Consider the following 126,873-nt stretch of genomic DNA (forward strand, 5'->3'; position numbering starts at 1 on the left):
GCTATAAAATTTAGATAACCTCACTACAAAGAATTATAAAATCCCCCATTATAACATAACAAATAACCCCCCCCCCCATTTGATATATATAGCGCCTTTTGGTAAGTTCAACAGCCCCCTAAACATACCCTGAAAGTTTCAAATGAATGTCCTAAACATTAAGCTGAGACATTGCTGATACATCCTATTGACAACCAACCCACATAGTGTGTTTGATTTAGTTTAATATATTCCTAAACATTCCCTGAAAGCTTCACCTTTATACCCCTAACCTCAGTAGTATTTATAGTCGTCGTCATAGTACTATTAGTACCACTATGCACATAGCGTCTTTTGTTTTTTTTCCACCTCGCCCCCCCCCTCTACATACCCTGAAACTGTCAACTTAAATAAGTTCCACATCCTTTTGACAACCTGTATACAAATAGTTTGTTTTGATTTAATTCATCATCCTCTTTGAAACATTCCCTGAAATTCTCAACCTTAGCTTTAGCAGTAGTAGTATAAGTAGTAGCATGCACATATTTTCTTTTTGTTACATATTTTCTTTTTGTTTTTTTGTTACGTATCCCAGCTAAAAAAATACTGACACGTGAGCTGAAAAAGCAAAATCTGAATAGCTTTGCCGAGGAGTTGAGCTGTATCAAGTGGGACTCGGTCCTGGGGATTTCTGGTGATTCTTCTCTAGCGTACAATCAGTACATGTATATTTTCCAACCGATTTATGAGAAAACATGCCCCTTGCGCTTGACCAAACAAAAGAGGGACGATCCCCGCAAGCCGTGGATTACGGAGGCAATAATAGACATGATAAAAAATAAAAACTTGTTATATGAGCAATATCTTTTTTTTTCCTTTTTTTATCTTAATAGTCAGGATGACGCAGATTTTGCAGAGTTCAAGCGAATGAGAAGTAAAGCGAACAGTATGATAAGGCAAGCAAGGAAGAGGTATTCTCAATAAACTTCGTCAGAGAATAAGGTAAAAACCGTAGCTACATGGGAATCTATTAACAAGTTTTCGAAAAGTCGTAAAAATATTCAGCCACTTTTCACTGACATAAATGGAAGTTATGCGGGTGATAACAATGTAGTCACGAATCATTTTGGCCAGTTTTATTCTCAGGTTGGCTCGTCTGTTCAAGAGAGTGTAAGGTGTGACAGGGAAAATTTTATTAGCGAGGAATTCGTGGACTCTCGTGGAGACAATGTAGAGTTCCAGTTTGAAAAGTGTACAAGTGATGAAGTGATTAAAATAGTGAAAAATATAAAACCGAATTCTGCTGGGTTAGATGGCGTGAATCTGAGAGCTTTTAAAGCTGTGTTAATATATATACGACCATGTATTCTCCATATTATCAACTTATCTATGGTAACGGAGACCTTTCCAGAAGCGTTGAAGCAAGCTAAAGTTATCCTGCTTTACAAAGGGGGTGCCAGGTCAGAAACCGGTAACTGCAGACCAATATCAATACTGCCTTTATTGTCAAAAATTTTGGAAAGTGATTCATCGCCGTCTATATGACCATCTCACAAAATATACCCTACTCAGTGACACCCCAGTCGGGTTTCGAATTGTTCCTTCCAAGAGTCATGCTTACATTCCTCTTGTATATGTTTTAAATTATGGTTTAGTAAAAGAGAGACTCACTCAACAAGTATTTTTTGAGGTTGAGGAAGCCTTTCATATGGTGGATTTTAAAATTTTAGATAAATTATTATACATCTTAGGTGTTAAAGGAATGAGTTTGAAGTGGTTTGAAAGTTATTTGTGTGGGAGGTCTATTAAAGTGATGATTGATGATGCTTTTTCTTCCCCTTATCAAGTGTCGTGTGGTGTGTCACAGGGATCGGTCCTTGGTCCACTTCTGTATCTGGTTTATGTGGATAGCGTGAGGTTTTATCTTCCACATTGTTGCTTAACGGCATTTGCTGATGACACTGCAGTTACGTTTTCTACTCGGTTTTTGGATGGTCTTGTGTCGAAAGTGAATTGTGTTCTGAGAAATTTCCATGTTTTTACTAGTTTGAGTTTGTTATCAGTTAATGTTACTAAGACTAATTTTATTGTATATTCTAGAGTAGGCAAGCCCAGTGATATTGATGGTAGAATTCTGTTCAATAATAAGCCTGTAGTTCAAGTTCAAGAAATCCGGTGCTTAGGTTTTTACATTGATTGTAATTTTTCGTGGAAACGCCACAGTGATGTTGTTGCCACAAAGGTTGCACGTGGCCTTGGAGCGATTCGTCGTTTTAAAAATTTCTTACATCAGAGAGTTTTATTGATTTTATAACATGCTTTGATCCACCCAGATGCTTCACACGGCTGTATGTTAAGGTTCAGTAATTTTTATTTGAATTTTAAACATGTTCAGACTCTTCAAAATAGAGCGATGCTTCTCAGTGTTGGTTCTTTTTGAGGTGTAAATAACTCTTCATCTTACTTCAACACGATGCATGTGCTGAATGTAGGACAGCTACGAGACTACCAAATAGGAATTTTCGCTTATCAATGCTGGAATGATGTTAGTCCAGAGGTTTTTCGTGATCATTTTAATGACAATAGGTCTTTGCACCATTATGAAACTCGTCATGCTAGTGATTTCATTGTTCCGAATAGAAGTGGAACCAGGGCCGGCTTCCATACTAGATTTTCAGGACTTAATGTGTGGAACTCTATTTCGGAGAGCATTCGGGCGGCTGAGCACCTGGGGTTATTTAAAAATAAATTGAAAAAATATTTGTTAGGTCAAGGTTCATAGTTTTTTTTTTTTCTTTATTATTATTATTATTATTTATTTTTATTATTATTATTATTAAATGAATTGATGAGAGATTGATTTTTTTTGTTTTTTAGTGTTTTTTTATTATTATTATTATTATTAAGTTTTTTTTTTTTTTTTTTTTTTTTTTTTTTTTTTTTTTTTATAGTTAATCATTAATTAGTAAATGAGTTGTATGTACCCGCCCAGTCGCAAGTGCTTTTTGGTATCTTTCTTGGGGCGGGTATTGGCATATTTGTTAAATGTATTTTGATGTTAAATAAAATGAACTGAACTGTTAATTCATGACCCACATAACTTTCACCTTCATACCCTTAGCCCTAATAGTAATAGTAGCAATGATAGTAGTAGTAGTAAAAGTAGCAGTAGCAATATGCATATATCGACTTTCAGTCAGTTGAACATCTCCCTCATCATGCCACAAATGCTTCAAACTTAACACTCTAAGCCTTTCCTAAAATTTTTCTGATACACCCTTTTGACAACCTATTGGCACATAGTGTTTTGATTTAGTTCTAATTCCCCCTTAATATTGCCTAGTCGCATGTACATGTCGCATTTTAGTGAATTGATCATTTTCCTCATCATTCACTGAAAGTTTCAACTTAATACCATAAGCCATTCCTGGGATATTCTCTTTTGACAGACTGCATTGACATACAGTGCAATGACTTAGCTCAACAATCCCCTCGACATTACCTGAATGTCCATGACCTTTTTGAACACCTAAGGTCAAACAAAACCCCCTTCCCAACAACAAATACTATATGTGTACACATTAAGCCAATTGCATAGCTTAAAGCCCTTGCCCCATGAGCTGTGTGGGGGGAGGTGTCACCCCCAGAGGCACATTTATTGGACCTTTCAACTATACTGAAAAAGTTGTCATCTCAAAATCTTGATCCGATGTATATCGGGAAAAAAAGGGCGTGGGAGGGGCTAGTTGCCCTCCAATTACTTTTGACTTTTAAAAAGGGCACTAGAGCTTTCTATTTACAATCAGATGAGCCCCTTCTGAAGTTTCTAGAACTACCGCTTCCATACAAAGTCATTACCTCAAAAATTGTGTCTGAGATAATGAATAATTGATCTAAACCACATGAGCACTTTGAAAATAACTGACAACGATCATCACAGCAAATCACAAAAAAAATGAAGCACAACGAAATCTCCGGTTAGAAGACACCCAGTACAAAATCTGCGGTTAAAATACAAGTAACAGCGAGAATCACAAATGTACAAGCCAGCCGCGTTCCAGTACCAGGAGCCGAGTGAAGCTTTGACTCCTGGTATTTGCTATTATATAATGTAAGTAAAGTTATTGAGCCCCCTCCCAAGTTTATACGTTCATCGGTTCCAAATGAAATAACCAGGAAAAAACACATATATAAAACAAAGAAAATACATAGAACCTATCTCACACTTTTCTATAAGCAACATTAGAGCATTAGCCTTAGTGGACTAAGAATATTATTCCCTCTCTGCTCCAGATAAAAGTGCTGCTCTGCTCCTCTCTGTCCTGCTTTTGAGAGGATCAAGGATTTGGGAAAAGGAAGAGACATGGTTTTGGCAAACGATTTTGATTGTTGTTTTGCCGGACAAAAGAGTATGAACGGAAGTGAAAATATCCTACAGTCCAGGTGAGGGAGTCCAACCTCTACCCTATCCACTGGATCCACAACAACAGCCATTTCATTCCCGACCCTTGCCTAACACTTTTGGTGTCAATATTCAGAATTTGTTATAATCATAAACGCAATTGTTATAATTATGAACACACTTGTAACAATCATATACACAGTTTATTATAATGATAAACATGATTTACTTTAAATAGAGCTTACTGAGAACTGACCAATGAGTGTGTTTAGCAGATTGGACATCGTCTTCCAAATTAGTGTTTTGGGCCGATACCATTGACTGGGTTTCATATCTGAAGTGAACTACCGGCTTATGGTCTTACTGACTTTTGAAAAAAGCTGAATCTCAGTCAAGAAAATACGATTTTAAGGTTCTGCCAGAATAAAGATTCTACAAAAATGTTGGTTTTCAGGTAGAAATAAACCAGGGGCGGATCCAGGATTTTTTTTTTTTTTGGGGGGGGGGAATGGGGGGTAAAAAATAGGTTGATCCGAAATTTTTTTGTTACGGGGGGGGGGCGCAAAATAGGTTAATCCGATAAACTTGCGTTAGGAGCAAGTTTAATTAACACAAACTTGAGTTAATTAAGTAAATTATACTATTTTGGACTACGCTATGGGGGGGCACCCCCGGGCCCCCCTGGATCCGCCACTATAATAAACACGAATTCATGATAGACTCATGGAGCAAACATTGTTTTATTTTGACATATTAGGCACTTTAAAAAATCCAATGTCCTAAAGGGCTCCCTATCAAACATTCTGCTTAAAATAATATGATCGATTCTGCTTCAGTATAATATAAAACAAATGAAACATACAAAAGAAAAACAATAAAATAGGACACCGGATTAATGATATAAACATCACCATTGATTATATTCACCATTTTTTAATTGATTAGGTTCAACAGCAACAACAACACAAAGCTTTCTCTCAGGTTTAATCATCTTTTAAAAGGTTTACCATATAATTGAAAAGTGGGGAGCAACTATCAAACTTATCGGGTAACAGTATCAAACTTAAAAGCTATTCACTTCCTGAATCTGCTTGTTCCCCGAGAAGGAACAAATTCTTTATTTTACCCTAGATATAAAACTTAAATAGATCTCATTCAATATTTTCAGCTTAAAACATCCAGCTTAAAAGATTCTTATTCATTTTGTCGATTCCTATCATTTTATAGATGGCGCTGGTTGTCATAATTTAGTCCGATTTTGATATTCAAATATAAGTTAGGTGAAACTGCTCCAGATGCTTGAAATTAACTCAGGAGCACCCTTTGGAGAGTTTACATCCTTGGAACGTTGTCAAATCGAGTTAGCTCTGACCAAGCCAGCGATTTAGAAGAATCAGTCTGAGATAGTATTATATTGACGTACATATTTTATACACTCCACATTGTACTGTCAAACAAACCTATTAATAGCAAAACCGGTTAAAAATTCAAGAAAAAACATGTTATTTGGAGACACAATTAATTTAACAATTAATTAATTAATTTAACATTGTTAACTAATTAACTCGCCCGTTAAGTGGTTTATTTGTTTAACGTAACCTTTCCTAACACAGAATCATTTAAGGTTAAAGCATAACGTCAGAAAAGTAATGTTAAAATTCTATTAGAAATTGGCAACATCATTTTTAGATTCTTTCAGCAAAGACCCATATTTTCGAATGCTGTTGATTCCAGAGGGGGCCTGAAATTTCAGAAGATAAGACGGAATAAGTGTAAAATTATTCTGAGTGCAGCCGGGTTGCAGCGGTAGCTAGCAACCTAGTAAGAGACGATCAAGTCCAATACTAAAAAATGTAACAGCCCATAACTCCTTATATTGTTAAAGGATAGGTAGACAACCAAATCTTAGCAGATTACTTTACGAAAATTAGAATTTTATCATTAAAATGTCCAAGAATCAGAACAACAAATTTATTTAAAATTGAAGCTCCGCTTTAAATGTGTCTGAGCAGGAAATGACGGGTGTGTTTTTTCTTACCGGAAAAAAGGATTTTTGCCACTGTATGTCACCCGAAAATGCCTTTTTGGTACTACAGATTTGATCATAACCCGAAAAAAGAGTTGGAGAATTGATTCCATAAATAGCTGAGGCAAACCCTAAATTTAGAAAAATACTTTTTTGAAATTTAAAAAAAGACCCCCTGGATTTAAAAAAACATATTTTTTTTATCTTTTTGATAGCCAAAGATACAATAGGGGGTTGGCAGTGGCTATCGTAAGGTTCTGTTTATTTTAAGTTTAACGCCACTCTTATTAAAACTTGACTACTCCATTTGGATTCTTGTTTAAAAAACGTCAAGACTATATTTAGTTCCTAATCAAGGGGCGCAAAATCACAAAATGTAGGACGAAGGTGCGATAAAAAAAAAAAAAAAAAAAAAATTAAGATGCAAAAAGAATAAATGTTTTTCCCAATTCTACCGGGGAGGTCTTTTATTTTTATTCTTTGAACTAAAATATCAAAATAGAAATTTTTCAAAATCTAAGAGGGGTGGGGGGAATTATCCCCCCCCCCCCTAAAAAAAGGCATCCCCCCCAAATATTTCCCAAAATATTCATAGCAGTTCTCCTGTTTTGACAAATATGGGCCTTCCGCAACAGATTCCATTGTATTTGCCTGATTTTTTCTTTGCGTGTACACCATTTTGTGTCTCTTATTAAACTATAACTAACAAAACTAATTACTATTTCACTCAAGGCTTTGTTGATTATTTCAACTAATTTGTTTTGTTACAAGGACGATTACTGTATCACAATACTGCACCCGTTGGCAGTCTAACACCACCACTCAGTGGCATCCTCTCGAATGCTGAGATACTTGGCACCCTTTCAAACATTCTTACACAAAATCTTTTTTAGGTGAAAAAATATTTTGGCGATTTCTAGAAGGAACCCATAGAAAAACGAAAATATAGACAGAACTTCTAAAATTCCTCTAATGACAATGTTCAGTAATATCTACAACGTGAGCCTTAGACCAACCGAATAAAAAATAGCCAACTGCTGACCCAGCACAGATTGCAATCATCAGCCAAGCGTTGTACGTCATAACAATAAGCATGAGAAAATAGGAGAGAGTTATTTGGGCTAAGTGCAGCAGCGTTTGGGCAAAGTGGGATCCGCTTAGCATTCGCATCCTGAAAAAGAAAGGCTTAAAATAAAAACAGTCTTTAAAATGATAAAAATTTAGACCCTAAAATAAAAAGTTAAATTTATTTTAAAAGTTAATTCTTAAGATGACATGATTTTACTTTTAAAAACACAGAAATTTGAATTCTTCAAATAATAAAAAAATAAAATTATCAAAATAGAAGAATTATTTTACTAGAAATACAAGCAACGAAATATGAATTTCCGTCAAAACTGAAATGACCTTAAACTTATTTTGTACACAAAAAAAGAAGAAAAAAAAAACGCAGATAAAGCAAATAGAATATTATATACAATATAACACCTTTGACAAAACAGAAAAAAGGCATATGTAATAATTTTAAGAGGTTTATCTTCTATTTTGGCACATTTGCACATGTCGTTTTGACGGAATGTGGCTTGAGTTTACAATGATTTCACTTTAATTGAAAGGAGGTTTACTCCCAGCATCATGATTACTTGGAAACATATTTACCGTTGGCATGTTTGATCGTATATCGCTGCCGAAACGAGAACATATCCCTTTGTGTACAGAGGCAAATCTCCAGAATTCTTATTGGGGGGGGGGGGGCAAGAGGGGTCCATATCCAGGTAGTCAAGGGACATGAACTATATAATACCTTAGTTCTCAACATTATTGGGGGGGGCTTTCCCCCCAAACGACGCCCCTGCTTGTGTATCCTCTAAAGTTGGTTCTTTTTTAGAATAATGTGCCAAACGGGGCGAGTTTATTTAAGAATAAGACAAATAAGAGATAACAAATTTTAAAAGGGGGAATTGGGCACTGTTATTTGACAAGATGCTTTAGGAAAGAAAAAGATAATTTTCTTGTCTAATTATGCCTGAAGGGTGTTTCACCTCCAGTAATTTGTTTGTACCCCCCCCCCCTCCCACTCAAAAGTTTTGTCTACTTTTTTCAACATACTACCTTATCCAATAATTGGTATATGTAATTTATACGGTGACCATGAGGTGAAGGGGTGGTTTGGGGTTATATCCCCCTCCATTTGGCGGAAAATATTTTTTTGAAAAATGTGTTTCCAATATTTGTCACCTTTTCCGCATCTCTTCCGATTTCTTTGACTGTTACGTTTTCCTTAACTGTTAGCGTGAAAAATAAATATTAACGAATTTCAGATTTTAGTGGCACAAATCTCAAATCCGAAACAATAGTAATTAAATGTAATCGAGAATTGTGTACAGATCGTGCAAAGAGTCTTATCAAGAATTTCTTCTGTGTTTGCAGCTTAAATATAATTTCAAAATTTTGAGTTGGACGTAAATTTGAATTAAATAGTCAAAATTTTCTCAAAGAAATAAACACCAAGTATGTCATTTCATTTACCAAATGATAGTCAGAACTTATTATATCTTCTTTTTGAATTTTCACCCTTGTTTGTTGTATGAACTCAGAATAAATCTGGCCTCTATAGTCTGTCCTCCACCTTTGTGCAAAATAAGATATGTGCACCAATCATGGGTGCAAGATTGTGTATGCATCCAAATGAAAAGAACTGAAAAACCACGCATATGAGGCTTAGCTATGCAAAGCGCAAAATTTGAAACGACAAGGAAATAAAAAAACAAGAAAAAATTCAGAAAGAAATAAAATGGGAAAAATGAAAATTAGTGGAGAAAGAGTGCAAGAAGGTTAGAAGGTTAGAAAAAGCAAGATCAAATAAGAAATAATCAGATAAAAGAGTTCGAACCTAAATTAATTAATTAATTAGTTCAAGTTTAATATTTGGTTCAAATGCTAATTTTAACCGATTAAAATCAAGATTGGTTTGGCTATCTGTTAGTTCTGCTCGATAATATCAATGGTAGTAGTAGTTTTCCAATCCTACTGATCCCAAGTGAAATCGCCAAAGATCCGTCTGTTGTCAGCTCCCAATATTCTGAGGCTATCATCAATATGTGCGCCCCTCTTTAAAGGGACTCCTTAAACTCTTGAAAAGGAGACAAAAGAAACCAAGAGTAAAAAATAAAAAAATAGTGAAAAAACATTAAAATGCAAAAAAAAAACTGTTTCCATTATGAGGAATTCCCTTGAGGAATATTATTTCCCTTCCACCTGAGCCATCTTTGCATTAACTTATTATGAAAGATTTATTGTATATTCAAGATTATGACCTACCACTGCATTTTGTGGCTGTTTTTAATGGGTTTTTATAGGAGGGGAAAACGGTAAATATTTGTATTTTCATATAATTTAGCTAAGGTAAAAATGAATACATCATGTGATGTCTTTTTCTATTTCCCAATTCAGCAATCCCTTCTGGGGGAAATTAGCATTTTGAGCACTTAAAGGGGCTAAAGGGGTCAGAACTGACCCTAGTAACAGAAAGTTGAAAAACGTACTTCTAGAAAAAAAAACTGTCTAGTGAGAAACAAAAATCCCATTTGTAGCTGATTCAAAAATGGTGATAATTATTTTCATAAGTCTTAATAGTAGAGTATTATTTTGAAAACAAATTTGCAGAATTTTTTAAAAAGAGGCTAAAATCCCTCGAAAATCACGTCATATTATCCATTAATTATGATAGACTACTACATTTCTCACTGTCTTTAACTGGTTTTAGAGAAGCACAAAATGTCTATGTTACCCTTTCCACCTTGTTGGAAATAATTGACGCCTACCAACTTTTCTTCAATCCCAAAACATGAAAAAGACCACAAAAGAACCTAAAGCACCCCCTTGACTTGGCTTAATAAGGACCAAAAGGATTCCAAATTTTTGGAACCTTTGAAAAAAATTAGAACACTAAACGCTCTTCTTCTTTACCAGTTTCTTTATTAGTAGACATAAGATGATTAGAAAATAGCACGTTTTTCCCTCCTTCAAGGCTAATTGCCATTCAAAATCTATGACACGGTAGTTCTTCGATCAGGGCCATATCCGAGATTATTTATTGGGGGGGGGGGGTTACAAGAAGATTTTTTTGGGGAGGGGTACAACAAAATATAAAAACGCATTAACAATTTGTTTATACTTATTTTTGTCACGTTGCTACGAGTCGGACAAACATTTCTGGGGGGGGGGGGGGAGGGGATTCAATCACCCTAACCTCCCCTGGATACGGCCTTATCTGCAATACTAAAATTAATAGGAAAGACAGAACGAGGTTCTACTTTTACAACATTAACCGCTATTCACCTTATGCATGTTATTACCCAAAAATAAAGGGTCCTTAAAACTGTCATTTGCCAAGGCTATCAAGTATTCAATCCTCAATTAGCTTTACAGTATTTAGTAACAGTTGAAACATATTATCACCAAGGTATATAAGTTATTAGTATCTAGAAACCGTTTTATAAGAAGGGAGATAAAAGAAACCATAACCGTGTTGAGATTGGGTAGAAACACAAAGGATATGAAATATTGTAACTTACGGCTGGATTGTAATAATTCCATCTAAATCACTAAAAAAAAAAATACTGGAATTTTAGTAACACAGCAAACAACATTTTGTATTCAAATTAAAAAAAAAAGAAAAATCATATGTTGGAATGAACACAAAAATTGCATAGACGTATGGTATCTGGGTAGTAGGAATATACACAGGATGGGGATGGGTAAAGGTTCAGACCGATGTTCCTTTTAAATAATAAAATTTTTAGTGTTTTCGATCTATCTACATAATAGATCAAAGAAAATTTTTTATTGCAATTTTTTATTACAGGGAGGTAAAGAGGCCAAAAACACAGCATTGGACTTTACAGTCCGTACCGGTTGTGCTGATCTCCGTTTCATGGCCCTTTAGCCAGGAAGTGCAATGGAGGCCAGCAATCCTGTGCTTTAGCACACCCTTCCTGTTTACCTACCCCAGATTTCTCCAGTCTCCTATTTAATGCTGGGTCGACTTTGACTGAGGTTACACAGTCACGCCACTGACCCTTGTTCCAAACCAAATAACCAGCGACAAAGGATTTCAAGTATAGCATGCTAACCACTCGGCTAGAATGGTACAGAGGTAGGGAGATTTTCCTACCTGAAACAATGTCTGTCATAGTACTTCACCTGCGTTGTCTAAAAAATTCTGATTCCCCTTATCAGTTTTTCTCATGATGATTTACAAGACAAGCAGCTATTTTAGGAACTTATATCTGTGGAAACTGACTAGTGTAGAAAAAAAATCGCTCACACCATCTAGCATTTGGTGATTTTGTTTCTTCTTAAGCCTAATACAAACAACTGCATCCTTGTTTTGTCAAGCCCTTTAAAATATAACGGATAGTAAAGAAATAAGAATTATTTCTTATTTCTTAATTGTTAATTAAGGTAGGCGTTAATTAGCAGGCCTACCGACTTAAAATCAGATTGTCTATTTAACCTGCAAAGATTTGCCCAAAATAACATAGACCTACTCTGTGAGGAATGGATTATAGATTATTTTATAATGGAGTAATGGATTACTTTATTCATAAAAAAAGACTAATTATCATTCACAGTGAAATTTCTGTTTTAAGCATTGCAGATTAATTTTATATAAAATATCTAATTTTCTTTCAAATGTTTACCTTTTAAAAAAGTCCCCAGATGACACACTGTGAGTGACGCTAGTAGTTTTTAATCTCTGTCTTTCCAATTTATGTTGGCCAAGACCCAACTCTTATAACTTTGCTTAGGACAAATTACACATATTATGCGGACAACCTGCAGGCACTGAGGCTTTGGAAGCTATACGAAAAGCACTATCCTCTTACCGCTTTTTTGGGACCATCCTATTGGAGAAAAAAAATGGGCAAACTCTGATATACCCATCAATAAATTTCACCGGATTTTCAATAAACACAAAGGAGTGGGCCAAAAACAGGCAGGAGTCCTCATTTGGCCTTCACGTCAAATCCTTTCGCCTCCACCCCCAAAGTGCATCAAAACAATATCTATCGTCCTTTGTTATCTACTTTGTGAAGCACGACAATGATGAACGTAAAGTTCTGATAAATAATTTTCATATTTGTTCCATTTTATTGTGAGTTATATTTTCTTGTCCTGTGACGTCCGATGCTCAGTGTACAATATTAATACAATAAATAGTATTAATTTAATTTATCTATAAGCTTCACATTCTCTTTGCTCCACATTCAAGAAAATAAATGACATGAAATCTAAATTTTCAGACATATTTCCTTCCTTTCACACGTATTTGCCGAAAATCTTAGATTTCTTTTTCATCTTCTAAAAGGGATCTAAGCCATACTTTAGCATTTCATATAAGCATATTGGCAGTGGAGCATTGGACATAGAGAGTAAAGTGGAGCAAATCTCAGACTTCTTTTTCATCTTTTAAAGGGGATCCAAGCCCTAATTTAGCATTTCATAGAAAAAATTTGACAGTGGATAATTGGAATAGACAGTAAAGTGGAGCATCGCGTTGCCAGCGTCCCTATTCAAGAACGAGCCAAGCGACGAGCATAATTTCTGACGTGCTTCAATACACAGTCACATGTCAAACACACATACAAATGTGAGGTGTACAATAAAGTCACTACTACAGGAGCAAGGGAATTTTATGAAAGAAGTAACTTATGGTTTTCACTCAGCAAAAGAAACCAAATCCATATAGCGTTACCTGACAAAACCCTAAAGTCACTTTACTTGGGCCAGAAAATAAGAAAAATTTTTTGCCAAGAGGAACCAAATACTTCTTTGCATCTTTTTTTATTTTTATTTTTTTGACTGGTCTAGCCGTAGACGTTTTTTGATCACCATGAAATAGTTTATAAGCAAGACGACTACTGTCTATTGTCTGCAAAACAACTATAACTACAGTCGTGGCCATGTTATGATCAAAATAAAGGAAGTTTATAAACAAGGCAACTACTGTCTACAAGACAAATACAGCTACTGCCGTAGCCATATTATGATCAATCTTAAATAGTTTATAAATAAGACAACTAATGTCTACAAGACAACTATAACTACTGTCGTGGCCATGTTATGATCAACAAAAGACAATTTGTAAACAAGAAAACTACTGTGAACTATTACCTAAGAGACGATAAAACCATAAATGCTACTTTCAAAAATTTTTAAGGCGAATTAAAATAAACTGGATCTTACAAATCAAAATTTTAATAAAATAAAGATTTAGCACTTTCTTTTGTTTTCAACCTCCTTTTATTGTTATAGAACAACAAATATTTTTATTTAGACTTTATTTTTAAATTCTATTATTTCTCTTGGCAACGGTAGATGGTGTTGTTTTTTTTTCAGACAAACTTAAGTTTTCTACATGAGTTTCTTTTGGCTTAGGACTTAAAGACCAGGCCGATCTGGAAGTTAGAAACTATTTTGAAAAATCAATCTATAATGGGGATGTGCCATTAGTCTTAGCAGTTATAGTTTCTTTCCTTATTAAAATGATTGACAATCCTTTTATCAGAGTTTAAAAACAACTTTCTAGCGATTACCTCTACAAGGAGGCAAGTATGGACAGATATCTACGGAAGAAAATTCAGTTTTAACAAGGACATTCATGAAATAAAATCGTCAAAGAGTTAAATAAAATGTTAAAAGTATGATTGAAAATAATATCTTGAGAAAGATTTTTTTTTCACTTTAGTATTAGAAACGTTATTCAATTTTGTCCATTTTGCAGCCAAATCTAAATCCAAAAAAAGTTTTTATCCTAAAAAACCTTTTTGTAATCTTAGAACTTTTTATTTTCATCCTTACACACTACGGTTTCTAAACAATTTTCAAAATACAAAAAAGGGCTTTAAGAATACTATATAGTCAAGACAATCTCCCCGACCATTCTCTCCTGTAAAGCCTAAAACAAACCAATATGAGATGAAGGAGAATACTTTGGGCAGAAGGTTTGGTCTCAACACTTTCTGATTCTAGGGTCTCCCCTAGTTTTCCCGGACCTTATATTCCCGTCTGCCCCTGAAATCCCGGTAAATACACGAAGAAAAGCCCTATTCTTCGCCCTGTGGCGCCCACCCACGAAAAGTAGTAGAAATCATTTATACCCTCACTTGTCAAATGGTACGCACAATGTATCTGTTTTGTATTTGTTTCTCCCAACCCCCCTTAGAGCAAGAGACAGGAAAATTTTGTAGATAAATTATAATGCCTAAATATTAGACCTTAGACCGCACGGTATTTCATGTTGCAATTGACCGTGTTATTTTTCGTATTAATATTCATCTGTATTTGGCAAATATTGCTATTTTAGCCAAGTTTGGCCATTTTAGCCAAATTTGGCCTTTGGAATAAGTAATTCATTCATTCAAACCTTTAATGGCTTACCTTGCAGACATGCTCCTGGGTTTTGGTTGAATCGCAGTTGCGCCATTGCCATTTGATAACTGAGGTTCAGAAACAGAAGAATATTGGACAACAGCTGCAGCCGACTTTTTATAAAGATACTCCCTGAGAAATATAAAAATTGATTTTGGTTTATTTAACAAAAGTGATCTTTTCCCAAAGAATTATTTTTTCACCAGTTACAGATATTTTGAACTACAAAATGGACGATCATAGTGATTATTACTGGGTATTTACCGCATCTTTCCTGGAAGAACATAACATCGAGTAGGAAGATAACACTTCCATAGATCTGTATCAAGCAGAACATTGGAGCGTCGTAGCTAAAAAACGAAATGAGCAAAATAAGTGAATTCTTGGAGATTCTGAGAATTAATTATTACGTATATGAAGGGGTTGTCCCCTCCTCAACACCTCGCTCTTTACGCTAAAGTATTTTAGTACTTAAAAAAAAAGTTTTTTATTGTTCTAATAAAACGAACATAGTGTTTCAGGAGTCGTTCTTAAAGAATTGGGACAGAATTCAAACTTTAGTGTAAAGAGCAAGGTGTTGAGGAGAGGGCAGCCCCTCTCATATACGCAATTGTTTCTGCTCGTTTGAAGTTTTAATGTTGCTCAATACTTTCAGTTGAAAAACTTTTTTTTTGTTTAATTTCTGGTCGTTTTTTAAATAATGCCAAGAAATTTGGCTCCATCTCTACGGAAAAAGCCCTCCTTCCCCGCCGATATATTCTCTAGACAATTCAATCATGGTGAAAATTAACCCCGGACAATTAACCTTAACATCTCCACGCGTAAAATTGAGTGGGCAAAGAGAAAGCAAGACATAAGAAGAATTTCGAACAGGAATTCTGGCAAATCCCCCCAGCGTAAAATTTTCCTTGAAAAATTCAGCCCCTAAAAACTTCCCTTCCCATGGAAAATCCCTCCAGCATAAAATTCGTCCCCCCCCCCCCGAAAAATGTATGCATACTTCCCAATAACAAATACCATACGTAGACATTGGGCAAATTTTATAACTTAAAGACAGGGACTGTGGGGGAGCCATGTTATCTCCAAAAGCATAGTTTTTGGCCTTTCAACTATGCTGAACGAAAAAGCTATCTCAAAATCGTGATCGGACAATTTTGAGAAAAAATTGGGCGTGGGTTCGGTTCTGTTTGTTTCAGTGATTAGGTGTATTGTTTTTCTCGTTGGTATACGAGCTCTAATCCCCGACAATGAAAAATGTATACAATCCTGTAATACATTGCAATTATGATCAGAAACCTTGATTGGACAAATAAATATGGTCCTGCCACTCGCTCAAATACACCAAAGGGTCAGAGTGGCGTTTGCACTTTACTGAAACCTAGACACATAGCTTAAATTATATACTGTATCAATCCAATTGATTTATTTACACTTGAAAGGAATGAACTGAAAAGAAAGCATACATTGACGAAAGGTTATTTCATATTAGGCTTATACCGATTGGGCATATTAGGCTAAACTGATTGTTACGAATATACTGATATCAACAATTCCTGGTATTGATCAGTGTTAAACTCTTTTGTTGTTGTAATAAAAACATTAACGGATAAACCATTTAATTACTTTTCAGTAAGGCGTAAATGACACTCAAGTAGGTTAAGATGCTAAAGAACCACTACCATAGAGGTTAAGCGCCCATTCAATATTTCTTGGCATACTTATTGATGACTCGGCCTAGCAAATTTATTTTTACTAATGTAAAATATTTTTACAAGAAAATGTAGTCTTTCCTTTGGCAAAATCAGCTAGTTGCTGATAAGCCTTTACTCTCGGAAGAAAACACTTTGTCTGTCAAGCCTTAAGTGGAATACACATTTTTGATATAATAACAGTTATTAGTTAGGCTGTAAGGAGAGAAAGGTTGAGATAGCTAATGCACGTTCTGCGGAATAAGGATTACTTATTGCCAAAGATTGTCTTTTTTGACCAACCGTCTAGAAATAACGTCCTCGGTTGGGGTGGGAGGATGTCGCAAGGAAAGATTTAAGAGAAATTAGAACTTCATGGGAGGGTGTAAAGAGGGAGGCTTTGAATAGATTGGGATGGAGGAGGAGCGAGTGTCTGTGTTGGCTTTCGGCGGCTTGGTGCTATGATTACTTACTTACTTAGACTTAGATCCTCCTACGACTGGGGGTACATAGGGCAGCGACGGTTGACCTCCAAGTTGACCGATTTTGTGCCAAAGACCAAAGTTCGTTCAGAGTGGTTCGGAGACTCGTCGACTCTTTCTCCAGGGATCGACCAAGTGTGCTGCGTTGTCTTCCAATCCTTTGAATGCCGGGTGGGGTCCAACTCCATAAATCGTGTAAGAAGCGTCAAGTAGTTAGTAGTAGTAGTAGGTTAGAAAATGATACTACTTGGTTTACTCCAGTTTGCTGATAGCCTGGCAACCCATCCTTCAGAGCTCATATGCGGTTTTACCTCAAGACAATACTTCCAAGCACTCTGAGGTCTATCACCACCTATGCTGAGGGTAATTATATAGTTGCACATAGTCCATTATTCCATGAAGCAACAGCTTCATTGTCGTCCATCATAAAGGCCAGCTGCAAATGCAGCTGATCAAAATTGTGTAAGACCGTATATAATACGGTCAGAAGACCGTATATTATAAAGAGTCAGGGTGACGATGAAAGGAACGGGAATAGTCTGTATGACAGCCTTGTCACTCGTTAGGATTTGTCCCATGATCTTGAAATGTCAATCCTGAGCTAAGATCTTGGGCAAAGAATCCATTAAATGTTACCCTCAGGAATTAAGTTGAGCATATATATTATTATTAATTAAAACGGTGAGTATTTTTCAAACCTCGAGATTCGCAGGTGAATCGATGAAATGAAAACTTTCACTTCATTGAAAGTTAAATTTAATGTAACTAAAATTAAGGTTAAATTTAATATTAAGGTAATTTAAATTTCATTTCATCGAAATTTAAACGATTGATTAAAAAGCTAAATGAAAACTTTCACAACCACTTATCTAAAAAAAAAAAAAAAAAAAAAAAAAAAAAAAAAAAAAAAAACAGAAGTTCAATTTTTAGTGAAAATTTCCTATAGTTTTTGCTTGTAGCGCCGCCAAACTTAAAAAAAAGAAACGTGGGAGAAAGCTCAGAAAAGTAAACAACATATGACAAAATAGCTTAATGCAAGAAAGCGTAGCTTTTCCTTCAAAATATAGCTGTGTTTTGGAGATAACAGATCGATAATAATTGAATTCTTACGGACGAGATCTGTCGTCAAATTTAACTAATTACTTTTGCTGAAATAGTTTCACACTTCAACGTGCCAAAACTGATAAAAATATGGTAAACCCCTAGAAACTTCATGATTTTGTTGCAAAGGAAAATAATTTTGAATCGAAGGAAAAATCTTAATCAAAAAATATGTTAAAGGTAAGAGTAAACAGAAGATGGGTCCCAGAAACAAAAATATTGTATTTATGCGTCCATTGCACTTAAACAATTACCCTTGGACAGAAAAATTCTGGATCGTCAGCATAGGGCGATGAGAATTAAGAACTTAAAAAATGATTTGTTAAACATACATACAGGTAGCTTACTTATTTTGTTTTTGACATCAATTTTACATACTTTTATCTTTGTGGAGGGATGCAATTACACCCCTGGCTACTCTAAAGCTTCAGATCAAAGTGGTTTCTTACTTACCGAAAATATTTCAGTCCTTCATAGAAAATAGCCAGCAAAAAGATTCCTATACACGTTCCAATAAGTGCTTCAACGGAGTTTAAAGTCCATCCTTGAAACAAAACTGTTTCATTTGCGTAGCCAAAGTGAAAATACATCTTAAAAAAAGAAGATAACTTCAAAATATTTGAGTAAATAATATTTAATAAAAATATAAAAATATCAAAAAGGTACAAAAGAAACAAGGTTATGTCTAAAACCATGTTGCTGTTTTTTTATCGGATTTCACAGTGCTAACACCTGCCACTTTGTCCACGTAATTATCTTTATTTTTGTTATTTATTACGCTTTCTCTAGAAATAACTAATATATTTATTTTGAGTTATCCTTTGTGGAGAAGTCATTCTAAACAGCAAAAGAGAGCTTAACGAAGCTCCCTTTTAGGTACTCAAAAACTAACTTCACTAAAAACATTGACTTCACTATTTCACTGTCAACTAACTTCTTTGAAAATAAAGTTTGACTTCACTTTACTAACATTCGAAAAGTCAATAACTAATAAAGTGCACACACGGAAGAATTTTTTTTACAAAACGATATCGCCATCTACTTTAGGATTTCCCCCATCGGATTAATACTAAACCGTCACTCCCAAGAGTTGCTAAAAACTTGGTGTTTTTCTGAAAACGCTAAGCAAAACATAGGAACAGGCTAGACAGACGTGGCCTTAGTTTACAATATTTTAAAAGCATACACATACGAATAATAAGCTGACTTTTCCAAAGAAAAGATAGAGTATTCTTTGCAAGTTATTTTAAATTTATAAAATATAGCCATCTGTCTAAGGCAATTTACTTAGACAAGGCTTCAAGTAGCATATTAGCTGAGCTAGTATATGACTAAAAATCTGGGATAATACCTGAAACATAAAAAAAAACGCCGAAAATGAATGTCAACCTAAAACGAAATTCTAGTTGAAAAGCTGGCAAAAAATACGCCGATTTTTTGTTTGAAAAACGCTGCGTCTGTCCAGTCCTTTAAAGTTGTGGTAGTAAGTAGCACGCCAATAAGGCAGAATGCCGGGTAGATAAACTACCTTGCACAAAACAGCGTTGACACTGAGCTTAAGCAAACAGTTTCTATCTAAATCTCTTTAGAGAGGGTTATATCCAGAAAAACAAGAAGAAAAACGGAGCAGGATTGATTATAATCAATACAGCTAAGGTCAGGCTCATTACTGTATGCAGCTTACTGTCTGATATTTTAATTCTTTAAATTTATTGTAGAATATGTTCCCAACGAAGACGAATGGTCATTGTACATTTGAACTGTAATAGCTACTAGGCCATTTTAGTTTAAGAATTAGCCCAGTTCCATCTTTATTTTTTTACTGTGATTCAATATGGAAGCGTAGGCGTCAAAGCTATTTGCATAGTGTTTTACTTAATTAGTTGACTATCTCTTCAAATATAGTTAATAAGTTATTGAGCTATGTTATATTTTAGGTACAAAAGTACGGTTACTAAATTTGTGAGACACATTCTGCTATTTAGATACCCAATCTTATTTTAGATTCTAATTCTATTTCTATTCTAGTCTTCTTTAATACACTAATTTTAACTTAATGTAATTGTAAGATTATTGTCCTTTTTAATTACTAAATTTTAATTACACTTAATTAGACTTAGGTCTTCTCACCCCGGTTGTCGCATAAGGGGACAACAGTGCCTCCCCATAACAAGCTTTCCAGTGAAATTATTACAGTATTTCCATTGAATTATTCAATTAAGGTTAAAAATTTCACTGTCTTAAATTAATTCGCCATTATTTCACCTTTACTTGATTTTTCTTCTGATGGAAATGTAGTGTGGTCTTGGTCATTATTTAACTTTTCTCACGCCGTTTGATGCATAAGGCCACAGCTGCTCCTCATCATACTGACCTCTCCAGTGAAATTAAAGTATTTTAATTAACTTATTCAGTTTTACTTAATTAGTTTACACAGTGTTTTGGCAGGGGTAGAGCGTATTTCCAAAACATGGGCCCTTCCAAAGGCTGAGCAGGATTTGTTAAAAATTTCCAGGAATTGCCAAGAAATAGCTCAAGGTACTCGTCTGGCTGATCAAACAATAAGTTGTCAATAGATCCCACCTGAAAGAGGTTAGATAACTGGGAAAGAGGTTAAGACGACTAGGCCATGTTTCAAGGATATAGAATGATCCAAGGTTTCTAAACGTTTAATCATCTATTTGGGGCAAAACAAAAATTAGAAGTTTCACCCCTTATGGGGTGAGAAGAGGTAGTAAGGAAGGAATCATGGGAAATTGGAACGTCAAGGGAGGGGAAAATAGTCAAGTTTTGAATAAATAGAAACAGAAAAGGAGCATACACAACTGCGTTGGCCTCAGACAGCTTTGTGCTGCATTGAATTTTTAGTAGAAGTCTTTTTTTTTATTTTAGTCAGGTCTATTCGTTTAAATTCACTCTAGTATATATATATATATATATATATATATATATATATATATATATAATATATATATATATATATATATATATATATATATATATATATATATAATATTTAGTTAGTTGTTATTTGAAAACCCAACATATTAAAAAAACAAACAAAAAACGAAAAAAAAACGGAGCATAAAAAAAAGAAACGAAAAGACACTAAACACGAAGCAAACACTTAAAATCGCAGCTAGCACTTTGACAAAATACTCCAAACCCCCCCCAAATTATTTTGGCCCCTACCTCTAAATTTCGATTTTTGATTGAGAAATGGCCTTTTGGGCTTTCATTGAGTAATTGAAAAACAGCAATAGTGCCCCCTTTCTTAAATTTTGAATAATCCCCCCCCCGCTACCAATACTGATCCCGTTTTAGCATAGAAAAATCTGTCCCAAAGCCAAGTGAAAGTCCTGTCAAAGTAAAATTTCTTCCGCTGCCCCAACAGCCAAGATTCCAGTCTGTTTTATCAAAGAAGAGTGGGAAAAGACAGACGCATCATCTTTCCAATCGGTCTGTGATTACAATCTTTCGCAAGCTTAAGATCCCTTTCATTCTTTCACAAAAATCCGCAGATGTTTTCATGACGATGTTCGTGTGCTTATGGACATTTATTGTGCTCTTATTTGCCATGCCATTAAATGCGGCATAAAAGCTGCTGTGCCGACAGTGAAAATCAGGCATGGAACGCAAATTCAAGGTTGGTCCCGGAACTCCGAACTGAAATCTGCGTGTCAGAAATCTAAGTTTTGGTTCCAAGTCGTGCTTGATTGTGACAGACCACGAACAGGCTTGGTTAACTCTGTCTAGAAACACGCAAACCATGTATTTGCCAAAGCACTAAACAAGTACAGGAGTGATTGCATAACAAATTTTTCTGAAAGCGTGAACCAAAATCCTAGTGCCTTGTGGAAACATGCCCTGCGACCCAAACGTTATGCTACGCCGGATTCTGTTCCGGGTAAAGACCTCTGGGAAGACCATTACCATCGAGTTTGCACCTCCCCCTTCCAATCTTAGTGCAGAACATGCTGAGAAGCTTAACTGTAATTTACAATGCCATACAAATAGTGATTTTATTGTGACACGAAGTATGGTTATCTCTGCTATAATGAAGTTGAAAAAGAAATTCAGTAAGGGTACTGATGGAATCTGCGGGGCTGCTCTTGATTTTAGTAGTGATCTTCTGATTGACCACCTGAGCTTACTATACCAAATGATATTATTTTCTGGAATAGTGCCAAAATCTTCTTGTGAAGGTAAACTGATCACCGCTTTAAAGCGAGGTAAACCTCCCCACCTTTGCAGCTCGTATAGGCCATTACTGTGTCGATTGTTTTTTGTAAGTTATTTAAGTTGCTAACATGCGATGAAACTCGGTCAAAGTGTTACGTTCCTTCGGGGCAGTATAGCTTTCAGAAGGGACTAGGGTGTGGTCATGCCCTGTTAGTTCTTTGTGCTATACTTTTAGATGCTGATGCAGCTAGTGAATCTCTAGTTCTTGGTAGCCACGATTTGCACCGTGTATTTGACTCGCTCGTCCACGAATGTATTTTGTATTCGGCATATAAGAGGGGGGTCAACCCTTCGGTGATAGGAGCGTATCGAGATTTATATGGTAATTTCGTGGTCCGTATTTATGTTCCTGGTGTGAGTAATATTTATGTTGTCTTACCGGTTTATAAGGGAGTGAGACAGGGATCTATAGTTTCACCTGATTTTTTCAATAATGCAATAATAGAGCCCCAATCGCAAATTGAATCTTCATGCATAGTTCGCGGTTTGAATATAAGTCTAGTTTGTTATGCCTTGTCGGACCATTGCACGCCCCGAGGAGAATTTTAAAATGTTAAATGATGAATACCGGAAAATTGGTCTTAGTTTCAACGCAGCTAAGTCTCAGATACTTCTTTTTAATTGGAAAGATAAGACTGATGTATTTAGACTTGGTGATATTACCGTTAAGCCAGCGTCTTCGTTAACTTATTTGGGCCACCATAGTTAGCCACCTGCAAAAGCGTATTTCGCCGTCATATGGTAGCAATGTGGCAAACAAATTCCGTTTTGATCGCATGATTTTAACTAGGTTGTGTAACGCAACTGCGCTGCCCCATATTCTATATATTGCACTTTTCTGGAGAATGCTTCAGAAATCTGACATTAAGCAAATTCGGTCCTACTACTTTCGTTATGCAAAGTATCTGTTGAGACTACCTTTGTGGACGCGTAACTCATATATTAGCCTTCATTTTAAAGTTGCAGAACCATTTCAGGCCGTTAGAAAACAGATCGACAATTTTAACGCAAGGCTGTTGCACGATTGTCGTCTCAAATGCCGCAGTAGTATCGATCAGTAGTAGTAGTGCTTTTAAGTACTTGTTCTGTATTGTTTTGTTTTTGTTTTCTCCTTTCTTTTTTTTTGTATTATGTTGTACTCCGTCCTTTTGCTTTTTTGTAGTGACGGGTTAGAAAATACATAAATAAATAAATAATAGTAGAGAGAATTTTATTCCTTCCCATTAACTAATATTTCATCTCATTATTTCAGATTATTTTGCTACTATAAAGAGGCCTGACTATTGTTAGAAGTTTACTGTCAACACTGCCAAGCCTATGCTTACCAAATAGCCAGTCCGACGACAAGCAACAAAAAGATTAACGAAACAGTAGCGCATACTCATCTATAAGGACGAAAGAATTTTTTTTTACATTCTTCTCTCACAACAAATAATTCAAAGGTCCCTAGCCCCCTCCCTCCAAAAAATATTTATAAAATTCATTATAGCTATAGTGAAACCTACTGACGCTATGATGAGAAAGTTGCTTGGTCTCAAGCTCTGCACGTGCGCAGCATTTTTCCGGGACCGGAGCCCTGAGGCACCCCCTCCCCTACCTGCGTACATCCCTGATTTCTAGTACCTATTGTATAGCATCATAGTTAATTTCAAAGTTGAAGAGTTTGATTGGCCACATAACCACAGTAGATTGGCCACATAAGAGTTACCCACATAACCAACGATATAGGGATCTTTTTTTTATCGGGTTCATGTTTTTTTTTTTATTAGATCTTGAAGGTTATATTTACTATCCAATCCACTTCAAATTATAATATACCAAAATATCAAAATAAATTATAACTTCTCGATAAGGGCATCTCGATAAGGTTATTACTTCTCGATAAGGGCAATTCGGCTGTGATAATTAAAAGAGTGAAATATGCCATTTTGGTCGAAAATGAGTTATATATGTTTCGTGGGTAAACTCAGAACGAGGAATCGAATGGTGGAGTCAGAATTTCCCTATTTTGTACCGCTACGAAGATAAAAAAGAGATATACGCCAATTTTGACAGATGATGATTGTCTTATGGAGCTATAACATGGGGAGCTGGCATTTGTCTCCTTATTTTGTCAATGAAAAAGAAGACATACGCCTCAAAATGGATTAATTTTGAATTCGCTCAGAATAGTTTTGACAGAAGAGGATTATCTTGTCTATAGAAAAAAGAAGACATACGGCATGAAATGGAATTTTTTTTAATTCACTCGAAATCTTTGAATTTATTTCATACTCCTGAAAAAAAACACATAATAAGTTGGATTAAAATATGTCACTTTATCTCCATTAGCCTCATCCTTCAGAACGACCATAGCCTAAAAATATTTTTCCGTTTTTTGGGTCTCCTCAAAAGTTACAAAGATGGCGCATGTCCTTTTAATTATCACAGCCAAATTACTGATCTGTAAACTAGGAAAGGATAAATCTGACTTTAAACAAAATAATAAAAAAACAAGAATGCTCACAATCATTCCTCCATGGCCTCCATGGCCTCCCCCACCTCCACAGCCTCCTCCACCTCCACCGTGATTATGAGTGGTCATTGATCCATGATCATGGGTGGTCATGGATCCATGATCATGCGTTGTCATCGATCCATGGTCGTGTGTTGTCATCGATCCATGGTCGTGTGTTGTCATCGATCCATGGCCATGTGTTGTCACTGATTTTTGATCATGAAATAGGTCTGTACCATTCGAAACCACTGATAAAACGTCTAAAGTCCCGTTTACAAGAGCTTTTGCCACTTCGGTAGCAATTCCGAGACTTGACATGTCGTGGTGATCGTGATTGTGATCCATAGTGCTCAACTTCGAGGGAGGAAATTCAAATGCAAATGGATCTTCGTCTTCTTCTGCAGGATATTCACCACTGTTCCACTGAAAATAATAATCAACTCAAAATTATGGAAACAGCTCCACAAAAAACAATAAAATAAATAAATAAAACATAAAGACCATTAATAAAGAAGCTACCTCGCTTGTTGATTTTAACAAATCAGTCGTCAGGCACTTATTAAGAAGAAAGAACAAATTCGTCATACATTTGTGAAAAAACTTCTAAAGGAATTACGTGACCTGACATGTCGTGGTGGGGATCCGCGTGTTCCCATCGAAAATCCCACCCTAAGAAAATTCCCTCGCGATAATTCCTTCCTGGAAAATTCTCCCTGCATTTATAATGAGTCAAAGGGAAATTAAGACACATAAAAGGAATGAAGAAAAGAAGCAATTTAGGAATATTCTATCTATGTTCCAGAAGACATGTAGAACGTGTGGTGTAGGATCAAACAGTTCGTGGTAACGAAGCGTAAGTAAGATGCGACTAGGACCAATAGTAACTAAAACTCTAAAAAGCGGAAATTTGGTAACAATTAAGAAACCAAAAGAATTGTCTTTCTATGCCGATTCCAAATATTTAATCTTTATTAAGTTTAGCGTCACACAAAAAAACTATAAGCCTTAGAAAATGTGCCTGATTTTCAAAAAATGGGGAAAATATCCCTCAAGAGGCAAGTAATCTTAATGAAAAACATACCAATAGATTCAACATGTTGGAGAACTCTAATGTGGAGGTTCCAAGCTCCTATCTAAAAAATGTGGAATTTTGCATTTTTCCCTGCGTATTTATTTGCTTTTTGGTTTTTTTCTCAGGGGTGATTATATCAAACCAATGGTCATAGAAGATCGAGAGAGGGCTTCTTCAAACGAAAATTGAGAGTACTATAGCCCATTAGAAATGACCAAAAAATTGTGCCATGTAAAATGGCGCTTCTGTATTCAGTTTCCGGCGAGTTATTTTTATGAATCACAAATTCTTGTTGCCCCTATTCGCTTTCGCTCACTCGCTTCTTCGTCGGCTCGTTTTGGAGCGTATAGAATCCCTTTGGTTGATTGTGAAAGAGATAAATTTTCAATAACGTACCAAATCCCTTCTATAGCAAATACGCTAAAATTAAATAGTAAATTTAAAAATCTTAATAGCCGATCACTTTTAAAGACTAAATTAGTAGAATATATTACTAACCTTTGATGACGGGATGATTCTTTTTGATAATTTGTTTCTGAGTATTATTTTTAGATTTTGCCGTGCTGGGGTAGCCTCATTTGTCCTTATCCTTTTATATGTTACGATATTTGTGTTTATATTTTTTATCTTCATTTTTGGTGTGCTTGAATTCACTGTAATAATTGTTAGCCTGCCTTTCGAACTTAGCTCCTTGTTGGTTCTATTTAATTAGTTGTGTTGTTTATATTTGTACTAAATAAAATCTATCTATCTGCCATTTTATTGCATAAAAGCTACGAATTTGCCACATGGAGGGCCAAGTGGCACTCCATTAAAAATTCTGAGATAGCCAATCAATTTAAAGGTACCAAAAAACTATATACTGGGCTTTCCAGTTATGGAGGAAATTATGGAACAGTTATGGAACAAACAATTGAAACAATTTTAACATGGAAATTTAGCAAAAGTAATCTCTCGTTTTCTCTTTGCACCAACTCTCTAAATTAAACAAAGTGAAAAGATTGGTCCTATCCGTTTAAAAATCCCATCTTTGTTTAACTAAACACCATATTTGGTGTCTGATTATATGTTTGAATGTGGAGTAGATTTATACCGGTTACTCAAATTGATCTTTAAAAATTTGCTAGGATTTTACTGGAACATTAACTTTCATCAATAGAGAAAATCTTTATAAAGTTTTAAAGTTAAGTCGAATTATATAGTCCAAGTTGCGCTCAAATTAAGGTCATAATAGTTCAAGCCTTCCTTATTCTTTGTTTGAAGCCCTCTTAGACTACTGAGATGATTGGGCTCCCAGAGAAATACTGCAGATAATAACAGGAGTACGCCAAGAAAGGGCATTAGCCCCATAACTCTTCAAAGTCATCATACACCACCTTATGACAAATCTATTTCTCATTTCAGATTCGGTTTCAGATTTCAGATTTCTCATTCTCATTTCTCATTTCATCATACACCACATTATGACAAATCTATTTCTCATTTCAGATTCGGGCTCAAGTTTGCGGATCCTTTCGTCTATTACGCTGACTTTTACTGACAAATTGGTGATTCTGACGGACTCCATCAACGATATGAAGCAGCAAAAGCTGGACTTTAAGTAAACCAAATCATGGCCATCCCCCCCCCCCGCTGCTGGAGACTCTTCAGTCAACCTGGACAACACCACTAGTATTGGAGTTGAATCGTTACCTATGGCGAAAACCAAACAACAGCCGTAAAACAGAACTGCAGATTTTCAACTCCCTCGTCGGCTCTGTAGTGCTTTACGGAGCTGGCAGATGGCAATCATCAGCAGCAATTCACAACTCCATAGACGTTTTCAGTGAAGAAAACCTAAGAAGGATCGAAGGTCTGAGATTGTTCGACTTCGTTAGCAAATAAAGGTTGCTCCAATAGGTGTCCCAAGTAATTAGTTATACATAAAACTTTAAGTTATTCCTCATTCACGTATATGATCAAAGATACGTAAAGAGGGGAGGGGGGGAGTTACCATTAAGATTGACCCAGAGCATACTCTTGCAAAAATTAAAATAAAGTGGCATAAAAACACCATTGTGGTGTCAAAATAATGTGGCATAAAAACATAAAAAACAAAAACAAAAGTGGCATAAAAATACCATTTTGGGGAAGTCAAAATAATTTTTTTTGCAATTCCTGACCTGGATGTATTGTTTATCCTAGGTGATTGGATTTGTGCGTGTAGTCAAGACTTGTTCAAGTGTGTATATACCTAAATTGCTATTGTAGGAAAACAGTTTTGTTGTTGTTGTTTTTTTCCTCACCGAATTATTTCTTTTCATCAATTATAGAGGTTTAAAAACGGGACAAATTGAATAGTGGTTGCAGAGTAATTCTGAGAAGGGGAAAAACTACCCCCGAGAGAAGGGTTTGAACAGTACATTCTTTTTGTATTTTCATTCAAAGAATCGAAAAGAGAAGAAATGACCAAAATGGATTTTGAAAAATATACTTTTTTCTTTTTTCGTATCCTAATTTAAGAAAATCGAACAAATCCTTCCCCCCAAACTTCGTGATTTTGCGACCCTGCTCAAGAGGGATCAAACGTATTTTCAGAGAGCGCAGTTTCCAAACCCCAAAGCAAAAAACTAGACGGTAAGTTTATCAGCCCTTGTTAATAGATTTTTTTTTTTTTTTTTTTTTTTTTTTTTTTGTCAGGCTGATATTTAACTTTGTATTGCATGCGTAGCGATCTAGTTTCTTGCCCGTGATTGTTAATTTCAAAGGAGTGATGATTTTTGGAAAATAAAATTCTTTCTTGGGGAGATTCAGAGTGATTCAGTATAATTCAACGAAAATCTTGAGAAAACAGAAACACATATTTAAACTAATGAATTTCGGTTATAAATTTAAAGGGAGGTATATTCACGAACCCTCTTCGAAAGGAGTCAGTTAACCCCCATTCAACTCCATCCCACCCCCTGAGAGTAATTGATCCCTTTACAAACACGCAATAACCCCAATTAGGGGGACGGAGGGAGTCAACAATCAACTCAACCCTGGATTTTAAAAAAATACCTTTTTTGTATTTCCATTTTTTTTAATCTAAGGAAAAAGTGGCAGTTCTAGACTGTCACCAAGCAATATGCATTCATGCTAAATTCAAGTAGATAAAATTCATTAATCTAAATCAATGAGTCAAATGTAATTACCTTAAAAACGCTTTGAATGATTTTAGACAAAGGGTAGACACCAGTGGCGCAATTTCCATCAAAATCCTAGGAAGAGGGGCAACGTTGGAGCCAATTTTCCCCAAATCAAGTGAAAATGAGAGTGAAAATAGAAAAATGAGCCATATATAGGGCAAAGATATACTAAAGAAAACTGACCTATGTCTCTGGATGCTTGAATTATGCAGGCTTATCTTAGTTTTGACAAATTTTTTTTTACAGAAACAAAATTTCAGCTGGAGGGGGGGAAATGAGGTCTGGGGGTCAAATATGGTATGGAGGGGTAAATGAGGTCTGGAGGGGGCAGTTGACCCCCCTACCCCATGGCAAATTACGCCCCTGGTAGAGACCCTAAAAAGAAGTACGATTTTATTGATAATTACACCACAGATGCTTACTGTATCATCGTCAAATATTGGTATGCTGGTGTTTAAACCCATATTTACCAGTCAAAAGTTTTCACGAAGAATACTGAAAAGTCACTGATCATACAATTGGGAACCCTAATACAAGAAAAACAAAACAGATGACCGATCATTTAATGGCGTTACTAATTAAATCGTCAAATAATATGGCAGATGGAAAATCTAGCACAAAAGGATCTAATATTTTATCTCTATACAAATAGATTAATTGCATTATAATAAGCCTGAAAAAAAAATCTGAAAAATTAGACTAGATAAGATAGGGGCACAACTGTACACAACCAGAATCATTGAGGGGGAAGGGGGGGGGGGTTAAAGTATAGCGGTGAAATTATTCTGCATATTATGAAGTAAGAATTATTTTCTAAATTCAAAATGTCCAAATACTTTACCCCCCCCCCATTATGTGCAAATATATAGCGCAAATTATATATTTCCCATCTATCCTGTCACTTGTCTTTGTCTTGTCTCATGCTAAGCTGAAAGAAAGTAACAAAAAAAAACGGTTTGTTCTCAAGTCTTTCACAGCGTAAACTTGAGTAAGTGACGTTTAATACACAAGTACTAAAACTCTTTCTCCCTGCGGAAAATAACAAAAACAAAACTCCAATAAAATTCTCAAATTTGGAAAACCTTATTTTCCACGGGGGCGTGTTTACTGGGGGGGGGGTATTTTCCATGGGATAAAAACCGAGGGGGGGGGGGGGTAAACGACAGTTACCAATGGAAGGATCTTCTCATGACAGCACAAAATCATTAACTCCAGGGGACGGGGGAATCATTTCCCCTTCCCCCCTTTTAGTGCTTAATTGAGTGGTGTGCCTGACTCATTCTCCCAACCCATTTGCGTACACGCCTGGGTTACGTGATTTCCACCATACTGAAATTAGGTGCCTGTATTTCGGAATTGTTGCTTTAAAGTGCGATGAAATGAACTTTGCAGAAGTCTATGAATATTTTTAAAAACCAATAATTAAAGTCAATTAAGCTAGTGTAACACAGAAATTGGACAGTAAAAAGAGAAACCAGCTTTCTAGGGCTATAAAGAGAGACAGATTGAGGTGGTTACGACATGTTCTGCGAATGAACGATGACAGAATTCCCTAGATCGTCCTTATTGGCAAACCATCCAGGGTCAAATGAAAAAAAGGTTGTCCACGAATAGGAGGAGAGGTGGTCGTAAGTAAAGGTTTAAAGGAAATTGGAACTTCTTGGGAGTGTGTAAAGAGGGAGGCTTTGAATAGAATGGGGTGGAGGAGGAACGTGCGCAGTTGTGTCGAGCCTTGGGCATCTTGGTAACGCAGTGAGGTGTTAGTAGTAGTAATAGTAATAAAAAGAATAATACAATTCGATTCTCCATTCACTGCTCTTTCCAAATGTAATAACAGCCATCATGGACGTAAGGAGGGGGGGCCAGCTGCCCCCCCTAGACCTTCAAATTTACATTAGATATGGCTGAAAAATCAGATGGTTTGGAAAAAGCAGTTGATAAAACTCCATCACACTATCGACTGCCCCCTCCCCCTAGACAATATGCTGCCTACGCCCATGACAGCTATGGTCACAATTACGTCAGAACTTCCCTCCCCCTATCCCCTAATGATAGATATAGTCCTGGAAAAGCCATATATACAAAAACTTGTTGATTTTGTTAGTTTACATTTTTTTGTGGCAAACCTTTGGTTTATAGAAATATCTTTGCTTTGAGAGAGCGAGGGGGGGGGGGTGAATGTGACAGAAAGTGCGTTGAATGGTTACTAGTCTTCTGCTATCTCATTTCTTTGCTAGACTAAAATTTTACCGTCAGTGGCAGAACCAGAATTTGGGATGATCGAGCAACAAGGTTCAATAAAAACTAATTGCATACGCATATTCCATTTATTATGGACTACAACAATAAGGATGGTTGGGACAGAGTATATTCTACCCCTCCCCTCATTTTTAGTCCTCTTGGAGTACCTTTAAAAACCCATTTCCATCTCCTTTAAAGCAAATCCTACATTTGGAAACCCACGTTCTTTAATGTTAAATTTGGAACTTGTGGCCTTAAGAAACAGTGTCAGGCATGTAAACATAGGGGGTGTAAGGGGCTGAGACCAACAGTTGGCTCCTTTGTTGTTATTTCTGTTTTGCAGACTTTTATCTAATTTTCGAATGTCTACTTTTTCAGTTTTTGACAAATTTCACTCTTCCCATAGAAATAAAAAGCGAGGCTATATGCCTCCATGGGCGAGTAGATGCAATTTCCCAGTTTTATATTCATATTTTTCCTGGGAGAGGGGGCTGTAAATAGGATATATCTTGGGATTATCAATATCAGCGGCGGGAATAGCATCCAGTTTCGGAAAGTGTCTAGCTCACTTTAGAGGGGAAGGGGATGGCAAATTGATAAGTCTTTTTAGAATCATTATAAAAACTTATTTTACGGTTATTTATGTAATAGCTCATACTTAAGGAAGTGTGGGAACTCGAAGAAGCCCCCGGCCACACGTACGGATAAAATTATTTTGTTAACAAATAAGACATTACAAATATAGGTAGAATTTACCCTTATATACAGGTAATCTACGTATTTTACCAACAAATGATAATAAGCAGCGACTACGAGCAACCACCTACGAACTAATAATTTAATCCTTTTCTACTAAAAATAAATATATAGTCACCTTCAAATAAAGACCCCTTATCTCAAGATTAAAACCGCAAACCAAGTTCTAATTGCAATGCATTTCACATGAAAATCTCGACTGAAAACGTGAGACAGGAACTGGAGCACTCTTATCTTTACTCCAATTCCATGAAACAGGTACACTTCGTAAAGAATGACAGGAAAAGAAAGTGAGTCTGAACCCTACCTCCTAGGATCATTTGAACCCTTTTGAAACTTTTCTTGCGGCAAAACAGAAACAAACTGCATTTAAGTACCAAGCAAAGAGCATGGGCAACTTAAAAACACTGTATATAAATAACATACAGTAAGATCACACCTCAGTGATTTTTGGCTGCTACATTCTTGGCGCGTACAAACAGCTCCTCTCAATTAATCTGCCATCAGCGGTCCGGTGTATATTACCCTGGACAAGGCCGTACCCACTATGGGGGTTTGACCCCCCCCCCACCCTAAATGTTTGTTTGACTCGTAAAAACGTAACAAAAACGGATATAAACAAATTTTGAATATATATATATATATATATATATATATATATATATATATATATATATTGGAATAAATTAATTTAAATTAGATTCTTTAAAATTTAGTGTTACAAAGGTGAAACCAAGTTTCGCGTTCAAGAGATATCTGACTTGTCTACCCGTGAAAAAATCAAATTTCGCTTATGTTTATGCTTGTTTCAGTGTTCCCGGACCCACTTGCATCTCGGTCTGGCTTTGTATAATGGTTGAGATAGGGATTACTCCTACTGTATTATATTTATATTCAGTGCTTATAAACCTGGGTTCCCATCGATGCGATTTCATGCAAAAACCAGCCGTTTTTGCGTGAACCTACACATTTTCTCGTTTATTTTTTTTGTTGCACGTTTATGCGTCACAACAGTTCAACAGCTACGTTGAAATATTTTTACTGGACCGTTTTTAGAACCTTGAATTGCAAGTAACTGAGAAACTAATCACGTTTATCAGAAGTTTTCCATTAATACTTGACAAAAAAAAATATGAGGATCATGTCCTTTTAATCCAAGATTTTAATCCTTAGCGCGTGAGGGAATACTTTCAGGGAAACAAACATACAAGATAAGAATTATATTTTTGCTACTTGTGAATTATACGGAACACACTCAAGTATTTCACTCTCTAAGATCTGACAAAAACCGGTTTGACTTTCGCAATCGGTTATCATTTGGTTATTTTGAGTGAGAAAAACTACGACGTAGTTATATTTTTGATAAAATATCTAATATATAGAGGTGGTCAGGGGTTACGTTAGGTATTCAATATAATGTGTTCTGCGCGGCCTGCTTTCCATGCGCGGCCCGCAGTTTCTATAATTTTGTTTCTAAAATATTATATTAGCCTATCATCATATTTTGGCATATTTCATTAGGATTAACGTAACTTAACTTCTTGGGCGTGTTCCATATAATTAACAAGTACCATATGTTTAACTAAGTACAGCTAGTCTAGGCTTATACAGGTCAGCCTGTATAAGCCTAGAATAGAAATTTTTATTATTATTATTATTATTTTTTTTTTTATATTTGTTACCCATGTTGGGATAGCCTTCCATGCCCCACTTGTCCAGCGTTTGTTTTCTTTACGTTTGTTATGTTTTTTGTTTTTTTCTTTAACCAGTTTTTTTTTCTTTCTCTCTTTTGTTATGATGAGGAAATGTTTTTTTGTTTTGTTTTGTTTTGTTTTTTTATTATTATTATTAATACCCAATTTTACGAGCTTTGCTCTCTGTTGGGGGTATATGTTTTTTTGTTATGTTGATTTATTCAAATAAAATTTTTCTTCTAAAAAAAAAAAAAAAAAAAAAAAAAAAAAAAAAAAAAAAAAAAAAAAGCCCTTTGAATATTGTTCTTGGCTTCTAGAACTTGATTTAACCTATTCCTATGTATTTGCTGTTTAAATATCTCATTTTATTTTTATGAGATAAAAATATTATGTTTAATGTTTTTTTTGGGCAAAACAACAAAAACAACCACTCTCACCAAAAACCATACTAGTTCCCTTTCAAGTAGAAAAAGATACCAGAGAGAAAAAACAATATCTCGTCGTTACTCCGGCAACATAGAACAAAGAGCGGCAGGAAAAGAAGGGAAATTTGATCCCTACCGCGTAAGAGATTTTAACTCTTGAAACTTTATAACCTGCAAAATAGAAATAACTGAATCAGGATAGAGTACGCATATTCTTATACTTTACTGATGTGTCTTATTCTTTACTACTTTTATTCTTTACTATCAGGCTCTATGCCAGATATTTTTATAATTTGTATGTAATGTATGTATGATAGAAATTAAAGAAATCATAAATTATCAGCTTTACAGAATAATTTGCACAAAATCCTAAACTTACACTTTATAGAAAAATAAGCTCACCTTTTCAAACCTGACTATTCTATAAGAGCACTTTGAAAATAGATACTAAAATGGAAATCTTTTTTTTTATTTCACCCATTTTTTCAGTCGTCTTTCTTGAAGTTTGCCTCCCCTAGTCTACTGACATACCCTCCCCCCTCCAAAAAATGTATTTTAAAACTCATAAGAAGAGTTATCATATATAACGCGAAAGCATAATTTTGATCAAAGTTCTTTTAGAATATTAAAGATTCTAATCTATTCTCTCCTTTTTCTTAAAAGGGAGGAAGGGGGATCTTTAAAAATATTATACAGAGGAGGCAATACCCTCTATTCCTCATCCCGATTTACAGGTACAATTACAAATGTAGTTTTCCATTACGACTTTTTTATGCCAATAAGAGCTTACTTGTCTATCTTTGCCTACTAACAATTCCCTACAACACCAATCTGCCTGAGCCAAATACAGCTCCGGAAGCTACACTTCCACCCCAATCTGTTCAAAGCTTTACTCTTTACTCCCTCTCATTAAGTTCCAATTTTCTTTACATCATTTCTTATGAAAGTTCTTAAGTCGAACTGGCCAGCCATGACAAAAAACAACAAAGAACGAAAAAACTTAATGAAAAACAACAAACAAGACTGTGGCTAGTGGAGAGAAAAGATGAAACGACGCGGATATTTCGCCTGTATGTAAGTTAGGCGTCTTCAGCACAGGAGAAACAAAGATAAAAAACTAAAATAAACTAAAAACAAATAAAACCACCACCAATATTAATAAAATACAATTGTCGCAACTGATCCACATAGGGAAAAGGAGTTATTAGAGTTAGTTCGATGAAAACACCAAAGCAACTGAGAGTACAAACAAACGTATGAAAATGGAAATGAAGTTAATTATTCTGTTGTGAAATAATCCTATTATTAGCTATTATTGAAGCAATTCTTTTTGGTCTGATAGGTAATCTCGTTCCCTGGGGATTTTGTAAAATCTTAATTCCCTTATTAACTATTGGTTCATTTTTCAAAAGAATATTATAAATTGGGTCAATATTTAAATTTCCCGTATCTCTATTTATTCAAAGATTAGAAAACATATGTTTTTTTGTTTCTATATTCTCCCTCCTCCACTGAGAAAAACTTCGATCATTAGAAATAGCCGTAGCCTCATCAAATTGTACAAAATGTTCAGGATGAAAGAAAATATGTTCCGTCAAAGTCGAAATAAAAGTTTCAGGATTCAGGCTTGCTGAATCGTAGAGTTTTTTTTTCTATTAAGTTGCAATGCTCAATAAGAGCATCAAGATTAATAGGTAGTTTCCTTAATTCTGGGAAGGATTTAACCCGGGGAAATTTAGTAAGTGGGGTGTATAAAATTCCGTGTTCTTGTGGGAAGTTTTATATTGGTAGAACTCACCAACAATTTCTGGAAAGATTTATTGAGAATCACATCTCAATAGACAAAAACTTAACAATTCAGCAAGACTCCGGAAACTTCTGTTTCGGCTTTTGCAGAACATATGTTCTTTCATCCTGAAAATTTTGTACAATTTACTACTAGACCGAGATCAAACAGTTCGTGGTAACGAACTGTTTGTAAGGAGCGACCCGGCTCAATAGTGACCAAAACTATATCAAACTAAATTTCGATACTAAGATACATAAAAATTACAATTGGATTATTATGCTGATTTCAAATATATAAGTTTCATCAAGTTTAGTCATACCCATCAAAAGTTACGCGATTCAGACAAAAATTTGCCTTATTTTCGAAAAAAGGGGGAAACAACCCCTAAAAGGTCATAGAAACTTAATGAAAATCACACCATCAGATTCAGCGTATCAGAGAACCCTACTATATAGGTTTCAAGCTCCTATCTGCAAGAATGTGGAATTTTGTATTTTTTGCCAGAAAAAAGCTCACGCATACGTGTTTATTTTTTTTATTTTATTTTTTTTCAAGGGTGATAGTATCCATCCATTAGTCCTAGAACATCGTAAGAGGGCTCATTCGAACGAAAATTAAAAGTTCTAGCACCCTTTTTAAGTGACCAAAAAAAATTGTGGGGTAACTTGGCCCCCTCCCACGCTCATTTTTTTTCCCAAAGTCACCCAATCAAAATTTTGAGATAGCCATTTTGACGAAAATCTAATAAATATGTCCGTGGGAGTGATTTAATCCCCAAATATTCCCAGAAAGAGAATTGCGGGCTATGCGTAGCGCTCGTCGTTTACTTATAGGCTAGATGTGTGCTGGGAGTCGCGTACTGTTATTTCAAGGAGGATTATTCACCTAGTGGGGGGTCAAAGCTAGAGTAGGGGTTACAAGAGATGATAATTCCGTGAAGTTTCATACCGTGGGGGAAGGGAAAGTTCTATGAAGGGGGCACCAAATTTTCCAGCATTATTTAAAAAAATTATCAGAAATTAAATAAAAAACAAGTTTTTCAACTGAAAGTAAGGAGCAACATTAAAACTAAAAAGAAAAGAAGTTTTCACATTAATTAGGGGAGTTGCTCCCTAGTCAGAATTTCGCTTTTTACGCTAAAGTATTTTTTAGTACTTTCAAAAGAGCTATCTATTTTAATTAACCGGCCTTTGTGATTCAGGGGTTTGTGATTCGAACAAAATTCGAACTTTAGCGTAAAGAGCGAGGTATTGACTAGGGAGCAAACTCCCTAATATACGTAGTAAAACATACGAATATAGAAATTCGTTACGTAAGTTAATTCGTAAATTACGTCAGAACAAAATTTCGAGAAAGCCAATTAACCAGAAAAAGGAAAATTAATACGCGAATTTCGTTTTAATTATTCATGTACGGTGAGCCAAAAGCTGCGTTAATTCAAAAAAGTTCAGAAATTAACAAAAAAAAAAGTTTTTTTTAACTGAAAGTAAAGAGTATCATAAAAACCTAAAACAAACAGAAATCCGTATATGAAAGGGACTTTCCCCCTTCAACACCCCGCTCTTTACGCTAAAGTTTGACTCTGTCTCGCAACTTTATTTTTTAAAACACTAAAAAACTTTAGCGTAAAGAGCGAGGCGTTGAGGAGGGGACAGCCCCTTTTGTATACAGAATAATTTACGTTCGTTTTAAGTTTTAATGTCGCTCCTTACATTCAGTTCAAAAATCTTGTTTTTTTTTAGTTAACTTACTTACTAGACCAAAAAGAACTGCTTCAACAATACCTAACATTAGGATTATTTCACAACAGAATAATTAACTTCATTTCCATCTTTATACTTTTTTTACTCAGTTGCTTTGGTTATCTCATCGAAGTAACTCTATTAGCTTCTGTAACATACGTGGGTCGGTTACGACAATTTATTTTATTATTATTGGTGGTGGTTTTATTTGTTTTTAGTTTATTTTAGTTTTTTTTTCTGTGCTGAAGACGCCTCGTTTACATACAGGCGAAATATCCGCGTCGTTTTAGTTTTTCATGTTTTCTCTCTACTGGCCACAGTCTCGTTTGTTGTTTTTTATTGATTTTTCTCTCGCTTTGTTGTTTTTTTTCGTTTATCATGACGTCTCCCAACTCAAATCGAAGACGAAATTCTTTCCACCTGACCCCAAATGTATAGCCAAAAAGCACAATCTTTGGCAATCTCGACTAAATCATAATCCTGAATATAAAAAAACTCCCTACCAAAGTTTGATATAAAAGACCTATTTGTTAATTAAAGGAAACACAGTCGAGAAGTTTGCTGAATTTAAGATTTGAGAAAACCAGTTTCATAGCCACAAAGACAAATGACGGGTGACAGAATGCATTGGACTTGCATAATTTGGGCTATATATTTGCATATTAGGGAGGGGGGGTGGTTTAGGAGCGCTGTCAAAATACTTTATCCAACCCCCTAATGAGCAAGCATATATATCCCAACTTATATTATTATATAAAATAAAGGTTATATGAAGGTTATATTTCATTAGGATTAACCTAACTTCACCCCTTGGGTGTGTTTTGTTTAGTTAAAAAATACCAAAATACCTTGAATAAAAATGAAAATATGTTGTTCTAAAGATGCGCCTTTTAAAAAGAATACAACTTTGTTAAGAAAGAAAAGAAAAGTCTGGGACGGTATGACAGTTGTCCTTGAATTGTTATAAGACGTCCATAATCGCCCCACGCTTTCATTTAAGCATAAGAAGTGTTTTTTATATAGCAAGAAATCCTTTTTTGGCGTTTCTAGTACGTTACATTTTGAAATAAAGTCTTCTTTTTAAATCTGTGCAAATGCTTTCATTGTTTTAGTAAAAGACTGAAACCCCTCTCACAGGGCTAGGAGATACTGCGAGTTTGGTCAGTTTTGATCAAGATTACACCCTTTTTGAAGGTATTTCTCTCCTTTCCCAAAAATGAAGCCTTTTTTTTGCGCCAATAATTGTTGAGGGGTAAATTCAAGCTTAATAATTGTCAAACACTATAAATTAGCTTAAAACGCAGATTATCTTAACTACACATTGTTTTCAACTCCCATCGATTGGACTTCGCGTTTACTACGGACGGTTACCAATCTTTGCTCATTTCTCATTAATAATAACAGTTTAAAATAAATTATATATTAACAATAATGAAACAGTAGCTTCCATATCGAGGAATCACCCACTATCCACCACCCTTTTTATACCTTAGAGTACCAAACTACTACACGTGACTTGGCGGCAGCCACGTAGCACAATTCCATCGCATGCTGGTTGCGTCTCCATGGTGTGTATCATTTTTGAAACTGAGTGACCCCTCTTCTAAATAAAGGCCATGTATGAAGTTACACCGCAATCTCTAGTGGAGACGAAAGGAAGTAACTACATCCTTTTCTATCTTTACTCTATTTATTTGAGCTGGTAGCTTACTCCAAGAAACTTAATAAAATACAAGAGGCCAGATTCTCGCTAGTTTTAGCTAATTAGTTCATTCATTCATTCTAAAAATTAGCATGATTCCAGTTCTTTGGCATTATCTTATCACGAAATTTCCAGAATCAGGCTTCTGTCTTTTTTAACTCAATAGCCTACTCGCTGTAAAATAGATGAACCAGGTAGGCTACATAATTTTCATCGAAATTAGTTTACGGGTCATTTAACCCAACCTCAATAATCTGAACTATTCCTGAAGATTTTTATGGGCAATTATAAATGGAAAGAAGTTTTGCTGAAGGTATTGATGTGTCAACCTCCCCAGCCCTCTTCAGTAAAAGGGAAACTGCACTCGCTAATAGCAGACAAAAGAGCACCATCATTACAAAACAAAAAAGATCTTGGAAGTCCTAGTTGTGACGGCCTAGAAATGAGCGACATTTCCTCCATGGTAAGTATAAATCTAGTTGGAGGTTTGGAAACAAATATACATAGAGAACGATTTTTCCTTTATCGCTGATTCAAAAATTTTACCAATGAGAAAAAGAGAAATCGCCGTCCTATACCTCCATGTTCAAAATTGTGACTTTAATCTCATTGGTCTATTTTTGGAAGTCAATCGTCACGTGCTTTAAGGCAATCACATTGTCTGCTAAGCATATGTCGAAAGGAAATCCAAGTAACCCTGTTTTTTTTTTTTTTTTTTTTTTGGTTATGTCAAATGTTGAGCCAGTAAAAAGAACGATAAATATGATTGGCTCTTTTGTATGAAATTTCTTGGTGCAGCAGTGAGTTGTTTGAAATAGTAGCAGTAAAAGAGTACGAGTCACTTACAAGAGTGGGGATTGGCGCAAGAATCGAGAAAAAACCCTCAACCCCATCTGGCTTTTGGTGACATTTGGCATTTCCAGGGTAACAATAAGAATAATTAATTTAATTGGTGCAGATGGTAAAATTACTGTTTTAATAAGCGTTTGATCTAAATTCCTGGCAGAAAAACGATTACAAAACTCGAAAAAAAGGTCAAGTGTTGCCAAACTCTAGATGGCGTTGATGGCTTTTTTTGCCGACACTAGCGCCATTTTTCACTCTTATAAGTTATCCATATTCTTTGGAATTAGTAGTAGTATAAATCTACCATCACGAGCAGAGAGGCAAGGATTGGCAACCTAGGATGTATGGAAGACACATCCTATAACCCGAGTAAATAACAAAAATGTTAAAATATACCCCACATAGACATATTGGGCCAAAGAATAATCAAATCAAGCTTTGGAAGACATTGATGACTTCCACTCCACCACCCCTAGTTTAGCCGTCTCCATCTATGCAGTACCAAGTAGAAAAGTCGGTAAATGAAGTTCAAATACAAGTATAGGAAACAGTTGAATGTACATCCTATTCTGAACTAAGTTATATATTAAAACAGCTCTTACTTATGACATTCAGAAAATTTATATCTATTATATTTTCAGGGTCAATTTAACTATACCCCAGCCCACCTTCTAATGCGCGGTTATATCATTAGGCTGTATCCAATTTTGCTTATTTTGTTGGTTTTCAATACTTTTTGTACTCCTTTGTTATCAACAGCTGGTTCACAATGTCAATATGATACAGCATCCACTCATTACAGGGGATGAGAAGGGGGTGTGAGTGCCCATAAGGGGGGGGGGGGCACGGGGCACCCGCCCCCTGGCTGAATGATGCTGCCTTATTTTTATATTTTTTGTTCTGTGATTTATATTACATAGCATTAAAAGTGCCAATTAGACGAGGTTTACCCTTCCCCCTAGAATTCAGCTTATGGGAGCCCATGGAAGGGGGGACGGGAAGGTGTGGAGATACAGCTAAACTAGAAGCGCCAGAGAATATCCTGTAAATAGAAGTTTTTTGACATAATGAAGATACAGTTTTGTCATTATACTTTTACTGTGTACTTCATAATAGGGTATTTTTGGTGCAAGATTCTTTTTGTGGCCTAGCTTCAATAAAAATAAACAGTGGTGCCATTTGGTTCCCAATTCGACACCTTTCCAAACATATTATTCGCTACTCATATAATTAATTCCCAGCCCTCTCCATAGGCGTAGGGAGGGGGAGGCAGGGGGGGCAGCTGCCCCCTCAGACCTGAAATTTACATTAGATATGGCTGAAAAAGCAGATGGTTGGAAACGTAGTTGATAAAAGTTAGACGGTTGAAAAAACTGGAAATAAACAGAAATTTACTCAAACAAATTTATTCAATTCAAACAAGAAGCAATCATCCATAATGTCTTGGAAAGATTTAGCTGTATTCCAAGAAGATTAATGCTGATGCATATTGATGATTTATAATTTTTGGTGATTACTTATTAAAAAGGATTTCATAAGTATGATAGAACTTGCTGGCAATGTAAGGTTTTGTGAACTGCCAATATAACTTCAGCCCCCCCCCGCCCTTCATCACAGAAGTGGCTGACCCCTCCCCTAGGCAAGAAGATACGTACGCCCATGCCGACACAACTTCATCTCCCCCTCCATCACACTATCGAATGCCCCCCCCCTAGACAATATGCTGCCTACGCCCATGGCCCTCTCTCCTATGAATGGATACCGTCCTAGGCTACATACAAACATTCCTGATTTTATTGGACTTTTTTTCAAACTTATATTATTCGGTATAAATTCCCCCACCACAAAGCCGAGTTCTTGAATAAAATTGACATTACTATTAGAAAAAAAAATTAAAAATTAACTTGTTTATAGAAATAAATGGTACTTGTGCACTATCTGGTACCCACCGCTATAACTCTATCAAGGAAACCAGACAGGAAACCTGCCAAACGGGTATTTGTAATAGAGAAATGGAATGCAAAGCGTGGTTTTCATTGCGTTTAGAATATTTAAACTGTTGTTTTTTGGGGTTTCGGTGGGGAAAAAGTACCCAAGTTAGGTTACGTATTTAAAATATACTACTCTTTACCCCCACCCCTAATGTGCAAATATATAGCCCAAATTGGCTTCTAAACTATTATATATTCATCCTATATTTTTTTTATTAGCATTAACCAAACTTGACTTCTTTTGTGGGTACCATATTATGCACAAGTACCAAATAGATAAATGAAAATCTCAAAAAAGGAATTTTACTCCAAAATTAACCAGGACAGGACCTGCAGTCAACTGTCACCCAAATTGTATAACGCAAGCTCGTTACAAGTTTAACTTACATAAAACCATTTAAAATCCAGAAAGACTCACGTATTTTAAAATTTGACTGACTGACTATCAGGATCACTTTTACTTTTACTTGAAGGCTAAACACAGCGACAAATCAGCTAAATAAAATTCTTCTTTCTTAATTGCATCCTTTTAAACCCAATCGCCTTCTGATAAGACAGTACAGAGTTCAAAAGAGGGTTCTAGTCTAAAATAAGAGACTTGCTTAAACTACACGTAGCTAAGTAGTTTCTTAGGTTGAAGAAGTGGATGATTACTAGCGCGATTTGCGTAAAAAACGTATGTCAGTTACGGTACATTCACTTAAAGCAGAGGGCCCCTTCCCCAGAAGACCAAAACTATTTAAAAAGTGCGAATTTTGTCATGGCTGTTTATCAGGACAAAAAAATGCTCTTGTTCAAACATTAGCCCCTGCACTGAGGGCCGGATCGACTAGGTACGGGTCCCGATTCGAATTTTATATATATATATATATATATATATATATATATATATATATATATATATATATATATATATATATATATATATATATATATATATATATATATATATATATATATAAATGTATATATATATAACCTTTAGCATAGCTGTTTGTATCTCACGATATTTCTTCCAAGAGATCTGTTGGGATACAACTGATCTAATAATTTAAAAGATGTGAAAGGTGTTCTTTAACATCTCCATTGGGGTATAAAAACCATGTGGCCATATGAGTATGGATCAAAATCACCTTCAGGGGTCTATGATGGGTGTGCCGTCAAATTCATTTTGTGATAAATTTCTCCAGCTATTTTGAAGCTGATAACATTACGACCATTTTTTGTTCGACGATCGCTTACGTTGAATGAAGCTAAAGCATAATATGAGTTCCAGTTTCGTATTTGTTAGTGGAACTCTTTACAGAGCAAGTGATGTCCTATAACAGGCCAAAAACAATTCTTTGAAAATTATTGGTGCAGGAATGTAATTCGACAAAGCACGCAGCAGCCCCCAAGTGAATCCTCTTTGTTGGCTACTTCTCCTGTGGGATAATGGAGGACTACACAGTGAATACATAAAGGGTTGAAGGGTTCCACTGACTTGTAAATAAAACTCGCGCAGTTTACAGCATCTTCGTAGGTTTTTACTGGGTTTTATGCCCCAAATTGTTGGCATCGAAGATTGTGATGGTGCTGTTCTTCTAACATAGATTTTTTTCGGTATTTGTGTACAAAATGGTACGCACTTGAGAAATGAAGTTAGGCCAATCCTAATGAAATATACGAAAATATAGTGAAAATATAAAACCTTTGAAACAAATTTGGCGAATAAAAGATCTTAAGCCGAACTGGCCAGCCATGACAAAAACAATAGAAAAAACCCTACAATTAAGCAAGCCTCCAGAAACTTTTGTTTCAGCTTTAGCAGAACATATTTGGTTTCAACTAGATCATTTTGCAAAATTTGATAAGGCCTTAGCTATTTCTGGGTATGCACAATGGGCGAGAGAAGCCATTGAAATTAAAAAACATATGCTTGCTAACCTTTCAATAAATAGGGACACAGGTAGTTTAAATATTGACCCAATTTATGATAACCTTCTAAAGAGTGAATCAACAGTCAATAAGGGAGTTACGATTATGAATAATCACCAGGGGACTGTTTTACCTGCTAGACCAAAACGAATTGCTTCAATTTTAGCCAATAAAAGGATTATTTAGCAACAGAATAGTTAAAGTAATTTCATTTTTTTTATTTTTCCGCAGTTGCTCTGGTTTTCTCACTGAAGTAACTCCATATTAGCATCTTTTGTTTCGGTGGTGGTTTTATTTGTTTTTTAGTTTAAACTTGTTTTTTTTTTTTTTTTTTTTTTCTTGTTCTTCTTCTGTCTTTCGTGCGGAAGACCCCTTGCATGTGATACAGGCGAAATATCCGCATTGTTGTGCATTTTCCTTTTATTTTCTCTCCACTGGCCACTGTCCCGTTTGTTGTTTTCTTTCATTGAGATTTTTCTCTTTGTTGGTTTTTAAACAAATTTAGGCTATATTTTTGCACATTAGTGGTGGGGGGGGGGAGTAAAATATAGCGGGTCTGCATGAAAAATATATTAGCTACAATTGTTCTGCATATTTAGAAATAAGAATTGTTTTCTAACTTCACGCTGACCAAATACTTTACATCCACCCCCTGTAGGAGCAAATATATAGCCCAAATTATGTAAGTCCAATGCATTCTGTCACCCGTCACTTGTTTCCCACTGAGTGTAAGCTAATTGTCTCTTAATACAGACAGATAAAACCGGTTCAATCTCGAGTGTGTACTATTATTTACGCAAGTGCCTTTTTTTCTTCTGCACTTTCGTTTTTGACTCATTCTGATTCTTGATGTCCTTTGACAGCACAGTTCTTTCTTCTTCACTGTCATTTTTGAAACTCTTGATACTTGCTTTAGCATGTCTGCTAACCCTACAATTCTTTGTTCTTCACTTTCAACATTGGCAAGTTCTGATTCCTGCTGTTTCTTGTAATTCAGGCTGCTGATTATCTTCTAACTGCATAGTTCTTTGTTCTCCCGGTCGTATATCTTCTAACCACAGATTTCTCTGTTCCTTATTTTCATTCGTTCGGATCCTTATTGTCACATGTCTTGTAACCACATATTTTTTTTGTTCTTCACTTTCGTTTTTGAGTCGTTGTGATTCTCGCTACCGCTTATCTTTTGTCTGTATATTTCTGCATTCTTCAATTTCGTTTTTGACGGGTTCTAATTGTCACCAATATTTAAAATACATATCTCTTTGATCTTTATTTTCGTTTATCATTGCTTCAGACATTTTATCAGTCCATTTTGCCTTAGTTGCTTGGATTGCTTTTGTCACTTTTGACGGTCTAGGTTGTTCATTATCGCCCGTCGTACATATACATTTCTCAGGTCGTTCTTCTGATCTTGTCTCATTTGATGGTCCATTTTGTTCATTTTGAGCTTAAGCTTTTGTCCTCTTTTGTTCTTTTTGTGTTCATTTTGTGCCAAGTTTGAATTATGTTTGTGTCCCCTAGCCTAGATATTATGAAACAGATGAAAATGCCTTTTGAAATTTACATCACCGAATATGGGCTCATGAATTTGAATATTTCTAAATTTTTGTTCTGCAAATGCTTCTAAAAAGGTTTTAAAATATATTTTCCTTGTGTCTTCACTTTCAGCCAACATGATTGCTAAACTATTTAGTCTATCCTGATTTATTGTTGATACAACATAGTTTTTTTTTGTACTTATGCATTATACGGTATCCACGAAAGAAGTCAAATTTGGTTAATGCTAATGAAATAAAATAGGATGAACATATAATAGTTTAGAAACAAATTTGGGCTATATATTTGCACATTTGGGGTGGGGGTATACCATAGCATATATTAAATATATAAGCTTACCTAACGTAGGTACCTTCCCCCCTATACCCCTCAAAACGAAAGTTTAAATATTGTAAACGCAATGACAACCACGCTTTGCATTCCATTTCTCTATTGCAAATACCCGTTTGGCGGGTTTCGTATCTGGTTTCCTTGATACAGTAGAAGTGACGCCATAAGGCTTCAAACGCGCCCATACGGAAAATAACATAGGGATATTAGCATAGGGAAGATTTTGACGGAGCCCTCAGACGTCACACCCTCGCACCTGTCCCCAGCTGGCAAGATTTCCATTTTTGGCAAGAGTTCAATGTCCTTGGCAAGAGTTCAATGTCCTTTTCGGTTAGGTCATGTTTTTTCTATGACACATCCCTTTGTTTTTCTACGGCAACCCTCTGACGTCATGTGACACACCCTCGCGCCTGTACAATGCAGTCAGCTGTTTCTACCAAAGCCCTGTTTCTAGGCAAGATTCCCATCCTTGGCAAGATTCAACACATAAATAATCAGAGTGTGGTCTGGATAATACGGAATAATATGGGGAGCTCCTCGCGCTCTGTTTCTAGGTGAAATTCCCAGGTATTTTAATTTCCTGGAATGTGGTCGGGATAATACACAAGTTCAATTAACAGAGGGAGCTCTTAACCCCTCGCAACTGCAAAGTGCAGTCACCTGTACTATTAAAGGGAAAACACTTGGCAAGACTCCATGACACATCTCTGGACTCCAATGATGTCATACAACTTACCCCGTTTCCAACGGACAGGTCTAATAAGCTTGACGCAATTTTATGTAACCCTGCGTCAGGGACTCATGGGGGAATCCCCGCTTATAACGTAACGACAGCTTACATCTTACGTCATTATTATGCAAAACTGTCATGTGGTACTTTTTTCGCCCGAAACCCCACAAGCGTTTTTCCTTCATTAATTAACTTAATGGCGGCACACACTTTATGTAAGGTCAGTGCATCTTACGCATGGACGGTGCGTCCATCACTGCCAGATATTACTATTTTGACACTTTTCACCCAAAAGCGTCAAGATATTTTCTTTTTTTGGCGTTTCATTTTTCGCTCGAAACACCTTTCATAATTTTCTTTTCTTTTTCTATAGTTCTTGACCCTGCCAGGACTCGAAAGGTCATTCCCTTCTAATTGCATTGTGCCTTAACTGGAAGGACTAAACTGCTACTCACAGTATTTTGTATCTGGAACCATATTCTAAAATTAACCTATTGCGTGACAGCTAAGATTCCCCATTTCTGGCAAACACTAGAATGACGTATTATTCTCCCAATCTGACACGCTCCGGGGGACATTTACTCTCAGGATATTAATAAAGGGAAATGCGTGTCTTACTCGTGCTAAAGACTATATCTTAAATACACAAAAATTTTAAATAAAAGGTTTTATTATTTCAAACAAATTGACAAGCAATAAAACATAGAAAAAAGACATCTAAAAAACACGACGAAGAATAAAAGGTGAAAAAGCCATGTCATAATATACGCAAAAAGAACCGTGTATTATAGAAAATCGGCGCTCCTAGCATGCAACCCCGGAGAGCAGGGGAGGGGGAATGATATTAGACATGGATTTAAAGTGTTTTAAGAGCTTTTAAGGAAAATACCCTTTTTCATTGAACTAAATTTATGAATATTTCACAATATCCAAATAATAGGTTCTACCTCCCGCCTAGCATTCATTTTGAAAGGGTGCCTTGATAATAGACATAATTTTTAGGCATTATTGTGGCTTATAAAAAATAGAATATAAACAATAGCTTGCGTAATTTAAGAAAAGCCGAGGGGAGAGGACTCCAGGAGAGGAGGGGGCGTCTGTGGGGGAAGGGAGGCCCGTTTTTCGGTCACCAGCTCAATACTGCATTGTTATTCATATATATTTTTTTTCGTTACACAAAGCGGTAATTTTCAAGTGTTTATTTTTTAAATATTTTCTTATTTATTGTTCGCAAGCCACCGTCCGCTACAGGTATAGGTACCGGTCCCGCTCGCTGGCCGCCACGTAGAAAGTGCCCCCCCCCACCGCACACGGTTTGTCTCAGCCCTGACGCAACCACAGGGAGCCAACACAAGGAATCCAGCCATCCCACACGCAGTGGGGGAGTTTAATCAATGTCTACACATTCCAGGGACGGAATCCAGACTCCGGCTAGGCGATAAAGGAGGTTGAAAAATGGTCCCGCTCGAGATAATTTCAAAAGTAGTAATAATAGGGAAATTATCATTGGGTTTCTACGGCAGCCCTCTAACGTCACAGCATCCCTGTTTCTAGCGGTCAGCTGGCAAGATTCCCTCCCAGGCAAGATTCTCGCCCTGGCAAGATTCTTCGCTCTGGCAACATCCCCGAGATAATTTAAAAAGTAGTAATGATAGGGAAATTATCATGTAATTTCTTAGACAAGCCCCCCCCCCTCTAAAGTCAAAGCGTCCATGGCAAGATTCCCACCCCTGGTAGGCTTACCGGAATTTCAAGCATTCTTTTATTTCTTCTATATTGACAGGATTCCTTTTGACAGGATGACAGGAGCCATTTTTTTATACATTGTTTCTCAGGAAGATCCCATGGATTTCAGTGACCAGGACTAATATAAATGACACCAGTGCATATTACAAGCTAGACTAAAAGGACCCCTTGGGGGAATCCCTCGGGCACGGTACACACACGCCAGTGCTGCGTAATAACGGCGGTGCATATCTTAAGCAAAGATACCTAATGAGAGAGGATTGAAAGTCATCTTGCGAGAAGAGTAGATACCCAAAACCGTTAAAAAGTATATTTATAGCCGAGAGCGGAATGGCGCTGCCACACTATTTTCAAACCGGCACCAGCCCTCAACAAGACACCAACCCTCATCCCCTAGGACATTTTCAATCTTCTCACTCTGAAATTAAGCTAAAGAACCCCCTTAAACACTTTATTTTTTAAAACAGAGAAGCATAATCAAATAAGTAGAACAACAGGGAAATTTTTATACAAGACAGTGGAACGCAACTTTAAATGAATATTTAGACCCTATATCCAAGGGCAGTCCTCAGCAAAACAGACGAAGAGAATAAAAACAATATAAAAGAAAACCTTTCAGTTTTAATGATTGAATTTTAATGTAAGTTTCTTTTATATTGTTTTTATTCTCTTCGTCTGTTTTGCTGAGGACGGCCCTTGGATATAGGGTCGAAATATTCATTTAAAGTTGCGTTCCACTGTCTTGTATAAAAATTTCCTTGTTGTTCTACTTATTTGTTTATGATGGAAAGGCAGTGTGGTCTTCGTCGCTATTTGAAACAGAGAAGCCCCCTTTCTTTACTAGTGTTTGATACTGTAAGCAATTCACGCACCAATACCACATTACAACACCCCTCTGTCATCGCCCCATCTCCCCCAAACAACTTTTCAGACATTTCTTGTCTAAAGTTTTACTTCAAGTCATTCATTCGGGTTTTTGTAAACAATTCGCACTACAGTACCAGGCTATAACTACTCTCTAGCAGCCCTCTGTTATCCCACCATCTCCCCCAAGCCCTTTTCAGACATCTCTTGCTAAAAATTTTACTTCGAGTCATTCATTTGGGTTTTCGCAAGCAATTCACGCCACAGTACCACACTATAACTACTCTCTAGCAGCCCTCTGTCATCGCCCCCCCCCCAAAAAAAAAGACCTTTCAGACATTTCTTGTTAAAAATTTACTTCATGTCGTTCATTCGAGGTTTCGCAAGCAATTCACGCCACAGTTTCACACTGTAACTACTCTCTAGCAGCCCTCTGTCATCGCCCCCCCCCCCAAAAAAACCTTTCAGACATTTCTTGCTAAAAATTTTACTTCGACTCATTCATTCGAGTTTTCGCAAGCAATTCACACCACTATACCACGATATAACTACTCTCTAGCACTCCTCTGTCATCGCGCCATCTCCCCCAAAACAATTTTCAGACATTTCTTGTTTAAAGTTTTACTTCAACTCACTAATTCGGGGTTTGTATATAAGTACCTTACGATTTTTCTTGGAATATACTACCTTTCTTGGCTCTAAGTGAGAAACGATTGTGTCTTATCGCTACGAAGCATTAAAGCCGAGAAAGGCAGTGTGTTCCAAGAAAAATCGTAAGGTACTTACTTACATGGCAGAGTCAACCCTAGAGCTACGGACCAAGTCATAGAAATCAAGACCAAACCATCGAAATTATGATCAAAGTGTAGAATACAAGGTCAAGTTCTATGCAAACATTAACAAAACAATGAGACCCTGACAATTCCATAAGTAAAAGAGCAAACTATAGAAATCACGGGTCACCCTACAAATCAAGACCACCGTAGAAATCAAGGGCAAAGTGTAGAAATTTCGGTTAACCTATAAAATCAATACCAAAACAAGGAGAGCCCGAGAAGTGTTTTAAATACTCTGTGGCGTGAATTGCTTGTGAAAACCCGAATGAATGACTTGAAGTAAAACTTTTAACAAGAAATGTCTGAAAAGTGTTTTGTCAAGATGGGGATGATGGAAGAGGGGTCTCATTGAGCTGCTAGAAAGTAGTAACAGCGTGGTACTGTGCCGTGAATTGCTTGCAAAAACGCGAATTAATGAGTTGAAGTAAAACTTTAAACAAGAAAGGCCTGAAAATTGTTTTGGGGGAGATGGGGCGATGACAAGGGGTGCTAGTGAGTAGTTATAGTGTGATACAATGGCATGAATTGCTTGCGAAAACTCGAATGAATGAGTTTAAGTAACATTTTTAACAAGAAATGTCTGAAAGGTGTTCGGGGGGATGGGGCGATGACAGAGGGCTACTAGAGAGCAGTTATAGTGTGATACTGTGGCGTGAGTTGCTTGCGAAAACTCGAATGAATGACTTGAAGTAAAATTTTTAACAAGAATTGTCTGAAAGGTTTTTTTGGGAGGGAATGGGGCGATGACAGAGGGCTTTTAGAGAGTAGTTACAATGTGTTACTGTGGCGTGAATTTCTTGCGAAAACCCGAATGAATGAGTTGAATTAAACTTTTAACAGGAAATGTCTGAAGTGTTTTGTCAAGATAGGGATAATGGAAGAGGGGTATCATTGGGATGCTAGAAAGTAGTTACAGCGTGGTATTGTAGCGTGAATTGCTGGCAAAAACCCGAATGAATGGGTTGAAGTAAAACTTTAAACAAGAAATGTCTGAAAATTGTTTTGGGGGAGATGGGGCGATGACGGAGGGGTGCTAGGGAGTAGTTATAGTGTGGTACAGTTGCGTGAATCGCTTGCGAAAACTCGAATGAATGACTTGAAGTAAAAATTTTTAACAAGGTATGTCTGAAAGGTGTTTTTTTCGGAGGGGGGGGGGGATGGGGCGATGAAAGAGGGCTGCTAGAGAGTAGTTATAGTGTGGTACTGTGGCGTGAATTTCTTGCAAAACCCAAATGAATGAGTTGAAGTAAAACTTTGAACACCAAGTGTCTGAAAATTGTTTTGGGGGAGATGGGCGATGACAGAGGGGGCAAATTTAGTGTGGTACTACGGCGCAAATTGTTTACGAAAACCCGAATGAATGACTTGAAGTAAAACTTTAAACAAGAAATGTCTGAAAAGTTTTTTGGGGGAGATGGGGCGATGACAGAGGGGTGTTGTAGTGTGGTACTGTGGCATGAATTGCTTAGAGTATCAAACACTAGTAAAGAAAAGGGGAGGGGGCTTCTCTTTTTTCAAAAATATAGTGCTTAATGGAATTCTTTAGCTTATTTTCGGAGTTAGAAGATTGAAAATGTCCTAGGGGTGAGGGTTGGTGTCATGAGGAGGACGGGTGCCAGTGTGAAAATAACATTAAGAAAGAAAAACGAGCAAAAATGGGGTTTTTAAAGGCAAAATTAAAATAATGAAAAAACAAAACAAAACCAATATTTCGAGAGGACAAACGCCTCTCTTTTTCAGCGCGAAACGAAATAATGTATCCAAGGAAAATGCCAAAGAAAAAAAAAACAAAAAACAAACGCAGAAAGTCAATGTGAAAAAAAAACAAAAAACCAAAGAAAGAACCAAAAACTTAAAAGATGAATAAATTTAAATAAATGCCAATAATTATGAGGATTAAAACCAAATACCTAACAACCATAAAAGCGATTGATTTGCCAACATCCGCAATTTGCTCAAAATCCAAAAAATTATTAACTGCCATCGACGGATACTAGCGAACAACTTAAAAATAAAAGAAAACAACTCATTTACTCAATAACAAAACGAACTAGCAATTAAATAAGTTGGAGAACTATGTCCTCTGATTTCGGATTTTAATTATTGCATTTCTTGCAGACACCCTTTGAGACCTAAGGAGTTGTTCAAGTGTTTGATTTTATGACTGGGAAAGTGATTCAAGGTTTATTTCAGGGATTACTAAAGTATCGGCTTCTCTTTTGAGAAAACCGAAATATGACTCGTTTATTCTTAAATCACCGGAATCTCTGTTTAAAGCTAGACCTAAACGTTGGTATTTATAAATTTCAACAGCTTCTCTGTAGTGCTGGACAATACCTTTGTCATGCAAAATTAGGCTAGCTTGATTAAACAAAATAGTGTGGTCCCGGTTTTCAAATATGTGCTCTGCAACGGCAGAGTCAAAATTTTCTGTTTTTTTCTGCTTTTTAAGTGTATTATTAATTGAATTAGAGTGCTGAGTTAATCTATCCGTGAGTCGCTGATCAGTTCTTCCGATATACCAAAGACCACACGAACAAGGAATTTTGTAGACACCGGAGTTTTCACCTATCGGGATAGGGTCTTTACCTTGATAAATTTGGGACCTGATAGTTTTTCTGGGTCAATAGTAAGTGTAAATGTTATTTTTTCTTAGATTTTTTTGAAATGTGGTCTGAAACCTCTTTAACGTATGGGAGACCAAGGTAAGCTGAATTTTCCGTTTGATTTGTGTTTTCTGTATAATTATCTGATAATCTTTTAATGCGTTTTGCAATTACAGAATTTATTAAACTAATTCGATAACCATTCCCAAATAAAATATCTCTAGGCTGGTTGAGCTCTAAATCGAAGAAGCGTGTTGAACAAACTTTCAATGCTCAATCCACTAGAAAAGTGACAACTCCCCTTTTCACAGCAGGAAAATGATTAGAGGAATAATTTAAGTAACGGTCATTATGTGTGGGTTTTCTATAGACACCAAAGTCGAAACATGTATCATTTCGGTGCACCAGAACATCTAAGAAAGGAAGACGCCTCTCTACCTCTGATTCCTGAGTAAATTTAAGTTTTGAATCCAAGGAGTTGAGCAAGTGAAGAAAGGAACCCAGAGACTCGTCACCATGTTCCGACAAATAAAAAATTTCATCTTTAAAACGAACCCAATATTCAGGTTTACAAAAACTTTGCAAAATAGCCCTTTCTTCAAGGTCTTCCATAAAGATATCAGCCTGTATTGGAGAAAGGGGGGCTTCCATAGAAAGCCCATATTTCTGTCTATAAAAAATGCCTCTATAATTGAAGTGAAAAGAATTTCTGCTTCAAAGGGATGTAAGGGAAAGAAGTGTCTGATTCAAAAGAGTAGATTTTTCTGATATAGATGGGTTAGAATTAAGTTTATACTCCAAAATCAGTTTGGCCTTTTGAGGATCACGATTCGTATGCATTGAATCTGCATCAAAACTGCCAATTCTTGTATTTGGTTTAACCGAAGCATGCTTTACCTGGGAAACGAAATCAGCGGAACTTTTAATATATGATTTTTGAGCCTGAATTAGTGGGCGAAATACAGCTGATAAGAATTTCCCTATTATTGCTGTAGGAGAATTAAAAGAAGAAAGAATGGGTCGAAGTGGATTACCAGGATTATGAACTTTAGGAAGACCATAAAAGCGAGGGGACGTGCACCCGAGTGGGTAAAACCTTTTGTACAATTGATCTGTGATTTCACCTTTTCCTTTTAGATAAGAAAGCTCTTTTCAGACTTCCTGGACAAATTTTTCTGTGGGATCGGTAGCTAATTTATCATGTGTTAGAATCATTTAAAATTTCTCTGACTTTTTTGTCGTAATCATCTGAATCTAATACAACAACAGTATTGCCTTTATCGGCTTTCGTAATAATCCTGGAATGATCTTTATGTAGTGCGTGTAAGACCAAGTGTTCATTTTTAGTAAAATTTTTTAAATGTGGATTATTAACACAAGACGAATCCAACAAGGTTTCAACAAAATGTGCTCTAACCTCAGCAATCTCTCCAATCTCCGCACGAGAGTCATGAAATGCCCACTATGTGTTTGTGATAATTTCACTATAAGGTATTTTCGAAGGGGCTATCGGAAATTTCAATCCTTTCGCCAGAACCTGATTTCGCTCTGTTGTAAGGGGCATGGTGCTGAGATTGATCAAAGCAGGACCAGGATACACTTTTGGGCCAAAGGTGGATTAATAGAGAGTTTTTTCAATTTTAAACGGTGTAATTTCTCAGAAAGTCTTTGTCTAGAAATCCTAAAATCATCCCGAAAAGAATTTATAGCAATAGCCTTAATTTGATGAAAATTAGCATAAGAAAGCGTAAATAATATTTCTCGCTCTAGCCTAAAAATACCCTGATTTAACCGGTAGCGTTTGCTTTTGCAATCGCTAATAACATGATTTAAAATACCAAACCCTATACGTTCTGGAAATTGCCGTTCGTTACGTGTGTTTAAGTGAAGTGAAGGTCGCATTGACTTGGGTAAAATACGGTTCATTTTACAATTATGAAGAAAATACTGTTGATTAATCAAATTAGCTTTTTTTCTCACAAGAGATATGAATATAGTAACAACATTGGTAGAATGCTCCCCATAAGCATGACGAAGATAATTTCTTAAACCACATTGGCCGGACATAACATAAAGAAAGAAAAACGAACAAAAATGGGGTTTTTAAAGACCAAATGGAAATAATATAAATAAGTGTGGGTAAGTAAAATATACAATAAGTGTTAATAATAAAATAGTGTAACGGTTTGGGTATCTACTCTTCCCGCAAGATGACTTTCAATCCTCTCTCATTAGGTATCTCTGCTTAATATATGCACCGCCGTTATTACGTAGCACTTGCGTGTGTGTACCGTACTCTAGGGATTCCCCCAAGGGGTCCTTTTAGACTAGCTCGTAATATACACTGGCGTCATTCATATTAGACCTGGTCACTGAAATCCATAGGATCTTCCTGAGAAACAATGTATAAAAAAATGGCTAAGTAATCCTGTCAATATACGAAAAATAATAGAACGCCTGGAATCCCGGGAAGCCTGCCAGGGGTGGGAATCTTGCCATGGATGCTGTGACTTTAGAAAGAGGGGCATGTCTTAGAAATTACATGATAATTTCCCTATTATTAGTACTTTTTAAATTATATCGGGAATCTCGCCAGGGTGGAGGAATCTAGCCAGCTGACCGCTAGAAACAGGGATGCTGTGACGTTAGAGGGTTGTAGTAGAAACTCAATGATAATTTCCCTATTATTACAACTTTTTAAATTATCTCGGGAATCTTGCCAGGGCGGGGAATCTTGCCAGGGCGAGAATCTTGCCTGGGAGGGAATCTTGCCAGCTGACCGCTAGAAACAGGGATGCTGTGATGTTAGATGGTTGCCGTAGAAACTCATTTATAATTTCCCTATTTATACTCCTTTTTAAATTATCTCGGGAATCTTGCCAGGTCGAGGAATCTTGCCAGGGCGAGAATCTAGCCTGGGAGGGAATCTTGCCAGCTGACCGCTAGAAACAGAAATGCTGTGACTTTAGAGGGTTGCCGTAGAAACTCAATGATAATTTCCCTATTATTACTACTTTTTAAATTATCTCGAACGAGACGACCATTTTTTAACCTCCTTTATCGCCTAGCCGGAGTCCGGATTCCGTCCCTGGAATGCGTAGACATAGATTAAACTCCCCCACTGAGCGTGGGATGGCTGGATTCCTTCCCCAGAAAGAGTAGACACAGACCAAACTCCCCCCACCGAGGGCGGGGTGAGTAGGAACAAGAATTTCTCGAAAAAGGATTTCCCCTTTTGCTCTTTTTGACATTTTTGGGGAAAAATGTCTCCCTGTGGATCCGTCAGGGCTGAACCAAACCGTTCGCGAGGTGGGGGGGGGGTGGAAACTTCCTCGGGGGCGGCCAGCGAGCGGGGCCGGTACCTGTCGCGGACGGTGGTGTGCTAACAATAAATAAGAAACCATTTAAAATCATGAAAGAAACATGAGACACAACATAAACATGAAAAGATTTTTCGGTTTGGCGACCGAAAAATGGGCCTAACTTCCCCCAGAGACGCCCCCTCCTACCATGGAGTCCTCTCCCCTAGTCTTTCCTTAAATTACAAATGCTATTGTTTATATTTTATTCTTCATAAGCCACGATAATGCCTAAAAATTACGTCTATTATCAAGGCACCTTCTCAAAATGAATGCTAGGTGGGAGGTAGAACCTATTGTCAGGATATTGTAAAATATTCATAAATTTAGTTCAATGAAAAAATTGTGTTTTGCTTAAAAGCTCTTAAAACACTTTAAACCCATGTCTATTATCACGCCCCCTGCCCTACCCTCTGGGGTTGCATGCTAGGAGCCCCGATTTTCTAAATATACGATTCTTTTTGCGTAAATTATGATATGGCTTTTTCACGTTTTATTTTTTGTCGTGTTTTTTTTAGCTGTCTTTTTCTATGTTTTATTGCTTGTCAATTTGTTTGAAATAATAAAACCTTTTATTTACAATGTCTGTGTTTTTAAGATAGTCTTTAGCACGAGTAAGACACTCATTTCTCTTTATTTATATCTTGAGAGCAAATGCCCCCCGGAGCGTATCAGATTGGGAGAATAATACATCATTCTAGTGTTTTCTAGAAATGGGGAATCTTAGCTATCACGCAATAGGTTAATTTTAGAATATGGTTCCAGATAAAAAATACTGTGAATAGCAGTTTAGTTCTTCCAGTTAAGGCACAAAGCTGTTGGAAGGGAATGACCTTTCGAGTCCTGGCAGGGTCAAGAACTATAGAAAAAGAAAACAAAAATATGAAAGGTGTTTCCCCATATTATTCCGTATTATCCCAACCACACTCCGATTATTTATGTCTGGAATTTTGCCAAGGATGGGAATCTTGCCTAGAAACAGGGCTTCGATACAAACAGCTGACTGCGTTGTACAGGTGCGAAGGTGTGTCACATGACGTCAGAGGGTTGCCGTGTAAAAACAATGGGATGTGTCATAGAAAAACACCTGACCTAACCGAAAAGGACATTGAACTCTTGCCAAAAATGGGAATCTTGCCAGCTGGGGACAGGTGCGAGAGTGTGACGTCTGTGGGCTCCGTTTAAAATCTTCCCTATGCTAATATCCCTATGTTATTTTCCGTATGGGCGCGTTTGAAGGCCTTATGGTGTCCCTGTATCAAGAAAACCAGACACGAAACCTGCCAAACGGGTATTTGCAATAGAGAAATGGAATGCAAAGCGTGGTTTTCATTGCGTTTACAATATTTAAACTGTCGTTTTGGGGGGTATATAGCGGTCTATAGCAGTGGGTACCGCATAGTACATAAGTAACATTTTTTATTGGTTTTAGACTGGAAAATGATCTCTATCCAGAAGCAACGCTTGCTGGAATTGTTAAGAACATTTCACATTTTCGAAAATAAATTGTTAATTTTGATGGCGGCACGGGCCCTTTCAAACACCTGGCCCCATTGGGCCCTATCGTTCCAATCGCCCTTTTTCCGGCCCTGCCTGTACTAAAAAGGTCAGTAAGGCTTGTCTTAGCTAAAATTAGTTGTTTATTATGAAAAGCTTTAGAATTCTGAAATACGAGCTTAGACTAAGAAGTGTGGCCTAGAAAAACAATAAACCTCGTTCCTTACTAAAAAAAATAAAAAATAATGGATCACTCACGATCGGAAGCAATAGATAAATTAATATACAAAAATGTTGGAGGACTTGGCCCCTCGCCAACTAATTACATTTTTTTTAGGAAGGCCTAAGGCATATGAAGGTGGCAGGTGATAGCAGTGAGTGGCTCTTACTTCCCCTTAAATAAGTTAAAGGCTTATTGAAAGCATTTTGGGTCTTATCCAGAGGAACTAAGATTTGGTCCTGGACCTGGTAGATATATTTCTTATTGTCCAGTGTAAAACATATCTTACATTGAATCACTTTGAGCCTAGGATCCCGATAATTTATCCCTCCATCCCCTCGTCGGGTCTGCAAACAGATGCAACACCTTCTTTGACTTTCTTTAAACTTTTAGTGAAGGAACACGGGAGAAAATGTTTGCTACTCTTAAAGTTGTTGTGCTACAAAATGGAATTGTTTATTAGTGAGAATGGAAATGCAGCCCATAGGAACTCCTGGGAAAGTTCTTCTAAGAATTATGTTTCTTTTTTTTTCCAACAACTGAATACCCTTAGCCACTCCCGATAAATTGCAAATGCTCTATTTTGACAAGCTCGATGCACATAGTGTTTTGATTCGGAAAATACCCCCCACGGGGAAAATAAGGCTTTCCAAATTTGAGTATTTTATTTGAGTTTTTTTTTTTTTATTTCCGTAGGGGGAAGGAATTTTGGTACTTGTGTATTGTGCGCCACTCATTCAAGTTAACATTGTGTAAAAATCGAGAACAAACCGGTTTCTTTGTTAGTTTCATTCATCTTAGCATGAGACAAGACAAAGACAAGTGACATAATAGATGGTAAATATATAATTTGGGCTATATATTTGTACATAGGGGGGGGGGGAAGTATTTGGACAGTTTGAAGTCAGAAAACAATTCCTTCTAGGTATGGTCACTAAAAAATTACAGAAGAATATCAAAGTATTTGGAAATTCTGTTAACTAAAAAAAAAAAAAAAAAAAAAAAAAAAAAAAAAAAAAAAAAAAAAAAAACAGTACAAAGTAAATGAAATGTTACATTTAAGTTTTTTTCCAAGTGTTAAGTGTTGTTTTTTTTTAATGACCGATTTTCCAAGTATTAAGTGCTATTATTAGGTTAATGTAGTATTTCGTTTAAGTGTTTTATGATGATCGCTGATCAAAGTTTATGTTATCTGAGTAGAGTAAGAGGTTCCATTTTGGGTAGATTATGTTCCATCCTGTGTTATTTGTCCCACTTTACGTTCCCTGACACCTTCCCATGGCAGATTACCAGACTGATTATTGCTACTGTTGTCAATTGAATATGGAATTATACAAAACCTACCTGACAATTTTCCAGGCTAACCAGACATGTTTATGGGTCAAGCAGACAAGTTTCGGAGTCAGCTATAGCTTTCTGGGACTTTACATTCCATGGCACCTTTCCAGAGCATGTACCTATGGATTTGGGGCCTTTACGTTCCTTCCTGCTATAGCATGGCTGGTTTGGTGGGTATAATCTGGTTTGGTGGGTATAGTCTGGTTTAGTTTTTCAAAGAGAGTGAGTACTTGCCATTTTTGCAAAAAGGGATAAGGAATTCGCAAATTGGACACTATGAACGATATTAATTAATGTTTTGAATAATAGGAGTGTGAATGATACTAATTAGTGATTGTAAGAAGGTGGGGAAAAAAAAGGATTAAACTGATTAACAGTTAAGGTAACCCCGAAGGGGTTGTTAACTCAGGTAATTTGTTATAAATTTGAAACAACATCAGTCTATGAAAATGACTAACGACGATAGAATGACATTGTGAGTTGACCAAGCTTTACCTCTCCGATGTGTCAATTTTGGAGGGAAAATCAAAAATACTCAGAATCGAAAATAAATGGGATCTACCTCAAGGGGAAGGCTCAGAGGCCCTTCCAGCCCCCTTTTATGAGGGCAGAGGAGGGGGGGGGGAGGGTCAATTTTAGAGGGAAAACCAAAAATACTCAGAATCGAAAATAAACGGGATCTGCCTCAAGGGCAAGGCTCAGAGGCCCTTCCTTCCACCATTTCTGAGGGCCGGGGAGGGGGGGAGGGACAATTTTGGTGGGAAAACCAAAAATGCTCAGAATCTAAAATAAATGGGATCTGCTTCACGGGCACGGCTCAGAGGCCCTTCGTTCCCCAATTTCTGAGGGCAGGGGGGGGCCGGGTCAATTTTGGAGGGAAAACCAAAAATGCTCAGAATCGAAAATAAAGGGGATCTGCCTCAAGGGCTAGGCTCAGAGGCCCCTCCTTCCTCCATTTCTGAGGGCCGGGGGAGGGGGAGTAAATTTTGGAGGGAAAACCAAAAATACTCAGAATCGAAAATAAACGGGATCTGCCTCAAGGGGAAGGCTCAGAGGCCCCTCCTTCCTCCATTTCTGAGGGCAGGGGGAGGGGGGAGGATCAATTTTGTAAGGGAAAACCGAAAATACTCAGAAAGTTCATTTTGAAATTCCTTCATTGAAATGCAAGAGTTGGAATATTTCAGTAGTGTTTTGTTGTGCTTTACCTTGTCATAGTTACATTCTCTTAATTTTTCAAAGTTCATTTTGAATTTCTTTCGTTAAAATGCAAGAGTTGTAATATTTCAGTAGTGACTTGTTGTTCTTTACATTGTCAGAGCTACATTCTCATGATTTTTCAAAGTTCATTTTGAATTTCTGTCGTGAAATGCAAGAGTTGGAATATTTCAGTAGTGACTTGCTGTGCTTTACCTTGTCACAGTTACATTCTCTTGATTTTTCAAAGTTCATTTTGAATTTCTATCGTGAAATGCAAGAGTTGGAATATTTCAGTAGTGACTTGTTGTGCTTTACCTTGTCAGAGTTACATTCTCTTGATTTTTCGAAGTTCATTTTGAATTTCTCTCGTAAAATGCAAGAGTTGGAATATTTCAGTAGTGTTTTGTTGTGCTTTACCTTGTCACAGTTACGTTCTGTTGATTTTCATAGTTCATTTTGAATTTCATTCATTGAAATGCAAGAGTTGGAATATTTCAGTATTGTTTTGTTGTGCTTTACCTTGTCACAGTTATATTCTCTTAATTTTTCAAAGTTCATTTTGAATTTCTTTCGAGAAGTGCAAGAATTGGAATATTTCAGTAGTGTATTGTCGTGGTTTACCTTGTCACAGCTACATTCTCATGATTTTTCAAAGTTCATTTTGAATTTCTGTCGTGAAATGTAAGAGTTGGAATATTTCAGTAGTGACTTGTTGTGCTTTACCTTGTCACAGTTAAATTCTCTTGATTTTTCGAAGTTCATTTTGAATTTATGTCTTTAAATGCAAGAGTTGGAATATTTCAGTAGTGTTTTGTTGTGCTTTAACTTGTCACAGTTACATTCTATTTATTTTCATAGTTCATTTTTAATTTCTTTCATTGAAATGCAAGAGTTGGAATATTTCACTAGTGTTTTGTTGTGCTTTACCTTGTCACAGTTACATTCTCTTAATTTTTAAAGTTCATTTTGAATTTCTTTCGTGAAATGAAAGAATTGGAAGATTTCAGTAGTGTCTTATCGTGGTTTACCTTGTCACAGCTACATTCTCATGATTTTTCAAAGTTCATTTTGAATTTCTGTCGTGAAATGCAAGAGTTGGAATATTTCAGTAGTGCCTTGTTGTGCTTTACCTTGTCACAGTTACATTCTTTTGATTTTTCGAAGTTCATTTTGAATTTCTGTCGTAAAATGCAAGAGTTGGAATATTTCAGTAGTGACTTATTGTGCCTTACCTTGTCACAGTTACATTCTCTTGATTTTTCGATGTTCATTTTGAATTTCTCTCGTAAAATGCAAGAGTTGGAATATTTCAGTAGTGTTCTGTTGTGCTTTACCTTGTCACAGTTAGATTCTGTTGATTTTCATAGTTCATTTTGAATTTCTTTCATTGAAATGCAAGAGTTGGAATATTTCAGTAGTGTTTTGTTGTGCTTTACCTTGTCACAGTTATATTCTCTTAATTTTTCAAAGTTCATTTTGAATTTCTTTCGCGAACTGCAAGAATTGGAATATTTCAGTAGTGTCTTGTCGTGGTTTACCTTGTCACAGCTACATTCTCATGATTTTTCAAAGTTCATTTTGGATTTCTTTCGTTGAAATGCTAGAGTTGGAATATTTCAGTAGTGACGTGTTGTGCTTTACCTTGTCACAGTTACATTCTCTTGATTTTTTGAAGTTCATTTTGAATTTCTGTCGTGAAATGCAAGATTTGGAATATTTCAGTAGTGTTTTGTTGTGCTTTCCCTTGTGACAGTTACATTCTGTTGATTTTCATAGTTCATTTTGGATTTCTTTCATTGAAATGCAAGAGTTGGAATATTTCAGTATTGACTTGTTGTGCTTTACCTTGTCACAGTTACATTCTCTTAATTTTTCGAAGTTCATTTTGAATTTCTGTCGTGAAATGCAAGAGTTGGAATATTTCAGTAGTGTGTTGTTGTGCTTTACCGTGTCACAGTTACATTCTGTTGATTTTCATAGTTAATTTTGAATTTCTTTCATTGAAATGCAAGATTTGGAATATTTCAGTGGTGTTTCGTTGTGCTTTACCTTATCACAGTTACATTCTCTTAATTTTTCAAATTTCATTTTGAATTTATGTCTTGAAATGCAAGAGTTGGAATATTTCAGTAGTAACTTGTTGTGCTTTACCTTGTCACAGTTACATTGTCTTGATTTTTCGAAGTTGATTTTGAATTTCTGTCATGAAATGCAAGAGTTGGATTCTGGTTCAAATCTGAAACTTTAGTCGTTTTTTGGATCGAAAAATAAAACTATTTCTATAAAATCTGAGCTAAAACAGGGTTTTTGACCGTAAACTCTAGTTTTTTTTTCGTAAGAAAATTATGGAAAATACAATTCGTTGGCTCAGAGGCGAAAATTAAGTCCAATTATGGATCGAAAAATAAGTAATCTCTGTTAAATCTTAGCTAATAGGGTTTTTTTGCAGTAAACTCTAGTTTTTTGTACGAAAATTATGAGGAATACAATCCTCTGGTGCAAATCTGAAACTTTAGTCTATTTTTGGATCAAAAAATAAACTATTCCTGTAAAATCTGAGCTAATAAGGGTTTTTGCCCGTAAACTCTAGTTTTTTGTGAGCAAATTATGGAAAATACAATTCTCTGGCTCAGATCTGAAACTTAATTCTATTTTTGGATCGAAAAATAAACTATTTCTGTAAAATCTGAGCTAATAATGGTTTTTGACCGTAAACTCTAGTTTTTTGTAAGAAAATAATGGAAAATACAATTGTCTGGTTGAAATCTGAAACTCTAGTCTATTTTTGGATCGAAAAATAAAACTATTTCTATAAAATCTGATCTAAAAATGGTTTTTTGACCGTAAACTCTAGTTTTTTGTAAGAAAATTATGAAAAATACAAATCACTGGTTCAAATCTGAAACTTAAGTCTATTTTTGGATCGAAAAATAAAACTATTTCCGTAAAATCTGAGCTAAAAAAGGGTTTTTGACCATAAACTCTAGTTTCTAGTGTCATTATTTTTAGAGTATGCTAGCATAACAAACGTTTAGAATGTCTATTAGAACATCGGAGATGTAAGAAAAGGAATTTGCATACATATATTGTCCGACACGTAGGATAATATTGACAAAAACCAGGTATCAGAATGAATAAACTCTCAATCAACATTTGTTGTTGGATATGTTATTATGTCATTATGAAAATTTTTTAAGTAAGTAGGTAAGTAAGTAATTAAGTAGGTAAGTAAGTAACAAACTCTTTCTTGAATTCACCTCTTGGATACGCCATACAGAAATTTAAGTCAGGAAATTATGAAAATAAAAAATTGAACAAATTCTTTATTAACATTCTTTATCGATTGAACTCACTTCATAGACAGTCAATACAACAATTTCACAAAATCTAAGTATCAGATTGATTAAATTCTATATCAACATCCATTTCTCGGATACATTGGGATGAAATTGACAAAATCTAAGTGTTAGAGTGAATAGATTTTATTTATAAACATCTTTTGTCAGATACATCGAATAAAATTGACAGAATCTAAGTGTCAGAGTGAATAATTTATTTTTTTTCAACATCTTTTATCAGTTACAACAATTATAAATAACAAAATCTAAATATCAGAGTGAATAAATGCTTTTTCAGCATCCTTTGTTGGATATGTTGAATAAAATATGCAAAGTCGACATAGCTTTATTTCATTTTTTAAGGTTAATTTAGGCGAGCTTACGTGCGCGCACGTAAAAATGTTGAAAAAAATATTGAATTAGAATCATCAGTCCTCATCATTATGAGTATCCAAAACTGGACTTAAGTTTCACATTTGAATTAGAGAATTGTATTTTCCATAATTTTCTTACAAGAAACTAGATTTGACGGTCAAAAACCCTTATTAGCTCAGATTTTACCGAAATAGTTTTATTTTTCGATCCAAAAATAGACTTAAGTTTCACATTTGAACCAGGAAATTGTATTTTCCATAATTTTCATATAAAAAACTAGAGTTTACGGCCAAAAACCTTTATAAGCTCAGATTTTAAAGAAATACTTTATATTTCGATCCATAACTGGACTTGATTTTCACCTATGAGACAATAAATTGTATTTTCCATAATTTTCTTACAAAAAACTAGAGTTTACGGTCTAAAACCCTTTTAACTCAGATTTTATAGAAATGGTTTTATTTTTCAATCCAAAAATAGACTGAAGTTTCAGATTTGAACAAGAGGATTGTATTTTGCATAATTTTCTTACAAAAACTGATTTTACGGTGAAAAACCCTTAATAGCTCAGATTTTACGGAAATGGTTTTATTTTTCGATCCAAAAATAGAATTAAGTTTCACATTTGAACCTGATATTTGTATTTTTCATAATTTTCTTACAAAGAAATAGAGTTTACGTTAAAAAAACCCTTTTTAGCTCAGATTTTATAGAAATAGTTTTATTTTTCGATCCAAAAATAGACTAAAGTTTCAGATTTCAACCAGACAATTGTATTTTCCATAATTTTCTTACAAAAAACTAGAGTTTACGGTCAAAAACCATTATTAGCTCAGATTTTACAGAAATAGTCTATTTTTCGATCCAAAAATAGAATCAAGTTTCAGATTTGAGCCAGAGAATTGTATTTTACATAATTTGCTCACAAAAAACTAGAGTTTACGGGCAAAAACCCTTATTAGCTCAGATTTTACAGAAATAGTTTATTTTTCGATCCATAACTGGACTTAATTTTCACCTATGAGCCAACGAATTGTATTTTCCATAATTTTCTTACAAAAAAAAACTAGAGTTTACGGTCAAAAACCCCTATTATCTCAGATTTTACAGAAATAGTTTATTTTTCGATCCAAAAATAGAATATAGTTTCAGATGTGCAACAGAGGCTTGTATTTCCCATAATTTTAGAACAAGAAACTAGAGTTTAATGCAAAAAAACCCTCTTTGATAAAATTGTATATAGATAACCTATTTTTTAATCAATAATTGGACTTAATTTTCGCCTCTGAGCCAACAAATTGGATTTTCCATAACTTTCTTACAAAAAAAAACAACTAGAGTTTACGGTCAAAAACCCTTTTTTAGCTCAGATTTTATAGAAATAGTTTAATTTTTCGATCCAAAAAACGTCTAAAGTTTCAGATTTGAACCAGAATCCAACTCTTGCATTTCATGACAGAAATTCAAAATCAACTTCGAAAAATCAAGACAATGTAACTGTGACAAGGTAAAGCACAACAAGTTACTACTGAAATATTCCAACTCTTGCATTTCACGACAGAAATTCAAAATGAAATTTGAAAAATTAAGAGAATGTAACTGTGATAAGGTAAAGCACAACGAAACACTACTGAAATATTCCAACTCTTGCATTTCAATGAAAGAAATTCAAAATGAACTATGAAAATCAACAGAATGTAACTGTGACAACGTAAAGCACAACAACACACTACTAAAATATTCCAACTCTTGAATTTCACTACAAAATTCAAAAACTAACTTCTGAAAATCAAGAAGATGTAACTTTGACAAGGTAAAGCCCAAACAGTCACTACTGAAATATTCAAACTCTAGCACTTCAATAAAAGAAATCAAAAATTAAGTATGAAAATCAACAGAATGTAACTGTCACAAGGGAAAGCACAACAAAACACTACTGAAATATTCCAACTCTTGCATTTCACGACAGAAATTCAAAATGAACTTCAAAAAATCAAGAGAATGTAACTGTGACAAGGTAAAGCACAACAAGTCACTACTGAAATATTCTAACTCTAGCATCTCAACGAAAGAAATCCAAAATGAACTTTGAAAAATCATGAGAATGTAGCTGTGACAAGGTAAACCACGACAAGACACTACTGAAATATTCCAATTCTTGCACTTTGCGAAAGAAATTCAAAATGAACTTTGAAAAATTAAGAGAATATAACTGTGACAAGGTAAAGCACAACAAAACACTACTGAAATATTCCAAATCTTGCATTTCAATGAAAGAAATTTAAAATGAACTATGAAAATCAACAGAATGTAACTGTGACAAGGTAAAGCACAACAAAACACTACTGAAATATTCCAACTCTTGCATTTTACGAGAGAAATTCAAAATGAACTTCGAAAAATCAAGAGAATGTAACTGTGACAAGGTAACAAATCAACAGAAATTCAAAATGAACTTCGAAAAATCAAGAGAATGTAGCTGTGACAAGGTAAAGCACAACAAGTCACTACTGAAATATTCCAACTCTTGCATTTCACGAAATAAATTCAAAATTAACATTGTAAAATAAAGAGAATGTATCTGTGACAAGGTAAAGCACGACAATACACTACTGAAAGATTCCAAATCTTGCATTTCACGAAAGAAATTCAAAATGAACTTTGAAAAATTAAGGGAATGTAACTGTGACAAGGTAAAGCACAACAAAACACTAGTGAAATATTCCAACTCTTGCATTTCAATGAAAGAAATTAAAAATCAACTATGAAAATCAATACAATGTAACTGTGACAAGGTAAAGCACAACAAAACACTACTGAAATATTCTAACTCTTGCATTTCACGACAGAAATTCAAAATGAACTTCCAGAAATCAAGAGAATGTAACTGTGACAAGGTAAAGCACAACAAGTCACTACTGAAATATTTCAACTCTTGCATTTCACGACAGAAATTCAAAATGAACTTCGAAAAATCATGAGAATGTAGCTGTGACAAGGTAAACCACGACAAGACACTACTGAAATATTCCAATTCTTGCACTTCGCGAAAGAAATTCAAAATGAACTTTGAAAAATTAAGAGAATTTAACTGTGACAAGGTAAAGCACAACAAAACACTACTGAAATAGTCCAACTCTTGCATTTTACGAGATAAATTCAAAATGAACTTCGAAAAATCAAGAGAATGTAACTGTGACAAGGTAAAGCACAACAAGTCACTACTGAAATATTCCAACTCTTGCATTTTACGAGAGAAATTCAAAATGAACTTCGAAAAATCAAGAGAATGTAACTGTGACAAGGTAAAGCACAACACGTCACTACTGAAATATTCCAACTCTTGCATTTCACGACAGAAATTCAAAATGAACTTCGAAAAATCATGAGAATGTAGCTCTGACAAGGTAAAGCACAACAAGTCACCACTGAAATATTCCAACTCTTGCATTTCAACGAAAGAAATTCAAAATGAACTTTGAAAAATTAAGAGATTGTACCTATGACAAGGTAAAGCACAACAAAACATTACTGAAATATTCCAACTCTTGCATTTCAATGAAGGAAATTCAAAATGAACTTTCTGAGTATTTTGGGTTTTCCCTTCCAAAATTGACCCTCCCCCTTCCCCTGCCCTCAGAAATGGGTGAACGAGGGGCCTCTGAACCTTCCCCTTGAGGCAGATTCCGTTTATTTTCGATTCTGAGTATTTTTGGTTTTCCATCCAAAATTGACTCCCCCTCTCCCCTGCCCTCAGAAATGGAGGAAGGAGGGGCCTCTGAGCCTTCCCCTTGAGGCAGATCCCATTTATTTTCGATTTTGAGCATTTTTAGTTTTCCCTCCAAAATTTACTCCCCCTCCCCCTGCCGTCATAAACGGAGGAAGGACGTGCCTCTGATCCTAGCCCTTGAGGCAGATCCCCTTTATTTTTGAGTCTGAGAATTTTTAATGGGCTGTCCGAAATTCACCCTCCCCCTCCCCTGCCCACTGAAATGGAGGAACAAGTGGCCTCTGAGTCTTCCCCTTGCGGCTGGTTCCAGTTATTTGTAAGTCTGTGTATTATTGGTTTTACCTCCAAGATTGTCCTTCCCTCTCCCTAGCCCTCTGAAAGGGAGGAACGAGGGGCCTCTGAGCCTTCCCCTTGAGGCAGATCCCGTTTATTTTTGATTCTGAGTATTTTTGGTTTCCCCTCCAAAATTGTCCCTCCCCACCCCCCCCTCCTCTGCCCTCGGAAAAGGTGGAATGAAGGGCCTCTGAGCCTTCCCCTTGAGGCAGATCCCATTTATTTTCGATTCTGAGTATTTTTGATTTTACCTCCAAAATTGACACATCGGACAGGTGAAGCTAGGTCAACTCACAATGTCATTCTATCGTCGTTAGTCATTTTCATAGATTGATGTTGTTTCAAATTTATAACAAATTACCTGAGTTAACAACCCCTTCGGGGTTATCTTAACTGTTAATCAGTTTAATCCTTTTTTCCCCACCTTCTTACAATCACTAATTAGAATCATTCACACTCCTATTATTCAAAATATTAATTAATATCGTTCATAGTGTCCAATTTGCGAATTCCTTATCCCTTTTCGCAAAAATGTCAAATACTCACTCTCTTTGAAAAACTAAACCAGCCTATACCCACCAAACCAGACTATACCCACCAAACCAGATTATACCCACCAAACCAGCCTTGCTATAGCAGGAAGGAACGTAAAGGTCCCAAATGCATAGGTACATGCTCTGGAAAGGTGCCATGGAACGTAAAGGCCCAAAAACTTATAGTTGACCCAGAAACTTGTCTGCTTGGCCCGGAAACATGTCTGGTTGGCCTGGAAACTTGTCTGGTAGGTTTTGTATAATTCAATCTTAAATTGACAACAATAGCAATAATCAGTCTGGTAATCTGCCATGGAAAGGTGTCAGGGAACGTAAAGTGGGACAAATAACACAGGATGGAACATAATCTACCCAAAATGGAACCTCTTACTCTACTTATTTTTGCCATTAATGAACACTATTTCACTGTGTTCTTGCCTACATTTTTGCATTTAAATTACACTTATTTATCCGTCCATGTCCGACACATAATAACTGTACCAAACACTTTTTGAACACCTACTTAGCCTACCTTACCCCCCCCCCCAATATGCAAATCTAAAGCCCAAATTTACTTTTAAATTAACGAAAAAAGTGGTATGCTTTCGAGTTTTATTACCGAAAAGCGTTCCCCCTACGGGAAAAAAAAACTCAAATAAAATTCTCTTATTTGCAAAGCCTTAATTTCCACGGGAGGAGGTATTTTCCGGGGTTATTTTCAGCAGGAGGGGGGGGGGGTATTTTCCGAGGGGTAACCGCCGGGAGGGTGGGGGGTAAACGCCTAGAACCATTGAGAGTAACAGTTAAAAGTGAAAGAAAAATATTTCCTCGTTTTTCAACATGGGGGCTAAAACCTCCTGTTTGGCATTTCGGACCATGAAAAACTGATTGGCTCTGTTGGAATTTACCTCTGTCATTGGCTCTGTCATTCCTCAGCAATTTCACCATCTTGGATCAAGACTAGAGGTAGAGTGACAAACACACACAAAAAAAGACTTTCCGAAAGTTTGTCAAGATGGGGCTCTAAACCTCCTGTTTAAGGTATTAGACTATAAAAAATCGATTTCACATCCCAGAATATCCTTGGGCTATCCCTGTCACTTTCACCCTCTTTGAGCAAAACTGATGTTCCGCAGCACAAAAGGGCAGTGCTTCCCATGCAAAAAACTGACTTTCCTTGTTGTTTAGTCTGAGGGGCTGTAATTCGAAACATAGAGGTTTTGGACCATGACGATTACAATGATCCATTTTTCATTTCTATCTGACGCCATTTTCGAAGAGTTTCTAACTCTTTTTTTAATTCTTATAAATTCTTTTCGCAAAAAAAATTAATATCAAGATTAATCGAAATACTAGTTACCATCCCTTAACTAGCTAAAAATGGCAACAAATTCACAAGATAACAGTTTTCAAACAACCTTTTTTAACTTTTGTTCAATATAGGCCGTGGTTCGTTCTTTATTAGGTTGCAGCTATCGCCGCAACCACGTTTTTTAAGTAGAGCAAGTCGAGCTCGAGGATATAAGGAATAAAAAAAAAGCATAAGAGACTTTTGAAATCTACTAAAATTGAATGTAGGGTCGAATTCCCTGTGCATTGTTGCTCCGCAGATTATAAAAGATATATGTATATAATTGGCTAAAAAAGAAACTGACTCGGGATAGTTTCTAATACTTGATAGAAGAATAAAGATTCAGCAGAGGGGCAAATTTGAAGAAAGCCCAATTAAACTCCGAGGACTACTTTAAAACAATTATAAATACTTAAGCTAGGTGCCCACAGAAAGCGAATTCACTGACGTTAGGCGAATTCATCGTCGTCAGGCAAATATTTTCAGCTTCACACGTCCAAAATTCGCAGTTCGCACCTTTCAACTCTGAGTCGAATTTTACTAGCACGATAGATATTCGCAAGACGAACGCAAGAAGTTTAGAATTTAAACTTCTAAAAACAAAACTTCTTCGGTAAAGTGGCCTCACCCAGAATTTTCTTGATCGTTTCAACTTATCTCTCCGACGTAGCAGTAACAATCCACAAATCTTTTGTTTCTGTCTTTCAGAAATCATATTTGAAACTTCGCGTTCTGCGAGGCATACCATGCGAATTCGCTGTCGTGATGCGAACTCATGAATTCGTCTGCAAAAAAAAATTCTTTTTCGGTGGGCACCTAGCTTTAGTTATCTCAATCCTGAAGACGTATTGCTTTACTTTACCCTCACCCTCCCCCCAAAGGACAAATATACAGCCACGTGATAAATTCTCATTATCTACTATAATAGCAACTCGCAATACAAGTCATGATCCGAAATCTCTATAACCATGTTATAACCATTTTCCAAGATGAGATGGAGGGGCTGAAAACCTGCTTTTAAAAGTGTTAAACCATGACAAACCAATTGGCTATTTTAAAATTTGCGTTTTCTGGTGTATTAACCTTCTTGGTGCAAAACTTGACGTTTTGTGACACAAAGTGGAAGAAAACATCACTTTGTTGTGGCGCAATCTCTTTTGAACATCAAAAAGCCATAATTTGCTGATTTCCAAAGCTTTCAACTGCGTTGAACAAAATGGCTATCTAAAAATTTTGATTGGATGTGTTTGGGGAAAAGGTGGGCGTGAGAGGAGGGTTAGTTGTCCTCAAGTCACTTTCGACTATTTAAAAAGGGCACTAGCCCTTTCAATTTCCAATCGAAAGAGCCCTTTTTGAAGTTTCTAGGACAAAAATTTCAAAAAAACTTATATGCCCCCAGGGCATAACTTATGATCTTTGCCCTGAAAACTGTGGTGGGAGTGTCCTGCTCAAAGGTATAATTTCCTGAACTTTAAACTGCGTGAAACAAAATGGCTATCTCAAAATTTTGATTGGATGTGTTTGGGGAAAAGGTGGGCGTGAGAGGGGGGTTAGTTGCCCTCAAATCACTTTCGACTATTAAAAAGGGCACTAGACCTTTGAATTTTCAATCGAATGACCACTTTTTCAAGTTTCTACGACAAAATTTTCAATAAAACTTATAAGACCCCAGGGCACAACTTATAACCCTTGCCCTGAAGACTGTGGGGGGGGGGAGTGTCCTACTCAAAGGTATAATTTCCTGATTTTTAAATTGCGTGGAACAAAATGGCTATCTCAAAATTTTGAATGGATATGTTTGGGGACATGGTGGGCGTGGAAAGGGTGTTAGTTGCCTTCCAATCACTTTCGACTATTAAAAAGGGCACTAGCCGTTTCAATTTCCAATCGAATGAGCCCTTTTTGAAGTTTCGACGACAACGCGTTCTATAAAAACCTTATATGCCCCCAGGGCATAACTTACAACCCTTGCCCTGAGGGCTGTGGGGGAGTGTCCTCGTCAAAAACATAATTTCTATCTGGAAATCAACAATGCTGAACAAAATGGCTATATTAATTAATATAGCAAAATGGCGATAATTTCCCGAACTTTCAACTGCGTGGAACAAAATGCCTATCTCAAAATTTTGATTGGATGTGTTTGGGGAAATGGTGGGCGTGGAAGGGGTTTTAGTTACATTCCTATTATTTTCGACTAGTGGAGAAAACAGTAGCCAATTTGTCATCCAATTGAATTGACCCTTTTGAATTTTCTATGACAACGCTTGCTATAGAAATTGTATAAGCCCCCAGAACACAATTTAAAGCACCTATCTTGAGGGTTGGTGGGGTTTATCATCTTCAAATACCTAATTTCCAGACCTTTTAACTACATTGGATAAAATTGCTATTTCAAAATGTTGATTGGATGTGTTTGGGGAAAAGGTGGGCGTGAGAGGGCGGTTAGTTGCCCTCCAATCACTTTTAACTATAGAAAAGGGCACTAGCCCTTTCAATTTCCAATTGAATGAGCCCTTTTAGAAGTTTCTACTACAACGTCTTCTATAAAAACCTTAAATGCCCACAGGACATAACTTACAACCCTTGCCCTGAGGGCTCTGGGGGAGTGTCCTCCTCAAAAACATAATTTCTATCTGGAAATCAACTACGCTGAAAAAAATGGCGATCTGGAAATTTTCATTGGGTGTGTTTGGGGGAATGGTGCGCGTGAGAGGGCATAACTTACAACCCTTGCACTGAGGGTTCTGAAGGGGTTATAATTCTAAAAGACCTAATTTCCAGAACTTTCGACTACGTTGAACAAAATGGATATCTCAAAATTTTGATTTCATGTGTACGGGGAAATAATGGGCGTTAGAGGGGGGGTTAGTTGCCCTTCAATCGCTTTTGACTATTAAACGGGTACAGGCCCTTACAATCTTCAATTTAATGAGCACTTTTCGATGTTTTTACAACATCGCTTTCTATAAAAACCTTACATACTCCCAGGGCATAATTTACAGCCCTTGCCCTGAGGGTTGTGGGGGGATGTGTTGTCATCCTTAAAGACCGAATTTCCAAAACTTTCAACTAGGTTGAATAAAATGGCTATCTAAAAATTGGATTGGGTGTGTTTGGGGAAATGGTGGGCGTGAGAGGGGGGTTAGTTGCCCTCAAATCACTTTCGACTATTAAAAAGGGCACTAGCTCTTTGAATTTCCAATTGAATGAGCCCTTTTTCAAGTTTCTACGACAAAGATTTCAATAAAACTTTATATGTTCCCAGGGCATAACTTATAACCCTTGCCCTGAAGACTGTGGGGGGAGTGCCCTGCTCAAAGGTATGATTTCCTGATCTTTAAACTGCGTGGAACAAAATGGCTATCTCAATTTCATTGGATATGTTTGGGGAAATGGTGGGCGTGGAAAGGGTGTTAGTTACCTTCCAATCACTTTCGACTATTAAAAAGGGCACTAGCCGCTTCAATTTCCAATGGAATGAGCCCTTTTTGAAGTTTCTGCGACAACACTTTCTATAAAAACCTTATATGCCCCAGGGCATAACTTACAACCCTTGCCTTGAGGGCTGTGGGGGAGTTTCCTCGTCAAAAATATAATTTCTATCTGGAAATCAAAAATGCTATCTGGAAATCAAGGAAATCAAAAATGCTATAAACAAAATGGCTATCTAAAAATTTTGATTCCATTTGTTTGGGGAAAAGGTGGGCAAGAGAGGGGGGTTAGTTGTCCTCAAATCACTTTGGACTCTTAGAAAGGGCACTAGCAATTTACAATTCCAATCGAATGAACCGTTTTTGAAATTTCTACGACAAAGATTTCAATAAAAACCTTATATGCTCCCGGTGCATAACTTATAACCCTTGCCCTGAAGACAGTGGAAGGAGTGTTCTGCTCAAAGGTATAATTTCCTGAACTTTAAACTGCGTGGAAGAAAATGGCTATATCAAAATTTTGATTGGATGTGTTTGAGGAAGTGGTGGGCGTGGAAGGGGTGTTAGTTGGCTTTCAATTACTTTCGACTATTAAAAAAGGCACTAGCCGTTTCAATTTCCAATCGAATGAGCCCTTTTTGAAGTTTCTACGACAACGCGTTCTATAAAAACCTTATAAGTGCCCTTCTCTAAAGGAAAAAATAATAAGTAATACATTGTGCCAACATCGTTCTTATATGCCCTCAGGGCATAACTTAAAACCCTTGCCCCGAGGGTTGTGGGGGATTGTCGTCCTCAAAAAACATATTTTCTATCTGGAAATCAACTACGCTGAACAAAATGGCTATCTCAAAATTTTAATTGGATGTTTTTGGGGGAATAATGGGCCTTGGGGGGGGGGGGGGTTTAGTTGCCCTCCAATCACTTTCGACTATTAAAAAGGGCACTAGCCACTCCAATTTCCAATCGAATGAGCCCTTTCATCGGCAGCGCAATTGCGCTGCCTATGATAGCAATTTTTGGGTGATAGGGAACAATTCCCTCCCCCCTAAATTTGAAAAACAAAGGTTTTCTTGTTTGGGTACTTGTGCACTATCTGGTACCCACCGCTGTAGATTGTATGAAGGAAACCAGGCACGAAACCTGCCAAACGGGTATTTGCAATAGAGAAATGGAATGCAAAGCGTGGTTTTCATCGTGTTTACAATATTTAAACTGTTGTTTTTTGGGGTTTAGGGGGGGGGGGTTCCGAGGTTTGGTTACGTATTTTATATTTGCTATTCTTTACCCCCCCCCCCCCCTAACGAAACTATTATTTATTCATCCTATTTTATTATATTTCGTTAGCATTAACCAAACTTGACTTGTTTCGTGGGTACCATAAAATGCACAAAGTACCCTTGTTTCTATTTAAGAAATTAAATAAAAAAAACAAGTTTTTTAAACTGAAAGTAAGGAGCGACATTAAAACTTAAAACAAACAGAAATTATTCCGTATATGAAAGGGGCTCTCCCTCCTCAACGCCTCGCTCTTTACGCTAAAGTTTTTTATTGTTTTAAAAAATAAAGTTGTGAGACAGAGTCAAACTTTAGCGTAAAGAGTGAGGCGTTGAGGAGGGAGAGCCCCTTTCATATACGGAATAATTGCTGTTCGTTTTAAGTTTTAATGTCGCTCCTTACTTTCAGTTTAAAAAACTTGTTTTTTTTATTTAATTTCTGATCGTTTTTTAGTTAATGCAGCTTTTATTTGTATAAAAATTTTACTTTTCTTTTGCTAAATGGATGTCTTTACAAATTAACTTACGTAACTAACTTCTATATTCGTATAATTTTCTTCAGGCAAAAAATACAAAGTTGCAGATTTTTGCAGATATGAGCTTGAAACCTATGTAATAGGGTTTTCTGATACGCTGAATCTGACGGTATGATTTTCATTAAAATTCTTTCACTTGTAGGGGATGTTTCCCCCTCTTTAAAAAATCGAGTAAATTTTCTCAGGCTCGTAGCCTTTGATGAGTAATACTAAACTTAATAAATTTTATATATTTAGGATCAGCATTATAAACACATTCTTTTGATACATTTATTTACATAAAAATTTCGTTTTTAAATGTTTCGATTACTATTGTGACGTATCGCTTGTTTTTTTATTGTTTTTTTTTATTACGTATATGTTATTACTTATATGAAGGGGTTCTCCCCTTAGTCAATACCACGTTCTTTACGTTAAAAATTAAAAAAAAATTTGATTCACAAACCCCTGAATCACAAAGGCCGTTTAATTAGAATAGATAGCTCTTTTGAAAGCACTAAAAAAAAACTGTAGCGTAAAGAGCGAGGTACTGACTTGGGGGAGAACCCCCTCACATACGTTATAATTTCTGTTCGTTTTAAGTTCTAATACTCCTTCTTACATTTTAGTTGAAAAAACTTGTTTTTTTTTATTTAATTTCTGATCGTTTCTTAAATAATACTTGGAAATCCGGCGCCCCCTTCATAGAAATGTCCCTTACCCCAAAGAAACATCCTCCACGGAACTATTCTCCAGAGTAACCCCCTCCTCTAGCCCCCCCCCTCCAGAAAAAATCCTTCCTGAAAATGGTTGTATACTTCCCAATAACCAATAAATAATGCTGGCAAGTCCGGCGCCCCCTTCATGGCAATTTCCCTTCCCCATGACAACTTCCTTCATGAACAGATCCTCCAACATAACCCCTGACCCACCCGTCCCTCCCACTACCAGAAAAAAAACCTCCTGAAAACTTCTGTATACTTCCGAATAACCAATACTATATGTTAACATTGGGTAAAGTTCATAACTTTTAGCCCTCCCTCTGGGAAATTTTTAACATGTATATTAGGGGGTTTCGCCCCATAGTCAATACACTTCTCTTTAAACTATATTTCGAATTTTTTTTTTCCAGTTCTTTAAAAATTACCTCTTAATCACAATCAGTTGATCAGTTGAAAAACTTGTTTTATTTTATTTAATTCCTGATCTTTTTCTTTAATAATGCTGGGAAATCTGGCGCCCCCTTCATAGCACTGTCCCGTCCCCCATGAAAACGTCCTTCATGGACAGATCCTTCCATATTGCCCCCCACCCTCTCCTTCCCCCACCTACCAGAAAAATCTCCTCTGAAAAAGTCTGTATACTTCCCAATAACCAATACTATATGTTAACATTGAGTAAAGTTCATAACTTTCAGCCCTCCCCCTGGGGACTTTGGGGGATCAAGTCATCCTAAAAGACATTTTTATCATATTTTCGACCATGCTGAACAAAATGGCTATCTCAAAATTTTGATCGGGTGACTCTGGGGAAAAAATGAGCGTGGGAGGGGGCCTAGTTGCCCTCCATTTTCTTTGGTCACTTAAAAAGGGCACTAGAACTTTTAATTTCCGTTCCAATGAGTCATCCCATGATTTTCTCGGACCACTGGATCTAAACGATCACCCGTGGTAAAAGAAAACAAAAGAAAAAAAAACAAACAAACAAACAAAAAAAAACCCAACCGTGATATTTCTTGTGGCAAAAAATGTAAAATTCCACATTTTTGTAGATAGGAGCTTGAAACCGCTACAGTAGGGTTCTCTGATACGCTGAATATGATGGTGTGATTTTCATTAAGGTTCTATAACTGTTAGGGGGTCTTTCCCCCTTTTTTCGAAAATCAGCCAAATTTTCTCAGGCACGTAACTTTTGATGGGTAAGATTAAACTTAATGAAACTTATATATTTGAAATCAGAATTAAAATCTGATTCTTTTGATGTATCTATTGGTATCAAAATCCCGTTTTTTAGAGTTTCGGTTACCATTGAGCCGGGTCGCTCCTTACTTACAGTTCGTTACCACGAACTGTTTGATCAAAAATCCCCCCGCGATTAAATTTTTACTGTACTTTTATTAAGAACAAGTCAAAAAATCCATTCCTCTTTATTCCGTAAACTGGTGCCTCTGGGCATTAGTATTCATTCTTTGCTGGATTTTTTCCTTCATAATTATTTATGAAGCATTACGAATATAAAACAAGACATCCATTATAAATATAGTAGAACAAAAAAAAAGAATTTATATTGGCAGGTGGTTCGGTGAATGGCACGACAGCGAGAGTTTGTTAGTAATGAGAAAATTTCCATCAGACGAGACGACAGGTTTTATCGACCTGCGTCATTGAAAATCTCTCGGCATTCGTCAGTGAATGCCGTAGTTCCAAGATGAATGCCGATGGAAGCTCTTGGCGACATTCGTTAGGAAACTTTGAAATATAAATATAGGAAACGCTTCACGAAGTGCATTTTTTTGGATTTCTTTATGGTTTTAATAAAGTGATGAGTTACTGAAAGAAACGAGATTTGTTGAAATATGAAAAATTTGATAGATGAATTTGAAGAGGATACATATTTTCAAACTATAGTTTAGTCATTTAGTAAAACAATTATTCTGCAAAGTACTTTGTGGACACGAACTGCGTCTTCTATCAGGTTCCATTGAACGAGTGAAAAAAAAAAGATGCAAGAGCAGGCATTGAACTTTTTTAACATGGAATTTGATGAAAATAAAGTTTTTCCTTGAAGTCAACTGGTGACAAGACACGTTTTTAGAAATGGCAAAAAAGTGAAGTGAACGCCTTCAGTCTTTTTAAAAGAAAGCCTCTGGGAAAATCTCGGCAAGAATTTTGGAACGGTAAAAAGTGGAAGTAAAACCCATATAACAATAAAATAAGGTGGACCTTTCAATGGAAAGTAATTAAAAAGCCGTGCAGAGAACCTTCATTGAAAAAATCATTCACTATAGATATGCTTCAGGAGAATACTGCCTCAAAGAGACAAGGAAATCAATAATAGTATCACAACTACCAAAATCGCAGCTACTCCAACGGTTCCGGTACACAAACTGGGTAGCAGACGAAAAGTAATACCATTGGATCACCCATGCTACGCGTTTCCAAGTGTAATCATCGTTACAACCGTAATTGCATGTAAGCCCAACGCAGCCCCCCCCCCCCTCGATACCTGGATATAGCCCTGAGCTATATACACGCGTGTGCTGGTTTGCATTATTATTTGCACTTATTTCTCATTTAAAACCGGATCATAGAGCCAAACAATACAAATTAAAAAACAAACAGCAATATTAAAAGAATTCTAGATAGCCTAGGGCTATACCCAGGCATTAGGGATGGGGGAGAAGAGGATGATTTTAATTATAACGGTAGAAACTATTATATTTGGAAGGAGCGCTGAATGGGGGAATCGACTCGGAATCACTCTTTTTTTCATGTCTGATTTCTGCGTTACACTAGAATTTTGACACAATCTCTACAAAGCAAGCCATTTGAGGACATGATGGACATGGACATGATGTAAATCATGCCCATCCAACTTCTGAACATGATGTAAAATAGTAGATTCTATTTCAAGAAATCCTGGAAAGCTTATGGTTTACTCATGACACCAAAATAGACATACGTGAACCGACACACCGTAGCCTACAAAAATGAGCACAAGTGAGATTTTTATTTATTTATAATTTAGTATATCTATAGCAATCTACTTTTAATCTAGATTAAGCCGCTAAAAACAAATTTAGGTCTATCATATAACATTTTGGTTTTCCTGCTTCAAACAAGATTTTTCAGATAAATAGAACACACTCAGGGGCGGATACACAATTAATGTTTGGGAGGACACCGGTAAAAACTCGGCTCCCACATGACGCATTTTTCCCCCCTCGGCCCCGTAATTAGGGCTATTTCCGAACGTGTTATCCCGACCGCACTCAGGTTCTTGATTTGAGTAAAGCCGGTTTCTTTGTATACATTCGGAAATAATTAGCTTAGGCTGAGTGAGATAAGTTGCTATGCAGGTATATTTTAATTACTTACAGTTACAGGAGCAAATAGACAAGGTCCCAGGTAGAAATATGATGTTATTGCTGGGAGATTTTAACGCCCAGGTTGGTAGAAATAAGGATAGATGGTATCCCAGCTTAGGTAAATTTGGTGTAGGAAAAGAAAACAGTATTGGATACAGACTTTTGCAATTTTGTAGGTATAACAATCTAGTTATAACCAATACGGTGTTTGGTCATAAAATGGCTCATAAGCTAACATGGTATTCACGTGATGGTAAGACAGCAAACCTTATTGATTATGTAATAGTAAATCGAAGACTGGCAGGATCAATACAAGAAACTAGGGTATATAGGAGTGCTGTTATTGATGTTAAAAGTAAAGATCACCATCTAGTAGTGTCAAGGGTTAATTTAAAGCTGAAATTTCAGAAGGATAACTACCTCCCAGGAATTTATGATGTTGGTAGACTCCAGGATGAGAATTTGAGAGAAACATTCCAGGAACAGTTGAATATTAAATTTGAGAGTTTAAAGTTTGATAATGTGGAAGATGGTTGGAATAATTTTTAGAAAAATAATTTGTGAAATTGCTGAAGGTGTCTTAGCGAAGAAAGCTAGGACTGCAGCTAAGAATATTAGTGAAAAAGCTTTAAGTTTAATAGAAAGGAGAAAGGACTTGTACAAGAATTATCTGAGTGATAGATCACATGAAAACAAAAGAAATGTAAAGAAAGTGGAGAAAGCATTGAAATATGAACTAAGGAGGTGTGAAGTGGAGGCCATGGATAAAATTGCCGAGGATTTAGAAGATGCAGCTAGACGGCATAATAGTAAAATATTGTACTGGCACGTTAACAAATTGAGAGGTAGTAGTCAATCCGGACTTGTCCCAGTTAAAGATAGGAATGGGGTGGCAACTAGCGATAAGACAAAAGCTAAAGCGAGATGGGCCGAACATTTTGATAGAGTTACTTAACCGAGATAGAGTTGCAGGAGAAAATATAGAGGAAAATGAAAAAGTTTGTTATACCTTGGATGTGAAGGAGGATTTGTTTTGTGAGGAGGAATTAGAGACAGCACTAAAAGGATTAAAAATTAATAAGGCTCCAGGTGCTGATAGGGTAGTAAATGAGTTTCTTAAATATGGTGGCTCTGAGGTTAGAAATAAGTTATTGGAGATTATGAATATGATTTTTGAAAAAGGGGAAGTACCTAACGATTTTAGGAAAACCTTAATTAAGCCACTTTATAAGAAAGGTGATAAAAGTGAGTGTGGTAATTATAATCAAATTCAAAACGATCAGAAATTACTATTAATAGTACACACTAGGCAACGCTATAGCGTTGCCTGTAACGCGTTCTAGGCGGCCTACTCTCCACAATTCTCCAGCAGTATTTTCCATAATTGTGTTACTAAAGTATTATATTTTCATCAGATTTTGGTATATTTCATTCTAATTATCCTAACTGCATTTCTTAAGTGTGATCGGGATAAAACGTAAGTACCAAATCGAATTTTATCTATCTTTGCTTTCAAATTTACAATGTAGTTATTTTTTATGTGATTTCTATTTGCTCTGAAACATGAGTGGCTGAGTGCTTCAAAAGGCTGGGGAGGAAATGTTGGATGTTTTCTAAAGGAACTGGCTAAGGACAGTTTTAGGTTCTTCTTTGACTGACCGCATATCAAACCAATAACTGCACAAAACTACGTTTTGATTCCACTCTAATCATGGGCGCCCATATGGGGGGGGGGGGGCAGGGGGGCTCTTGCCCCCCCCCCTGGCTGAATGATGCTGCCTTATTTTTATATTTTTGTTCTGAGATTTCTATTAAATAGCATTAAAAGTAGCAATTAGACGAAGTTTGCCCCCCCCCTGGAATTCAGCTTATGGGCACCCATGACTCTAATGCTTTCTAGTGCTCCATTTCCTAGTCTTTCTTTTCAATGAAAGAAAGCGTCCTAGTCTGTCTTTCGAATGAAAAAAAGACTAGGACGGTTAGGTCACGTTTTATGGACGATAGTTTGCAATAAATAGTGCCCATTGGCCAACCAGGGAGGGGGGGGGGGGGGCACACAAAGATGAGGACGTTCTCAAATGAGATGAGAAGACGTAATAAGAAAAGATTTAAAGGAAATTGAAACTTCACGTGAGGGACAGTGTTGCCAGATGTCTAGATTGAAATTACGTCGCCATTAAAGGGAAAATACGCCGAAAGCGCCATTTTTCTAGTGAAAAGGCACCGAACGAACGATACCCCCCCCCCCCAACAAAAAAAAGGATTGAATACAGTTTTTACGACCATTAATTTTTTTTTTTAAAGCTTTACTGAAAGAAGAAAAAAGCGAAGTTGAAACTTAAAATCAACAAAAATTTGCTTCACAGTCTATCAGAGGCAACGCTATAGCGTTGCCAATAGTAAAGGCCAATATACGGCTCCAATAATTTATTATTTATTTATTATTATTTTTTTTAAGAGGCACTTCATATGGAAGGGGTCGTCGTGTAGATTTCAAAGGGGGCTCATTCGAATGGAAATCGAGAGTTCTAGTGCCCTTTTTAAGTGTTAAAAGTGATTGGAAGGCAACTAACACCCCTTCCATGCCCACCATTTCCCCAAATAAATCCAATCAAAATTTGAGATAGCTATTTTTTTCAACATAGTTGATTTCCAGATAGAAATTATGTTTTTGAGGAGGACATTCCCCCAACAGCCCCCAGGGCAGGGGTTGTAAGTTATGCCCTGGGAGCATATAAGCTTTTTATAGAAAGCTTTGTCGTAGAAACTTCAAAAAGGGCTCATTCGATTGGAAATTCAACGTGCTGGTGCCCTTTTAATAGTTGGAAGTGATTGGAGGGCAACTAACCCCTCCCTCATGCCCATTTTATCCCCAAACACATCTAATCAAAATATTGAGATAGCCATTTTGTCCAACCTAGTTGAAAATTCTTGAAATTAGGTCTGTGAAGATGACAACCCCCCACAGCCCTCAGGGCAAGGATTGTAAGTTATGCCCTCGGAGTATATAAGGTTTTTATAGAAAGAGTTGTCGTAGAAATTTCAAAAAGGACTCATTCGATCGGAAATTTAAATGGCTAGTGCCCTTTTTAATAGTCAAAAGTGATTGGAAGCCAACTGACACCCACGCCCACCATTTCCCCAAACACATCCAATCAAAATTTTGAGATAGCCATTTTGTTCAACGTAGTTGAAAGTTCTGAAAATTATATCTTTGAGCAGGACACTACCCCCATAGTCTTCAGGGCAAGGGTTATAAGTTATGCCCTGGGGGCATATATGATTCTTATAGAAGGAATGCTAGTATCAACATCAGAGGGGGCTCATTTGAATTGAAATTGAAAGTTCTATTTCACTTTTTAAGCGTCAAAAGATATCGGAGTGTAACCAGCCCCCCCCCCCCCCTGCGCCCTTTTTTCACAAATGCATCCGACAAAAATTTTGAGATAGCTATTTTGTTAAAAATAGTTCAAAGATCATAGAACAAAATTCCGGTGTCGACACCCCCCCCCAGGGCCCGGGGGCAGGCATTTTAAGTTATGCCCTGGGGGCATATATGGTTCTTATGGAAGGGATGCTCGTATAAACTTCAAAGAGGGCTCATTTGATTGGAAATTGAAAGTTCTATTTCACTTCTTAAGAGTCAAAAGAGATTGGAGGGCATCTAGCCCCCCCCCCTCCACGCCCTTTTTTCTCAAACCCATCTGGTAAGAACTTTGAGATAGCCATTTTTTTTAAATAGTTCAAAGACCATATAACGAAAACTCGGGGGTCGAAAAATCCTCCCAGGGCCCGAGGGCAGGCGTTGTAATTTATGCCTGTGGGGGAATATATATTTCTTATGGAAGGGATGATCGTAAAAACTTCAGAGAAGGCTCATTTGATTGGAAATTGAAAGTTCTAGTTCAGTTTTTGAGACTCAAAAGAGATTTTTCCCGAATGCATCCGATACAAATTTTGAGATAGCCATTAAGTTTAAAGTTGTTCAAAAGTCAGATAAAAAAACTCAGGTGTCGACACAACCCCCCAGGGCCCGGGGCAGGCGTTATAAGTTACGACCGGGGGCGTATATGGTTCTTATGGAAGGGATGCTCGTATAAACTTCAAAGAGGGCTCAGTTTATTGGAAATTGAAAGTTCAAGTTCACTTTTTAAGAGTCAAGAGATTTAAGGGCAACTAGCCCCCCCCCCCCACACCCTTTTATCCCCAAAACCCATCCGCTTCAAATTTTGAGATAGCCAGTTTTTTTTAAAAATCGTTCAAAAATTAGATAACAAAATTCCGGTCTCAACACAACCCCCCAGGGCCCGGGGGGAGGCGTTGTAAGTATTGTCCTGGGGGCATATATGGTTCTTATAAAAAGGATGCTCGTATTAACGTCATAGAGGGTTCATTTGATTGGAAATTGAAAGTTCTAGTTCAGTTTTTAAGAGTCAAAAGAGATCCGAGGTCAACTATCCCCCCCCCCCCTATAACCCTTATCCCCCAAACGCATCCGAAAAAATTTTTGTTACAAATAATTCAAAGGTCAGATAAGAAAAAACTCCGGTGTCGACACAACCACTCAGGGCCCGGGGTCAGTTGTTGTAATTTATGCCCTAGGGGCATATATGGTTCTTATGGAAGGGATGCTCGTATAAACTTCATAGAGAGCTGTTTGAATGGAAATTGAAAGTTATAGTTCAATTTCTAAGAGTCAAAAGAGATCGGAGGGCTCCTAGCCGGCCACCCCTTTTTCCCCAAACCCATCCGATATACAAATTTTGAGACAGTCATTTTTTTTTAAATAGTTCAAAGGTCAGATAACAAAAACTCCGGTGTCAACACAACCCCTCAGGGCCCGGGGGGCAGGCATTGTAAGCTATGTCCTGGGCCGTATATGGTTCTTATGAAGAGGATGCTCGTATAAACTTCAGAGAGGGTTCTCGAGTGGAAATTAAAAGTTCTAGTTCATTTTCTGAGAGTAAAAAAAGATCGGAGGGCAACTAGCCCCTCCCGCCCCCCACGACTTTGGGTTTGTCGGATGGATAAACCCATCCGATAAAAATTTAGGTGACCATTTTCTCAAAATAGTTCGAACATCAGATATCAAAACTCCGGGGTCGAAAGCAACCCCCCAGAGCCCAGGGACAGGCGTTGTAAGTTAAACTCTGGGGATATATATGGTTCTTATGGAAAAAATACTTGTATAAACTTTAGAAAGTGCTCTTTTGATTTAAAATTGAAATGGTTGTAGTTCAGTTTAAAGGAGTCAAAAGAGACCAAAGCTTAATCTAGTCCCCCCCCCCACGCCCTTTTTCCTCAAACCCATCCGATAAATATTTGGTTGGGTTTTGACACAAACCCATTTTTTCACTTTGATATTGTTACTTTGATACCAATTTTGATACTTTGATGAACGTTTGATTTTTTCAAAAAAAAAGTTTGATTTTGAAATAAGGAATTTTTTTAATTTGAAACATTTTGCAATCAAAAACGAACAAAAATTAATTAAAAAAAAAACTTTCCGAAAAATGAGTTTTTCAAAGAAAAGTAAAGGCTGTTTAAAGCTTAAGATCAACAAATACAAATAGCTGTTAAAATTCAAACCCAAAATAACCATATATTACTATTAAAGAATAAATGAAACCCAAAACGAACAGAAATTAATAAACAATCGTAGCAAAAACATACAACAAGTAATAACATAAATGAATAAATAGATCTTAAAGCGAGTAATACTTAGATTGAATATGCAAATAAGCTTAAAACGAAAAAAAAAATATTTTGCTATTGAAGTATAAATGAAAGTTAAAACGAACAGAAATTAAAAAACAATCAATGCAAACAAACATATATGTATATATACATATATATATATATATATATATATATATATATATATATATATATATATATATATATATATATATATATATTAAGATTTGAAAATTTATTCTATTTTTAGCAGAATAAAATAGAAACGAAACAAATTTTGCTAGACGGTATTTTGTATTTAAAAATTAAATAAGTTAGATATCTTCATATATGCAGTATCTAAAAATATAGAAAATAAGTTAGGGAAAACTCAACTGGAAATCTAATTATGTACAATTTTTCACTGACAGTATTATTTATAAGTCACCAAATTTAATAGAAAGCTAAATTTTTATTATAAAAGATTCCTTTATTTAAAAAAAAAAAATTCTCTACTATGCAAAGGTTAAAATTCTCCTGAATTTTATCGTATGATTCTAAAGAGTTGCAATTCATTTGAGCAAACAGAAAACTGTTTCCAAGTCAATTTCCAAGAAAATCTTAAGCAAATATTTTCAGCTAGAAAAGATGCAATTAATGCTGACTTTCGTTTGAATTCGGTTACGCGAGAAGTGTAATGTAGCCCCAAAGACAGAACAAAACTTCTTTATTTGATAGTTTTTCATATTAGACAAAAACACTGATAGCTTAATACTATGTAAACTAGAATACTTTTAAACTGCGTCTAGACATCAAAATGCAGAACTATAGTCCATAATCATACTTCTTTTCAAGTTTACTGGGGATACAACGTTGAGGAAAACAATTTAGAGGGCCAACTTCCCCTATCTGTCCCAGATACTTGAATGGAACGTTGACTCCAAAAAGGCACAGTTAGGATGCTAGTTCTCACTCCCAAGAGAGGTCAGTTCAGATCGTACAATCCCATCAGAAAGATGCCTTGACTACCAGAATACTAATTTTGACTAAGTTTGGTTGAGATCTCCTGGTCATTGTTTTGATGACGTGAAAAGGGGACTTCACTTTCCTTTCCCCATAGAGGTCCGTTCAAGTTCCCAAAAAGTTGCAGCTAAGATATTAGATCTTACTTTCCACCAAGTACCCCCTGATATTTCATTCTGGTAAATGTCCCGTAGCCAAAAATTAAGGGACCCCCTTTCCCACATAGGCTGGATCGGGCATAAACTCTAAACATCAAGAACTAGGACACTTATTCTTACTTCCCATTAAGTTCCTTTAAGACCTGATAATCCGTTCCAGCCGGACTTTCAGGATAATTTCGCAATAACAAGGATTCAAGAACACCCTCCTTTCGTAGAAGTCGAATAGGGCACTAAATCCCAAAAGGCACAACCAAGTCAGCTACTCAGGCGTTCAAGCAATTTGGAGTCGAGGTCTAATGCCCGATTCTGCTAGCTGTTGAGACGATCCTTCTCTTTTCCCTCCCCTCTTTTCCTTTACCCTTCTCTTTCCCTCCCCAATGAAGGTTAGATAACGTTCGGATCCTCAGATAGTTTAACTAGGACAGTAATATCTGCAATTTCAGCAACTTTTGTTGATATAAAGCAAACCTTTCTGGTAAATGGCCTAGTGACAAGAATTTAGGAAACCACACTGATCGTGATAGGTTATAGTCATAACCAATAAACAGTCATAACCCCCAGACCACAACTAAGAAATTTACTCATACTTTCATTAGTTTGGTTGATATCCAACAACTGTTCTTATACTGACACGAAATTATTCCCTCCCTTTTTCTTTCTCCATCATAGGTTGGATTGGGTTCTGACCCCCAAAACGCATAGCTAAGCATTAGCTCTTAATTCTCTCTAAGTATGGTCAAGATCCGGCAATCACTTTTTGTAGATGCTCTGATGACAGAAATTTAAGAACCCCGTCCCCCACAGAAATAAAACCATGCCCAGACCAGATCTACCCATCAACCCATCGACCTGATATCCCAAAACACATATTTGTACAACAGTTCTAACTTCGTTTCAAATTCGGGTTAAGATTTGAAAAATCCTTCTATTATGTATGTAAACGACAAAATTCCCCCCTCCCCCTACAATTCAGATTGCAGCAGATTTTTCCAATCTACTTCTTGCCCAAAGATTTATATGCTTAAGAAATTTCCCAAAGTTTTATCGAAATTTCATTCAGAAACAAACAAATTTTGAATTTTAGATTTTTCATTGTCTATTCTAGAATTACTTTCAAGAAATCTAAAGCTCTACAAAATTTTCGATCTAATTTCATGAAGAGATAACCCTATGTTCTACAAGAATCCAACCCTAGATGACCCTTAAGAAGTATACTTTTGGAGCTGAGACAGCCTTTCGACTATTTAGCAGAATGAAAAAAGAAAATCACTTCTGTTTTGTATTTTCTGGAAAAACTGCCAGAAATTTTGTAAAATTCAGATGATGTTTATGATCCTCAAATTGAGAATATTTTCCGAATTTCCATCTCTTTTTGTTGTCAAACTATAAACCGTTGATCGCAAAAAAAAAAAAAAAAACTACCCACACCAAAAAAAAAACACACACAACAAAACAACAACTATGAAAACAGTGGTTTCCATCCACACGGGATCCTACAGATTTAATTAGTAGCCCCCGGGCCACATTTTTATCACATTTGTCCATAAAATCGTAATTATGTCCGACTACTGTGCCAGTTCTGAATGCCTTTCTTAATTTCTTGAGTTGAACAATGCTTAACCTTCAAGTATACAATTTGTGATTCATCAATCAGAGTTAAGATTTAAGGCATAATTTTTAAAAACTAGAAAAGATGGATATTTAAAAAAGAGTTTTTATATCTGTAACATAATCTAGTAAAGATACAAAGACATGCCATAAGTAGAGAACAATTCAAAGCAAATTACTGTTGATACAAGCTCCTCATACCAATTCTTTGCCACTTTAATTTTCTGCTTCTAAAACATTATTGTGACGCTAAAATCAAGAAAAAACATTTTCTTGATATGACTTACAAACTAAATAAACGAACATTTATTTGAAATATTGTAAGAATCATAGCGCCATATCCTGCGAACCTAGAGATATTGTAGGACCGTATCTGAAGCTCCCTACCTATCAATACAAATTTTTCGTTTGTAAATCTTAAGGCAGGGCTCTACCGGCCCTCCCCCAAATGGTGCGCCTGCAGAAAGCGTGAACATAATTTATTATAGACTTTAACGATTTGGGAAATCACATTAGAATAATCTGTATTTGGATATGAAAAACGGGTCCATCTTTGACGAGCAGGGTTGCCACCCTCCAATGATTTATCACTATTTCTAGTGAGTTTTATATTGCCCAAACGAAAATTCACTAAATCAGCTCATATATCACTAGATTACTGAAAAAAATCAACCAAAACATCACTGAAATCTAGTGATTTTTTTTTTCACCGGGTAATAACTCTGTTGACGAGTCTTCTGATTCGTTTTGTTTTTCTTTTAGCAGCAGTCCCCCATTTATTTTCCTTTTGCAAAATGGAACACTTTATTTTAGCTTAAATTTGCTTTGCGTAGAGAATAAAAAGCGAAAACATTACAAAATAATTTTATTTTTATAAGAACATGTTAGCTTATTATACCATCAATTTGTTCCGCATAGATGAATCAAAAATCAAAATAATAATTAAAAAAATATATATGTTTTATTATTTGATTGCACCTATGTAAGGCAATACGTATAAATCCCATTATGTGGGGGAGGAGGGCGTCAAATTCATTGAATAGGGGTGAATTACAGGTAGCTGAAAAACATTTCATTTCATTCATAAAACTTGTTTTTTTTTATCGGCAGATGCGGAGAATAATTCTCATGATTAAGCTTTGTCTTTCACAAAAAAAAAGATGGCAGCACTTAGTTTTTTTTTTAGTATGCCACTAATTGCAGCATAAACACTCACAGAAAACAGTAACTATGTTGGTTCTCGGAGACTATATCTCTTAATAATAAAAAAAAACCTTCATTTTTGTCTTTCATAGGCAGCGCAATAGCGCTGCCTAAGTGGAGAACGATGTATTATTTTTTTTTCTTGGTCTCACACCAGGGCGCTTTGCGTACAAGAATTTGGCGCAAAGATTTGGAAAAAGGCCATTTAATCAGAAATCGGAGGGCTTGTGCCCTTTTAATAGTCGAAAGTGATTGGAGGGCAACTAACCCCCCTCTCACGCCCAGCTTTTCCCTAAACACATCCAATCAAAATTTTTAGATAGCAACTTTGTTCAGCGTAGTTGCTTTCCAGATAGAAATTATGATTTTGAGGAGGAAACTCTCCCACAGCCCTCAGGGCAAGGGTTGTAAGTTTTGCCCTGGGGGCATATAAGGTTTTTATAGAAAGCGGTGTCGTAGAAACGTCAAAAAGGGCTCTTTTGATTGGAAATTCAAAGGGATAGTGCCCTATTTAATAGTTGAAAGTGATTGGAGGACAACTAACCCTCCTCTCACGCCCACCTTTTCCTCGAACATATCCAATCAATATATCAAGATAACCGTTTTTTAAATGTGGTTGAAATCTCTTGAAACTGGGTCCGTGAGGATGACAACCCCCCACAGCCCTCAAGGTCATGGTAATTATTTATTCTCTTGAGGCATATAAAGTTTTTATAGAACGCGTTGTTGTAGAAACTTCAAAGACGGCTCACTCGATTGGAAATTGAAATGGCTAGTGCCCTTTTTAATAGTCAAAAGTGATTAGAAGGTAACTAACACCCCTTCCACGCCCACCATTTCCCCAAAAACATCCAATCAAAATTTTGATATAGCTATTTTATTCCACCTAGTTTAAATCTCAGGAAATTATACCTTTGATTAGAACACTCCCCCCACAGTCTTCAGGGCAAGGGTTATAAGTTATTCCCTGGGGGCATATATGCTTTTATTGAAATCTTTGTCGTAAAAATCTGAAAAAGGGCTCATTCGATTGGAAATTCAAAGGGCTAGTGCCCTTTTTAACAGTCTCGAAAGTGATTTGAGGGCAACTAACCCCCCTCTCACGCCCACCTTTTCCCTAAACATATCCAATCAAAAATTTTAGATATCCGTTTTATTCAACGTAGTTGAAAAATTTGGAAATTAGGTCTTTAAGGATGACAACCCCTCCCCCCACAGCCCTCAGGGCAAGGGTCGTAAGTTATGCCCTGGGGGCATATAAGATTTTTTATAGAAAGCGATGTTGTAGAAACTTCAAAAAGGGCTCATTCAATTGGAAATGGAAATGGCTAGTACCCTTTTAATAGTCGAAAGTGAGGAGAGAGAAACTGACCCCCCTTTCATGCCCACCATTTCCCCAAACACACGTAATAAAAGTTTATAGAGAGGAATTTCGCTCAACATAGTCGAAAGTTCTGGAAATTATGTATTTAAAGATAACACACCCCCCAAAGCCCCCTGGGCAAAAGTTGTAAGTTATGCCCTGGGGGCATATAGAGTTCTTTTAGATAGAGTTGTCGTAAAAACTTCAAAAGGGGCTCATTCAACTGGAAATTGAGAGGGCTAGTGCCTTTTTTAATAGTTGAAAGTGATTGGAGAGCAACTAACGCTCCTCTCACGCCCACCATTTTCCCAGACACTCCCAATCAAAATTTTGAGATAGTCATTTTGTTTCAGGTAGTTGAAAGTTCTGGAAATTAGATATTAGAGGCTGACAAACACCCTCACAGCCCTTAGGGTATGGGTTGTAATTTATGCCCTGGGGGCATATAAGGTTCTTATAAATAGAGTTGTTGTAAAAACTCCAAAAGGGGCTCATTCAACTGGAAATTGAGAGGGCTAGTGCTTTTTTTAATAGTTGCAAGTGATTGGAGGGTAACTAACCCCTCTCTCACGCCCACCATTCCCTCAAACACATCCAATCAAAATTTTCAGATAGCAATTTTGTTCAACGTTCCAGAAATTTCTGGAAATTAGGTCTTTGAGGATGACATCCCCCCCAGCCCTCAGGGCAAGGGTTGTAAGTTATGCCCTGGGGGCATATAAAGCGTTGTCCTAGAAACTTCAAAAGGGCTCATTTGATTGGAAATTGAAAGGGCTAGTGCCTTTTTTAATAGTTGAAAGTGATTGGAGAGCAACTAATGCTCCTCTCACGCCCACCATTTTCCCAGACACTTCCAATCAAAATTTTGAGATAGCCATTTTGTTTAACGTAGTTGACAGTTCTGGAAATTAGGTATTAGAGGCTGACAAACACCCTCACAGCCCTTAGGGTAAGGGTTGTAATTTATGCCCTGGGGGGCATATAAGGTGTTTATATACAGTGTTGTCGTAGAAACTCAAAAAGGGCTCATTTGATTGGAAATCGAAAGGCCTAGTGCCCTTTTTAATAGTCAAAATTGATTGGAAGGCTTGACATTTTTATAGTAAAGATCGATGTGGGTATAATGTATAATTTTGTTGTTGTTGTTTAGACCAGGGCACTTTGTATTGAAGGAGTTGTCGCAGGAACTTCGAAAAGGGCTCATCTGATTGAAAATAGAAAGGGACGATGCCTTTTTTAATAGTCGAAAGTGATTGGAGGGAAACTAATATTCCTCCCACCCCCACCCTCCCAATTGCCATTATGTTTAAAAACTAAATATTGCCATAAGATTAAATCAAAATGCACTGTCTTAAGCTAATTACCAATAAGGCATCTCAGCAGTATCCCAAGAACGACTGAGGGTATTATGTTCAAACTTTCGGGGCTACTTCTGCTCTTAAAATTTATCAAAATAGCGTAAGTGTATCCAAGCTATCAAAGAAAGTAAACAGATTTTTTTGCAAATGGTATCAAGTTTTCCATTTCAGGTCAACTAGAGGAGGTATGAAACTAAATTAAACACTACTATTTGTGTCCAGATTTTTAAAAGGGTGTTAGTTGTTACAAATGGCTGAAAATTTTTCTCCAGTATATAAATAGTAGGCCAAACTATAAATTCTTAAAGAAACGAAAAGATTTAAAGTTTTATTTTCTTTTTCCCTGAAAAGACTATGTCAATATAAACCGAACAGAAATTAATTAAAAAAACTTTTTCCACAAAATAAGTTTTTCAAGAAAAATTAATAAACTCCAATTAACAAAAAAGAGAACAATTAAAATCAAATATTCTACGAAACATAACACTTCCACAAACCAGAATAGATAAACAAATAAAACCCAAAACGAACAGAAATTACAATAAATAACCGAGTCAAAATCAAAACGAGCAGAAATTAGCATAAGTTGGGCTCAAAACCTCTATGCCTTCCCAAGGCCAGAACATAATTTGCAGTTTACTGAAAAAAATACAAATGAATGAGCATTGTCAGTTTAATATACATATACTGATATTTAGTAATCAAAATGTTAATATTATTTGATTATTAAAGTTATTAAAGTAAAAACATTTATATTTTCTCAGTAAAGTCCAAATTTTATTTTCGGCTTGGGATAATACTCAGGTTTGGCGCTATACGCGCGATGATTTCTGCTTGTTCTAAGTCTAAAATAGTTAAAAGTCATAATTTCTCTATGTGTTTAATATCCCGTGGTTACGATGTGCATTAGTTTTAAGGTTGATAGATAATTCTATATCATTTTTGGAATATTTTTTTAATGGAGTTCTTTACTTTTCTTTAAAAAAATTATTTTGTGGAAAAAGTTTTTTTAATTAATTACAAAAAAAAAGATGACAGCACCAAGTTTTTTTAGTATGCCGATAATTGCAGCAATACTCACAGAAAACAGTAACTATGTTGGTTGTCGGAGACTACATCTTTTAATAATAATAATAATAATAAAAACAGAAAGAAGAAAAGATGGCTAAGTCAGTGTTTTCATGGTCAAGCCTCTTGTTTTCAAGAGTTACACTTTTGGAAGAAAGTGTAATATTGATTAAAAATAATGCTCATATTGGACTTGAAAAAAAAGTTCTAGATCTGATTGTCTAGTGGAGATGTCTGTTAAGTAGCATGAAATTATTTTTGAATTCCTTCTTTTTTCAGATGCCAACTTTTACAATACTGAAAAACAGATTTTTGACAAGTTTTTGCAAGAAGGCAAGTAAAGACCGTTTGTCATAGGCAGCACAACAGTGAAGCCTAAGTAAAGAGTGATATGCCTCCAAGGTAATATTTTTTTTCTTTCCCCAGACCACTTTGCATGGAAGAAGTTGTCGTATAAACTTTGGACGGGGCACACTCAATTGGAAATTTAAAGTTCTGCTGTCCCAAAATCCCCTAAACACACCCTTCAAGATATTTTTTTTTTCTCCAAATCACTTCTCGCGGAAGAAATTGTAGCGGAAACTTTGGAGGTGGGTCACACGATTTGAAATAAAAAGGTTTCCTGTGATGAAATGACCCCAGCAGGCACTGGGACAAAAGCAGTAAATTAGGCAAACTGTTCAATTTTTACATATTAGATTTTTTCATGAAGGCGGGGGGGGGGGGATAATTGATCTTGGGTAGATCCGAAAAGGCTAAGGATATTAAGGTGAAACCACAGGAAATGTCGAAGAGGATGTCGAACACAATCAAGTGACAATATGCGCAAAATTTGTTAAGCTGAAACTATTAGGGCACGTTAGGGGGAAGTTGGCATAAATCAAAAGACATTACGTGCATCCAGGTTGTCAACAGGGAGTATTTGCAATATCTCAGGAATGGCTAACAGAAAATAGTTAAAAATTTCAGGCAATAGTAAGGGGATGTTGATCAAAACCATAAGACAATATGTACATCCAGGTAGATAAAAGATCGGACCTACAATATATCAGGAATAGCCTATGAGACTTTCTCAGCATGATGTTAAGGGGATGTTGAATTAAATCAAAAGACACAAAGTTCATCTAGGTTGGTGTATTTGCAAACTCTCAGAAACTACTAAGGGTATTTAAATGAAAATTTCAGGGCATGTTAAGGGGGCTGAATTAAATCAACTGACACTATGTGCATCGATACTGTTTAAAGGGTGTGTCTGCAATATTTCAGGAACAGTTAAGGGTAATAAGTTAAATTTAAGGCCCCATTAAACTAAATCGAAAGACCCTACATGCATCTAGGTTGTCAAAAAACGCGTATCTGAAATATCTCAGGACAGGTAAGGGTATTTAGTTGAAACTTTTAGAGAATGTTTAGGGGAATGTGGGAGTAAACCAAAAAACACTATATGCATCCAGATTGTCAAATATGTACCATAAATATCTCAAGGACGGCTAAGGGATCAAGTTGAAAATTTTAGGAAATGTCGGACTAAAATGAAGACAGGGTGTGCATCCAGGTTGTTAAAAAAGGCATATCTGCAATATATCAGGAACTACCAGAGGAAATTAGTTAACACTTTCAGGTAATATTGAGGGGGGTGTTAAACTAAACCAAAATACACTATATTGATTGGAGTGGTGCAAAGGGAGCATCTGCAATATCTCAGGAACGGTTAAGGGTATTAAGTTGAAACTTTCAGGGCATTTTGAAGGGGACGTTAAATCAAAAGACACTATGTGCATCCATGTTGAAAAAAATAGATGCACATTGATTACATTGAAACTCCCAGGGCATGTTGAGAGAGATGTTGAAATACAAAATCAATAAGAGTTCCAAATAGGGATAGGTCCTTTTATTAGACAGTGAAACAAAAATATAAACAATGACTAAATATTTTGATGACACATATGGTCATCATCATCAGTAGAGTTACTAACATATCAAAATTAAAAAAAAACTGTATTTATACTAAACAAAATAATCACTTCAGGGCCAAAGCAAGTTACCGGTTCATTGACTTAAAAAGTTCACTGTTCTTGAGTTTTATAACACTGCATTGAATGAAGGTGGTACAATTTTCTTCAAAATTGTAGGTCAAGTCAGGTTACTGGTCCATTGACTTAGAAAGTTCACTAACTGTTCTTGAATTCTGTAATACTGCGTTGAACATTCTTCTAATTAAAAATGAAATAATGCTGAATTTCATTTTAAACAGCATTATTTCATTTTTAATTAGAAGAATGTTCAACTCAGTATTACAGAATTCAAGAACAGTTAGTGAACTTTTTAAGTCAATGAACCGGTAGCTTGCTTTGACCCTGAAGTGATTATTTTGTTTAGTATAAATACAGTTTGTTTTAATTTTGATATAGTAACTCTACTGATGATGATGACTGACAGTGGCATCAAAATATTTAGAGTCTTTGTTTATATTTTAGTTTCACTGTCTAATAAAAGGACTTATCCCTATTTGGAACTCTTTTTGATTTCGTCATAGAAAATGCAGTATGGTCATGTAAAAAAATACTAATGTTGAAATACATTAAAAGACACTGTATGCATTCAGGATTTCAAAGGGGCGTATCTGCAATATCTCAGGAATGGATAGAGGCATTAAGTTTAAGCTATCAAGGCATGTTGAGAAATAAATTATGACACTACATGCATCCAGGTTGTCAACAGAGAGTATTTACAACATCTCAGGAAGGGCTAAATGTAGTAAGTTGAAACTTATAAATCATGTTGAGGGAGTACTGAACTAAATCAACAGACACTACGTGCACCCATATTGTTAAAAAGAACATATCGATCATATTTTAGGAACACTAAGTGTATTAAGACGAAAGTTTCAAGGAATATTGAGGCGATAGTGAACTAAATCAAAAGGCACTCCAGGCATCCCAGTCGTCAAAAGGGCATACCTCCTGTATCTCACGAACAGCTAAGAGCATTAAGATGAATCTTCCAGGGTGTGTTGAGGGGGATGTTGAACTATGTCGAAACGAAGCATGTGAATCCAGCTAGTCAAAAAGGTATGTCTTCAATATCTAAGGGATGGCTAAGGGCATAAATTTGAAACTTCAAGGGGATGCTGAACTATAACAAAGACATTGTGCGCTTCCAGGTTGTCAAAAGGGCGGATCTACAATATCTAATGAATGACTAAAGGTTTCAAATTGAAACTTTCAGGGAATGTTGAACAAAACCAAAAGACTCTATGTGCATTCAGTTTGTCACAAGGGCGTACCTTCAATTTTTAAGGAACAGTTAAGGGCGTTTTAGTTGAAACTTTCAGGGAATGTTGATGGATGTTGAACTAAATTAAAAAACACTATATGCATACATGTTGTCAAAACGGCTTAGCTGCAACATCCCGGGAACAGCCCAGCATATTAAGTTAAAACTTTCAGGGCAAGTTAAACTAGATCAGAAGACATCATGTGCATTTAGATTGACAAAATGATGTATCAATAGTATTTCACAAGCAGTAAAGGGGATTAAGTTGAAACTTCCAGGGGATGTTGAACTGAATCAAATAACAATATGTGCTTCCCGGTTGTCAAAAGAGCGTACCAGCAATATCTCAGGCACAGCTAAGGGTATAAATATACAGCTTATGGGACCCAGCTGAAACTTTCAGGGAATATTAAGTGGGGGATCAAGTAGATTTTAAATTTTCATTTAGGGGAACGCCTTTATTTCAGTAATATACCCTCTACCCACCCTTTCAAAGTTATATAGTACAGCTGTTATTAGTATTTATTGCAAAATTTTGTCAAAAATAAAAATAGCAAGCCATAATCTTGATTTTTAAAATCCAAGCAGAAAAACTAAACAAGACTTTACAAATACCCATTTCATAAACCAGTCAAAACAACCATGTCTAGTTAAAATTAATTTAAAACAAAAAATTTTTCCCAAAAGAAGCTTTTCAAAGAAAAATAAAGAGCTACATTAAACCAAAGGCGATTAGAAATAAAGTCAAATAATAATTCAAACAATCAGAAATTAAAATTAACAAATAAAAAAAAAACAATAAATGAACAAAAATTATAATTAATAATCAAGTCAAGCTTAAAATAAAGAAAATTTATGACAAACAGGAGTACTAACACCCCTAAGTCCTCTAAAAACGAGAGTGTCATTGGAGCTTTATATATTTTAAACCCTTTCTCTTCTACAAGGTTAACAATCCAAAATTGTTGAGTCTTCAAGGAAAGAATTTCATTATATATTAAACAGTAGATCAAAATTTAATAGTTTTTTTTTAGTTTTAGTCATTTACTTTTATTTATTATTTATTTTTTTAGTTAATTATTTATTTTTATTTGGTTATTTATTTTTATATGCTTTTAGTTATTATTATTTATTTTTTAGTTTTTTTTGCATATCTCACGAAGCCATAAGTTTGTGTATTTAAACAAAGTCTTACTTTTAGAAATCCTACTACTATTACTAATAACTTACTGCAGCACCAAACCGCCTGAGGCCAGTACAGATATGCACTCTCCTTCTCCATTACAATCTATTCAAAGCCTCACTCTTTACAACCCCCCAAGAAGTTCCAATTTTCCTCAAATCCTTCCTTGTAACCCCCTTCCACTCGATTCCGGGACGACCAGGATTTATTTTGACCCTACATGTTTCAAACAGTTCGTGATACCAAGCTTTAAGTAAGGAGCAACAGGGCTCAATAGCTACCAAAACTCTAAAAAATGGAATTTTGATATTGATAGATATATCAAAAGATTCTAACTTATTATGCTGATTCTAAATATATAAATTTCATTAGGTTTAGTGTTACACATCAAACACTACAAGCCTGATAAAATTTGCCTGATTTTCCAAAAAGGAAGGGAACACCCCTTAAAAATAGAAGAATATTAATAAAAATCACACCATCAGATTCAGCATATCAGAGAACCTAATTTCAGAGCTTTCGACCTCCTGTCTGCAATCTTCAGCAACTTATTTCTAACCTCATAACCACCATATTTAAGAAAGTCATTTACCACACTATCAGCATCTGGGGTATTATTATTTTTTTAATCCTTTTAGTACTGTCACCAATCCTTCATCACAGAATAAATCTTCCTTTACATCTAAGGTATAAATACCCCTGAGATTGGCCCAGTAAACCCCTCCTAGAGAATGCTATGGCATAGAAATAATCTTTACTTTAGGATTTGAACCCCTCAACTGCCCCAATCTGGCACCTGGGTAGAACTGCAATAGATTTGATTATTTTTTGCCTGACTAGAATTCTTATGACCTTTTAGCGGTTAGAATAGAATCATGGTTACTTTTGTTTATGGCTTGACAGATATGTATAAATGTGGGTCAAAAAGGAGTCCAAAACATGGGGCTATTGCCCCATTTGGAGCAAAACATACTCCTTAATATGTGGTAGAAGCTGCAACCTAGACAATGGATGGGATCCCTACCTCTGAATCTACACAGAGGTAGATCCAGAGGTAGAACCAGAGGTTATATCCCCTAATTACAGGCCAAGGAGCCTTTGGGGGGACTAGTACAGTGTATTATTGTATGTATATTGATAATGAATAAAATCTTATCTTATCTTACCACAGTAATTTAATTGAAAACTATTCTAGAGCTATTCTATTTGTGCTTTTGCTATATACCAACAGCATTTTTTTTATTTATTTTTTTTTTGCATTGAATTATAACATATTTCTACCTTTTGTTAATTTTTCTGCTTTTAATTTCAGGACAAAAACAGCAACTAGCTCCAGTTGGCAATCAATGAGATTGCCAACTGGATGGCGATCAATGAGATTCAATGAATCAATGAGGGAGGAAGTCTCAAGAAATCTGAAGGGCATAGAAAGACTAATTTTACACATATATATATATTTTGAGAACATTTTTTAAAACATTTTACAGCACTTGTATGATATACCCACTACTTAATATTCTTTATCTAATTAGAACTTAAGATTTTCCACAATTTTGGGATCAAAATATGATGAACATATAGTACTTAATTAACAAAATTATGGGAAATACCAAAATCATGGAAAATCCAAGGTTCTAATCAGATGAAGAATATAGATGGTAGGGGGTATATCATACAAGTACCCATTTTACATTTCTTTTAACATGTTTGTATTTTAATAAACTTTCAAATTTTAATGTAAAGTAACAAATATTCAGTTGAGGAAATAAAAAGCAAATAAGAAATGATTTTGGAGAACATGAAAGTAGGCCTACTGTGGACGTGAAAGAGCATGAAAATACTATCCCATAACTTGTAAAATGACATTTGTTGGAATTAAGTTAAAACAGCACATTATAAAAAAAAGTTTCTTCTTAGGTATAATAATTAAGTCATATATAATATATACATTATACTTTATATACTTAAATATATACTTTATATACTTAAGCATTATTAATTTATATACTCAAGTACATAAATTAAGTCATAATAAATCACACTTGAAACAAACAGATATGACTCTAAATGAATAAACAAAAACTTAAAATGAACAGAAAATTATCTCACTAAACTAGAAAATAGCAGATACTACTGTACTATAGATGAATCCTAAAATGAACAAACTAAAAGGTATGATCAAATTGAATCAATGAACAAAGTTACCAAAAATAAAAGTGATGCATCTGCTTCCTTAAGACCAGAGCATCATTTACACTTCACTGAAAACAATTTGTGTTTCAAGTATTGGTAGTCTGTTTCTATTTGGCATAACATGAAGAAAAACAACACACAAAAAAAAAACACAATGATAATCAAGGTGTACAAATCAGCATTACAATAAATAACGGTGGGGTAAAATTGGGTAGTGTTGTTACAACACTAAAACAGTAGTTTTGTAACTCGTAAAATTGGTCATGGTAAAATTGGGTATTTTACCATAATTGTATGAATCCTTGTAAAATTGGTATTTTACCTATTTTACCTGTATTTTATTGGTATCTTAGATACTTTACTGAGATCTGTCAATGACAATTGTCAATAGAGCTTTCCTGGAAACAATATATATTCTGAACAGTGTTGTTTTATTTGCATAAACATAAACTACAACAAGAGCAATTATATAAGAAAGAAAATCATGATAGTAATCAAAATTAAAACATTTTAAAATGAGAAATTTTTAGTCAAAAGTTGACATATCTAGTTAGGAAAAAATTGCCATTTGACCCCCCCCCCCCAAATATTTGTCTGACTCGTAAAAAACGTACTAAAAATGAATATAAACAATTTTGTATGCGTTTTTGTAGTTTTTTTGTACCCCCCCCCCCCCAAAAAAAATATATTTTGTACCCCCCCCCCCCCCAAATAAAAAAAATCTGGATATGGCCCTAAATGTGTTTTCTTTTTATTCTTCTTTTTTTTCTTTGTTACTAACAGGGTCCTGGAACATCATAGAGTTTTTAAGGGCTCATTCAAAAGCTAATTTTTATACCTAATTGTTTCTCCTAAATTTAATTTGATTATGCCATCATAAACTGCCATACAACATCTAAAACATTCTTACATCTAGTCACTTTGTAAATTGGACTTGAAAATATCAAAAAGCGCCATATGGCAACCATAAAGTGCCCTTTGGGTACTATTTCCAGAATGGAAAGGCTGGGAAGAAGGAAAAGGGGACTATCATAATTTGTATAGTTGAAAATCTTAATTCAGTGGTTTAAAATCCCTCATCCCAGCCCCATTAATACTCTTCATAAATATCCTACTGACTACTGCAGAAGGCTACTATAACACAATAGAGAGCTGTTTAAGAGATCATTTAAAAGCTAAACTTTTATACCTAATTGCTTTTTATAAAGTCAACTTGTTGACACCATCATAAAGAGCCAAATGGCAACCAATAAAGTGCACTTTGGTCACCATTTCCACATTGGAAACACTGGGAAGAATGATAAGGGGACTACCATAAATTTCATGGTTGAAAACCATAATCCTAAGGTTTACAATCCACCCTCTTCTATAGTTCACCTCCCAGCCCCCTTGATATTCTTCATACTAACAGAACTCAAAGGCTACTGCGATGCTAAAAAGAGCTGTTTTAGGGCCAATTCAAAAGCTAATGTTTTGTATCTTAATGCTTTCTATAAAGTTGACTTGACAATGTTATGATAAAGTGCCATATGCCACTCAAAATTGCTCTTCGTTTTTTTCAATCTCTGTAAATAAAAATACCAAAAAAAGAGCCCTTTCCAATGAGAAAACTCCAAACAAAGATTTTTTTTATAAATCCAGGCTGGGACAATAACCAGGGGGCATGGGCACCCCCATCAATTGCTTCCAATAGAGCTAGCACACACAATATTGTGGATAGATGTTTAAAGGTCCAATTCAAAGCTATTAAATGCTTCAAATGCTTTTAAATGCTCTTTTCAACTACAAATCTACAAAAAGTATACTTAAATGACAAAAGGTTTTGAATTGAATCTTTGAAAATCTCTCTACAATGTCTCCTGCTTGCTAGTTCTAGTGGTGGCAATATAGGGGAGGGGTGTCACTGTCTCTGCCAAGAAATTGAAAAATGCCTTTTATGGAGTATTTTCACTGGAAAAAGCCAATTTTTGTATTTTTATTTGGGACCCAGAGTTTGAATTCAGCTGCATTAACACACTGCAGGGTCAACACAAGGACCTTAGTAATAAAAAAGCATTGTTAATCCAATGCAACTCAAAGTACATTATTTGGGTGTCATGATGGTGTTATCAAGCCAAATTTATAAAAAAAAACAAAAAACAATGAGGTATAAAAACTAGTTTTCAAATGAGCTCATTATCTGGCAACAATGTGGCATAGGTAAAAGTTCTAGTGGTGGCCCTTTAGGTGGGATACACCAGTTCTTTGACCCCTCTCCCCTAGTTTCTTATCCCTGCCTAGGCTATATCTTGAAAAACATCTTTTTTGGGGGGAGGGGGGTCTTTCCATGGAAAAGGCATTTTCATTGTGAATACAAAAATGGAAAAACAACCCAAGGTACACTTTTGAATGCAATATGGCACTTTACAATGATGTCAACTTTATAACAATCAATGAGGTAAAAAAAATAGCTTTTAGATGGGCCCTTAAACAGCTCTCTAGTGTGTTGCAGTAGCCTTCTTGTGCTGCTAGTCAGTAAATGATTTATGAATAAAATTAGGGGACTGCAAGGGAGGAATACAAAAGAGGGGGGGTATAAACATCAGAATTTGGGTTTTAAACCAAGGAGATTATGATAGTACCCTTTTCATTCTTCCCAGCCTTTCCATTCTGTAAATGGCACCCAAAATACAATTTTGGTTGCCATGCAACACTTTATGATGGTGTTGTCAAATTGAATGTATAAAACAATTATATATAAAAATTGGCTTTTAAGTAAACCTTTAAACAGCTCTCTATGATGTTCAATTAGCAGCAAAATCAAAGAATAAAACACTTAAGTGCTCTGTGTGCAATTATCCTGTTGTTCAAAGTTGGGAGTTCAAAGGGTCATGAATAGGAAAACAATTTTTCAACAATGGGAATTTTGATGGCTTACTTTTTGCTTTGACTCAGGGTAAATTTTCAAGGGTTTCTAGGTTCAATAAGCATAGCTTCCCCTTATTTCCAGATAACCTGCTTTTACCTTGCTAAAACAAAGTTGCAAAAAGCTTTTAAAGTGCTCTGAAAGTTCAATGGAATTCTCAGGTTGAACAACCTATTCAAACCCAATGCAATTTTAAATTTTTATTACTCTAGATGTCAGCACCAAGAATTGCTATTTGTGGTGCAATATGGCCATTTATGAAGGTTTTATTTTACATTATATGACAGTGTAGCCAATAAGATAGCCTGGACTTTAAAGTCATATCACCACAAGATGCAGCTTTCAAATGCTTACAAATCTACAAAAGGTATGGTTAAAAGATCAAAAGCTTTGAATTTGAGCCCTTTAAACAACTCTTAATTATGTTGCCTGTGTTTTGGTCCCAATGGTGGCAATTGAGATGGATGGGCATCCTTGCCTCCTTAGTTTTTTACCCCTGCCTAGACATTGAAAATTCCTTTTTTGGAGTTTTTTCATTGAAAAAAGCTCTTTTTGGTATTTTCATTAAAATAAACTGGAAATACTACCCAGAGTACACTGTTTGGGAGCCTTTTTGGGAGGGTAAGTTTAAACTTGCCTCTCATTTACATCAGAAATAAAATTTACCCTCACCCCCTAATGTGCAAATATATACCCTGAATTGGTAGCCTATATATAGGGGTTGGGGTAAGATTCATTTTTGACAAAAAAGATTATTATACTTGGAAAGAGCATAAAAAAAGGCATTGAGAGGTATGTTTACTTTATTTGTAAGTCAATAATATGAACTGCAAAAAATATATTTAAACAATAGTAGGCCTATGACAGTGAAAGAAGTAAGATAGCCTAAAGGTTTTCCCCCTGCATTATGGTTTTTCCCCCTAACTTGGATTATCATGTGTATTATGAAGTAAAATTGTTTTCTTAACATGTTTCTTTATGTATGGCTGGGGTCTTATGCTTATACCAAAGAGGGTTAACATTGGAGCTCACCTAACTTTCCCTGAGTAGCCTATGTGTTTGGCCCTGGATTCAATACTGAAAGTTTTGCTTTCCAAGACTAGCCTAACCCCTTTCCAAGATAGCAAAAAGAAGCTAAATGGTAAAGTTCTACCAAATCATATTATTGAGTTAGGAATAAAGTGAATACACCATTTGATGCCTTTTTTAAGGCTGATTATGAATATAATAATCATTTCTATCGGAAATGAATTTCAGCCCCCCCCCTATATATGCCAAGTCAGGGTTAGGTTAGGTTGTAGATATATATACCCTGAATTGGAATATATAGGGGGGGGGGGCTGAAATTCATTTCCAATAGAAATGATTAGCCTACTAGGCTAGCCTATATTTGTAATCAGCATAAAAAAGGCATTGAGTGGTATATTCACTTTATGCGTAAGTCAATAATATGATTTGGTCCTTTACCGCTAAACTAGAATTGGTAAAATTCTACTTTAGTTACTTTTGGCTATCTTGGAAAGGGGTTGGGTTAGGAAAATGAAACTTTCAGGGATAGATGTACAGGCTAAGGTTTGTCCCGGGAAGGTACTTTGAAGTACCTACCTCCACTCATCCCCCCCTCTATATACTGGTAAATTACTGCACATTACTAGTTTTTTTTAACTCATATTTCATCCTATATTACTATCATAAATATAAATCACTGCTTACCTTACACAACTTCTGCTTTTAACCTTGTTCATTAAAATATATTCCAAAATCCTATTTAAATCCTAAGCCATTTAATTTTCAACCCATGCCGACTTTCTTTATGGTATATGAAACCAGCTTTGTTGTGATGTCACGCTTGCCTTATCAGAAATCCTTACCCTTAAGGGTAGCAGGCACATGCCAAACAACTCTGTTGATAAGACCATTTAAACTGTATTAATTAAGGAAAGGATTTGACAAGAGAGACCAGTAAAAATAACCTAATCGTTTTTAGAGGACAAATTATGTCATGGGAAGATGTTTTTGAAATTCCCCTTCCACCCAAACTTAAAATTTTCTAAAATTCTACTTTAGAAGCTTTTAAAATATTTCTAAAGTACTAAAAGATAGAGTGCTAAAAACATCAGAATTGACTTCAGAGGACACATTATATCACGGGAAAAGGTTTTTGAAATCACGCTTCCCCAAACTCAAAATTTTCTAAAATTCTACTTAAGAAGCTTTTAAAATATTTCTAAAGTACTAAAAGATACAGTGCTAAAAACATCAGAATCGACTTCAGAGGACACATTATATCACGGGAAGATGTTTTTGAAATCCCCCCTCCCCCCAAACTCACAATTTTTCAAAATTCTACTTTAGAAGCTTTTAAAATATTTTAAATATTTCTAAAGCGCTACGACATAGAGCGCTACAGACATCAGAATCAACTTTAGAGGACAATTTATGTCATGGGAAGATGTTTTTTAAATCCCCCTTCCCCCCAAACTCAAAATTTTCAAAAATTCTATTTTAGAAGCTTTTTAAATATTTCTAAAGCACTAATAGATAGAGTGCTAAAAACATCATAATCGACTTCAGAGGACACGTTATATCACGTGAAGAGTTTTTTGAAATCACCCTTCCCCCCAAACTCAAAATTTTATAAAATTCTACTTTAGAAGCTTTTAAAATATTTCTAAAGTATTAATAGATACAGTGCTAAAAACATCATAATCGACTTCAGAGGACACGTTATTTCACGGGAAGATGTTTTTTAAATCCCCCTTCTCCCCAAACTCAAAATTTTCTAAAATTCTACTTTAGGAGCTTTTTAAATATTTCTAAAGCACTAATACATAGAGTGCTAGAAACATCATAATCGACTTAAGAGGACACGTTAAATCACGGGAAGAGGTTTTTAAAATCCCCCTTCCCCCAAACTCAAAGTTTTCAAAAATTTTACTTTCGAAGCTTTTTTACATATTTCTAAAGCTCTAAAAGAAACAGTGCTAAAAACATCAGAATCAACTTCAGAGGATACGTTATATCACGGGAAGAGGCTTTTAAAATCCCCTTCCCCCCAAACTCAAAATTTTCAAAAATTCTAGTTTAGGAGATTTTTAAATATTTCTAAAGCGCTAAAACATCGAGAGCTACAAATATCAGAATCGACTTCAGAGGACACGTTACCTCAAGGGACTATTTTTTTGAACTCCCCCGGCCCGCCACTCTCAAAATTTGGCGAAATTCTACTTTAGATGCTTTTTAAATATTTAAAATATTTGTAAAGCGCTACGACATCGAGCGCTACAGACATCAGAATACACTTGAGAGGACAATTTATGTCATGGGAAGATGTTTTTGAAATCCGCCTTCCCCCCAAACTCAAAATTTTCAAAAATTCTAGTTTAGAAGCTTTTTAAATATTTCTAAAGCACTAAGAGATAGAGAGCTAAAAACATCAAAATCGACTTCAGAGGACACGTTATAACACGGGAAGATGTTTTTGAAATCCCCCTTCACCCCAAACTCAAAATTTTCTAAAATTATACTTTAGAAGCTTTTAAAATATTTCTAAAGTATTAAAAGATACAGTGATAAAAACATCAGAATCGACTTCAGAGGACACGTTATATCACGGGAAGTTGTTTTTAAAATCCCCCTTCACCCAAAACTCAAAATTTTATAAAATTATACTTTAGGAGCTTTTTAAATATTTCTAAAGCACTAATAGATAGAGTGCTAAAAACATCAGAATCGACTAGGATATTTACATCTGTTAAGAAGTAACTATTTCAAATGCAGGAAAAACGCATACTAAGTTGACCTATCTTTCCAATATATTTATAACCTAATTCACTGTTATCTTTGTTCAACTATTCCCGCCGTTTAAGAATAAAACAATTAATTAATGCTTCAACAGATATTAGGAGTTACAGCTTCAGTCTGTAAATGACAATTATTGAGATATGTCTTGCAATTTTTGTGAAATAAATTTCTGTGGTGGTATCGTTCAATTTCCTACTGTTGAGGCAGTCTTAGGGTTGTATTATAACCATGGCATGTTATTGAGAAGCAGGAATTGCGATATTTGTTGGCAGATTTGCGTAAAATATATAAATTTGTTCCGTTGCCAGAAGTCTAGGCTTATACCTATCCGAGGTGGCCGTGAATATTCTCAGGTTAAGTGTAATTTTTCAAAATCGATCTATGACGAAACATGGATGGCTTGTTCACACCTTTCTGAGCTAGAAAATTTCCGTTTTTTTAGGATTTGGCTTCAAATACAGCCTCCAAGGAAGGATTTCATGATCAACAATGTTACTTGTTGTAAACAAACCTTTGTGGATTGGAGCCAGTTCTGAAGAGAGGTTTGTATGTACATATGTCATTCAAACTTCGCTCCTTTGGGAGGAGGAGTCATTGTTGAGATAGATGAAGCCCAATTTGGGAAGCGTAAATATAATAGTGGTCAGATTGTCAAGGGTAAATGGGTATTTGGTGGAATAGAGCGAGGAACTGGTAATTCATTCATGGTTTCTGTGCTGGATAGAAGTAGTGCCACGTTGTTGGGAATTATCCAAAACCGAATCCTGCCAGGGACAACAATTATCAGCGACTGTTGGAGGGCCTACGATTGCCTGGCTAGCCAGGGCTATCAGCATTTACGCGTCAACCACAGCATAAATTTTGTTGACCCTGCAACAGGTGCTCACACACAAAACATCGACAGAGACTGGCGTTACGTTCAAGACAATAGACCCAGATATGGCAGAAGAGAAGAACAGATGGAACGATATATGGCAGAGCACTATTTAAAAAAAAAAAATTCAATCTCCTTGAGAATGCAACATTTCATGAAACATATATTTGAGATTTATAACCACAACTAATTTGTTTTTTTATGGGTATTGTTTACTAATTAATTTTTAAAACATTGTAACAGAAAATTTGGCAATATACTGTATCTAACCCCATTTGTTCTTAAAGCAATTCAAATGTTTTTGTCCAAATAGTTTAGTGTAACAATCTTCAGTCTTGAAGCTACTAGACGTTATTAGAGTGTAAATAGGGAGGGGGAAAGAGTGGGCAGAAGTAAATATTGGACTATAGATTATTCGGTACTTGTGCATTATAAATAACCCACCACTATACACGAAAGAAGTTAAGTTTGGTTACTGGTAATGAAATAAAATAAAATAGGATGAAAATATAATAGATTAGAAACAAAGTTGGGCTATATATTTGCACATTAGGGGGTGGGGCGCAATTCAGAGCATATATTAAATATGTAACCTAACCTAGGTACCTTTGTCCCTCCCTAAACCCAAAAAACAACAGTTTAAATATTGTAAACGCAATAAGAAATCACGCTTTGCGATCCATTTGTCTAACAAATACCCGTTTGTCAGGTTTCCTTGTACAGTCTATAGCAGTGGGTTATTTATAATGCACAAGTACTGAATAATCTATATTCGTTTTGATTATTTTTTTTTGGAAACCCCTTAACATTTTGAGTTGGGTAACCACATAAAAAATATTCAAATAGCTTAATCCTATAATGTTGAAAAATTTTGCTTTTCTTTCTTACATCCGAGATTTAAAATATGTAAAAAATGTTGGAACTTATATAAAAATTTTCTTTCGAGGGTGCAAAGGTTAGTTGAAAGGAGATTTGATAGCGGGGGCGGGGGCGCCCCGCCCGCGGTGGTCACCAACCTGCTTGCAGTGCCCCTGCTTCTACTAATCTAAGCTGACCATTTCGTTGCAACGTGTTGCACCGGAATAATACTCTAAAATCTGGTTGATAAATTGCATGTCTAACAAATTTGTCTGAGTTTTGTAAAAGGGGGAAACAACCCCTAAAAGTAAAAGATTTTAATAAAACTCATACCATCAAATTTGTGGTTCTTGGCGAATACCCACCGGAAATTCCCCCCGGAAAATACCTCCCCGCAGAAAATATCCCCCCCCCCACGGGAAATACCCTCACGGAAAATCCCCCTCCCCCCCAAAAAATACCCCCGTGGAAAATAAGGCTTTTCAAATTACCAACCAGATTTTAGAGTATGAAGGGGGAATGGGATGAATGGTAAGGGGGATTTCTAAAACTTTGAATAACCTTTAAAAATTTTTGAGTTATAGCAATGGAACCTTACAAAATAGATCTTCTGTTTAAATGAAGTACAACAAAATTATTTTCAGATTCAAAAATTTGCTCAATCCCAACTTACAAGGTTTTAAATGTATGCAATTACATGTCCAGAATTTTGGAAATAAAACATTGATATGGCTCAAAATTCTGCTCATACAACTGGAATTGTATTTTCAGAGCTAAAGACAAAGAAAAAGCAACTGATAACTGAAAATTAAGTTAAAATGTTGTTTTGTCAAAATTTCAATGGGTATTTCAAAAACATCTTCCCATGACATAAAAAACATCTTCCCGTAACATAAATTGTCCTCTAAAGTTGATTCTGATGTTTGTAGCGCTCTATGTCTTAGCGCTTCATCTTCACAAACATCTTCCCATAACATAATTTATCCTCTACAGTTGATTATGATGTTTGTAGCACTCTATGTCTTAGCGCTTTAGAAATATTTAAAAAAACTTCAAAAGCAAAATTTTGGAAAATTTTGAGTTTGGGGGAAGGGGGATTTCAAAAACATCTTCCCATAACATAATTTGTCCTCTGAAGTCGATTCCGATAGTTGTAGCGCTCTATCTATTAGTGCTTTGGAAATATTTAAAAAGCTTCTAAAGTAGAATTTTGGAAAATTTTGAGTTTGGGGGGAAGGGGGATTTCAAAAACATCTTTCCATAATATAATTTGTCCTCTAAAGATGATTCTGATGTTTGTAGCGCTCTATGTCTTAGCGCTTTAGAAATATTTAAAAAGCTCCTAAAGTAGAATTTTAGAAAATTTTGAGTTTGGGGGGAAGGAGGATTTTAAAAACCTCTTCCCGTGATATAACGTGTCCTCTGAAGTCGATTCTGATGTTTTTAGCACTCTATCTATTAGAGCTTTAGAAATATTTTAAAAGATACTAAAGTAGAATTTTGGAAAATTTTGAGTTTGGGGGGAAGGAGGATTTTAAAAACCTCTTCCTGTGATATAACGTGTCCTCTGAAGTCGATTCTGATGTTTTAGCACTCTATGTTTTAGCGCTTTAGAAATATTTAAAAAGCTCCTAAAGTAGAATTTTAGAAAATTTTGAGTTTGGGGGGATGGGGTATTTTAAAAGCTGTTCCCGTGATATAACGTGTCCTCTGAAGTCGATTCTGATGTTTTTAGCACTGTATCTTTTAGCGCTTTAGAAATATGTAAAAAATCTTCGAAAGTAAAATTTTGGAAAATTTTGAGTTTGGGTGAAGGGGGATTTTAAAAACCTCTTCCCGTGATATAACGTGTCCTCTGAAGTCGATTCTGATGTTTTTAGCACTGTATGTGTTAGAGCTTTAGAAATATTTAAAAAGCTCCTAAAGTAGAATTTTAGAAAATTTTGAGTTTGGGGAGAAGGGGGATTTTAAAAACCTCTTCCCGTGATATAGCGTGCCCTCTGAAGTCGATTCTGATGTTTTTAGCACTGTATCTTTTAGTACTTTAGAAATGTTTTAAAAGCTTCTAAAGTAGAATTTTAGAAAATTTTGAGTTTGGGGGCAAGGGTGATTTTAAAAACCTCTTCCCGTGATATAACGTGTCCTCTGAAGTCGATTCTGATGTTTTTAGCACTGTATGTGTTAGAGCTTTAGAAATATTTAAAAAATCTTTGAAAGTTAAATTTTGGAAAATTTTGAGTTTGGGGAGAAGGGTGATTTTAAAAAACTCTTCCCGTGATATAACGTGTCCTCTGAAGTGGATTGTGATGTTTTTAGCTCTCTATCTTTTATTGCTTTATAAATATTTTAAAATCTCCTAAAGTAGAATTTTAGAAAATTTTGAGTTTGGTGAGAAGGGGGATTTTAAAAACTCTTCCCGTGATATAACGTGTCCTCTGAAGTCGATTCTGATGTTTTTAGCACTGTATCTTTTAGTACTTTAGAAATATTTTAAAATCTTCTAAAGTATAATTTTAGAAAATTTTGAGTTTGGGGGGAGGGGTGATTTCAAAAACCTCTTCCCGTGATATAAATTGTCCTCTGTAGTTGATTCTGATGTTTTTAGCACTCTATGTATTAGTGCTTTAGAAATATTTAAAAAGCTTCTAAAGTAGAATTTTAGAAAATTTTGAGTTTGGGGGGACGGGGGATTTCAAAAACATCTTCCCATGAAATAAATTGTCCTCTGAAGTTGATTCTGATGTCTGTAGCGCTGTATGACGTCGCGCTTTAGAAATATTTAAAATATTTTAAAAGCTTCTAAAGTAGAATTTTGAAAAATATTGAGTTTGGGGGGAGGGGGGATTTCAAAAAAATCGTCCCGTGATATAATGTGTCCTCTGACGTCGATTCTGATGTTTTTAGTACTCTATGTCTTAGTGCTTTAGAAATATTTAAAAAGCTCCTAAAGTAGAATTTTAGAAAATTTTGAGTTTGGGGGGAAGGGGATTTTAAAAGCCTCTTCCCGTGATATAACGTATCCTCTGAAGTAGATTCTGATGTTTTTAGCACTGTATCTTTTGGCGCATTATAAATATCTAAAAAAGCTTCGAAAGTAAAATTTTGGAAAATTTTGAGTTTGGGGGCCGGGGGATTTTAAAAACCTCTTCCAGTGATATACCGTGTCCTCTGAAGACGATTCTGATGTTTGTAGCGCTCTATGTCTTAGCGCTTTAAAAATATTTAAAAAGCTTCTAAAGTAAAATTTTGTAAAATTTTGAGTTTGGGGGGAAGGGGGATTTCAAAAACATCTTCCCATAACATACTTTATCCTCTAAAGTTGATTCTGATTTTTTTATCACTCTATTTATTAGCGAATTTGAAATTACTTAAAAAGCTTCTAAATTAAAATTTTTTAAAATTTTGAGTTTGGGGGGAAGGGGTATTTTCAAAACATCTTCACGTGATATAACTTGTCCTCTGAAGTTATTTCTGTTGTTTTTAGCGCTCTATGTCTTAGTACTTTAGAAATATTTAAAAAGCTCCTACAGTATAATTTTAGAAAATTTTGAGTTTGGGGGGAAGAGGGATTTCACAAACATCTTCCCATAACATAATTTATCCTCTACAGTTGATTCTGATGTTTGTAGCACTCTATGTCTTAGCGCTTTAGAAATATTTAAAAAAACTTCAAAAGCAAAATTTTGGAAAATTTTAGAGTTTGGGGGAAGGGGGATTTCAAAAACATCTTCCCATAACATAATTTGTCCTCTGAAGTCGATTCCGATTTTTGTAGCGCTCTATCTATTAGTGCTTTGGAAATATTTAAAAAGCTTATAAAGTAGAATTTTGGAAAATTTTGTGTTTGGGGGGAAGGGGGATTTCAAAAACATCTTTCCATAATATAATTTGTCCTCTAAAGATGATTCTGATGTTTGGAGCGCTCTATGTCTGAGTGCTTTAGAAATATTTTAAAACCTCCTAAAGTAGAATTTTGGAAAATTTTGAGTTTGGGGGAAAGGGGGATTTAAAAAACCTCTTCCCATGATATAATATGTCATCTGAACTCGAGTCTGATGTTTGTATTACTCTATGTATTAGTGATTTAGAAATATTTAAACAGCTACTAAAATAGAATTTTTGAAAATTTTGAGTTGGGGGGGTAGGGGGATTTTAAAAACCTCTTCCCGTGATATAACGTGTCCTCTGAAGTCGATTCTGATGTTTTTAGCACTGTATGTCTTAGTGCTTTATAAATATTTAAAAAGCTCCTAAAGTATAATTTTATAAAATTTTGAGTTTTGGGGGATGGGGTTTTTTAAAATCTTTTCCCGTGATATAACGTGTCCTCTGAAGTCGATTCTGATGTTTTTAGCACTCTATCTTTTAGCACTTTAGAAATATGTAAAAAATCTTCGAAAGTAAAATTTTGGAAAATTTTGAGTTTGGGGGAAGGGGGATTTTAAAAACCACTTACCGTGATATAACGTGTCCTCTGAAGTCGATTCTGATGTTTTTAGCACTCTATGTGTTAGTGCTTTAGAAATATTTAAAAAGCTACTAAAGTAGAATTTTAGAAAATTTTGAGTTTGGGGAGAAGGGTGATTTTAAAAACCTCTTCCCGTGATATAACGTGCCCTCTGAAGTCGATTCTGATGTTTTTAGCACTGTATCTTTTAATACTTTAGAAATATTTTAAAAGCTTCTAAAGTAGAATTTTAGAAAATTTTGAGTTTGGGGGAAGGGGGCTTTTAAAAACCTCTTCCCGTGATATAACGTGTCCTCTGAAGTCGATTCTGTTGTTTTTAGCACTCTATGTCTTAGTTCTTTAGAAATATTTAAAAAGCTCCTAAAGTAGAATTTTAGAAAATTTTGAGTTTGGGGGGAAGGGGGATTTTAAAAACCTCTTCCCGTGATATAACGTGTCCTCTGAAGTAGATTCTGATGTTTTTAGCACTGTATCTATTAGTACTTTAGAAATATTTTAAAAGCTTCTAAATTAGAATTTTAGAAAATTTTGAGTTTGGGGGGAAGGGGGATTTCAAAAACCTCTTCCCGTGATATAACGTGTCCTCTGAAGTTGATTTTGATGTTTTTAGCACTCTATCTATTAGTGCTTTAGAAATATTTTAAAAGCTTCTAAAGTAGAATTTTGGAAAATTTTGAGTTTGGGGGGACGGGGGATTTCAAAAACATCTTCCCTTGACATAACGTGTCCTCTAAAGTTGATTCTGATGTCTGTAGCGCTCGATGTAGTAGCGCGTTAGAAATATTTAAAATATTTAAAAAGCTTCTAAACTAGAATTTTGGAAAATTTTGAGATTGGGGGGAGGGGGGATTTCAAAAAAATATTCACTTGATAAAACGTGTCCTCTGACGTCGATTCTGATGTTTTTAGCACTCTATGTTTTAGTGATGTAGAAATATTAAAAAAGCTCCTAAAGTAGAATTTGAGAAAATTTTGAGTTTGGGGGGAAGGGGATTTTAAAAGCCTCTTCCCGTGATATAACATATCCTCTGTAGTTGATTCTGATGTTTTTAGCACTGTTTCTTTTAGCGCTTTAGAAATATGTAAAAAGCTTCGAAAGTATAATTTTGGAAAATTTTGAGTTTGGGGGAAGGGGGATTTTAAAAACCTCTTCCTGTGATATAACGTGTCCTCTGAAGTCGATTCTGATGTTTTTAGCACTGTCTGTCATAGTGGTTTAGAAATATTTAAAAATCTCCTAAAGCAGAATTTTAGAAAATTTTGAGTTTGGGGTGTATGGGGATTTTAAAATCCTCTTCCCGTGATATAACGTGTCCTCTGAAGTCGATTCTGATGTTTTTAGCACTGTATCTTTTAATACTTTAGAAATATTTTAAAAGCTTCTAAAGTAGAATTTTAGAAAATTTTGAGTGTGGGGGGAAGGGTGATTTCAAAAACCTCTTCCCGTGATATAACGTGTCCTCTGAAGTCGATTCTGATGTTTTTAGCACTCTATCTATTAGTGCTTTAGAAATATTTAAAAAGCTTCTAAAGTAGAATTTTGGAAAATTTTGAGTTTGGGGGAAAGGAGGATTTCAAAAACATCTTCCCATGAAATAAATTGTCCTCTGAAGTTGATTCTGATGTATGTAGCGCTCTATGTCGTAGCGCTTTAGAAATATTTAAAATATTTTAAAAGCTTCTAAAGTAGAATTTTGAAAAATTTTGAGTTTGGGGGGAGGGGGATTTCAAAAACATTGTCCCGTGATATAATGTGTCCTCTGAAGTCAATTCTGATGTTTTTAGCACTCTATCTTTTAGTACTTTAGAAATATTTTAAAAGCTTCTAAAGTAGAATTTTAGAAAATTTTAAGTTTGGGTGGAAGGGGACTTTCAAAAACATCTTTCCATGACATAATTTGTCCTCTAAAAAAGATTAGGTTATTTTTACTGGTCTCTGTTGTCAAATCCTTTCCTTAATTAATAGGCTACAGTTTAAATGGTCTTATCAACAGAGTTGTTTGGCATGTGCCTGCTACCCTTAAGGGTAAGGATTTCTGATAAGGCAAGTGTGACATCACAACAAAGCTGGTTTCATATACCATAAAGAAAGTCAGCAGGGGTTGAAAATTAAATGGCTTAGGATTTAAATAGGATTTTGGAATATATTTTAATGAACAAGGTTAAAAGCAGAAGTTGTGTAAGGTAAGCAGTGATTTATATTTATGATAGTAATATAGGATGAAATATGAGTTAAAAACAACTAGTAATGTGCAGTAATTTACCATTATATAGAGGGGGGGGGGGGATGAGCGGAGGTAGGTACTTCAAAGTACCTTCCAGGGACAAACCTTAGCATGTACATCCATCCCTGAAAGTTTCATTTTCCTAACCCAACCCCTTTCCAAGATAGCCAAAAGTAACTAAAGTAGAATTTTACCCTAGAATTTTACTCGAAAGAGATTAAAACATGAAATTTAGCAGTACTACTTTTATTTTATAAGTGGTCAACCCCTGGTACAGACATGCTTTAGGTAACCCTTGTGCAGGCTAACTGGTAAGTTGGCCTATTCTCACACAATAAGATTCATTTTTTCATCCAAACATGATATATGAGCAAAATCTTTAAACCATAAACTTATTACAATTAATAACCTTAAACGGCTGATTTTCTTCAGTATATAGCACGCTATTCAAAATCAAATATTTTGCTGAACACCAGTTTTTGAGGGTTGCCAGCCACTCAGTTAAAAAAATCACTCTATTTTGGTGATTTGTTGATTGATTTTCTTCAATAACTACTACTACTAACAACTCACCGCAGCACCAAGCCGCCCGAGGCAAATACAGCTGCGCACGCTCCTCCTCCATCCCAATCTATTCAAAGCCTCCCTTTTTACACCCGCCCATGAAGTTCCCATTTCCTTTAAATCTTTCTTTATGACGTCCTCCCACCCCAGACGAGGACGACCTGCTTTCCGTTTAGCCCTAGACGGCTGGCCGAAAAGAACAATCTTCGGAAATCTTTAATCCTTCATCCGCACAACGCGCCCTAGCCACCTCAACCTTTCTTTCATTATAGCCCTAGAGAGCGGTATTGAACCACGTTTTTCGTATAGCCTATTGTTTGAAATACGGTCAGTCAGCCGGGTACCCAGAACAATTTCTGTCAGCCGGGTACCCTTAAGCAATTTTTCTGGAAAACATCTAGCAAATATTCATCCGCTTTTCTGCGCGCCCAAGCTTCAGAGCCATATTTGACCAATGTCATAACTGTAGCTTCTAATATTCTAATCTTGGTTAACAGACTTATCTTCCTATTCTTTCAAACTTTTTTTAACTGTGAAAAAACACCCTGAGCCTTGGCTATTCTACTTTCGACATCTTCAGTGCTCCCACCATCTCTACTAATAATACTACTAAGGTAAGTGAAGCTGTCCACCTGATCAATCTTTTCATTACACAACTTCACCTTTTCATCTTCACTTATTCCTAGCCTTAGTGACTTAGTCTTCTTAACATTAATTTTCAAACCTATTCTAGCACCCTGAACTCGCAAAACCTCTAAAACTTCAATCATTTTGCTCAAACTTTCATCTAGAATGCTTAAATCATCAGCATAGTCTAGGTCAAGGAGAATTTTTCATCCCCACTTGATTCCGTGGTTTCCCATTGCCTTTTATGTGCTCCTTAAGACGAAGTTCATCAAAATGATCCATATAAAGGGGGATAGAAAAAAACCCTGCTTAACTCTCGATTTAATACAAAACCAGCTGCTAACCTTATTTCCTACCTTAACCGCAGCAGTGTTATTCTCATACATAGCACTAATCACTTTAATGTATTTGTCTGGTATACCATACAAGGATAAAACCTTTACTTAAGATCTTCTATGAACAGAATCAAACACTTGCTCATAATCTATAAAACTGAGGACCAAAGGTGTTTGAAAACTTAGGCACTTCTCAATTATTAACCTAAGAGGGAAAATTTGCTCGACACATCCTCTACCTTTTCAAAAGCCGCACTGTTCTTCTCTTAAAGCTTTGTCTACGGCATGTCTCAGTCTAAAAAGCATCATATCACTAAGTAATTTACTATTTACAGAGACCAGACTAATGCCTCGATAATTACCACACTCACTTTTATCACCTTTCTTATAAAGTGGCTTAATTAAGGTTTTCCTAGAATCGTTAGGTACCTCCCCTATTTCAAAAATCATATTCATAATCTTCAGTAACTTATTTGTAAACTCAGAGCCACCATATTTAAGAAACTCATTTACCACCCTATCAGCACCTGGAGCCTTATTATTTTTTAGTCCTTTTAGTACTGTCACTAATTCCTCCTCACAGAACAAAGCTTCCTTGTCATCCAAGGTATCACAAACTGTTTCATTTTCCTTTATATCTCCTCCTGTAACCCTATCTTTGTTAAACAAATTCTCCATATCTTAGGCCAATCTTTCTCCAGTTCGTTCCTGATCATTAATTGCGGCCCCAGTTCTATCTTTAACTAGGCCAAGTCCACACCGACTCTTACCTGTCAATTGGCTAACTTATCAGCGCACAGTTTTACTATGTTGCTGCCTAGCTGCATCTTCCAGATCCTCGACAATTTTACCCATGGCCTCCATTTCACACAGTCAACATCGGAAGCAACCGAGTAGATGTGGTTGAAGACTTTACTTACCTGGGATTTATCCTGTCGAATGATGGCTTGATCACAAAAGAGCTTACATCCCGAATTACCAAAGTTTCAGCACTTGTTGGGAGGCTTAGCAGCATGTGGCGAAAGCCAAACATAAGCCGCAAGACCAAAATGCGCATTTACAATGTGTCAGTCAGCACCGTCCTGCTGTAAGGAGCGGAGACGTGGCCAGCTGCAAAATCTATCCTCAGCGCCGTCGATGTCGCTCAGACGAAACATCTCCGAAGAATCGAAAGACTTCACTGGACTGACTTCGTTAGCAACCAGACTCTCCTGTCACGTAGGGCTCAAACTCCTTTCTCGATGCAGCTCACCCAGTGTACTGTTCGGTGGTATGGCTACCTCCTTCGCATGCCATGCAAGCCCCAGCACGGGTCGCATTCGACTTCGACCCCACCCTACACGGATGGAAGCGATCCAGAGGACGCCCACCCACTAGGTGGAAAGACAAAGCCGATGAATTCCTCACCCAAGCCCACATCCCAGTTCAAGAAGCTGCGATCCTGGCAAGCGATAGGTCAACCTGGAGGTGCCTAGTCTCATCGTTCTCTACGCCGAACCCTCGGCAGGAGCCTTAAGCCAAGTAAGTCAAGTCAAGTCTCCATTTCACACCTCCTTAGTTTATATTTTAATGCTTTCTCCACTTTCTTTACATTCCTTTTGTTATCATATGATCTATCACTTAGGTAATACTTGTACAAGTCCTGTCTCCTTTCCATCAAACATAAAGCTTTTTCACTAATATTCTTAGCTGCAGTACTAGCTTTCTTCCTTAAGCCACCTTTAGCAACTTCACAAATTATTTTTCTAAAATTATTCCAACCATCTTCCACATTATCAAATTTTAAACTCTTAAGTTTAGTATTCAACTGTTCCTGGAAAGTGTCTCTCAGACTCTTATCCTGGAGTCTACCAACATCATAACTTCCGGGGAGGTAGGTACCCTTCCGATATTTCAGCTTTAAATTAACCCTTGACACTACTAGATGGTGACTTTCATGAACTTTCATGACCGATACCCACTCATGAGCAGCGCGCTAGCACTGCCTAAGTAAAGAAGGATGTGGGCACAATGTGTTTTTTCTCCACCCGGGCACTTCGCATCGAAGGAGTTGTCGTAGAAACATTGAAAAGAGCTTATGTGATTGGAAATTGAAGTTGCTAGTGCCTTTTTTAATTGTCTAAGGGGATTGGAGGGCACATCGGCCCCCCCCCCCCCCCCACGCCCATCATTCCCCAAAACACATCCAATCAAAATTTTGAGGAGGACACTCCCCCGCAACCTTCAGGGCAAGGGTTTTAAGTTATGCCCTAGGGGCATAAAGGTTTTTATAGAAGGCTTTGTCATAGAAACTTCAAAACAGGCTCATTCGATTGGAAATTCAAAGAGCTAGTACCCTTTTTAATAGTCGAAAGTGATTGGAGGGCAACTAGCCCCCCTCCCACGCCAATCATTTCCCCAAACACATCCAATAAAAATTTTGAGATAGCCATTTTGTTCAGCGTAGTTGATTTCCAGATAGAAAATATGTTTATGAGGAGGACACCCCCCCACAACCCTCAGGGCAAGGGTTGTAAGTTATGCCCTGGGGGCATATAAGGTTTTTATAGAAGGCGTTGTCGTAGAAACTTCAAAACAGGCTCATTCGATTGGAAATTCAAAGGGCTAGTACCCTTTTTAATAGTTGAAAGTGATAGGAGGGCAACTTTTCCCCCCCTCCCCACGCCCATCATTCTCCCAAACACATCCAATCAAAATTTTGAGATAGCCATTTTGTTCAGCGTAGTTGATTTCCAGATAGAAAATATGTTTTGAGGAGGACACGCCCCCACAACCCTCAGGGCAAGGGTTTTTAAGTTATGCGTTGGGGGCATATAAGGTTTTTATAGAAGGCTTTGTCGTAGAAACTTCAAAACAGGCTCATTCGATGGGAAATTCAAAGCGCTAGTACCTTTTTAACAGTCGAAAGTAATTGGACGGCAACTAGCCCCTCCCCACGCCCATCATTCCCCCAAACACATCCAATCAAAATTTTGAGATAGCCATTTTGTTCAGCGTAGTTGATTTCCCGATAGAAAATATATTTTTGAGGAAGACACGCCCCCGCCCCCACACCCCTCAGGGCAAGGGTTTTAAGTTATGCCCTGGGGGCATTTAAAGTTTTTATAGAAGGCGTAGTCGTAGAAACTTCAAAACAGGCTCATTCGATTGGAAATTCAAAGGGCTAGTACTCTTTTCAATAGTCGAAAATGATTGGAGGGCAACTAGCTACCCCCCCCCCCACGCCCGTTATTACCCCAAACACATAAAACCAAAATTTTGAGATGGCCATTTTGTTACGCGTAGTTGATTTCCAGATAGAAAATATATTTTTCAGGAGGACACTCCCCCACAACCCTCGGGGCAAGGATTATAAGTTATGCCCTCGTGGCATATAAGGTTTCTATTGAAATCTTTGTCGTAGAAACTTGAAAAAGGGCTCATTCGATTTGAAATTCAAAGGACTAGTACCCTTTTGAATAGTCGAAAGTGATTTGAGGGCAACTAACCCCCCTCTCACGCCCACCTTTTCCCCAAACACTTTAAATGAAAATTTCCAGATAGCCATTTTGTTTAACATAGTTGAAATTTCTGTAAATTATGTCTTTAAGGATGACAACCCCTCCCCCCACAGCCCTCAGAGCACGGGTTGTAGGTTATGCCCTGGGGGCATATAAAGCTTTATTGAAAGCGTTGTCGTAGAAACTTCAAACGGGTTCATTCAATCCGAAATTGAAAGGCCTAGTGCATTTTTTAATAGTTGGAAATGATTGGATAGCGACTAAAGCCTCTCTCACGCCCATCATTTTCCCAAACACATCGAATTAAAATTTCGAGACATCCATTTTATTCGACTCAGTTCAAAGTTCCGGATATTGTGTCTTATAGGATGATAACCCCCTCAGAGCCCTCAGTGCAAGGGTTGTCAGTTATGCCCTGGGAGCATATAAAGTTTTGATTGAAAGCGTTGTCGTAGAAACTTCAAAAGGGCTCATTCAATTGGAAATTGAAAGGGCTAGTGCCTTTTTTAATGATTGAAAGTGATTGGATAGCGACTAACGCCCCTCTCACGCCCACCATTTTCCCAAACACATCCAATCAAAATTTTGAGATATCCATTTTGTTCAACGTAGTTGAAAGTTCTGGAAATTAGGTCTTTTAGGACGATAACCCCCTCTGAACTCTCAATGCAAGGGTTTTAAGTTATGCCCTGGGGGCATATAAGGTTTATATAGAAAGTTGTTGTATAAGATTTATAGAATAGATTTTAGTTTTCCTCAAATCCAATTTTTATTTACAAGATATTCTACCTATTCATGAGCTAAAAACTTTGCGAGTCGCTGGCTGGACGCTGGCCTTATTCATTATTCATCAAGAGAAGTAGAAAGCTGGTAAAGCTGGTATTTTTATTCCTCGAAAATTACTGTATGCAAAACTTCGAATACCTTATCATAGAATTCATCATTTATCTTTGAATATTAGTGCGTCGAAAAAAAATTTCTTCAGGCAAACTTCAGAAGTATATTATAACTGCGGGATGTGGCTATAGTTATCGTGAATGAAAATTAACTAATCCACTCTGTGTGGACTGAGGCCATTTCTTTTCTAAGTCACTATCATAGTCACTATCAGGCCTACCCCCAAAAATAGTCTTTCTGCGGTCACACTAGTCGCAGGAATAAACAATAACTTGCTGGCAGGTGCGGCAACGTAGGAAATTTCATCGCGATTGTGTCTTTGGAACAGAAGAACGTTGCCGTCACCTTCGTCTCGGGTTTTTTCCAATGTCTTTAAAAGGATGAAGTATAGTGCAACTTGATTTCTGATTGGTTCCAGCTCTTCCCGATTCGCTTCTTTTTTTTATAAAACCTCCTTGTTCTCTTTTTAAGCCTTCTTTTTTTTTGCAATGTTTATTCAAGCTAAAAAAAATTTCAAAGAAAATCATTTTTTCAAACGACCTCCACACCACCCAGGAGGTAGAGGTCAAGGTGAGTTTTTTTTAAGTATCGCCATTAGCCACTAATCCTCTGATTAATTTTCATTAAAAACAATTTTCGAAAATTTCAAAAATTGTTTTTAATTGTTTTAAATAAAACAAGTTCTTATTAAGCCAAATTTTATGAATGTATATTTTTTAAAAAAATATTTAGTATAGCCCACTAAGCGTCCCTTAGAGCCTGTGGTTTGCATTTATAAAATTCACATATATTGTGTGATACATTTTAGTAGAAACCTCTTTTCCATACCAGCCAAGAGGTAGAGATCTAGGTATTTTTTTTTATAGGTTTCGGCAGTTTCTTTTACTCGTTGATTAGTCAAATATTACTTGTAAATAGTGCAAGCAAGTGTGAAACTAGTAGCCAACTTACTAGTTGTCTACTATAGACACTAATCCTCTCTTTGATTTTTATTAATTATATTTACTCAAATTTAATATATATACATTTTGAAAAAGTAATGAGTATCTTCCGCTAAGTTTCCCAGAGCCCAGGTTTTCCCATATCAAGTAACTTCAAGGGGCAAGTTTATTTCTAAAATAATCATAGGCAGCACGCTAGTGCTGCCTAACTAACGAACGATGTGGGCACAATGTGTTTTTTTTTTCTCCACCCGGGCACTTTGTATCGAAGGAGTTGCCGTAGAAACTTCGAAAAGGGCTCATTCGATTGGAAATGGGAGTGGCTAGTACCCTTTTTAATAGTCGAAAGTAATTGGAGGGCAACTAGCTCCCCCCAACGACCATCATTCCCCCAAACACATCCAATCAGAATTTTGAGATAGCCATTTTGTTCAGCGTAGTTGATTTCCAGATAGAAAATATGTTTTTGAGGAGTACACTCCCCCACAACATCTGGGGCAAGGCTTTTGAGTTATACCCCGGGGGCATATAAGGTTTTTATAGAAGGTGTTGTCGCAGAAACTTCAAAACAGGCTAATTCGATTGGAAATTCAAAGGGCTAGTGCCCTTTTTAATAGTCGAAAGTGATTGGAGGGCAAGTATCCGCCCCCCACGCCCATCACTCCCCCAAACACATCCAATCAAAGTTTTGAGACAGCCATTTTGTTCAGCGTAGTTGATTTCCAGATAGAAAATATGTTTTTGAGGAGAACACTCCCCCACAACCCTCAGAAAAAGGGTTTTAAGTTATACCCTGGGGGCATAAAAGGTTTTTATATGTCGTAGAAACTTCAAAACAGGCTCATTCGATTGGAAATTCAAAGGGCTAGTGCCCTTTTTAATAGTTAAAAGTGATTGGAGGGAAAATAGCCCCACCCCACGCCCATAATTCACCAACACACATTCAACCAAAAATTTTGAGACAACTCTTCTGCTTAGCGGACTTGTTTTCCAAATAGAAAATATTTTTTTGAGGAGAACAATCCCTCACAGCCCTGAGGGTAAGGGTTTTAGGTTATGGCCTGGGGGCATATAAGGTTTTTATAGAAGGCGTAGTTGTAGAAACTTCAAAACAGGCTCCTTCGATAGGAAATTCAAAGGGCTAGTACCCTTTTTAATAGTCGAAAGTGATTGGAGGGCAACTAGCCCCCCCCGCCCATCATTCCCTCGAACACATCAAATCAAATTTTGAGATAGCAATTTTGTTCAACGTAGTTTTAAGTTCTGGAAATTAGGTCTTTGAGGATGACAACCTCCTCACAGCCCTCAGGACAAGGGTTGTAAGTTATGCCCTGGGGGTATATAAAGTTTTTATAGAACGCGTTATCGTAGAAAGTTCAAAAAGGGATCATTTGATTAGAAATTGAAATGGATTGTGCCCTTTTTAATAGTCGAAAGTAATAGGAAGGCAACTAACAACCCTTCCACGCCCACCATTACCCCAAACACATCCAATCAAAATTTTGAGATAGCCATTTTGTTCCACGCCGTTAAAGTTCAGGAAATTATACCTTTGAGCAGGACACTCCCCCTATAGTCTTCAGAGCCAGGGTTATAAGTTATGCCCTGGGGGCATATAAGTTTTTATTCAAATCTTTGTCGTAGAAACTTGAAAAAGGGCTCATTCGATTGGAAATTCAAAGGTCTAGTGCCCTTTTTAATAGTCGAAAGTGATTTGAGGGCAACTAGCCCCCCTCTCTCGCCCACCTGTTCCCCAAACACATCCAATCCAAATTTTTAGATAGCCATTTTATTCAGTGTTTTGGATTGCAAGATAGAAATTATGTTGTTGAGGAGGACAATCCCCTACAGCCCTCAGGGCAAGGGTTATAAGTTCTGCCCTGGGGGCATATAAGGCTTTTACTTAACGCTTCGACGTGGAAACTTCAAAAATGACTCATTCTATTGGAAATTGAAATGGCTAGTGCCCTTTTTAATAGTTGGAAGTGATTGGAAGGCAACAAACACCCCTTCCACACCCACCATTTCCCCAAACATATCCGATGAAAATTTCTTGATAGCCATTTTGTTCCACGAAGTTTAAAGTTCAGGAAATTATACCTTTGAGCATGACACTCTCCCCATAGTCTTCAGGACAAGGGTTATAAGCTTTCCCTGGGGGCATATAAGGTTTTTATTGAAATGGGCAACTAACGCCCCTCTCACGCCCACCATTTCCCCAAACACATCCAATCAAAATTTTTAGACAGCCATTTTATTCAGTGTTTTGGATTTCCAGATAGAAATTATGTTCTTGAGGAAGAAACTCCCCCACAGCCCTCAAGGGTTAAAAGTTATGCCTGGGGACATATAAGGCTATTGCTGAACGTGTCGTCGTAGGAACTCCAAAAATAACTCATTCGATTGGAAATTGAAATGACTAGTGCCCTGTTTAATAGTTGAAAGTGATTGGAAGGCAACAAACCCCCCTTCCATGCCCAGCATCTCCCCAAACATATCCGATCAAAATTACTTGATAGCCATTTTGTTCCACGAAGTTTAAAGTTCAGGAAATTATACCTTTGAGCAGGACACTCTCCCCATAGTCTTCGGGGCAAGGGTTACAAGTTATGCCCTGGGGGCATATAAGGTTTTCATTGAAATGGGCAACTAACCCCCCTCTCACGCCCACCATTTCCCCAAACACATCCAATCCAAATTTTGAGATATCCTTTTTGTTCAATGTAGTCGAAAGTTCTGGTAATTAGATCTTTAGGATAAAAACCCCATCAGAGCTTTCAGTGCAAGAGTTGCAATTTGTGCCCTGGGGGCATATAGGGTTTATATAGAAAGTTGTTGTAGAAATTTCAAAAGGGGCTCATTTGATTGGAAATTGAAATTACCCTTTTTAATAGTCGAAAGTGAGTGGAGAGTAATTAACCCCCTCTCACTCCCTCCATTTCCCCAAACACATTCAATCAAAGCTTAGAGATAGGCATTTTGTTCAACGTAGTTAAAAGTTCTGGTAATTATGTATTTAAGAATGACAAACCCCCGAGAGTCCCCAGGGCAAAGGTTTTAAGTTATGCCCAGGGGCCATATAAGGTTTTTAATGATAGAGTTGTCGTAAAAACTTCAAAAGGGGCTCATTCAATTGGAAATTGAGAGAATAGTACCCTTTTTAATAGTTGAAAGTGGTTGGACGGTAACTAATCCCTCTCTCACGTCCACCATTCCCCCAACACATCCAATCAAAATTTTCAGATAGCCATTTTGTTCAACGTAGTAGAAAGTCCTTTATAAGGTTATATAAGTTTATATAAGGTTATATAAGGGCATATAAGGTTTTTGTTCAAAGCGTTGTCGTAGAAACTTCAAAAGGGCTCATTTGAGTGGAAATTGAAAGGGCTAGTGCCTTTTTTAATAGTTGAAACTGATTGGAGAAAGACTAACGCCCCTCTCACGCCCGCCATTTTCCCAGACACATGCAATCAAAATTTTGAGATAGCCATTTTGTATAACGTAGTTGACAGTTCTTGAAATTAGGTCTTAGAGGATGACAACCACCCTCACAGCCCTTAGGGTAAGAGTTGTAATTTATGCTCTGGGGCCATATAATGTGTTTATAGGAAGTGTTGTCGTAGAAACTCGAAAAAGGCTCATTCAAATTGAATTCGAAAGGCCAAGTGCCATTTTTAATAGTCGAAAGTAATTGGAAGGCTTGACATTTTTATAGTAAGATCGATGTGGATATAATGTTTTTTTTGTTATTGTTGTTGTTTAGACCAGGGCACTTTGTATCAAAGGAGTTGTCGTAGGAACTTTGAAACGGGCTCATTCGATTGAAAATAGAAAGGGCTGAGGCCCTTTTTAATAGTCGAAAGTGATTGGAGGGAGACTAATCCCCCTCCCACGCTTACCCTCCCATTTGAATTTATTTTTAAAAACTAAATGTTGCCATAAGATTAAATCATAATGCACTGTGTTAATGCTAATTCCCAATAATGCATCTCAACAGTATCCCAAGAACGACTGAGGGTATTATGTTCAAACTTTTGGGGCTGCTTCTGCTTTTGAGAATTAACCAAATCATAATAGCTAAGTGTATCCAAGCTATCAAAGAAAGTAAACAGATTTTTTTGCGAATGGTATCAATTTTTCCATTTCAGGTCAGCTAGAAAAGGTATGAAACTAAATTAAACAGTAATATTTTTTTCCAGATTTTTAAGAGGGGGTATGTTGTCAAAAATTGCTGAAAATTTTTCTCCAGCATACAAATAGCAGGCCAAACTATAAATTCTTAAAAAACGAAAAGATTTAAAGTATTATTTTCTTTTTCTCTGAAAAGACTATGTCAATATAAAACGAAAATAAATAATTTTAAAAAAAATTTCCACACAATAGGTTTTTGAAAGAAAAGTAAAGAACTCCATTAAACAAAAAATGAGCAAAAATAAAATCAAATAATCTACCAAGCGTGAAACTGCCACAAATCAGCATCGATAAATACATGAAACCCAAAACGAGCAGAAATTACAATAAATAACCGATTAAAACTCAAAACGAGCAGAAATTAACATAATTTGGACTCAAAACACCTATGCCTTCCCAAGGCCAGAACATAATTTGCACTTTACTGAAAAAAATAATAAATGAACGTGCATTGCCAGTTTAATATACATATACTGATATTTAGTAATCAAAATCTTAATATTATTTGATTTATTAAAGTTATAAATGTAAAAAAAATTATATTTTTTTCAGTAAAGTGCAAATTATGTTCTTGCCTTGGGAAGGCATAGGGGTTTTGATCCCTACTCATGTTATTTCTGCTAGTTTTGAGTTTGACTCGCTTATTTATAGTAATTTCTGTTCGTTTTGGGTTTCATTTATTTATCGATGCTGATTTGTGGTAGTTTCACGCTTGGTAGATTATTTGATTTTATTTTTGCTCATTTTTGTTTAATAGAGTTCTTTACTTTTCTTTGAAAAACTTATTTTGTGGAAAAAGTTTTTTTTTAATTAATTGACATGTAAGAGCCTCCAAAAACTGACAAAAGGAATTGCATGCTTCTTATAACTGGTTTTAATGGCTCCTCATATGTTGGAAGAAAAGAGTTTTTCAAGACCATTAAAGGTTAGAGCCTTTTAAAAGGGGTAGAGACGGAGCTTGGTTCTTAGGTACATATTCCAAGGGCAGCATTGAAGTCTTAGAACAATTCCTAAGGTTTCGTTTAGTTAGCTCAACGACTTTCAAAGAAAGAAAAAAGCCCCTCGTGTAAAACCCTGCCAAAAGAATTTTGAAAACTCGTATGTAAGTAACTTGCAACTAGTTTAGA

The 126,873-nt window shown here is 36.1% G+C and overlaps 1 protein-coding gene and 1 long non-coding RNA gene across 8 annotated transcripts; one reads left to right on the forward strand and one right to left on the reverse strand.

The window, feature by feature from the left end:
* Positions 1-5,202: 5,202 nt before the first annotated feature.
* LOC148941106 (high affinity copper uptake protein 1-like) lies at positions 5,203-115,165 on the reverse strand. 7 transcript variants are annotated; one of them, XM_089104664.1, is made up of 6 exons: positions 115,101-115,165; positions 24,863-25,276; positions 18,568-18,704; positions 14,853-14,975; positions 10,985-11,014; positions 5,203-7,578 (listed from the first exon to the last, which is right to left on the reverse strand). In XM_089104664.1, the coding sequence occupies exons 2-6, from the start codon at positions 25,196-25,198 to the stop codon at positions 7,377-7,379; spliced, it is 828 nt and encodes a 275-aa protein (XP_088960790.1). In that variant the 5' UTR covers positions 25,199-25,276; positions 115,101-115,165; the 3' UTR covers positions 5,203-7,376. The 7 variants fall into 7 exon arrangements, with proteins under 7 accessions (XP_088960790.1, XP_088960789.1, XP_088960787.1 ...); XM_089104663.1 differs by having other exon boundaries at positions 115,091-115,113; XM_089104661.1 differs by lacking the exon at positions 115,101-115,165 and adding an exon at positions 42,697-42,831.
* Positions 77,862-99,160, forward strand: LOC148941107 (uncharacterized). Its single transcript, XR_016143248.1, has 3 exons — positions 77,862-79,077; positions 93,185-93,307; positions 98,677-99,160. It is a non-coding gene; the product is annotated as an uncharacterized LOC148941107 (long non-coding RNA).
* Positions 115,166-126,873: the final 11,708 nt, after the last annotated feature.

This window comes from Artemia sp. Qi Xiang Cuo, chromosome 18 (genome assembly GCF_049724085.1).
Source record: "Artemia sp. Qi Xiang Cuo chromosome 18, ASM4972408v1, whole genome shotgun sequence".
Lineage (NCBI taxonomy): Eukaryota > Metazoa > Arthropoda > Branchiopoda > Anostraca > Artemiidae > Artemia > Artemia sp. Qi Xiang Cuo.

Coding starts and splice junctions, on each gene's coding strand:
- LOC148941106 (XM_089104664.1), bottom strand. CDS start 25,198: ATGGATCACAATCACGATCACCACGACATGTCAAGTCTCGGAATTGCT. Junction 11,015..14,852: donor CCCAGGAGCATGTCTGCAAG/GTAAGCCATTAA, acceptor TTTTTTTTTTAG/TGATTTAGATGGAATTATTA. Junction 7,579..10,984: donor GGAATTATTACAATCCAGCC/GTAAGTTACAAT, acceptor TTTCTTTTTCAG/GATGCGAATGCTAAGCGGAT.